Source organism: Ziziphus jujuba, chromosome 10, assembly GCF_031755915.1.
Source record: "Ziziphus jujuba cultivar Dongzao chromosome 10, ASM3175591v1".
Taxonomy (NCBI): domain Eukaryota; kingdom Viridiplantae; phylum Streptophyta; class Magnoliopsida; order Rosales; family Rhamnaceae; genus Ziziphus; species Ziziphus jujuba.
Genome location: NC_083388.1, coordinates 19,801,451 through 19,943,908, shown reverse-complemented (window position 1 = coordinate 19,943,908; position 142,458 = coordinate 19,801,451). Strand labels below are relative to the sequence as shown.

At 32.3% G+C, this 142,458-nt stretch overlaps 18 protein-coding genes across 27 annotated transcripts in view; 9 read left to right on the top strand and 9 right to left on the bottom strand.

Annotated features, from left to right (window-relative positions):
- The window catches only part of LOC125421162 (putative F-box protein At1g47790), a 1,614-nt gene extending 1,168 nt beyond the window's left edge, over positions 1-446 (bottom strand). Inside the window, exon 1 of the mRNA XM_048469116.2 lies at positions 1-446. This exon is cut by the window's left edge and continues 1,168 nt beyond it. Coding sequence (XP_048325073.2) covers positions 1-212 — 212 coding nt within the window. The 5' untranslated portion in view covers positions 213-446.
- Positions 447-4,830: 4,384 nt separating this feature from the next.
- On the bottom strand, positions 4,831-6,181 carry LOC125421007 (F-box/kelch-repeat protein At3g23880-like). Its single transcript, XM_048468704.2, has one exon. The coding sequence runs from the start codon at positions 6,179-6,181 to the stop codon at positions 4,862-4,864; it is 1,320 nt and encodes a 439-aa protein (XP_048324661.2). The 3' UTR covers positions 4,831-4,861.
- A 17,007-nt stretch (positions 6,182-23,188) lies between these two features.
- LOC107411719 (probable glycerol-3-phosphate acyltransferase 3) lies at positions 23,189-25,051 on the bottom strand. Its single transcript, XM_016019363.4, has 2 exons — positions 24,368-25,051; positions 23,189-24,269 (listed from the first exon to the last, which is right to left on the bottom strand). Exons 1-2 carry the CDS (start codon positions 25,001-25,003, stop codon positions 23,403-23,405), a joined length of 1,503 nt encoding a protein of 500 aa, XP_015874849.4. The 5' UTR covers positions 25,004-25,051; the 3' UTR covers positions 23,189-23,402.
- Positions 25,052-27,781: 2,730 nt separating this feature from the next.
- Positions 27,782-29,615, bottom strand: LOC107411720 (probable glycerol-3-phosphate acyltransferase 3). Its single transcript, XM_016019364.4, has 2 exons — positions 28,894-29,615; positions 27,782-28,772 (listed from the first exon to the last, which is right to left on the bottom strand). Exons 1-2 carry the CDS (start codon positions 29,590-29,592, stop codon positions 27,891-27,893), a joined length of 1,581 nt encoding a protein of 526 aa, XP_015874850.2. The 5' UTR covers positions 29,593-29,615; the 3' UTR covers positions 27,782-27,890.
- A 10,752-nt stretch (positions 29,616-40,367) lies between these two features.
- On the top strand, positions 40,368-45,371 carry LOC107411724 (importin subunit alpha-4). The gene is made up of 10 exons (XM_016019369.4): positions 40,368-40,790; positions 41,357-41,453; positions 41,540-41,631; positions 41,739-41,870; positions 42,243-42,428; positions 42,524-42,687; positions 42,896-42,974; positions 43,349-43,477; positions 44,141-44,268; positions 44,716-45,371. Exons 1-10 carry the CDS (start codon positions 40,563-40,565, stop codon positions 45,095-45,097), a joined length of 1,617 nt encoding a protein of 538 aa, XP_015874855.1. The 5' UTR covers positions 40,368-40,562; the 3' UTR covers positions 45,098-45,371.
- A 1,785-nt stretch (positions 45,372-47,156) lies between these two features.
- LOC107411723 (rhodanese-like domain-containing protein 6) lies at positions 47,157-50,630 on the top strand. Its single transcript, XM_060811955.1, has 9 exons — positions 47,157-47,457; positions 47,702-47,863; positions 47,993-48,098; positions 48,297-48,495; positions 48,793-48,874; positions 48,978-49,060; positions 49,580-49,712; positions 49,956-50,126; positions 50,473-50,630. Exons 1-9 carry the CDS (start codon positions 47,248-47,250, stop codon positions 50,494-50,496), a joined length of 1,170 nt encoding a protein of 389 aa, XP_060667938.1. The 5' UTR covers positions 47,157-47,247; the 3' UTR covers positions 50,497-50,630.
- A 1,392-nt stretch (positions 50,631-52,022) lies between these two features.
- On the top strand, positions 52,023-59,976 carry LOC107411726 (intermediate cleaving peptidase 55, mitochondrial). The gene is made up of 14 exons (XM_016019371.4): positions 52,023-52,443; positions 52,929-53,003; positions 53,144-53,407; positions 53,763-53,855; positions 54,334-54,540; positions 55,209-55,312; positions 55,512-55,578; positions 55,681-55,788; positions 56,749-56,841; positions 57,399-57,489; positions 57,662-57,732; positions 58,322-58,377; positions 59,217-59,277; positions 59,593-59,976. Exons 1-14 carry the CDS (start codon positions 52,402-52,404, stop codon positions 59,707-59,709), a joined length of 1,449 nt encoding a protein of 482 aa, XP_015874857.3. The 5' UTR covers positions 52,023-52,401; the 3' UTR covers positions 59,710-59,976.
- Positions 59,977-63,355: 3,379 nt separating this feature from the next.
- On the top strand, positions 63,356-64,145 carry LOC107411730 (uncharacterized). The gene has a single exon (XM_016019377.4). It carries the CDS (start codon positions 63,480-63,482, stop codon positions 63,975-63,977), a length of 498 nt encoding a protein of 165 aa, XP_015874863.1. The 5' UTR covers positions 63,356-63,479; the 3' UTR covers positions 63,978-64,145.
- A 760-nt stretch (positions 64,146-64,905) lies between these two features.
- LOC107407979 (protein AGENET DOMAIN (AGD)-CONTAINING P1) lies at positions 64,906-67,773 on the bottom strand. 2 transcript variants are annotated; one of them, XM_048468039.2, is made up of 3 exons: positions 67,277-67,773; positions 65,772-66,221; positions 64,906-65,172 (listed from the first exon to the last, which is right to left on the bottom strand). In XM_048468039.2, exons 1-3 carry the CDS (start codon positions 67,754-67,756, stop codon positions 65,164-65,166), a joined length of 939 nt encoding a protein of 312 aa, XP_048323996.1. In that variant the 5' UTR covers positions 67,757-67,773; the 3' UTR covers positions 64,906-65,163. The 2 variants fall into 2 exon arrangements, with proteins under 2 accessions (XP_048323996.1, XP_015870809.1); XM_016015323.4 differs by lacking the exon at positions 64,906-65,172 and having other exon boundaries at positions 65,692-66,221.
- Positions 67,774-68,099: 326 nt separating this feature from the next.
- Positions 68,100-70,817, top strand: LOC107407978 (pentatricopeptide repeat-containing protein At1g08070, chloroplastic-like). The gene has a single exon (XM_016015322.3). It carries the CDS (start codon positions 68,100-68,102, stop codon positions 70,590-70,592), a length of 2,493 nt encoding a protein of 830 aa, XP_015870808.3. The 3' UTR covers positions 70,593-70,817.
- A 193-nt stretch (positions 70,818-71,010) lies between these two features.
- Positions 71,011-73,718, bottom strand: LOC107407977 (putative pentatricopeptide repeat-containing protein At1g56570). Its single transcript, XM_016015321.4, has 2 exons — positions 72,847-73,718; positions 71,011-72,644 (listed from the first exon to the last, which is right to left on the bottom strand). Exons 1-2 carry the CDS (start codon positions 73,450-73,452, stop codon positions 71,433-71,435), a joined length of 1,818 nt encoding a protein of 605 aa, XP_015870807.3. The 5' UTR covers positions 73,453-73,718; the 3' UTR covers positions 71,011-71,432.
- Positions 73,719-76,343: 2,625 nt separating this feature from the next.
- On the top strand, positions 76,344-79,891 carry LOC107411729 (protein RTF1 homolog). 4 transcript variants are annotated; one of them, XM_025070553.3, is made up of 2 exons: positions 76,344-76,620; positions 77,725-79,891. In XM_025070553.3, exon 2 carries the CDS (start codon positions 77,738-77,740, stop codon positions 79,688-79,690), a length of 1,953 nt encoding a protein of 650 aa, XP_024926321.3. In that variant the 5' UTR covers positions 76,344-76,620; positions 77,725-77,737; the 3' UTR covers positions 79,691-79,891. The 4 variants fall into 4 exon arrangements, with proteins under 4 accessions (XP_024926321.3, XP_060667850.1, XP_024926320.3 ...); XM_060811867.1 differs by having other exon boundaries at positions 76,344-77,109; XM_025070552.3 differs by having other exon boundaries at positions 76,344-77,449.
- Positions 79,892-80,198: 307 nt separating this feature from the next.
- On the bottom strand, positions 80,199-84,832 carry LOC107411728 (alkaline/neutral invertase A, mitochondrial). Of its 2 annotated transcripts, XM_016019375.4 has the most exons (6): positions 83,791-84,830; positions 82,747-82,906; positions 82,359-82,570; positions 81,367-81,860; positions 81,188-81,236; positions 80,199-80,953 (listed from the first exon to the last, which is right to left on the bottom strand). In XM_016019375.4, exons 1-6 carry the CDS (start codon positions 84,571-84,573, stop codon positions 80,627-80,629), a joined length of 2,025 nt encoding a protein of 674 aa, XP_015874861.2. In that variant the 5' UTR covers positions 84,574-84,830; the 3' UTR covers positions 80,199-80,626. The 2 variants fall into 2 exon arrangements, with proteins under 2 accessions (XP_015874861.2, XP_048324054.2); XM_048468097.2 differs by lacking the exon at positions 81,188-81,236 and having other exon boundaries at positions 80,780-80,953; positions 83,791-84,832.
- Positions 84,833-86,968: 2,136 nt separating this feature from the next.
- LOC107411722 (psbP domain-containing protein 1, chloroplastic) lies at positions 86,969-89,539 on the top strand. Of its 4 annotated transcripts, none has more exons than XM_048467778.2 (4): positions 86,969-87,172; positions 88,022-88,201; positions 88,414-88,853; positions 89,248-89,385. In XM_048467778.2, the coding sequence occupies exons 1-4, from the start codon at positions 87,062-87,064 to the stop codon at positions 89,249-89,251; spliced, it is 735 nt and encodes a 244-aa protein (XP_048323735.1). In that variant the 5' UTR covers positions 86,969-87,061; the 3' UTR covers positions 89,252-89,385. The 4 variants fall into 4 exon arrangements, with proteins under 4 accessions (XP_048323735.1, XP_048323733.1, XP_048323734.1 ...); XM_048467776.2 differs by having other exon boundaries at positions 86,970-87,172; positions 88,414-88,848; positions 89,248-89,539; XM_048467777.2 differs by having other exon boundaries at positions 86,971-87,172; positions 88,070-88,201; positions 88,414-88,848; positions 89,248-89,539.
- A 374-nt stretch (positions 89,540-89,913) lies between these two features.
- On the bottom strand, positions 89,914-95,141 carry LOC107411731 (AP-3 complex subunit mu). 2 transcript variants are annotated; one of them, XM_048467775.2, is made up of 9 exons: positions 95,001-95,141; positions 94,763-94,872; positions 94,415-94,514; positions 94,029-94,139; positions 93,844-93,933; positions 91,680-91,927; positions 91,111-91,320; positions 90,621-90,828; positions 89,914-90,359 (listed from the first exon to the last, which is right to left on the bottom strand). In XM_048467775.2, exons 2-9 carry the CDS (start codon positions 94,795-94,797, stop codon positions 90,114-90,116), a joined length of 1,248 nt encoding a protein of 415 aa, XP_048323732.1. In that variant the 5' UTR covers positions 94,798-94,872; positions 95,001-95,141; the 3' UTR covers positions 89,914-90,113. The 2 variants fall into 2 exon arrangements, with proteins under 2 accessions (XP_048323732.1, XP_048323731.1); XM_048467774.1 differs by lacking the exon at positions 95,001-95,141 and having other exon boundaries at positions 94,763-94,994.
- Positions 95,142-100,029: 4,888 nt separating this feature from the next.
- On the bottom strand, positions 100,030-101,021 carry LOC132799686 (uncharacterized mitochondrial protein AtMg00810-like). Its single transcript, XM_060812132.1, has 2 exons — positions 100,359-101,021; positions 100,030-100,176 (listed from the first exon to the last, which is right to left on the bottom strand). The coding sequence occupies exons 1-2, from the start codon at positions 101,019-101,021 to the stop codon at positions 100,030-100,032; spliced, it is 810 nt and encodes a 269-aa protein (XP_060668115.1).
- A 4,784-nt stretch (positions 101,022-105,805) lies between these two features.
- On the top strand, positions 105,806-110,311 carry LOC107411725 (chloroplast stem-loop binding protein of 41 kDa b, chloroplastic). Its single transcript, XM_016019370.4, has 10 exons — positions 105,806-106,024; positions 106,716-106,850; positions 106,984-107,070; positions 107,202-107,292; positions 107,411-107,465; positions 108,200-108,260; positions 109,117-109,338; positions 109,533-109,649; positions 109,740-109,829; positions 109,995-110,311. The coding sequence occupies exons 1-10, from the start codon at positions 105,917-105,919 to the stop codon at positions 110,172-110,174; spliced, it is 1,146 nt and encodes a 381-aa protein (XP_015874856.2). The 5' UTR covers positions 105,806-105,916; the 3' UTR covers positions 110,175-110,311.
- Positions 110,312-114,923: 4,612 nt separating this feature from the next.
- LOC107411640 (galactinol synthase 2) lies at positions 114,924-117,017 on the top strand. Its single transcript, XM_016019259.4, has 2 exons — positions 114,924-115,467; positions 116,074-117,017. Exons 1-2 carry the CDS (start codon positions 115,138-115,140, stop codon positions 116,776-116,778), a joined length of 1,035 nt encoding a protein of 344 aa, XP_015874745.2. The 5' UTR covers positions 114,924-115,137; the 3' UTR covers positions 116,779-117,017.
- The last annotated feature ends 25,441 nt before the right edge of the window (positions 117,018-142,458 follow it).

Genomic DNA, 142,458 nt, shown 5'->3' with positions numbered 1-142,458 from the left:
CTGAGATTGTATTTATCAGTGAATAACAAGGATGTAGAAGACGATGACATATTGTTGGAAGTGCGGAGATGCTTGACCATGAACGCAGGGTCGTCGATGAGAGTGTGCCAGCATGTGCAAGCACACTTGAATTGTACCAGAGACTCCACCGGCAATCTCAAAAGGATTTGCTCCATCACACCCTCTGCTAGATTGCACAAACTCCCCTTCATTCCAATCTGACTTCTGAATGTTTCACATCAATTAGTATATATCCATAAAGAATCATATATAAAGTCAGTCTCACTTCAAATCTGCTAATAAATTATTTACAAATGCATTAGGCAAACTTCTTAAGAATTAAAAACTATAAGGATCTCCCAAATTGCTTCAAAAGATAACGTTTGACAATAGAAGTTTAAATATTATTATTTGTGTTTCTAGGGAAATTCAATAGTGCAAAAGGAAAATTAGACACACAAAACATATATATATATATATATATATAGATGCTTGTATGTATTTAAATATATACATACATGATCCAAGTGGCCCACCCCATGACTTCAATTGAAACACTTCATACACGATTATATTTCTATTTATTTCGTTAATTCAAAATAACAATTAACTAAATCAAACCCAAATTACAAATTTAATATAAAAACTTATTAAAATAATATATAATAAACCCAAATTACAAACTTAATATAAAAACTTATTAAAATAATATATAATAAACAATAAAAGATATTTGCGAATTTTATCGGAAAATCATATATAAAAAAACAAACTGGTCTAATCACTCATTTTAACACGATAAAAAAACCATCAAAGTTTGTTGTTGAGTAGAAGTATTTGAAGATGATTTGGTGGTAAAAAAGCTCTCCTTAAGTGGTGGTTGGTGGAAGAATATTCCAGGTAAAGATAGCCGCTAAGAACTAATTTAGGTTTCGTCTCCAAAGCCCTAGTTTATATGTACACACATATATAAAGTATATATGGTGTATTGTTGGCCTAGTTATATATATATATATACATATATATATATGGTGTATTGTTGCCGACTCGTTTTTGGATTGTCAAAGTAACCCAATTTGTTTTTCCCATTTTAAATTTTTATTAGTAATGCGATACATCTTAATAAACAAAACTTGATGGTAAACCTTTGAAACTAATTGTATATGCATATACAGGAATTCTCACATGAGAACCTAATTTTGACAATTGAGAGTTAAAATTTATTTTTCTAAGCAAATTCAAAAATCAAAAGGAAATTAAATAAACACAATATGTATATATATATATATATATATATATATCATATATATATATATATATGTAAACAAACAGTCTGGCATCAAATTCGATCATTAGAATTTTATATTATCAATTTTGGACCATTTTCAGGCAAAAGCGTAAAATAAATTTATGAATTATTTGAGTACATATTAAATTTGTTTTGCGCAAATAAAATTAAAATATGTTGTTAAGTCTGATCTAGGTTATTATTTAAAATTAAATCAAACCCAACACCCAACGCTAAAAAGAAAAAAAATAAAATACATACCAGTTTTTTCAGAAAATTATACATAAAAGAGATTGGTCTAATCACCTTAGCACACGATAAGGAAACCGCAGAGTTTGTTGTTGACTATTGAAGCTTGGTGGTAAAGAAGCTCTCAAAGATAGGCATCCAACGTCCGGAACTCTAGTTTCATAATATATAATTATATATACAATTTTGAATAAAATATAGATTGTTCTTTTGTACGTTGGATTGTTGCTTACTCGACCTTTTATTTTTTCTTTTTTCTTTTTTCTGTTTTTTTGTTTGGGTAGGAACTCGATCCTATAGATTGTCAAAGTACGTAACTAATTCTTTCTTCTTCTTCTTCTTCTTCTTCTCTTTCCTTTTTTTTTTAAAAAAAAAAATATATATATATATATGGATTTTTTTTTTTTTGGGATACATATATCTATGAATTGTTGCCGACTCCTTTGAATTGTCAAAGTAACCAAATTTCTTTTTCTTCTCTTTTTAATTTTTTTGACTGGCAAACGTAATTAAAACACCAATTTGGAACCTATTCTTATCTTATCTATTATAGATCTCTCAACTTGTAATTTGAAATTTTTTTTTTATAAGTGGAGCTTTTATGTATAATATAACATCATAAAAGTTAGCGTTGTTAATAATATTAATGTCAAACGTGTCATGTCGATCCAATGATTGATATAAAACTATTTTAACAGAAAAAATAGAAAAGATATTTAAATTTCAATTAAACACATATATATATATATATATATATATATATATATATATATATATTCATGTGTTGAAAAAACAAGCGGAAGATTATGATTTGGTGACTCTAAAATCACTTTAGGCCTAATTATGGTTTTTTTTGTTTTCCCAAAATAGTCCTAGGCAAAAAGGTATTTGCCTTTTTTTTTTTTGGTTGTTTTGGGAAAAGAGTAATGTTTTTTTATACAAAAAGAGTAAAAATAATGCTACAGAGGCCAGACCACGCCTTCACTCTATCACTTAGTAACATTTATCTTTTTAAAAATTTACTTATTCATTTTTAAATTAAAATAATATATTAATTAATTAAATTGTGATTTGTGCAATTTTAATAAATATATTGGTAAATTAGACGTTGTTTATGATATTATTCAAAATTGAGGCTATTAAAAAGTCTAAAAAAGTTGTTTATGATATTATTCAAAATTGAGGCTATTAAAAAGTCTAAAAAAATTGATATGATAAAGTAATTTGTTATTGTTTTATTAGTTCAAAATTTAATATAACTTAAATATAAAAAAGTAAGTTATTGATATTGGATATTAAATATAATTAAATATAAATTAATAAAAAAAATATGGTATTTATTTTTAATAATACTATATCTCCAAGGTTCACTTATCCATTTTTAAATTAAATAAATATTAAATAATAACACGTATATTTTTAATAAATATATTGGTATAGTAGACGGTGTTTATAACATTATTCAAAATTAGGATACTAAGAAGTTTATCAAAATAATATGATAAAGTGATTTGTTATTGTTTTATTGGTTGAAAATTAATATGATAAAGTGATTTGTTATTCCTTTATTGGTTGAAAATTTAATATAACATAAATATTAAAAAGTAAGCTATTGAATGAATATTACCTATAATTAAATATAAGTCAATAAAAAGATGACAAATCATTACTTGAGAAACAAGAATTCAAAAATATTGTAAAATTCACTTCTTCTTCTTTGTTTTTTATTTTTTATTTTTTTTCCAAAGCCCATGTTCTCCCTTTTCTTTTGAAAAATCCAAACGTCTGTTTTAGGTAGTATTTGCAACAAAACCAAAAATTAAAGGTATTTTTTTGGTAAATAAAAATTAAAGGTATTTATATGTATCAAGTAACTACTGAATAATGAAAGGGGTTTAATATGCAAAAGAAACCAGAGGAGTTGTTTGTGCAGTTTACTCATATATATTATGTTCCTACTAAAATATTCTGTTTTAAAGCCAAAAAAATATTCAATAGGAACATTGTATTTACCATCTTAAGCAAATCTACAAAGGAATTTAAGGAGTGCACTAAGATAATGGAGCTTAAAATTACTTTAACTTGTTATGTAAATCGACATAAATATTCAATACTTAAAGTAGTTTGATTTTTCTTCCACCCAAAAAAAAAAAAAAAAAAAAGTAAGTTGATTTTCTCAATATTTCATTAATAATTCAATGCATTTAAAAAAATAAAAATTGATGCACTTCTTTAAATAATTTAATTTTTCATATATTTTATTACTTGGATGCACTGAGCAGCTCCATCATTCAACCAACAAACAAATACAGGCCTTTTAGCAACCAAAAAACAAAACAAATACAGGCCGAAGTCAAGTTCGGGACCAGAATGGAAGAAACGTTTTCGACCTTCAAGCCGATTAAGCCTTTGGATGGCCAAGGGTCCAGACAAAAATTGTATACTTTTTTTTTTTTAATGAAATAATTATTTATTTTTTTAAACAATATTTATTTTTTTAAAAAAACAATATATATTTACCTTTGAATTTCACTATTTTCTTTGACAATAATTCCAGTTCCAAGCCACCACCACCCATATAAAAAAAGCAGATACATAAAATATCTAATATGGGACAGATTAAATTAGCTTGCTTATGTCAAATATTTTGGAATCCAAAAATTTTACTATCAAGATAAATTAAAATAAAATAAAATAAACTCTAATTTGACAATTATGCAGATACCACCGTAACAATAGACAAGTGAACCTTTCTTTGTCATGTTTGCTTCCTCTGTTAATGCATGTGTAGAAAGGTAAGTATGTGTTAATTTCTTGTTAGTTGATGTCCTTCCCTCGTTTCATTTTTACACTAATATATTAAAATCCTTGTAATTCATTACCATTACAATACTAAATTGAACATGAATAACATCTAGACATATAAAAGGCAAAAGAAGAATTAAAAGTAATTAAAAAATATTAAACAAACCCAAATCGTCAAAAAAATAAAATAAAGAAAATCTCCAAATAGATATAATATATGACGAATTGTATCATAAAGAATCATCGAGTGAGCCATTACAACACTAAATTGAACATAAGTAACATCTAGACATGTAAAAAGCAGAAGAAGAATTAAAAGTAATTACAAAATATTAAACAAACTCAAATCGTCAAAAAATAAAGTAAAAAAAATCTCTAAATAGATATAATTTATGACGAATTGTATCAAATCGTCAAAAAAATAAAATAAAGAAAATCTCTAAATAGATATAATTTATGACGAATTGTATCATAAAAAATGTGACAATCATAAGACAATATACCAAACGAAGATATATATTATTCCGGGGAACCGGATTGGCTTTTAATATGCTTGAGCCAACGAATTCCTAATGTCAATATCGAAATGTAGGTAAATAATCCCACTGTGGTTTTGGTGTCCCAACCTTTGGTACTAGTACTGGTTTCTAAATGTTTGCATGGTAAAGCTGAAAGAGATTTGGTACCAGTCGTGTGGAATGAAACCAGACTCTTTACAAAGGGAATTACTTCTACATCATTGTCAAAAATGGAAGAACAAGGTATAGGAAGATCCCTAAGCTTCCGGGTACCAAGGTTGTCGGAGGTCATTTTCAATGGAGGTTTATAGTGAGGATAATACGCCAAAAGGAGCTCATCACTCTTCCAAAACGACAATGGACAGTAACAGAAGATTAGTGGCCCGATTGATAGATGTTTTGTCCAACAACAACGACCATCATCACCATCCATCAATACCCACATTTCAATTTCTAATGGTTCCAATATGCCTCCAGAGCAGATCAACAAAGCAACAAAATCATTATTCCACAACATCAATTTTTGTACCCGGACTAGCGGCAAGTCATTTTCTTTTGGCAACGGTTTTACATGGAATTCCTCATCGCTTATGTCGAAATAAATTATTTTTCCATCGGTCATCCAGTAATAAACTCCTTTGCAGTAAACTTGATTGCCATACTCACAAATGGATAAACTGTCTTTATCTTCTATTGGCAGCTCGATCTCTGTCCAAGAATCATTGCTAATACTGCTAAGATTGTATATATGAGCACTGCAAACTTTACTGCTATTGCCATTGTTATTGTTAGACGATGTAATCCGAACAACCTTATGCTCATTAGCTCTGGAATCGTAGCCGAATCCCACTGCTTGCACGATACAATCCATGGGGCATGCATCAGGAATAAGCCAAAGTTTCCTGGTTGTGGGATTGTACAGACTAATGGCTTGAAATGACTTTTCACACATCAAAAAGATGCCATTACATTGAGTCCCCACGTACAGATTATTACCAATTGGTAGCTTGCATACTTCATCAACACCATAATTTATCAAAGGATGATCATCATCATCATCATCATCATGGTATATTGTTAACCTTGAGAATTCTGCATTTTCAAAAGCACTGAGTTTGTATTTATCAGTGAATAATAAGGACGTAGAAGACGATGACATATTGTTGGAAGTGTGGAGATGCTTGGCCATGAACTCAGGGCAGTCGATGAGAGTGTGCCAGCATTTGCAAGCACACTTGAATTGTACCAGAGACTCCACCGGTAATCTCAACAGGATTTGCTCCATCACACCCTCTGCTAGATTGCACAAACTCCCCTTCATTCCAATCTGACTTCTGAATGTTTCACATCAATTAGTATATATCCATAAAGAGTCATATATAAAGTCACTCTCTCTTCAAATCTGCTAATAAATTATTTAAAAATGCATTAGGCAAAATTCTTAAGAATAAAAAACTACAAGGATCTCCCAAATTGCTTCAAAAGACAACGTTTGACGATAGTAGTGTAAATATTATTATTTGTGTTTCTAAGCAAATTCAATAGTGCAAAAGGAAAATTAGACACACAATAGATATATATATATATGTATGTATATTTATGTATGCTTAAATGATCCAAGTGGCCCACTCCATGACTTCAATTGAAATACTCCCTTCATACACGATTATATTTTTATTTATTTCGTTAATTCAAAATAACAATTAACTAAATCAAACCCAAATAACAAACTTGATATAAAAACTTATTAAAGTAATATATAATAAACAATAAAAGACCATCTTCGATTTTTATCTGAAAATTATACATAAAAGAACAAACTGATCTAATCACCTTACCACGATAAGAAAACCGCCAAAGTTTATTGTTGATTAGACGTAGTTGAAGGTGATTTGGTGGTGAAGAAGCTCTCATTAACTGGTGGTTGGTGGAAGAATATTCCAGGAGAAAATCGCCGCTAAGAAATGATTTAGGTTTCATGCCGACTCTTTCTGGATTGTCAAAGTAACCAATTTTTTTTTTTTTTTCATTTTAAGTGTTTTGATAGGTTGCGAAATTAAAACACCTATTTGGAACAAATTGTTATTACTCTCAACTTTTAAAAAAGTCCTAGCAATATTAAATGGATTAAATTGCAAAATTTTAAAAATAATTTTAATAGTTTACACTTTAATTTTTTCTAATATGCAGATTGACATATATATTTTAAAATATGTATGAAACAACCATTAAACCCTATTGTTAGCCAAAAAATAAAAAATAAACCATATAGTCAAAAATCAAATAAATCTAAATATAACAAAATCAAGGGTTTAATTTGTCAAGTCAAAATATTGAAGGGTTAAGATGCCAATCCTAAAGCTAGAGTATCAAACTATAATTTTTTGCTTAGAACTAGGAATTCATAGAAACAAAAAAAAAACCAGTACAGAAGATCTAGATTCGGGAGGCTTCTTCAAATACGTTCTTTTAAATCATAAAAGATATACAAGAGATAGGCAGACAGCTTGGAAGTATAGGTCCTAAGACATTGAAGGATGCTGCCTATTGACAAACACTATGGGCCACTTTGTTAGCTACTCTGAGGGTCCAAACAAAATTAATAAAAGAAAAACAAGTAATTCTATGTAGTATTTCATCAAAAAACACATCAGATGACCAACGAAGAAGACTCTTCTCCCGTGCATTGCTAGCTTTAACAACCAGTTGAGCATCTGCTTCAATGATCACCTGAGACCACCCTTGTTCCAGCTTCCAATGCAGCTACTTCAGGAATTGTGATACAGGAATTAAAAGTCTGGATATGAGTATCAAACTACAATTAACCCTTTCTTTTATAATTCCTACATATAACAGCGCATGCTACCTGTGTTGCACGGCCCGTGTAGAGTTATTTAATATAGTTTGATATAATATTTTATTATATATTTTTTACAAGCTGTAGAAGCAGTATAACAAATGCAATTATAAATAGCAATGTAAAAAAAGCAGTCAATGCGTAGTGACATGACAATTGCATATTCATTAAAAAAATAATTTAAAAAAAAAAAACAACAACAAAAAACAAACAGTACAATTGCGTCCTGTCCTTGAAAATATAAAAAGATTCCAACTATCCATATATGCATAACCTATATTTATAATTAGAGAACCTTAATCGTGGAATGTGTCTAAGAAATTAAAAGAATCAAATTATCGATTTGCATATATATATACATATTAAAATCCATTTCCGTGTGATGCACGAGATATCTAACTTAATTATAATAGACAATTTTAAATATAATCTACATAATTAATTATATTTAAACAATTATTGTTAATAAATATATTTAAATTTTTTTTTCAATCTATACTATAAAAGTTTGTTAAAAATTATAAATTTTACCTTTATATATAATACTATACAATCATATAATTCAAATTCAAAAATATTTACTGATATAATTTTTTTCATATATGAAATTTTCCTATCTAATTTTTTCCATTTATGAAATGTAAATTTAAATTCAAATGTATTTATATAATTTAATTCCAATTCAAATGTATTTAAATAATATTTTTCAACTATAAAATTTAAATTCAAATTTAAATATATTTTTTGATTCCTTACAAATAATTAATTTAAATATATTAAATACTCATAATGTAATTTAATTATTTTATTATTATTATTATTATTTATCCTATAAACACATTTTGACTTTATAAAAGTAATTTATTTATGAAATACAAATTAAAAGATGTTAACTTATTTAATTTTTTATCTATAAAATTCAAATTCAAATTTAAATTCATGTATTTATATAATTTAATTCAAATTCAAATATATTTATATAATATTTTCCATTAATAGAATTCAAATTTAAATTTAAGTGTATTTTTTAATTCTTTGCAAATAACAAATTTTCATATATTAAATCTTTATAATATAATATAATTATATTTATTATTATTGTTATTATTATTATTATAACCTAATTAACAATAATTTGGATTTAAAAAGAAGTATATATATACATATTATATATATATATACAGTTTCGCTACCATATGTGTCAGTTTGTAAATTATGATTGAAATCAGTATCAAATTATATATAATTTAGAATGTGTTGTATATATTTTATTTTAATATTATATATAATTTGATTATGATCTATATTTAATGTGCCTAATAATATTCATTATGGTAAAATTTTGTATATATAATATTATAAATATATATTTATTATTTATTTAAAATTTATTTCAAAACAAATTTGGTTTCATATATATTTAGGTACAGTTGTAAAAGGTAAGATTATAAATAATAAATATAATTAAAAAGATGATTTTAGAAGGAAATTAGATTGGTAATATGCTAACATGTGATGGTAACTCTTCTTAGTTTATATATTATATAGAAAAATTATCTCTTCATTCATGAGTATATTAGAAACTTCTTTTAAAATAAATGTGGCAGCAATTTACTTTTGAAAACCTCTTTGAAATTCTTATGCAAAAGTAAATACGTTCTATAATAATGTAATAAAATAAAATAACGTAACAATATTTTGCATACAAACTTTAGTAATTAAAGTGGATTTTCTATTTATATTTACAAATGAATAAAATTTATAACCTTAATATAAAATATATTTGTAAAAATTTTGGAATATATTTACCTTAAATTTTGAAATATATTATAAACCTAAGGTCACGTTCCAAGAATTTCTTCTATTTTTCTACTAAATTATATCCTCACTTTTTGACCAATTATTTATGTTACATAATAAATTCTAATAATAATGATGATGAACATTTAAAATACAAAATAATAGTCTAAACAAAAAAAAATTACAAAATAGATAATAATATATATATATATATATATATATATAATAAAAGCTTCCAAGTATATAAAGATTGGATCAACAAAGAAATAATAAAAAAATAAACTAACCATCATATGTACAATGTGATCTTTAGTACTTTTGAGATCTGATGTGTATTCTTTTCAGCTTGGATTCTTTTGTAGATGGTACATTCATTATCAATCTTTAATATAAAATAAATTTGACTGTTTGGACCATTATAATTGCTAATTTAACCTTAGAATAAGAACACAAAAGGGTATGAAATAATCAACTTACTTTTAATAATTATCAAAATATACCAAAAAAACCAAGTAATAAACCATATATAGAAAAACAAAAAAGTACTCGTTCTTTTTATATTTTTATGTTAATCAACAATCCCGACAAAGAGAAAATTCATTCTTTTATTATATTGTTTAAGAATGAGATTCTATTTCTCATTGTTTCTTTCAGCATTTGCAACTTTTGTTTTTTTAACTACATTTTGTTTCAAGGGGGAAAAAAAAATACACAAATCTATAGCATTAAATTTGGTATAGAATTATATAGAATCAAGGATTTTTTTTTTCTCTTTTTCATTTCTCTATTTACTTTAAAACCCATGGGCAAAGCCAAAAATAAACATTTGGTAGGCCAAATTAAATTTTTGCAAAAATGTGTTTTATATTCTAAATCTCATTATAATAAGTTTTTAAAATAATATAATAACAATTGGTTAGATATTATTATTAATAAATCCAACATTTATGTAATATTTTTATCAAATAAAAATTTGTTAAAATAAAAGTATTTTAGTCATTGCATTTCATTCTTTCTTATAAAACAATGATAATATTTATCATACTCTTATCAAACATTATTACGATTATCAAGCATTATAAGTACATCTCAAACATTTTTTGAAAAATCTTAAAAAAATGCATTATTTACCATAAATTTTTTGATAAGAAAATAAATCTCATTATTTGTTACTGCATTTAATCTTATTATTTTATAATGAAATTATATTTATTACTGACCATATATATATATATATATATAAAAGTACCTCTATATAAGTACATCTTAAACATATATATATATATATATATATATATAAATATATGTATATGTAATTACATCTTAAACATTTTTTGGAAAATATTAAAAAAAAGCATTATTCATCATAAATTTCTTGGTAAGAAAATAAATCTCATTATTAGTTACTGTATTTTAATATTATTATTTTATAATAAAATTACATTTATTATATATCCATATATGAATATGTATTAATTTATGAAATTATTATGTGAAATATTTTAATAATAAAAAATCTTTTACTAAATATATTTTTTTTCGTTATCTTTTAAAATTTTAAAAAGAAACCAAATAAAGAGCTCAATCTCATTATTAATTTATTTATGGTTATATGTATTTTAAGGATATCAAATAGGAGTATCAACCTTATAATTGAAATCTATATATTAGAATATTGAAATTTCATTTATTACATATACATATATGAATATGTATTAGTATATCGGATTTTTATTTGAAATATATTTAATAAAAAGAATATATTTTATTACATAATAAATAAAGAGATTAATATTGTTCTCAATTACTGTATATAAAATCTTGTTTCTTTGCAATAAAATAAACATAAAAACTAATAAAAATATTTAGATATAAATTATAAATTTTTTTTAATGTTTTCTTATAAGTATATAAAATTTATCTACTCCAATTTAAATATATACATACAATATTCTTTATCATTGTTTTTTTATTTTTTATTATTTACTAAGAATATATAAATATATATATACAATATTATTTACTATATATATATATATTATCATAATTTTAAGATAACCAGAAGGTATTACTTACTAATTTATAGGCAAATATATTTGACTAATTTAGTAAATAAAATAAAATCAATTATTTTATTTATTTTAAAGTTATTTCAACATTATTACCATATGTAGTTATTGAATGTAATAAATATTGCATTTTCATTATTATAATAATGTACTCTTTTTAAATATATAATATTATATTATATTATATTATAGTATAGTATATAATAATAATAATAATATATAATTTAAAAAGGGTAATAGCTGCATTCTTGGGTAATGATCTCCAAGATCTTCCCCATTGGCCCGAATATACTTTATCAAAATCTGGTCTTCCTAAACCGTCAATCTAATATAATAATAAAAATATTTTTTAATTGGTAATAAAATAAGATCAAATAATTTGTTTTGAAAATAAATCTTATTTTGCTATGTTTAACAATTATTATTTATCATATTATATTTTTATATCTAAATAAAAAGATATTTTTATTAATTTCCATGTAACCATATTTATATATGTAAACAAAATAAAATCAACTATTTTGTTTATTTTAAATTTATTGCAAAATTATTACCATATGTCATTTTATCAATTGTTTGATTGTTATTAATGGCTATATCAAAAAATTGATTTTATATATATTTGGTTATAACCATAAAAAATAAGATAATAAATAAATAAATAAAAATAAGAAAATATATTTTTGGAGGAAATTTGGAAGAAGGGTATGCTGACACGTGGTGCATACTCTTCTTCTTTTATATTTTATATAGATATATATATATATATATATATATACACACACATATATGAATATGAATACAACAAAAGAAAAAAGTATGGAAAATGATCTATAGTATATATTTATAATTAGAAGCGATCAAACATTCTTTAGAATATTTATGTATGTGTATGCATTGAAATATATATATATATATATATATATAATTAGAAATTGGAATTTTTCTTAGAATAAAATTATTGATTCTTAGGATGTAATTATCCATACAAATACAAAAAAGCAAAAGCTTACATTATAATTAGAAAGTGAAACTTACAAGACTGGTGTAGTCTTCGAATCTTGCTATGTAATTCTCGCATTTCTTGCACCAAAAATACATGTTGTTCATCACCAGCTTGCTTCAAAGAAAGTGAAAAAAAAAAAATTTAAAACAATAAAACCCTATGAGGGACAAAGGAGAGGAAGAAAGAGAGAGAGAATTCCAGTAGAGTACCTCAGATGATTTTGATTCGAGATGATTTTTGTTAGTGAAATGTGTTTCAGCCTTTAATAAACCAAGCTTATTGCCTTTTTAATTGCCTAAGTGAAAGCTAAATTAATAGGCCTAACTGAAAGCTGACCTGGCATAACCTCTAGCTGATACCCTATTACCGTCCCTCTTCTAGATTTAACCACTTTGTACTTTTTTTTGAAAATTAGTATTTACCCCCTTCAATTATATGTAATTACCCATAAAAACAATATTTGAGAACTAAATTAAATATTTTAACTCAATACCCCAAAGAAAGAAAAAGTTTCAAAAATTATTTCTGAGGAAGAAAAAATTAATTAAAATAAATGATATTTTATTCAATTCATATAAAAGTTGAGTGTATTAATGTATTGTTAATTCAGTTTCTCGTTTTGCTTTTGCTATTATATTACATATTTGATTAAATTTCAAATAGAAAATTTTAAACTTAATAATATTCATATTTGCTTATAATTGACCGACAAATTATATGTTAAAGCCAAGAAATTAATCATGATTGAGAAAATTAATTAATAAATGGAAAAAATGGTTTCTTGCTAGCTAGAAATTAGTTTAATTTGTACCACTTTCCTGATAAGGTGGAGAAAGTATCCATGAACAATATTGATTAAAGCATACAACAAATTTAAGCACCTATGTACGTTGAATAAAAACAAAATATCCAAGTTATTAACATTTTGTCACACTTTTTCTTTTGATATATATATATTTTTTTGGGTGTAAAAAAAAAAATATTATTATGCAATATTATTAATATTAATATTCTTTTGATATCATACCTGGTAGAAAATATTATTAAATGTAATTTACTTAACTCAAGTATTTGTTAACATTAATAAATATAGTTAAAGTTTAATATTATGCAATCCTTGCATTTCCTGTACTAGAAATACATATTGTACATCAACAGCTCGCTTCAAAAAAGTAAAAGAAAAAATAAATAAAACCCTATGGGAGACAGAGGACAGGAAAAGAGAGAGAGAGAGAGAAAATTCCTGCAGAATAACTCTTATGATTTTGATTCGAGATGATTTTTGTTAATAAAATGTGTTTCAGCTAAGGGTGATAATTTAGATCATGACACAGTGACATGACTCGAAAATGATACAAAGTTAATAGATATGGGTTTATTATAAATAGATTTGAATCAAATTCGTGTCAACCTGTTTAACATGATTAATAAACGTGTCAGTTTCGGATTAATCTGTTTAATCCAAAATTAATCCGTTTAATTAAACGTGTTAACTTTAGATTGACCTATTTAACCCGAACCCAAATGATTATGACCTATTTAAATTATAGCTTTAATATATAAAATATACTTTTAGTAAAGCTTTAACTAATACTTTTTTATTATTAACTATCAAACTTATTTAAGGTTTCTTTTATTAATTAAAAATAAAAAATAAAAATTATTGAAATATTATTTATCTACTTAGATATAACATGTTTAATACATTTACAGATTTATGGACATTGAAAAAGTAAGATTTATGGACATTGAAAAAGTAAAAATTAATTTGCCTACGAGTATTGGAGATGTAGAAAATCAAAAACATAATTATTAATAAAAGAAATTTATATTATTTTTAAAGAAGTAGAATTAGATTTATTATGTATATATATGTATTGATATTAATTTAACTATTATATGAGACTGTTATATTATTATATTATATGTTATATTATTGTAAATTTATAACTATAATTATATGATTTTACATATATATTTTAATTTTAAATTAATTAATGATTAAATTATTTTTATTTTGTATAAAATAATTAATTTAAATAAAGTAATTTATTTAATTAGATAAATTTCGTATAAAGCGGTCAATTTCATGTAAATGGGTTAATTTTGTGTAAACAAGTCATGTTGACCTAAATTGACCCACTTAATAAATTGATTACACGAGTTGCGCTAGGTTACCTATTTATTAAATGGGTTGTGTCTAGGTTGAAAATTTCTGACACAATTAATTAACGGATCGAGTTCTGGTTAAACAATTTCGACATGGTTAATAAATGGGTTAACACGAACACGACACAGCAATACAAATTGCCACCCCTAGTTTCAGCCTTTATATCAACCAAGTTGATTGCCTTTTTAATTGCCTAAGTGAAAGCTAAACTAATAGGTCTAATTGAAAGCTGACCTAGCATAACCTCTAGCTGATACCCCTATTACCGTCCCTCTTCTAGCTTTAACCGCTTTGTACATTTTTTTGAAAATTAGTATTTGCCCCCTTCAATTATATGTAATTACCCATAAAAACAATATTTGAGAACTAAATTAAATATTTTAATTCAATACCCAAAAAAAAGAAAAAGTGTCAAAAATTATTTTTGAGGAAGAAAAAATTGAATAAAATAAATGATATTTTATTAAGTTCATGTAAATGTTGAGTATCAATGTATTGTTAATTAAGTTTCTCATTTTGCTTTTGCTATTATATTACATATTTGATTAAATTTCAGATAGAAAATTTTAAACTTTTGCTAATAATATTCATATTTGTGTATGATTTGACCCTCAAATTATATATTAAAGCCAAGAAATTAATCATGACTGAGAAAATTAATTAATAAATGGAAAAAACGGTTTCTTGCTAGCTAGAAATTAGTTTAATTTGTACCACTTTCTTGATAAGGTGGAGAAAGCATACAACAAATTTAAGCACCTACGTACATCGAATAAAAAACAAAATATCCAAGTTATTAACATTTTGTCACACTTTTTCTTTTGAATTTTTTTTTTTTTGGTGTAAATTGGGGAGGGGGGAAATTATGTCAAACTTAAACTACCAATAAAATTTAAAGCTAAATTATGGACTCACAATAATATCATACCTGGTGGAAAATATTAGTAAATGTAATTTACTTAACTCAAATATTTGTTAATATTAGTAAATATAGTTAAAATTTAATATTATGTAATTCTCGCATTTCTTGCACAGAAATACATTTTGTTCATCAACAGGTCGTTTTGAAGAAAGTGAAAGTGAAAGAAAAAAAAAATTAGAGAAAATAAAGTCCTATAAGAGACAGACGAGAGGAAGAGAGAGAATTCCAATAGAGTACCTTGGATGATTTTGATTCGAGATGATTTTTGTTAGTGAAATGTGTTTCATCCTTTATATAAACCAAGCTGATTGCCTTTTTAACCTACTAAGTGAAAGCTAAACTAATAGGTCCTGAAAGCTGATCTGGCTAGAGGTTTATAGGTCCTGAAAGCTGATCTGGCATAACCTCTAGCTGATACCCCAATTACCGTCCCTCTTCTAGCTTTAACCGCTTTGTACATTTTTTTCCAAATGAGTATTTGCCCCCTTCAATTCTATGTAATTACCCATAAAAACAATAATTGAGAGCTAAATTAAATATTTTAACTGAATACCCCATAGAAAGAAAAAGTTCCAAAAATTATTTCTGAGGAAGAAAAAATTAAATAAAATAAATGATATTTTATTAAATTCAAGTAAAAGTTGAGTATTAGTATATTGTTAATTCAGTTTCTCCTATTGCTTTTGCTATTATATTACATTTTTTGATTAAATTTCAATTAGAAAATTTAAAACTTTTACTAATAATATTCATTCTTGCTAGCTAGAACTTAGTTTAATTTGTACCACTTTCTTGATAAGGTGGAGAAAGTATCCATGAACAACATTGATTAAAGCATACAACAAATTTAAGCACGTATGTACGTCAAATGAAAAACAAAATATCCAAGTTATTAACATTTTGTCACACTTTTTTAAATTTTTTATTTTTTATTTATTTTTATTTTTTTTTTGTTTTTTGGGTGTAAATTGGGGAGGGGGGAAATTATGTCACACTTAAACTACCAAATAAATTTTAAAGCTGAATTATGGACTCACAATAATATCATACCTGGTGGAAAATTTTAGTGAATTTAATTTACATAACTTAAATATTTGTTAATATTAGTAAATGTAGTTAAAGTTTAATATTATGTAATTCTCACATTTCTTGCACTAGAAATACATGTTGTTCATCAATAGCACGCTTCAAAGAAAGTAAAAGAAAAAACAATTAGAACCTATGAGAGACAGAGGAGAGGAAAAGAGAGAGAATTCCAGCAAACTACCTCAGATGATTTTGAGTGGAGATGATTTTTGTTAGTGAAATGTGTTTATAAACCAAGCTGATTGTGTTTCTAACTGCCTAAGTGAAAGCTACTGTGAAAGCCAAACTAATAGGTCTAACTAAAAGCTGAGATGGCATAATCTCTAGTTGATACCCCTATTACTATCCCTCTTCTAGCTTTAACCGCTTTGTACATTTTTTTTGGAAATTACTATTTGCCCCCTTCAACTACATGTAATTACCCATAAAAGGAATATTTGAGAACTAAATTAAATATTTTAACTCAATACCCCAAAGACAGAAAATTTCCAAAAATTATTTCGAGGGAAGAAAAACTTAAACAAAAAATTAAATAACATCCAAGACTCGAGACTCTAGTAAGTTAGAAATAGACGAAATATAATAATATGAAATTAAATATGGAATAAAAAGTTTACAGAATAAATATATTGTGTTTTCTCAAAGATGGAAAATAAACTTGTGTAAAGGAAGTTCGAATTTGCTAGTAAATATTAAAAAAAAAAAAAGAAAAAAAAAAAGAGAAAACCTACCTAGTGAATATATTACATTGTTTTTTATGACAATTTATATGATGAGGTCCACGATAGTGATATAGTCTAACATCCAAGACTCAAGACTCTGGTCAGGTAGAAATTGATAAAATCCAATAATATGAAAATTAAAATATACAGAATAAATATATTTTGTTTTTTCAAATAAAAATAAAAAACAGTTTTGAAAATTATAATACTCGTTATCTATAAGACTTGTACACTAATCAAATTAATAAACTTGCATGCATGGACTCTACTTTGACCTTGTCCATTACATGAATTTGAACACCACCTATGAGCGGACTGCACGTAGGCCAGAAGATTTCCATGATGATCTAATCCAGAAGATTTGTCATCCTTTTCGCTCCCAGGGAAATCTCCCTCTTGTTTCATCGCGCTTCTTACTACTTCTCTGTAAGTGTAGAGTGCTGGCTATGGATCAAAATCAGACTAGCAAGCTGCCCCTACATGTTTCCCTTAAATCCCTCTCTCTTCAACCAAAGGCCAACCCAAACTAATTGGTCTGTAACAATGTTTTGGTTGGAAAAGTTCTAACAACCAGAAGATTTCATCAATTCACCATATCTGAAATCATCTCAAAATCTTGGAATCTGAAGGGCAAGATTCAAATAGAAAATATTGAAGACAATGTTTTCAAATTTTCTTTTGAGATTAAAGGAGAAAAAGAAAGGATTTTCAATAACAGACTGTGGACCTTTAATGGTGCCCATCTCATTGTTAAGGAATGGCCTGAATCACTGACCTTATCTGAGATATCGTTCAAATTCTCTACTCTGTCAGTTCAGATACATAGGCTCCCTCCTATGTACCTCAATGTGGACTCGGCAAGGCAAATTGGTGAGCGCCTGGGGAAAGTTTTAGCAGAGCCAACCAACAGGAAGTGCATGATTGCAAATAGGTTCATACGTCTTAAGGTGACTTCCAGCAGGTTTCTTTCTAGAAAGATCAGAAGGAGTGGATCCATAGATCCAGATCAAATTTGAAAGATTAGGAGATTTCTGCTACAAATGTGGTATGATGTCCCATGTCACAGGAAATTATCCTCTCAATAATCCAGCGACGATCATAACAGGAACAGGGGTGGAGACTCGCCTGTATGGCCCCTGGCTGAGATTTGAAACACCAAGAAGCCTCTTGATCGACAATCCTCCAGTGAATGTCAGAGACCAGATCCATCAAAACACTGATGTCAGACTTGCGGACTCCTCAGAATTTGTGATTTCCAATAGATTTCGGCCAAAAGGCACGCACCATCAAAGCCAAAGCCAAGTGGAGTTCGAGGAAAAGGAGTGTAGAATCAGCAACCATTATCAGACAATGCAGAATTTAGAGTGTGAAAATGCTAGAACTAAATGCCCAGATCTTAATGCACTCAGCCAGCACGATTTGGATTTTGAAGAGAACCTTCGGGAGGCGGTGATTCAGAAGATAAGAAACCCTAATTTTAACCTGATGGGCCTAGCAAATTGGGCTTCCAACAATTTTAATTACCTTATAGTTTCCAAAGTTGATGGGAAGAGAGACTTGGGCCCTTTCATCATAGACTCTTCTGTGGTTTTCCGGCTGGGACTACCTTCTATTGATAAGGCTTTAGGAGGCAATCCAAGTTTCAATGAATGGCCTAATCCCTCTATAGCTTGAACATGACCAACTCTTTTAGACCTGGCAGGCCTACCAAGAGGATACATCATAATTGAAAATAATTCAGAGACGGAGGGTTCTCATAATTTTCTCATTCCATTGGAGCCCACTTCCTATAGAGACGCTTTCTTTACATCAGCTCCTTTTGATTTTGTAGGCCAAGGAGAGATAACTTTGTATGCCTAACCTCTGAACTGTCAAAAAAGAGAGAGAGTTAGAACCAGGTCGGACAAAGACTGTACTTTTAGAATCCTCTTCTAATACCAACTTCGAAACACCAAGAAGCAAAAATAACCAATTGCATAAAAGTTCCAGACACTCTTGGTATTGGAAAAGGGAAGCTAGAAGTAAATATCGATCCTTTTCAGTGCAAAGCCAATCCGAGGAGGGGGAGACAAGCAATCCATCTAAAAGACAGCTGAATTTTTACTAGGTCGAGGAGGCGGGCCTTCTCATCCCCCCCCCCCCCCCCCCCCCCCCCCGAATCTGAAGATTTTATCTTGGAACTACAGGGTCTTGGACACCCAGAGGTTTTTATCATCCTAAAGAATCTTGTGAGAAAACATAATCCCATTTAAAATGGGTTCGTAGAAGATTAGGATTTTACAATGCTGAAATTGTAGAGGCGAAAGGTAATGCTGGAGGTCTATGCTTTATGTGGGCAAATGATTGCAATATCAATATTTCTTGGAATAATGATAAAGTGATCTGTGGAGAGGTTATGAATGAAGAAGAGACTCATAATTGGTGTTTTTTAGCATGCCATGGCTGTAACATCCCGTTCCAAAGTACAACGGAAATTTTTCAATTTTGATTGAGATTGACCATTGTCCGTTGACTTTTGACCGTTGACCGTTGACCAAGGAGTCAAAAATTGACTTTTTGACTCGAATGGAATTTTAGGTTGACTAAGGTATCTTTATGAAGTACACGTTGGTACGAGTTCGTAGACTAGTAGCATGTTGAAAACGGAGCTACGGTTTGAAAGATATGAGCAAAACAAGATTGGGATCCAAATTGTCCAAGGATGCCGAAGTTGACTTTTTATTTTTATGGGGAAATGAGCTTTGATTCATACATGGTTGTAAAGTGCTCATCGATACGAGTCCACAGACTAGCGACACACCTAATTTGGACATCCCGTTAAAAAGTTATGAACCTGCAAAATTTTAAAATACCGTATTATTTTAATATTATTTTTTAAACGTATAACAATGTGCCACGTGTGACTTAATCAATGTGACCATATGTCACCATGATGAGATGCCACATGTCAACCATGCTTAATACCATATTATTTTATTATTGTTATTTTATATAATAATATTATTTTTAATATTATTTAATTATTTTATTTTATTTTCTTTTTCTTTTTCTTTTCTTTTTTTTTCTTTTTTTTTTTCCTTCCCCCACGTGGGAAAAAGACCCACCCCCCCCCCCCGGAATTCATTCTTCTTCTTCTTCCTCCTTCTTCTTCCCTTCCTTTCCTTTTCTTTCTCTCGGGTCCTTGCCGTTTCTTAAATTCTGGCCACCGGACGACCACACGCGCCGGCCATCGGTGAAGCCCAGCCGTTGACGAGCTCAGGCGCCAAGTTTGGCGGCCGGTCGACCGGCGACGCGCCCAAATCAGGGGTTGAAGCCGGCGGCGGGTCACTTTGTTTTTCGGGCGATTCTCACCGTTTCCGGCCAGCCCAGTCCGATTTGCCACGCCTTTCCCCCTATTTTGGGTCCTCTGAGTTCAAATATGGTCTCCAATCGTTTAAATTCGAAGTGGTTCGTGAGTTATGAGGAGGTGAAGTTTGGCCGGTACTTCCCGGGCAAATTCCGACCACCACCGGCGGAATTGGGATCAATGGAGACCGGTAATGCGATCCTTGTTCCACAAGCTTCGATTCGGTATATTACTCGTCAATTTTGGTTAACGTTTGTGTTAGTCCCCCCGGGTACCGGGTATTATTTATCCGAATAAAATATTAATTTATTTGAGATGTGTAATATTGTTGTTCCAGGAGCACGTGTACGTCGTGAAATTGATCCCATGGAGGATCTTGGATTAATTGCGTGCTCAAGGTGAGTGACCCACCTTCAAAATTATTTTGGGATGTTAAAATATATATATATATATATATATATTGTGTTAATTGGTTATTTGAAAATATGTTTGATGTGTTGAATATTTAGTAAATTTATATTTGAAATTTTTGATGCCAAAATTGAATGGAATTAAATATTTGGGCATCATAAAATATGTTGGTTCTAAGGAATTTGAGATTTTGGTAAATTTTATCAAATTTCATTGTTGAAATATTTCATAATTAAATATTTGATAAATATGTTTTATGTATTTAATATTAAGAGAATTTCCAGATAAATGGTATTGCTAATTTATAATGTTTTTAATATATGTTTTGGTGCCAAAAGAATATATTTGGAAATTTAAAGAAATTGTGGTTTGATTTATTTTAATTATTGCTATGGTTATTAGTTTTAAAAATTGTTTTGGGGTATAATATAATATATATGTGTTCGAATAATTTGGCTTATATACCATTTGATTGAATGTTTAGATTATGCATATAAAAATATTTGCCTTATTAAATATGAGTTGTCATTTTACGTAAGGTTTGACAATGTATTTAATGGTTTTATATTCTAATGGGTTCATAAGTGAACTTGGAATAGTTAAATATTTTGGTATTTAAATTGAGATTTTAAATCATTTTGGAAACTATTTGGTTTGAGAAATCAAATTGAAAATCATATAATTTTAAACACGATCAAATATTTTATAATTTTATGTGCTTAAAATTGGTTTATGGTGAATATATTTCACTTTGATATTTCTGGTTTTCGTATGAAATGATGTTTTGAGATTTTGAAATATTTGAACAATTGAACTTGACAATTAAATTATGATTATGATATAGTAGGATACTGTATCAGTCATTTTAAATTGATGTACCATGTAATACCAATACCTTAGATCAATATTATATTATATTATATTACCGCGCGCTGGGTTTACCATGGTGCCGTGAGAATTTGGTTTCATCCAACGGTTATCTATTATTACCACGGACTGTGAGGTCGGGTTTATCCGACGGTTTATTATTATTACCATGGTGCCGTGAGGTTGGTAGTGTCCAACGGTTTATTATTGCCACGGACCGTGAGATTGGGTACGTCCCACGGTTATTTATTATTTCCACGACACCTTTCATAATTGGAAATAATAATTTCTCTCAAAATCCTCACCATTCACTCCGTTGGAAAGGTTCCCCTTTTAAAACATTTTCGTAAAACCCAATCTTTTATACCCCAAAAATCAAGAAAAACAACTAGTCAATAAATTTCGAATAAAAATACAAGAATTTAAGGATCCAAATTTATAATGGAAATAAAGAATAAGATATCATTGGATACCATAAATAAAATCATAAATAATACTTATATTAAAGAAATTTGGCATAAGAACAAAAATAAATCCAATATATAAATTATAAAATTTATTGTTTAAATCAAGGAAATAACCAAAGGAATATTTTAAATCAATTTAAACATCTATATAAAACATTTGATAAAAAATATAATAGAATTTATTTTAAAATATCAATCGATTTAAATGATAAAATCGAGACAAATAACTCTTAAACATTAATGAGAATAGGTAATAAAATTACGATAACATAGAGCATTAATGTTTTATCCAAAAAAAAAAAATATATATATATATATATATTTATTTATATATATATATACATATATTTATTTATTTATATATAAATATATAGAGCATTAATGCATACGTGGTGCAATACTAGGTAGGGGTAAAAAGGGTAATACAGTTTTTCTTCTTCAGCTCTACTTTGCCGGCATATCAATTACCACATTTGCCCTTTCAATTTTCATTTCTTTATTTTCTTTTTAATTGTTAGGCTGCAATTCACATTCTCTAATATTGGATTGGTGCCTTTAAGCAAAAAAAAAAAAAAAAAACAACTATTGGATTGGTGCCACTTGGGTGTCCTCTTAGGACTTTTGCCCTTTCATTGCACAACATATTGTTAGTGACATTATGCACTATATCTTTAATTAAAAAAAAATAAAAATAAAACTTATGATGCGCTAGATCATTTCTGATATACATATATATAAATATTGTATCTCGATTTATTTCAAAATATATATATATATATATATATATATATATATATATATTGTTCGCGCCTCGATTAATTAGATCCTAGTTAACATAATATACTTGTCCTTCTTGCTTAAACAAGTGCTCTCAAAACCCAAGGCCATGGCAATCTCACTCTGCACAAGATTAGCTATTTCACACTTTGATTTTTCACCACCGTGACCTCTAAATGATCTGGGCAACTTCTCCAGAATCGCAACGGAGTAGGTTAGAGATGGATTCATAAGGAAAAATACCAAGTCCAAGAATTTAGACCCTCTATTTGTTGTTCCATGGAACATGCTAACCTCAGTCTTTATGGCAACTGGAACAACCTGGTCATCACTCAGCTCTGCAAATAAAGGACTAAAACTAAGTAGATATGGTTCACTGCATGTTGTTCCTTCTGGAAAAACCACGATATCTTCACCTCTGCTCAGTACCTGTTCCAACATTTTTGAGTCTTTCTCTTTGTCCCTTGTTAATCGTACTGTCCTGACAGGAAAGAGCAACTCAGTGAGTCCAATTTTGCTGTAAGTGATTGTATTAGTAGGTTTCATGATGGCCAAAGAAACATAGATTGGATCAAGCACAGTTTTGTGGTTGCAGACATATAGTTTTCCCCTTTTGTCCTCTGCTTTTGTTGGAACGGTGGTGAAAGAATTGGGTTTTTTCACCTCACTTCTCATCCCTGTGAAGGACAATATGGGGAGAGAGAGTTTTAAAGGTAATAGTTTAGCTATAATGAATCTAAAAATGCATAAGAAAGCCCCAAATGGAATCCATATGAATGTTGCTAGGGTTTCAAATGGAGTTGGCCTGAAAGCCAATCTTCCATCATGGAAGACCAATGGCTTCGGGTATTTCTCTCTTGGAAGTGTTTGCCAGTTCTTTTTCTCAGCTTCAGTGACCAAATAAACTTCCTGAAAAACACAAGAAATATAAAAATATAACACACAAAAAAAACTTCCATTACATGCTGAACCAAAGGGATTTCTTAATGCAAAAGAGAAAATTTTACCTTGCAAATAGAAAAAAGTAGTTTATCAAGAGAATTGTTGGAGCAGCCAAGCCCAATAACATGATCAGAACCAGCTTTCTTATTATTATTTCCAAGAATCTCATTCAAATTGAGGTTATTAGCTTTCGTTTCCTCCATTAAACCCAAAAAATACCCACCTGCCACTTTCAACTCTCTACCAACAATTTTGTTGATTCCCAAGAAATCTGTCAAGAACCCATCAACCATAACTCTAGGGAGATCAGTCACTCCTACCCTTTTCCCACCCCTCATCACCATCATGAATCCTTCATATCCAACATCCTCTAGAAAGAACTTGGGCAACACAGTTTTTCCAATTTTAAAACTCTTCTCTTTAATCCCAAAAAAGGATAGAAAAACCATAATCTTCAGACCCAATTCTTCTTCACCCGCCAAATGTATCAAAGGGTATAAAAGAAGCAAAATAAGGGCTCTTAAAGGGCCTCCAGCTTCAAAAGCCACAAGCATGAAGTAAGGAAAGAGGGAAGATGTTTTTAGTAATGCACCCTCCACATGAAACACCAAGGTTTGGTTTAGGAGCTCTTTCAAGCCATAGAAGTTGCTGACCTTCATATGGTTATTAGTGAAAGAATTGTCTGTTTTTTTGTGGAACATTTTGGAAAGGAAGAGGAAAGGTTTCAAGATGAATAGCAGGTCTCCGGTCATTTTGTTCTCCAAATGGTTGTGAATAAGGACCATCCATGCAGGCATTATTTATAAACTTATAATAATATGTAAAGAGGTCAACTATTATTAATGCTTCTAGACAGTTCTATTACTAATTCAATGTAAACATCCTCCTGGTAATTAGAAGTTCAATGCACTGTGAATTTGTCCAATAAAATAACTTCAATGGTGAAAATATACGCAGCAGTATAGATTGAGATTTCAGGGACAAGTTAATGCGAGAAGATAATGTCCCATTTTTGTGCATAAACATCTTATTAGCCATCTGAATTTATTTACATATGAATGAAACAGACCCAAAAATATACTTGATTTGGTTATCTTCAAAGCTCTCTTAGATGAAATTTGATTTGAGCATTCACCATGTGAGTATTTGAATTCAATATTGGACAAATGGCAAGGAACCATATAGAAAATTATTGTACAATTCAGGGTCACTAAATATTTCGGCTTATATGTAAAATTCTATTTTCAACTAGCCTTGAGAAGATTAAAGTTTGTAGTTAAGAAAATTCATCTAGCTTTTAGTTTCAAATAAATGTATTAGCTCTTTTTCGTAAGTACTCTTGCCTGTCCGTGTATAGATGGATAACTGTGAAGGGAAAAATTAAAGACAAGAGCCATATGGTGCACATATGCCCTCAAAACTCCTCAACCTCTGCCTGTACCAAACATTTTTTTGAAAGCTGTGCTGAAATTTCCTTTCACTGTCCAATTTAATTCACCTCCATTCCAGGTCCTAAGGCACAAACCCAATCCAAGTGGTGCATGAAATCTTCAGGAGCGGAGTTATTCATTAATGGGCATATCCTCATCTACCCTACTTTTCTGCTTAATTGAACTTCATTTATATTATTGGACCACCCCAAAAGTAAGTCTCAAAAACTTGGACCCAATGGGTTTTCAACACCTAGAAATTTTTGTGCATTCTTGAGTACATTGCTCTTTCTCTAAAAATATATAAAAATTGATCCACATGTGAGGTTTTATTTTCCTTTTTTTTTTTTTTTTTTTTTTGGGAGGGAAACATGTGAGATTCTCCTATATGGAAAGTATTGAATAAATGGGCTCGTTAATTTCAATATATACACAACTTATAAGCCAATTATACAAAACTTAAGCAAATATTTAAGAAAATACTCAAAGCATAAAACCAAAAACATGAACCTTAACAAAGGAAGGGTAATAAATTAATACAATTTTTATTTTTTTTCCACGTACTTTTCTTAATCTAACCCTAACCCACACTCATGTCTGCCACCTATACCAAATTAATCTCTCAAATTGACAGATACCTATATAGATATCTATATAAATATAATATATATATATATATATATATTATATTTTCTCTTGATAATAGATGTTAATTTAGTTAAATATTGGTCCCAAAGCCACAGGACAAAATCCATCGCCCGGTTTGAATACCGTTTGCAGTACTAGGTTTTATTGGTCTTCAAAATTAACGTGCAGTTTTGGGTATCCACATATATTTTTGGCTACGATGGGAATCCACAAATCTTTTCATGTTCTTTATGTGATCTATAACAACTGGTTACTGAGCATCAACCATTTTTTTTCCTTTTTAAAAGAACCATATAAATAAATAAATAAATAAAGGAAAAAAGCATGGTATTTTATATTGATGATGGGATGTTTAAGCCAAAAAAGCCAATCTTGTTGAAGTTTCTGAGTAGATTATAGTTTGGGGTTGGGGAGTTCCATATGGGGATAGAGCCCTTTTGGGCCATATATTTGGTTTACCGTTTTGCATTGAGTTCTTAAATGTGTATCTATAAATATATATATCTTTTGGTAATATATAAATATATAAGAGGGGGAAAAAAGGTGTCACAACGAATAAGTACAGTTGTTTGGTCGAGGTGAATGGTGTTTGTTTGAAGTATGTGCCTATTGACTAATTGGACCTTCAGCTTTATTACCAAGGAAAAAAAAATTGGGACCACAATTTGATTTTATGTATGAAGTCTACAAACTACAAGGGAAAAAAAAAAAACTTGCATGAAATAGTAGCAGAAAAAAAAGGTTTAAAAAAGTAATTAAATGGACACTTTCTGTCAAGTGAAACACATGAGATTTGAGTTATGTGTCTTCTTCTTCTTCCTTTTTTTTTTTTTTTTTTTTTCTAATTTTTTTCTTTCTAATCAAACCCCGTTATAGAATCTGAGCTCCACATAAAAGGTAAAGCTTTTGTAAACGCAAATCACTATATAATTGTGTAATATGCTATAACATTTATAATTATATATGGCCACTGATGTTGTTCAAACTCCAAAGTCCGCATTTTGATCATGGATTTTTTTGTTCAATCATTATATTACAATGTTTACTACCAAAAAATCATTATATTTCAATGCTATATAATATATAGTGTAGTCATTTTTCTTTTTACAATAAAATATGGAAAGGGTTGATTTGCTTTCTTCTAATTAACATGTAAACTTTATGTTAAAGTTATTTTGAGATGATATATGTTCTCTGCTTCCTCACAAAAATCAATTATTACATAAATTGAATTTGCAGTTGGTATTGATATTGATACAGCTATCTTTAAAAACCAAGTATTGCATAATTTGAATTTGCAATTGATATTGATATTGATGCGGTTATCTTTTGGAGAATATATAATATTGATACTGTTATTAGTTAATGATATATGAAACACTAATATTGATATTGATGCCGTTATCTTTTGAAGAATATATAATATTGATACGGTTATTAGTTAATGATATATGAAACACTAATACACTTATCATAAAGCACACATCAAGTGACTAATGGCCCTAGTCTCCTATATTGTCCCCTCATTACCTGCCAAGATGATATATTTATCTTTCCTTGTTAAGCTAGTGCACTCAAATCCTAAAACTTTACCAATCTTTGACTGAACATAATTAGCTACTTCAAACTTGGATTTCCCTCCAACCCTACAAGTAAAACATCCTGGTAGCTTGTCTAGAATCTTGATAGAGCAGTTGGTAATTGGATTCATGAGCAGGAAAATTGGATCCAAGGCCTTGTAACCACTTGCTGTTGTTCCATAGAACATGCTAACACAATAATCTATAGCTACAGGAACTATTTCATCACTCATTTCTGCAAACAAAGGACTAAACCTTAGAAGATATGGTTCTCTGCAAGTAGTTCCTTCAGGACAAACCACAATATCAGTTTGGTTCAGCAGCTTCTCCATCAGTTTTGAATCTTTCTCTTTACATCTTGTTAGACGAACCGTCTTGATTGGTGAAATAAGCTCAGTGACTCTGCTTAAGCTGTATGTGACTGCTGTGAGAGGTTTCCCAAGAACCATTGAGACATAGATTGGATCAATCAGAGTTCTGTGGTTGCATACATAGAGTGTACTGCTATTTGGTTTTTTGGGGGCAATTTCGAATTGGGTGGGAATGGAATTGGGTTTTGAGAATTGGGTTATTCTCATTCCACTAAAGGTTAAGATAGGAAGAGATATGTTAAGGGGAAGAAGTACAGCGATAGAAATTCTGATTATTGAAAGTAAAAACCCAAATGGAATCCATAAAAACATTACCAATGAGGCTAGTAAAGTTGGTCTAAAAGCCAATCTTCCATCATGGAATATCAAGGGCTTTGGGTATTTCTCCCTTGGAAGCACTTTCGAGCTCCTCTTCTCAACCTCACTTACCAAGTGAACAACCTGTTCAAAAAGCATTTTTTTTCAACCAAAACAGAAACCCCAAAAAAAAAAAAAAAAAAAAATGAATAATATAGTAAAACTGCAAGAGAGACAGAGAGACATAGAAAAGAAGATGAACAACCTTGCAACGAGAACAGAGTTGCTGATCAAGTGCCTTGTTGAAGCTACCAATTCCTATAATACCGGAACCAAATTTCTCTTCCCCAAGTATCTTATCCAAAACCTTATTATCAGCTTTGCTTTCCTCCATCAAACCCACAAAATACCCAGAAACCACCTTCAAGTTTCTTCCCAATACAGCATCAACACCAAGGTAATCGGTCAAAAAGCCATCCACCATAACTCTAGGCAAATTAGTAACTCCAACTTTTCTCCCAAACCTCGTCATCATCACCATGTCAAATCCTTCATTGGAAACATCTTCCAAGAAGAACTTGGGCAATACAGCTTTTCCAACTCTGAAACCTTTTGCTTTGATCCCCACAAAGCAAACAAATACCATAACCTTCATCCCCAAATCTTCACCAGCCAAACATACAAAAGGGTATAGCAGGAACAGAATGAGAGCTCTTAAAAGCCCACCAGCTTCAAACGCCACAAGCATGAAGTAAGGAAAGATTGAAGATGACTTTAACAATGCTCCCTCCATTTGAAATACCAGAGCTTGCTTACCATCTGGAAGTAATCCTGATGAAATTTTATGGAGTAGTTTATTGGGTTTGACCACCTTCTTTTGCAGACTGAATTGGTTGGCTCTTTTTGGGAAAAGGGTTTTGGCCATGAAGAACAGAGCTTCCAAACCATAATATTTTGGAGCCATTTTCTCTTTGTTGGTTTGGTTTTGGCAGCGATTGGGAGGTGGTGGTTCTTATATATATATATATATATATATACATATATACACACACACACATACATACAGGATGAAACGGGGGATTAATTATAGGATAATAGAAAAATAAAGTAGAAAATTATTTCCACGTGGCAGATTCTGTGACCAGGATCAGAAATTAATTAATATGTAAAATTGATGTTTCTAATCAACCACTTCTCATCTGTTGTTGAATTTCCTGAATGCCAAAAAAATTTAATTAATTGATCATTATAATTCATACTTTTTGAGTGGTTATATATTTCATTATAATTTCATTGCCTCATGAGTACCAAATGTTTGATGAAGTAAAAGAATGGAATCTTCATGACACATTACCAATGATGGGTCTAGACTCGAGAGGAAGTAACATTTTGATAACAACTTCCCGAAAGTACTGTTCTGCCTTTTCCTTCTTCTTTTCTCTCTTTTTTTTTTTTTTTTTTTCCCTCAAGTGAAAATGTTATGATTGAGCTACTGATTATTTTTCTTTTTCGTTTTTTTATAATATTTCTGAAATAATTTAAATTGAAGCAATGCGATTGTAAACAGAATTGAATTGCTCAAATGTATGACAACCTTGTAGCTACCACACGCACAACTTGATTCATGTTTTGACCTATTCTCTTCTCAGTGTTAGACTTGCATTTCTAGCGTACAAAAATTTGACTTGTGGCTTTCTGATGTGAAAATCAACACACACACACACACACACACACACACATATATATATATATATAGTTAATTAATATAAATTCTAATACTAATTAGTAGGAAGATGTTTTATCAGTCATAAGAGTAATAAAAATGAAATATTCAAATTTAGAATCAATAATGATTATCCAGATAGAAATTATTAGAAACTCTAAAATTATTTATTCTCTTAATTGGTTTAGAAAATTATTAAGTAATGCTAACTTAATTAGTGTACTTTATATATCCAATCTAATAAGATTGTAAGTTTAAGATACGTCTCATCCTCCTTTTTAGATTAGAAATTGTTGTAATGATTAAAAAAATTTTAAAAAATAATCTCTTTTGAAACAACCTAATGGACACCCTGAACTCTATCCAAGGGGACTATTCTAGAGGTTTATCATCTGTATCTCTTTCAATCTTATAAGATTAAATTATGGTTTCAGGTCAGCTCAAGCACAATGATTTTTGCATCCATCTTTTAGTTATGAAGAAAAAAAATTACCGGCAACAAAAACACCTATTAAAGTTTGTAGCAATAATGAAAGACGAGTAGAAAAGGGTCATGGTTTTTCAGAATTATTGTGATGTAGTTTATTTGTATTTTTAGAATGGATGATTGTGTAAGATGGTACTGGACAAAAATTTTCTTGAAGCTTTTCAACAGTGGAAAACCTCTTATGGTGCGTTTGGCAAGGTGCATTAGAAGTTGCACACCACAAAATTTATGCAAACTCATGTTTAAAGCGAAAATAAGGTGCATTGTGCCACACATTCCGTGACCTGGCTCTTTATTTGGCAATTGAAGGAGCACAATTTATGCTGTATTTTTGTAAACGAGGTGCACTCAATATGTCATGTTTTCTTAAAACATAGAGTTAGCAAAACATAATGGGTTTATATCAAATAAAACCTTTATTATAAATTGCTTAACGGGTCAACAATAGGTGAGGTAAGTACAAGGATCCAAATGCTTTTAAGCATAAATCAAGTAAAGTGTCTAATCCATCATAGAGCACAATGCAACACAACAATTATACCAAGGGGAATTAGTGTGTATGACTTGATTTGCGGATTGCTTGGGATTTGGCAACCTTCTTTTGCAGACTAGGAAAGGTTTTGGTCATGAAGAAGAAAGCTTCCAATCCATAATGTTTTGGAGCCATTTTCTGTTTGTTGGTTTGGTTTTGGCAACGATGTTTGTGATTTTTACATACATGATGAAACAGAGGATTAATTAAGGGATAATATAAAAATGAAGAAAAATATTTCCACGTGGCAGACTCTATGACCAGGATAAGAAATTAATTAATATATAAAATGTAGTTATTAATCAACCACTTCCCATCTGTTGTTTAGTTCCCTGAATGCTAAAAGACTTGAATTAATTGATCATTATAATTCATACTTCTATATTATTCATTATATTTCCATTGCCTCATTAGCACCAAATGTTTGATGAAGCAAAAGCATGGAATCTCCATGATACATCACCAATGAAAGGGTCCAGAGGAAAAAAAAAAACATTTTGATAACAACTTCCTGCTACTTGTTCCAGTTTTTTTTTTTTTTTTTTTTTTCAATGAAAATGTTACAAGTACTGCGACCAGGCCATCATGTACTGATCAATTTTTGAGTTTTTATAATATTTCAGAAATAATAGTTAAATTGAAGTAATGTCATTGTAAACAGAATTGAATTGCTCAAAAAGTACGACAATCTTGTAGCTACCACGCACAATTTGGTTTTTGACTTACTCTCTTCTCGTCTTTGAAACTTGCATTTGTTATGTACAAAGACTTCTTTGTAGCTCTCTCATGTGACAATCAACATATACATGATAGTTAATTAAAAATAAATTAATTAATATAAATTCTTGTGCTAATTAGTGGGAAGCTATTTTAATAACAGCGAGGATGAAGGATTTAAATTCAGAATAAATAAATTAATCATTATCCTAAAAGAGATTATTGGAAGAGTTTCGAATAACTGCTTTTCCTATTTGTTTATAATATGGTTTTTCGTTAGTATTAACTTTCAGTCTATAAAGACAAGTGAAAAATGCCTCATTAACTATAAAGTAAATCTTCATTTAAAATAAAAAAAAAAAGAATGAAAAAAAAAAAAGAATTGAAAAGTAATCGGTGAGACAGGATCAATCAGAGACACCGAAAAGGGGCAACAAAATTATGATCCTATAAAAATAAAAGTTTGAACATTGAAGTTTGACTTGGTCACCCGCACTGTCAGGTTTATATGATTTGTATCTACAAGTATATTGATCCAACATTTACCAAAAAATCAATTAAAAAAGCAGCACAATAGACTGATGCTTTTACCTTCTAGGCTGGGCAAGTCAATGCCCAAAGTCATTTTATTATAATTATTTACCTTTTTTGGTTTTTCCTTCTTCTTTTCCTACCATCTATAAATTACACATTAGAGTTGCATTTTAATTTTTGAGATAGTAACAATATATCCACCTAAAAATTAAATATTGTGTTCCATGTTGCTAAAAAAAAAAAATATATATATATATATATATATATACATATATAGAATATTTTTAATTCATAAGAAAAAGACTTTTAGAAAATTTTATAAATTTGTTATTATTAAGAAGAAAAAAAATAGTCAATCCAGCATAAATAAATGATCCCGATTAGAACTAGACATCTTAGACATTTGTCCAATGAAAGATATTTGATATTAATGACTAACCTAACCTTAAGCAAGTACTACTTGTAATTCACCCAAAAAAAAAAAAAAAAAAAAAAAAGCAAGTACTACTTGTATTTTTTCTTTAATTTTTTGCTTTTAGATTTTGGGGTGGAGAATTTATGATTGTATAATATTTTTGATAAAAATATTGCGATAAATGTTTATGCATTGTTGCACGAAAGAATTTTAAGGTCTCATACTATCAAAGTGATAGTTCATTGATTCATGAGCATGACATTGTCCAGCATGGTTTTTTAAGCATTTATTATTTGGACTAAATGAAAAAAAAAAAAAAAAAATTCTTGTTTTATAAACATATACACGATAATAGATTTGATATACCTTTTAAGTTCTAACTCTTCAAAAATAAATTGTTAGGATTTGGGTTTCATCTACCACCCCTTAAACCATTCCTCCCAATTTATTTTAAAAAAAAAAAAATTTCCTCATCATATATACTTTTATATATTTCAAATTAAATTCAGTTTAAAACTTCATAGATTTATCAAAATCATCCCCGCCCCCCCCCCCCCCCCCCCCCCAAAAAAAAAAAAAAGAGAACTAAATTTTTTTTTTAAATATTCATGTTATTTGTCACAAATATCCCCCTTAGATTTGTCAATTTGTGAGACAGTTAGCGGCCATAATTGTTTTTTTTTTTTTTTTGGGTAAATTAGCGGCCATAATTGTTAACAGCTGTATGTGCTTTGATAATTGATGGGTAAAGTATAGTAGTAAATGGCTAGTTACTTTCTAAATTAATAAGTGGACATCCCTCACTTTTGAAGGTAGATTAACAGCCAATTTTAAGCTCAACTTTTGAGTCTCACTTTTCCCTCCAACTTTACACTCAAATTCATGGTAGACAACTCTTTTTTACACCCACAATCACTGTACACAAATTTGTTTTTCTAAATACATGTATAAATTTGGTATTAAGGCAAGCATCATTTATCTTATATGTAAAGTAAGCACCCACCAATTTATGTATAATCTTTTTTAATCAAGAATTGCTTGTGATTTTGATAGTATCATGATATATGAATTATATAAAATTGGACATTTGCTTAACTTGTCCATCAGAACAAGATGATTATAATTTATATGTATATGTATACATATTTTTGGATGTACATGTTACAAACATTGATGTTTTATATGGAGAGACCACAGGCTAAAAATCATATTCACTCCTTTATTTATTTTCTTCACTTTGGTCGATCAAAAAAACAAAAAAAAAAGTGGGTAGTATTACTTGAACACCAAACACAGAGTTGAAGGAAAATGGTGACGTGCCCCCACCACACCCACAGTCGTGGAACAACCCCTGTGTACTGTCTGCAATGCATTACAAGCTTCCACCTCATTCTCAATCTCAAACCTAACCCCAATCCTTTCACTATTTTAAATTGTTTTTATATTCCTTTTTTCTTCATTTTTATACCATTTTAATTTAATTTATACCATTAAATTTAAAAGAGAATTTTACACAATTCAGAGAATCCAATTCCATTCTCTCATCATCATGTTTGCCCAATTCTTATTGTCTTGCCAGGACTAAATTTTACTATATATCTATATATATCCAAACACAACTCCTTTGGACGGCACAATGATATTTATAAATAAAAGGAAAAAAATTGAAAATATCCCAAATCCAAAATTAAAATTAATTTACGACATATGAAAAATTATAATAGAGAAATGCTTATAGTAAACAAACTACTTTCTCGAAGGTTAATTAACCACAGATTCTCAATTTAGTGATTTACCTAACAAAAACACACGTCTAAAAAACTAATTTACATATATATATATATATATGGTAAAATGAAATTAAGAAAAGCAAAATTCACGTGCTTCCGTCAAGTGATGAACTCCTTCTCCAACTTGACTTCGCCGGCGACAAGCTCGGAATCACCGCCGAGCGAAGTCCAATTCCACCGGCGGCAACATCTGTAAGGAGGCGTTCGGCATCAGATAGTGCAGCCACAGAAGAGGAAGAAGAAGCAGAGCATGGAAACCAAGGCCACGGACTCGAACGCCGTGATAAGCGACCAAACGACGTCGTCGACGATCGTCAGGCTCAGGCTTAGTGCCGGCCTCCACCGGAGCAGCCTGCCCCAGCTCGAGATCCCTCCGCGTGGGTCCCACCTCGGCGAGAAGTACGAGGCTACAAATCCCGGCCACCGGAATTCTGACATGGACCACCACCAAGACATTCTCTCTCTAATCACTCTTTTTCTCTCTAGAATTTCACAGTGACTGAGCCGTTTCAGTGTTCTAGCAGCTTGTGGGAAGATAAGGGCTAAAGAGGGGGTTTATATACAGCAATGGAGAAGGTACTCGCAGAACGTAATATAGGACGGTGCTCCTTGTGCCAAGTAGGGTCCACTACCGAATGATCTGGTACGTTGGCTCAGTGGGGTCCACAACTGACCATCTTGCCAGTAATTTATTGACAGCTGGTGATCATTTTATTGGGTTTGGAATTGGGAATTGAAGATTTTTGATGCGCCTAAATTTTTAGTACGATCTTTTTCCTTGCAAATAAGACAAATTGTTTGAAATTTGTAATTTGGAGGGAATTCAAAAAAAATTATAATAATTCGGTTTCCTTATAAAAATAAAAAATTAAATTGAGTTGCATCTTTCAACTTTTATTAATTATTTAATTTGTTAAGTACTCAAGTGAAATTACAATTACAGACTATTATTTTATAATATTATCCTTAAAATAATGTAGTAACTTTATTATCTACTTTTCTTTTCTCTTTTTTTTTTTTTTTGCTTGCTCAAACTACTTTTTCTTTTTATTGATCAGTAAATATATGTTTTGGCAAAATAAATAGCAAAAGTGTCCCCAAAAGTCAACTTTCAAATCTGTTTTCCCTTTAGGCGTTAAATAAAACATTATCAATATAAAAACCAAAAAAAATAATTTGCTAATTCTGTGTCTCGTTATTTTTTTTAAGGAAGTAGTAAATTAAATTATTAAATACATAAATTAGAAGGTACAAATGTTATACATGTTTCATTTTGAACTGTAACGAGGATATTTGTAATAACGTGCGGTGGCCTTTTCCTGCTCGTATTTATATGTTTATATTTTTTTTAGGAATATATTATTTAGGTGAATTTGAAATTCTATATATTGGCTTTTTGGGTAATATTCCTATCCAGAAATAGACTTCTAAGTTATATTAATATTGTATGTTTCCCAAAAAAAAAAAAAATTATATTAATATTCTAACCCTTCACCATCTTGAAATTTGAAAAAAAATTTCCCTCTTTATATATATCATTGGCTGGTCAAAATTTAAAATTTTTATTACAAACAAATTTGGTGGCTCTCACCCTTATTACTTACAAAAATACTAGGCTTCTCAAATGTTGTTTATCAATTTATATGTCAAAATATTATCAGGTTTATTTTTCACAAATGTAGGTTTTAGTTTTATGTCAACTACTAATTTCTTTTCATATTTTATATAAAAAAAAAATTTGATGAAATAATTTGACTGTTGTAGTACTATTGTTTTACAAAAAAATCAAAGTTTTAAAAAATTGGGGAGAAAAATTAAAAACAGAAGATAACTTTTGAAGTGCAAAATATATAATTCATACATTAATTAATTAAAATGGTGTTACAGATATCAAATTGTTTTTCAAATAATATGATCTAATAATGTATCAATATATTATTAGTTGATATATCCATAAAAACAAAATATGGATAAATAAATTTTTAAATTGATAAGAGAATAAAACAATTAAATTACTTAAACATTAACACATCATTTGTCACATTATTTAATAAACAATTGATAAGTATGAAACAACTCGTGTGCTTAAGAGATCCATACACCCACCCCCCCCCCAAAAAAAAAAATTTTGATTTTTTTCAATAAAATATATTTATATAAATATAAAATTGAATAAAAATTCAATCATGACTCCCCAAAAAAAATGAAATTTGCAATTTATTTTTAATATATCTATTCAATACTAATTATATATATCAATTTCAAAATTTATCTTATTAGTTTATAAATTCATAAATACCATATGTTGTCCATTTAACGAAACCATAATCAATCTATATTTATCTGCAAAACAAAAAACTAAACTTTTTCCTTCCATCCTAACACAAAAATATACAATATTAATCTATAGGATGCAATAAGAAATCAGAAAACATATAGGAATTGATTCTCGAGAAGATTAGGTAAGTTTTTTGTTTTTTATTAATTAATAATTCATAAATCTAATCATATGTTTTATATGTGTATGTATACAAAGTTTTTTCTTTTCTTTTCTGTTTCCTTCTCTGACTATCTAATTAGCATATGAAATTGATATTGATAGAAGATGTCAATTTTTTTTTTATTTCTTATTAATTTTGTATATTGAAAAGGAAATTACGAAAATATTTAGTATTGATTCAATTAGACATGAGTTTCATGATTTGAAAAAATATAAAATTCTATTTTAATTTATGTATAATTTTTTTAATATTGATATGTGCACAGATAGAATTGAATTTTTTAAATTGTTTGTTACTAAAATGTTATTAAGAGGGCTACATCATTATTTTCACTGATGACAATGCATGGTGACACAATTTTGCCTTTTCATTTCATTGCTGGTAACATTTAATTTTTGAATAAATATTATTTGCAGAGAAATAGTTTAACCTTGTAGCTGCATCTAAGATAAGATGATTTACATAAATAAAAAATAAAAATAAAATAGGAAGATAAGATAATTTACATTCACGTGGTATTATTCAAATGAGAAATATTTATGAAAAATCCTTAAAGAATATATAACTAATTATAGTCACTTTGTTCACTGAATTTCATTTTTATTAAAGAATATTTACCCATTTTTATTACTAACGACGAATTAAATACAAACATGAAATTGATGGGTATGTAACCAATTTACCTATTATTGGTCATTTTTATGGTTTAAAAGCAAAAATAATGTTATTTCCAAGAAAAAAAAAAAAGCAAAATTAATGTTACTAACTATTTGTTATTTTTGCGTATCAAGTGCTAAAACAATTGTTTTTTCAAATAATAATTCAAAATTTGAATCATTCACCAAATTTTTAAAATAATAAATATTTTATATGTTTTTGGATAAAAATTGCACAATATAAATAACACTTACAGCATCCGCATCTAATTTTTCTAACCAGTTTATAGATCACCTCGCCATTGCTCTACTAACTTTTGCTCCTTTATGACAGGGATAAATCACAAATTAAGTTATTGCATTTTATGCCAAAAAAAAAAAAAAGAAAAGAAAAATGCCTTTTTGTTTATCGTAAAAAAGTTATTGTTTTATTTTTCTAATTTTAGACGAAAAAATCTTAAATTGCCATGTAGTTCCGATCCTAATAATAATAATCATTGCACGTAACAAATAACATATTTTTTTTCACAAAGCAAAAAATATATATATATATATATATTTTTTTCAAATTTAATTGACATATCTTACCCATTACATTGTTATATGTATAATGACAATGGTTAATATGATGTTATGTAAATAAATATATATATATATATATATTTTTTTAAAAAAATAAATAAATAAATAAAATATTTATGCTTAGGCTCCGTTTGCAATTGATTTTGAAGCTCTAAAATTGATTATTAAATAATCTAAAACTACTTTAAATATTTCATAAAATTTAAAAATGATGATTGTATAAGAATTTATATTCTCTTACAGCTGTTTTTGAAAAGCAACAAAAGATTAACTTTTGATATTCTGATTTTAGTTTGTCCGATATAATTAACATATCAACTTTAACACTTATTAAAACATTAGTATCATTTTTATCCTAGATTAATTAGTTTCATATTGGACAAAGTTATAAATCTATTCTAGTATATTTGCCGATACTGAGGATTCATGTTAAAAAATAATATTCTATTTATTAATTTTTCGTTGGCCATTGATAGATCACAAACAATATGCATGATCAACTTTTTTATTTTTTATTTATTTTTATTACATTTACTATTTTTTTTTTAGATCAACATTTATTACAATTTTGGAAAAACAGAAAAATTATGCTAAATATTTAGTAATATATATTATATGTTAATAATAAAAAATAAAAATAAAACTACAAATAAAGAGATGATAAAAACCAATGTACTTTTTAGTTTTTAGTTATCATATACGGTAATATCGGTTAAAAGTTACTATTTACCAAACACTCAGTATTAATTATGAATCTTATAGTAATTATACAATAATAGTACATCAAACACTTATTTATTTATTTGTTTATTTATTTATTTATTTTTTACAATCGATTCGTTCTGTAGCACAAATAAAGTTAACCTAAGCCTTTATCGTATAAAAGGTTTTGGAACAATAAAACATCATTTTTTTTTTTTTTTTTTTTTACTTTTTCTGTCAATATGAAACGTCAAACATAAACAGTCTTATTAGGAACCTCGATAATTTTGAATAAAACATTGTAATGAAAACACAATTTCTTTTTAACTTAGAATGGCATCCTAATTGGTTGAATACAATCTTATCTATTTTTCTTTTCTATAATAAACATTGGTTAGAATTTTAATTGATTATTGTTATACATGTTTTAATCTTATATCATGTTCCTCATCTTACAGTAACTATGAAATAATAGTATATCAAACAACTATTTAGTTCCTTCTACAATTGATTCTTTCTATCGCACATATAAAATTAATTTTCTTAGAAATTACAGAATATTAAATTAAGCCTTACTCATATAAAAAGTTTAGAAACAATGAAACATCAAAATTTTTTTTTCTTTTTCTTTCTAAAATATGAAACATCAAATATAAACATTCTTGTTAGGATTATTGAATAAAACCTTGTAATGAAAACACAGTTTGTTTTTGACATAGAATGGCATCCCAATTGGTTGAATACTATCTTATCTATTTTCCTATTTATAAAATAAACATTGGTTAGAATTTTAATTGATTATTGTTATACTTGTTTTATTACTATATCTAGGACTATCATATCTTAAACAAACAAACAAATCCTTTATTAGATTTAAATAAGCAAAATCCAAGCAAAATCCACCACCCCCCCCAAAAAAAAAAGAAAAAAAAAAGAAGGAAAACAATAAGATCTAAATTATGATTTTGGAAATAAAATAATAAAAGAAAAAATGACATGTCAATTAATTAACTTAGAGGACAAGACATGTGTCACCTAATTGGAAGGCAAAAATCCACGGTTCCAAATCCAAGGGTGTCGCATCCTACATATTGCATAACGTAAACACCTGAGAAAAACCCCAACCCGCCTTTTACAATCTCTTCCTCGTATCTGCAATCCTTATTTTTTTCATTTTCACTCTCTTTCTCTCTCTCTGTAATTTCGTCGAACACTTTCGGTGGAGGACATTCGCGAAGAGAGAAAACAAGGTAACGAGACAAACAAGAAAAGGAAAATAAAAAAGGCCAGCGACAATGTCTCTCCGACCCGGTACTCGGTCAGAGGCGCGCAAGAAGTCGTACAAGACTGGGGTCGATGCGGATGAGGCTAGGAGGCGGAGGGAGGACAATATGGTGGAGATCAGGAAGAACAAGCGCGAGGACAGTTTGCTTAAGAAGAGGAGAGATGGGTTTCTCAATCTACCTCAGCAACAGCAGCAATTGCTTGATGCTTCTCAGACCGCTGCGGCTTTGGAGAAGAGGGTGGGTATTTTTTTTTTCTTTTTTCATTTTTTTTATATTCTTTTACTCTCAATTTGACGCGATCTTGATTTGGATTGTGGAATCGTTTAGTAGATTTATTGATAATGTTTTCCCAATTTTTTGATAATTCCATTAGAATAAATGTTAATTTGGAATATATAAAGCAGCAACTTCAGTAGTCATTATTATTATTATTATTATTATTATTTTATGTGGGTATTTTTACGTTGAAGAATATACATTGAATTTATGGTAGCAATCATTTCCATGATAATCCATCCAATGTCTGAGTCACCCTTCAATAGGTTGCACAGCATGTTCCTTTCTTCAAAAGTAACATTTATGCCTTTCTGGTATAGTTTCTTAAGTTGCTTTAGGTATGTATTGTTACTTTTGATTTATATTTAATCTGAATGCCACAGAGAAAAAAAAAAGAAAAAAAGAAAAAAAATCCATTTTGGAGATCGTTTGAGAAAGTTGAGTTTTTATATATTTTTTCAATTGTGCTCTTTGAATTGGATAGTTAGAATTTTTATGTTTATTTGATGTTAGTGTTGTTTTAACAGATGGAAGGTATTCCCATGATGGTACAAGGAGTATGGTCTGATGATCCTGCTATGCAATTGGAGTCTACGACTCAGTTTAGAAAGCTTTTATCAATTGGTATGAAAGCAGTTTGTAATATCTTATATACATAAAACATTGGCAGAGTATCATTGTTTGTTGACTTCCATATGCATTTTCCATAGAGCGCAGCCCTCCGATTGATGAGGTTATCAAAGCAGGTGTAGTCCCTCGGTTTGTTGAATTTCTTGGAAGGCATGATGTGCCTCAACTGCAAGTAGGGATTTAGCTTGTAGCTTTATTTTATTCTTTTTTTTTTTTTTTTGTTAATGTCCAAATGTAATTAAGGGGGATAGTAAATGCCTAATGATGTTGTAATTGCAGTTTGAGGCTGCATGGGCTTTGACAAATGTTGCATCTGGAACATCGGAGCATACACGTGTGGTGATTGATCATGGTGCTGTCCCTATGTTTGTGCAACTCCTTAGCTCTGGTAGTGATGATGTTAGAGAACAGGTTATTTCTTCCCCTTTTCCGCACTGTCTCTTGTCTGCCTCAATGCTCTAAAGATTTATGGATACACAAGTGCAGCATCTTAATTCTTATATAAGAACAAGTAGTTTTTCTTGTTTCATATAATTTTTGAACTTTTCTAGATTCCAGAAAGATTTTGCTCCCTTTTATAGCATATACTTTATTTGTTAACCCTTACTGTTTCTATCCAACTTTAATGTCATCATGTCTTCTCCATCCAAAAGATTCCCAATTATGTTGTATTGATTTTCAATTATCACTACAATCATCCAATAATATTAAGTTTTTTTCTGTTGCCTTATATCCCCTTTCATTTGTGTTTGTACTGTCCTCACTTTTTATTATCTCGAACAGGCAGTGTGGGCTTTAGGTAATGTTGCTGGTGATTCACCAAATTGTAGGGATTTTGTTCTTAGTCATGGTGCACTTGTGCCATTATTAGGTCAATTAAATGAACACTCAAAGTTATCCATGCTGAGGAATGCTACATGGACTTTATCCAACTTTTGTCGTGGCAAGCCTCCTACACCCTTTGATCAGGTAAGGAGACATGAGTATAATTGCCAAGCATGATGTGGTTGATAAGTCATTTTGGTGTAAGTATCCTAAATGATTATTATATTGGTTGCTTTTAGGTTAAACCTGCCTTACCAGTTCTTCGGCAACTTATTTACCTGAATGATGAAGAAGTATTGACAGATGCTTGCTGGGCCCTTTCTTATCTTTCGGATGGCCCAAATGACAAGATTCAGGCTGTGATTGATGCTGGTGTCTGTCCACGACTTGTGGAACTTTTGCTGTAAGTTCCTGCACTCTACAAACGTCTTGGATGAAGCACTGATATTTACTGGCACAATTTGATTTTATTTTACATTACTAGTTTCGTATATAATTCTTTTTCACCACACCAGGAACATCTTCCATCATTTAATTTGTGTGCATTAGTGTATTTTGCTGTTTCATTATGGCTTTTCGATTTTCTATTGACTAGAATTTGTTTCTGCAAGTCATCCATCGGCCACGGTTCTTATACCTGCTCTTCGGACTGTAGGAAACATTGTTACAGGCGATGATGCTCAGACTCAGGTATTGACAATAATTTGTACTGTAGAAGTTTCTAATTGTTGTCATCTGTTGTTTAGTTCATTTGTTATGAGCAATGCAACTTTGGTGAAGTGATGCAAATGATCATCTTTAGCCTTCTTGCTGTCCTGTTTAAGTAGTAAAATATTTTATTGAGATTGACTGTTTATGTAGTAAAATTTTAAATTGAGATGAGTATGTGAACTTGTCTGGGAAGGACCTTTTTTTTTTTTTTTTTTTTTAAAAAATTTATTCTATTGTCGTATGGGGAGTGACAACATGAATTCCGTTGGTCTGTTTTATTTTCACATGTTTTTTATAGTTGCTGTTTACCCCTTCACATGGAGCAACATAATAACTTTATGTGCATTTTCCAGTTTGTAATTGAAAACCAAGTTCTCCCTTGCCTCTTTCAACTTCTTATGCAAAATCACAAAAAAAGCATTAAGAAAGAAGCTTGTTGGACGATCTCAAATATTACAGCTGGAAATAAAGCTCAAATACAGGTACGGATCACATCCATAAGTTTCAAATGATAATTCTCCACACTGTTTAATCGTTTATACATGAGATATGCTGAATTCAAAATACTTGAATATTCTATTTTGCTGCATGTCTGTTATTGGTCAATTATTTTCTGTACAAAACAGATGACATGCTGATGTAATTCTTCCAAACTGATTATTGGAACTTCTATCTAAAAAAAAAAAAAAAAAGGTGTTATTTAGGTTGTTGTTAGCCTTAACAGAAAGGACGAAGAGATTCTTTCTGTTTTTAAGGTTTTATTTTGTTGTAACATGATTATATTTGATCATATTGATTTCATTGCCTTTCTTTTTAGTTCTATTATGGTTCCGTAAACTTATTGCAAAATGTTTCTAATTACTTTTGCTTGTGGGACATTTTCTTGTTGATTAGAAATAGAAGCATACAAAAGCTCTAGTTTTTTAATGTGACACCATTTGTGCTTCTTGAGAGAAAATTTTTTTTTGATATCTTTTTGGTGCTAGGAAACCAATAACTAACCAAACCTTTTCTGTCTTGGGTAAAATTACTTAATTTTAATGTGAGATGGTGTAAAAGCGGAAGTTTACTTCTCTTGGAATTAATTACTCCTTGAAATTGTTTGACATACTTGTAATTGTTGGCAATCGAATTCTGTTTTGCAGTCTGTTATTGAGGCCAACATTATCCAGCCACTTGTACATCTTCTCCAACATGCAGAATTTGATATCAAGAAGGAGGCTGCATGGGCCATCTCAAATGCCACCTCTGGGGGTTCTTGCGAGCAGATCGAGTATTGCTCTTCTGTTCCACTGGATATTTTTTAATTTTATCCTCTCTTTTTAGCTTACACATATGCGTCTGTAGGAAAAGACATGCATGTTTTGCTTGTGTAGTTATAAGATTTCTTGCTTACCTATTTTGTTCTCTCTTTGTTAATTTTGACCATGTTTCACGTGCAAATACCATTCAAGTGCTTTGTGTCTTGTGGTCGTTAGTTACCTTATTTAAAGAACATGTCTTAAATATATTTTTTAATATTTAAAAGTATTTTTTGTTGTTGAAACCTTGGAGTAATAACTTGATTTTAATATTATTCCTAATGTTGGTGACTGTTTATAGTTGCTAGACTCTGTTTCAAGTCTTACAATATGGAACAGCGATCATCACATACATTTTATTTTTTTGAAATATAATGCATTATACAAAGCCTAATATTTACGTGCATGTGTTCTTGCAGATTCCTGGTTTCCCAAGGTTGCATCAAACCGTTGTGCGATCTTCTTATCTGCCCGGACCCAAGGATTGTAACTGTGTGCCTTGAGGGTCTTGAGAACATTCTGAAGGTTGGTGAGGCTGACAAAGAAATGGGGATGAATGGTGGAATCAATCTTTATGCACAAATGATTGATGAAAATGATGGATTGGACAAGATCGAAAATCTTCAGACGCATGATAACCATGAGATTTATGAGAAAGCTGTGAAGATCTTGGAGAGATACTGGGCTGAGGAAGAAGATGAGGAACAGAATATCCAGGATAATGGAGACGGAAATCAACCCGGTTTTTCTTTTGGAGCAAACCAGCCTAAACCTCCCCCAGGTGGATTTAACTTTGGATAGAAGGAATAGTTGTCTAGAATTCTCTTTTGTAACTGTGTAGCCTGCTTGACCTTTTTCAATTTTTTTTTTTTTTTGGGAGTTCTAAGAACCATATTTTTATTTCTCTCATGGCCAAGGGTCAGAGTTTTTGGTCTGACAGATGGCCTTATCCATGGAGTTTGTCAGAAATTTTAAGACCTGCGAGTTTCTGTTTAGTTATTCAATTTTTGTCGTCTTTGTATTCGCATATCTAATGGGAAAAAACTCATCCTTACTGTTTCCTTTTGCGAAATAAGCCTATGTTCATTTTTGCATGTGTTTTATTTATTAATTTCATTTTGTGTTAGAATTGTTTGAAGACAACAATCAAGATTGTTTAAATCCAGTTAAGTGGCATTTTTGCCAATATTGTTGGTTTTAGGTAGGGGTAGGTAAAATCCAATCCAACCCGTTCAATCCGTCCAATCCAATCTATTTTTAACGGTTTGGATTGGATTTTTACATCAATTGAATCGGATTGGATTTAAAATATTATAAATTGTATAGATTGGATTGGTTATGGATTGGAAATATAAATCCAATGTAATCCAAATAATATATTATATAATTAAAAAATCATATATTTTTTATTTTTTTATTTTTATATATTAATTTTAGTATATTTTTTTCATTGTTATATATTAATTTTTAAATTGTTTTTCATTTTTATATATTGATTTTTAATATATATATATATATATTTTTATTTTTTCTTTTACATTCCCATATCCCAAATTCCAAATCAAATTGTAAATTATAATCTTAAACTAAACATTTACCTTTTTTACCGTCTGCCACTAGTCCATCACTATCACCATAATATATATAAATATATATATATATATATATTTACATTCCCATCATATATATATATCTACATATATTGTATCCAATTGTTACTTATATATATATATATATATATAAATGTTTAAATATAATTTATTGTTAATTTTATTGTTTTGATATTTGTACAGCTTACAGAATCAACTAAAATTAGTGAATCTGTTAATGTTGATTGACTTATGATTTACCAAAATTTTAAGGTTAAAAAAAAAAGGAATTATGTATTGATTATTGAGTGAATGAATTTTGACAAATATATTATTTTACATTATTTGTTATAACAATTTTAATTTGATTTTATAGGAGTGAGATGATGACATTAATGTTTGCTATTTAAAAAGTGCATGATGTGTATCATTTGCTACATTTTTTTCTTTATTTTCCATTGTAGACTATGTTGTATTATTCTAATTGTATTTTAAGTTTGGATAATTATAATTTATTATTTATATTTTAAATTTGGAAAATTTTTTATTTGTATTATATATTTATAAATTAGTAAGTTTTAAACCGATCAACCAATCCAAAGCAAATCGATCATAAATAATTTGGTTTGGTTTGGATTTAATACTTTAATGATTTGGTTTGGATTGTAAATTAAAAAAATCGATATATATGAATTGGATTGTATTTCGGTCCAAAACCAAACCATCCCAATCCATACCCACCTCTAATTTTAGGATATGTGACAACTGATAATAGAGCGTACACATGATTGATAAACAACAGCATTCAAATGGTAGAGTTACATCATTGATACAAATTATAGTGATGGAAAACTACATTCAAATGGTAAAGAAGAAAGCTTATGATTAAAAAGAATTAATTTTTGGTTTTCTTTAGTTTATGTAAGTTCCTTTTTAGTTTATTCAAGTAAAAAAAAAAATCCTTTTAGTTAACTCTGACCATTGCGATATTGTCATTTGTTAACAGTTAACACAATACATAAAAAACACAATTGTATCAACAAAATAAAGCATAAAATTATGATCGAATAATTTAAATTACATCTTTTATATAATATATATTCTCAAGTCAGAATTTATGAGAGCTTTATAAAGAAAATAAAATATATATCCAGTTTTATAGCCCAAAAGTAAAATACTTTTTCATTTTCTCAAAAATTTGAAAAAATTGTTATAGAACTTTCTAAAAAGAAATAGTGATTTTTATTTATTTATTATTATTATATTTTTGGCTTACCAAGGGCGGTCCGTCGCTTTGAACAGGCAGCTATAGCTCTAGGGCTAATCTCACTCGAATTTGGGCTTTCTTCTTCATTTCTAGTTATGCGACTCCAAACTGAAGACGAGCTCTCTGCAATGGAACCCGAACCCCAAAACAATGAGCAAGAAGAAGACGGATATGGCGTCCTTCTCTATTACAAGTATGCCCAAATCCCAGACCTTGACGACCTTCTCGCCTTCTACCACTCTAACTGCAACTCCCTCTCTCTCCTTGGCCGTGTCCGACTATCTCCTCTCGGCGTCAACGTTACCGTAATCGTTCTTTCATTTCACTTCCCTATTGGTTTTCCGGCAAGACATAGTCAAAAACCGAAAATGTTTTGAATGTTTCCAAAAATTTAAGGAATTGGGTTTTCATAGTTAATCTCAAAAACTGAAAGTTGTCATTTTTCCTTCTTTACTGAGAAATGGGTTTCTTTTATTTTATTTTTATTTTATTTTTTATTTCTTTAATGTTTTATGTCAATGGGTTTTGTGATTTCTGGGTTTTGAACAGGTTGGTGGGAAGTTAAGCTCATTGAAGAAGCACATTGCTGCAGTTGAGTCTTATAGTTTATTCGAGGGGACTGACTTTAAGCTCGCGGCTTGTCATCGCCCATTGAAGGACAAAGTTGCTGAGGAATGTGGGTTTACTTCCCTCTCAATACGCGTGGTGAAGGTAATCAATCCTATACTTTTATGGAGCTTGTTCAGCTTGTTTAATAAGTAATTGCAAATTAGAGTAGGTCCATTTTCAATGTCATGGAACTTTCTACCAGTTACAGATATATTTTAATCTTGCTTTCAGGAGTTGGTTACTCTTAGCTCCAATCCTCTTCTAAAATCACCAGCAATTTCAAATGCCGGGACACATCTTTCTGCTGCTGAGTTTCACTCTGTTCTTCAGAATGCTGGTTGGTAACCTTTTTATATTTTGCCAATTTATTATTGGCTTATTACTTGTTGTAATTTGTCTGTTATGGTCTTAATAGGATAAACCATTTTGAGTCTTTTATGGTCTTAATAGAATAAACCATTTTGATTTGTACTTTGACGATGTAAAAGAAACCATTAAGTGTAATGTTTGTGATGATTTGCTGTATGGCTTCCAGGACATGTTATGGATAACGATAGGACAACACCCAGCGAAGGGATTGTTTTGTTGGATGCTAGAAATTTGTATGAGACAAGAATTGGAAAGTTCCACAAATCAAATGTGGAAACTTTGGATCCAGGCATTAGGCAGTATAGTGATCTGCCCTCGTGGATAGATGATAACTCTGATCAATTGCAGGGCAAACATATCCTTATGTAAGTTCTATCGACAGTTTCTGATATTTGTTATTTTGGTTGTCGCGCTGCTAATTGGCTCATTCTTTGAAATATAATCAACAGTGGTGCAAAAAAATTGTTTGTTCATTTACTTCTTTATTTTCTTCTCTTTTTTCTGCTAAAGGTTTCCTCCATCTACTTTCTGAATGCCACTGTTGGTTATGTTGCATAATCAATGCGGTCAATTGGCAGAATACCCACTAAACTTTTTGGATATCAAAATGTGCGGTGCTTACTTCATTCTCTCTTACTCTCCATTGTTGGTTTGTGTTGCAGGTATTGCACTGGGGGTATCAGATGCGAAATGGCATCAGCCTATATTAGGTCAAAAGGTGTTGGTTTTGAGAATGTGTTTCAGGTCCTCTCCTGTTAAAAGGGAATTTTGGTTTCTTGTGTTTCAGCTTTTAGGTGCTCTCATGATTATGCTGATCATTGTTCTTTGTGATTTGGCTTCATTGCAGTTATTTGGCGGAATACAACGTTACCTGGAACAGTTTCCAGATGGTGGTTATTTCAAAGGAAAGAATTTTGTTTTTGATCACCGGTATGAATTCCCAACTCCTCTTGTTGCTCCAAATTGATGAGACAAATAGATGCATGGGCACTATACCCCTGGATTTTCACCCCTGAATATAGCATTACTAATTTTCGGAAACATGTTTTAATATTTTTATTGTTTGTATTAGCAATATAATATGAAAACTGAGATCTTCATTTTATTATGTATTTGAGATGAATGATCTCCAAATAAGCCAAAAAGAAAGGTTGCATCCTAGCACATTGTGGCATTTGCTTTGGAGATATGACAACCCAACCTTCATCGATGGGGTTTTTCTCATACAAGTTTTGTTTGTCTTTTCTGTTATGTTTTATTTTTTGATTTTTCCCAAGTCAACAGTGTAGATGCCCAGATTTCTAAACTTCAGAATTTTGTTTTTACTTTTTCTTAAAGGGCATGTATGACCTTATAATTGCCGCCTCATATTTTTGAAATTTTATTTTATGCGGTGTCAAATATGTTTAACGAAATGCGTTACTAAAGTTATTTGCATTTTGGCTGTAGGATTTCAGTTGGAAGTTCAGATACAGATATATTGGGTAACTGTCTGCTTTGCAGCTTTCCATTTGATGATTATTCTTCACGCCTCCGATGCACTTACTGTAGGATGCTTGTTTTGGTTTGTGATAGCTGCCAGGTATGTTAGAAGAACATATTCTTGTTATTAAATATTGAGCGATTCCCAAACTTTAAACTTTTGAGTCTCTTTGCTCATTGTTGTGAATTAACAAGATCTTTTAGGTTTTGAAATTTCATCTTCGAAAGATCTGCAACCCTTGCTCTACTAGTCTATTCAATTCTTAACCGTACTCTTTTCCGTCATACATGTTTTTACTTCATGTGTTTTATACTTATGAATTTTGTCAATCGGCATCTGCAGAAGGACAGCTCTACGTTTGTCTGTGAGCTATGCCAGAAGCATGGCAAGGATGTTGGGTTGATTTCATTTAATGTAAATGGCAAACCAGATGCAATGTCTCCTCAAGCTGATGATAAAACTGTTTCCCCAGATTCCAAACTCTCACTTCATCTGCCTGGGAGACAGGGTAAGGTCTGTATCTGAATCACTTAGAACAAATTTGCAAGTACCCACAGTGAGTTACTCGATACTGATCTTCTGTTGCTGTTGGTTAATGCCTTTTGCTTTCAATATATAAATATTTTTAAGTAAATTCCTTGAGGTTTTCACTGTTTGCATTGAATTTGAACAAAATTTTGACCACAATCCAATCAATTACGGATTTGTTGCATTCTTAATGTTATAGCCTTTGCTAATTTATTCTTTCAATTACGCAATGATTAATTTGCAATGCTTATTAATCCTAAAGTCGAGTTGGAAGTTTTATAGTTTTTCCATTTTAAATGTTCCAAATGTCATAATTACCTGTATGCTACAGAGATTGGGCATAGAAGGAAGCTAAAGATATTGTGCTTGCACGGGTTTCGACAAAATGCCTCTAGTTTTAGGGGACGAACTTCATCCTTAGCCAAAAAACTCAAATCCATTGCTGAGCTTGTCTTCGTGGATGCACCTCATGAATTACCGTTCATTTACCAACCCCGTGCGCAAGAGTCATGTGAAGATTGTGCATCATCTTCACCAGAGCTAAGTTCCCCTCCACCATCTGAACATTCCAAGAAAAAGTTTGCGTGGTTAGTAGCACCCAATTCTGAGGGAAGATGCGAAACTGATTGGAAAATGGCCGATTCTCCATTTGATCCTCTTCAGTACCAGCAGCAAACTGATGGGTTTGATGTCTCATTAGCATATTTAAAAGACGTTTTTGCTCAGAGAGGACCTTTTGATGGAATCTTGGGATTCTCTCAGGGTGCTGCCATGGCTGCTTCAGTCTGTGCTCGACTAGGAATGTTAAAAGGTGAAATAGACTTGAGATTTGCAATTCTATGTTCCGGGTTTGCTCTAACATTACCAGAGCCTGAGAACAGCTTGATCAAATGCCCCTCGCTTCATATTTTCGGCAGTGACTATGGTAATGACAGGCAGATAGCAAACCAAGCAAGTAAGGACCTGGCTTCATTATTTGATGATGGTTGCTGTGTAAAAATCGAACATGACTGTGGCCATATAATTCCTACTCGGTCTCCTTATATTGACCGGATTAAGGATTTTCTTCAACGTTTTCTCTAATGGCGAGCCTGATGCTCTTATTTTATTGCATTGATCCTTCAACATGACGTCAACAGAAGAATTCTATGCACTCCTTATTGCTGTTGGTTGTTTATAATGCCCAAGTTTTTGCAGTATAAGCATTTTATACTTTTGAGGATTTCAACTGTCTCCCTCTACATTTTCTAAAACAAATTATATTTTAGAATATGGTATAAATTTTTGCCTTGGACTTAATACTAAGGAGCTGCCTTTCGTATTGGGTTTTACTTTAATCCAACCTAGTTGGTGACATGCTTGTATAATTTATCATTTTTAATCATCACTTAATAGAGTGAATTAATTGTGCATGACAGCGTCCTATTTGGTTTACAATAATTGTTCATGTTTATGTATTTATTTAAGAATAAATATATTCCGACCCTGTTGGACAGCCTTAGTTTTCTTTAATAATAATTTCACTGGTTGGAATCCTCTATTCCATTTTTTTTTTGTAAGGAAAAAAAAAAAAAAAAAAAGGAAGAAGAAGAAGAAGAAGACTTGAGAGACAAGAAAGTACCACCTACCCATCCATAGGCATCCCCTAAATATTCCATAAATATTTTTTCATAGTAATCTCTTTTCATTTACTTTTACCCTGTTTAGTTCTTGGATTTGGTGTGGGAATGAGAGTAAAAAACACTGTCGAATTCTTTGAACCAATTCGTGAGTGATTATGTGTGTTTAATCCCACGCAGCCATGCGGGTTGGATTGATAATTTAAGCCATCAAATTATTATTTTAAATGAAATTAAAATAAATAAATAAATAAATAAATAAAAACCATGTAAAAGAAAGAAACCTTCACCACCCAGTGAAACGCACCGTTTCATGGTGCTCAAGAAGATGTTCATGTTCTCAGTCTTTGCTTCTTCAACCAGCACAGCCGAGAAGCTGGTTTTTCTGAACGTACTGCAGAATCCAAACCCAACTGGTCATTTTGTCGCTATATATAATTGCTGTTCAGAACAGCCAAGGCACGAAAGGTGGTGATTTGGCGATTTTTAAGAACTCCCTGAAAGCTTGTGCTCTTAAACCCCAAAAATTCTCGGGAAAAATCTCACCAAAGTTCAGAAGTTGGGGACGAAAACCGAGTAGTTAGGAGTGTAACTGGTGTAAAGGCCTTAAGGGGTTGTGTGGAAGCGATAAAAAAGTGAAGATGCTTTTAAGAAAACTGTTGCACAGAGTGTCATTCACACAGGTACCCTTCACTTCTCAAACAGAGTTTTATTTTATTTTCGTCAATCTCATTTTTTTGGTTTTTTCCTTTTTTGGTTCATTTTGTATCCAGCTTTTGATATTTTTTTGTTTAATTTATCAAGTGGGTTTTGAATCTCGGATAGGAAGAAATTTTTTTTTTCCCCCCCATTTCTGGTGAAAGTTTAGCTTGTGCCATGTGTATCATGTGTGTTGTCCATTAAGTTTGAAATTGATGGTAGTTCGGGACAATGACGATGCAAATTGCCAAAACTTGTTTTTCCTTTTGATTTTATATGTAAGGATTCTGCTTTTTTTCTTTTCTTTTTTTTTTTTTTTTGGGTCTTATTTTTATTGAAATATTACGTGGTTACTGCCATTTTTTTTTTTTTTTAAAAATTCCATACTATGGTAATGAAGAAACGAAAATCCCTTTTGAAAACATTTGTTTTGATTCTGAAAAGTTGGTTATTTGAATTGGCTTTACAGGCTGCTGGTAGTCGTGGATATTGTACAGGGATGGTTAAGGATATTGGACAGCCAGCTCCTGCAACTCATCCAAAGGTGTTGCTCCTTAACTTCAATGCAAAGTTAACATATTGATGCTGTCTCCACCGTGAAACTCGAAAAGCGGATTTCATTTGAACATAGGAATTCAACTGATTATTATTATTATTATTTTTTATTTTTTTTATTTTTTTCAGCTATTGAAAGAAGGGGAGATCACACCCGGCATAACTACTGATGAATACATTTCAAGAAGGAAAAAGTTGTTGGACCTTCTTCCGGAAAAGAGTTTGGCCATCCTTGCAGCTGCCCCTGTGAAGATGATGACTGATGTTGTGCCTTACACATTTCGACAAGATGCTGATTATTTGTATATTACTGGCTGCCAACAACCTGGTGGTGTGGCAGTTATAGGTCATGATTGTGGTTTTTACATGTTCATGCCTGAAGCATCGCATCATGTATGACCAGCCTTGTATGGTGGAAATTTCTTATAATATAATATAATATTTCTTTTTTTATTCAATATTATATGCAGAAGTGACTTCACATTTAGTAATAATTTTCTTGCATTTAGACTAGAAACTTGATGCATGCAGTTAAACAAATAACCAGGCATCAGCAATAATTTTTTTTGGGTATTTATCTTTTTAGTGTTCAAGGACAGTGTATATATTGATATATGTGCTATTTACCATCACTTATGGAGGTTAAGAAACTTGTGACATGTCAAAAGCATTTCTACTGGTTAGTGTGTATTACACTTGTGCAGTAAATAACTAGTTAGTTACTTTTTGTGGTTTACTTTTTCTGCAGGATGTAATTTGGAAAGGGCAAATTGCTGGAGTTGATGCAGCAATGGAAGTTTTTAAGGCTGATAGTGCCTATACAATGCGCAAGTTGAGGGAGGTCAGTTGAAGACATGTTATCTAAGGGCTCTCTTTCTTGAAATATAGACTGGAAATGTTACCTTGTTCTGCAAAAGCATAACAGCATAAATTCCCTACGTTTGGACAAGGCAAAATGTTGTTAGGTGTTGCATATGCAATAATGAATATGAAATTTGACTTTGAATTTTGGTATGCTTTGGCATCAGATAACCCGAAGACTTTGTTTCTGTGATTTCTTTTCCTGATAGGGAATGGGTTATCCAATGTTCCAACCGCAACAACTTTCTTAGTTCTGTATGCAGAAGCGTTTTTTGAACTGATAATTATAATAATCTGATCAGTGTGGCACAGATGTTTTACTGCAAGTTAGCATGTCTATGAACTTGAGCATTAATTTGTCATATGACCTTGTGAAAGTTTCAAACATCTTAGTCAGTAGGATGGCTTGAACAGCCCTCTTGCATGCTTTTTATTTGTCTTCCTTTTATTGAATGCAGATCCTGCCAGATATGATAAGGGGATCAACAAAATTATTTCACAATGTGCATACAGCTATGCCTGCATATATGGAATTGGAGGCCTTTCAAAAAGCAGCTTCCCTTGGCAAGGTGAAAGGTGTTTCAAATCTCACCCATGAGTTACGATTGATAAAATCACCAGCGGAGCTTAAGTTAATGAAGGAATCTGCATCAATTGCTTGCCAGGTACTTCTACTTCTCTCTTAGTTATGTCCCAGGTGGGATGTGCAAACTTAATAGTCAGATCACTTAGGTTGAATTTGGTTTCTGATCTGAATACAGTTTTAGCATGAATCATTAAATTGGAGAAGCAAGGTTGATGTATGGTGATTTGTAAAATTTGAAAATGCGTTTGTTATGGAGTTTGAAAATAGGTTCTAAACTTAAAAAGATATATATGTATACATGTGTAAGATATATTTAAATTAAAGAAAGAAAGAGAGAGAAAGTTACTAGAAGTAAAGATGGTTGAGAAAAAGATAGTGGGTCTACTACCTTTCTTGTGATAGCCAAAAATGATAACAATCTTTTAATCTTAAAACCAAATAGGGCCTCAATACCTTCAAGTTGGGAAATTGTAGGCATTCATATTATCATGTTCATACATGTATCTATTATTTGTGCATTGACTTTTTTATTTGGTTGAAGAAGGTTTTTAGATCATATACCAAACTTTTTTGGAGATCATAAAAGTTTCCTATGACTGATCAGTTCTTAAAGCAAAAGAGTTATTCCAGCAACATCATATTTTATTTCATATGGTGCTGATGAAGATGCCTTCTTTCTTTGAATTGTGAATGTTAATTATTCTCTGCATTATATTGATAGTAACTATGTATGCTGGCCTAGTATAGGCTCTTCTGCAGACAATGTTTCACTCAAAGACATATCCTTATGAGAATATGCTATCAGCAAAGGTGGAATATGAATGCAAAATGAGAGGTGCCCAAAGAATGGCGTAAGTTACTTTCCCCCTCTCATTTTTTTTTTGGGTCTTGAAAGGGTAAAAATTGTTTTGCCATCTGTGAAGGTCCTATTATAATAAATTGAATTGTTACTAGCGTAACAATTAACATTTCAACTGAAGTTTGTCTTCTGATATGATTTTTTGAAATTTTTTTGCATGGAAGATTTACCTATTTTATTTTCTTTGCCAGATTTAATCCTGTGGTTGGTGGTGGAGCTAATGGTAGTGTTATACATTATTCTCGAAATGATCAGAAAGTGAGATCATGAATCTCTCTCTCTCTCTCTCTCTCTCTCTCTCTCTCTCCACATTAGGCTGATAATCAAATGTTTATGAACCATTACATAAATGTTTTGTAGGTTAAAGATGGAGATCTTGTTCTGATGGATATAGGGTGCGAGTTGCATGGCTATGTCAGTGATCTTACTAGAACCTGGCCACCTTGTGGTCACTTTACGTCTACTCAAGTATGAGCATCTAAATGTTCCTCTTCTATTCTATTTTTTTGACCAAAAATAAAAAATGGCACTTATCTGCTTCTCATCTCCATAGAGCCTACTGTATAGTATAAGCAGTCTTTGTTTTATCCAAATCTCCTATAGTTGACATGCTAGCATCTGCTTCTCTTCCTCTCCTGTTCCCTTCTTTATTTTCTCCTGTCCCCCTCCCTTTCTTGGGTTCCACATCACCACTAAACTGGTAACACTGGTAAATGTTGAATCTGCTGTTTGTAATGCTAGGAAAAAGTCATGAAATTAGTGAAAGACTAAATAATGACAAAAGATAGGTGGTAAAAGGCTTGTCTTTGCGACTTATTCATCTGATCGAGAAAAGTTCTTCGCATAAGTAATGTTGAGACAGTGTAGTGCTGCTTCTAAGGTATGTGATTGAGTTGAGGCTTAGCTGTCATCGATTTCTACAGGATTGAATAAGTTCTATATAGTCTGTGAGATGGACAAAAAGCTTATGCTAAGTATGACTTAAAATATAAGTCTTATTGATGTTTATCATAAGCACATGACTTCAAATTATATTGAAAGGAAAAATTGGATGCAAATATTTTATGGTCACATGTATGTAGCAAAGAATACATAGCCTTCCTAAGGGGTTTGATGTTTTTCAAAACATGCAGCATGTCCTTTTTAGTATGTGCATGTCAGTCTGTTCTCAAAAATATGTAATATGTGTGTAATAATGTATATTTTGTTCTTAATTTTTCTTGCTTCATAGCTAAGTGATTGTAAGATGATCATGTGCTATCTTTGTGTCCCCTCTTTTATGTTGAGTAAACCAAGATTTTTGTGAAATCCTCTAGCTTTTTCATTTTTGCAGAACAGGTTAATTTTATGTTGTATCAAAACTTTGTTATATGTTTGTGCATATTGAACTAATAGTCAAGTCTTATACCTGAGAGGTGTCTGTCTCAGGAAGAGCTTTATGATCTTATTCTGCAAACAAACAAGGAATGCGTGAAGCTTTGCAAACCTGGTGCTAGCATTCGACAAATTCACAACTACTCGGTATATGAAATTTTGAATATATATCTGTTGTTTGAAGATTTAATTTTCCTTGAAAAAGAGAATCTATAGGATAGTTACTTTTCTTTCTGTAATTTAAGTAGTGAGCAATGAGATCTTGGGCAATTCATCAAAATTGTCAATATAATCAGTGAATCAATGAGACAAGTGGTTGAACAGATGAACAATGAGACTTGCAATTGATGTTGGAGTTATTCACGTTGTCCCTATAATGCAGACATTGTTGCATCAGATTGAGGAATTAATTTTGCAATGTAATTGTGAAAAAAGTTTTGGATGAAGAACATTGGCTATTAGTTTGAGGATTAACTAAACGTACCATTGATACTTGATATTCCATGGCCAGCAATTTAAATAACACAACATATTAGTTTTGGTAATAGGAGTCTCTAAATTGGTTATTTCTGGAATACTTATTTGACATAGGAATTTCCTATGATTGACATACATTACCAGTTTTGACACTTGACTAGACTTCTTTCTGTTGATTAGATGTAAATAAATGTCAATAATTGTTGCAACTTTGTTTACTTCTTCAGGTTGATATGCTGTGCAAAGGACTCAAAGAGATTGGAATCGTGAAAGATAGTGGAAGCAGTCTCTATCATCAGCTGAACCCAACTTCCATAGGTTTCTTCATGCAACCCTTTACATGAATTCCAGATTGTTCTGTAAACAATATTAGGCATGAAAGATGGCCTTCTCATAAGTATTGCTCTAAAGTATTGGAAATATGCTATTTTATCAAATGTCAATTGCTTAATCAAGATGATAGGAACTATTTCTCTTTTTTGTTGTCCAGGTCATTATTTAGGAATGGATGTCCATGATTGTTGGACAGTCAGCTATGACCGTCCTTTGAAGCCAGGTGTTGTAAGTTCTTCTTGGTCTGTTTTTCTTTTAACTTGTCTCTTGTAGCGCATTCTGTTCTATCTTTATCTGTATTGCCTTATATTCTGTTGGGGTGTCAGCATTGACACTATAGGATATTAAGATTGAAGTCATTTAACTATGTTGCTTTTCCAGTAAAATTAGGCTTGGATCTACCGATTCCCTTATGTTTCTGCTGAATTTAAATCTTCAATGATTTTTGTTTGTGTCATGTTGCATGAGTATAGATACTACAGCTAATACAGGTACAAAAAGTGAGGTTTTAAATCCACAAAGCATGATATTGAAAGTTGGATAGAAAATTCCCCTTCTCTATGAAAGAAGCCAATTAGTCAAATTATTCCAAGTACATTATATTTATATTAGATGTGTTTCAAATGGAATTGTCTGATTTTAATGATGTAGTAAAAGATTGTTTGTTGGAAATGATAAAAAGACAGCAGCATGTTGATATAATATATACCTATCCACTTGTATGGAAGCAAACTATGGTAACAAATTCTGATTGAACTAGCATTGCCATTTTGACGTATTCTTTTACTTATGTATCCATTTTCTTGTTCATGGCCAGGTGATAACAATTGAACCAGGAATCTATATCCCATCCTTCTTTGATGGTTCGGAGAGGTATCTTTAGCTAATCTCCTTATAATAGTTGTTCCTTGTTAAATTTGAGATGTCACAAATTTGACTTGGTTCCTTGTTATGTTGGTTAACTATTTCCTTATATCCATAGAATCTGTGAAAATGTAAAAGGGTTTGACTAAGCACTTCATCCCAGTAAAAATTGAATGCTTAGACTTCTTATCTTTAGTTTTAATCTTTTTTGTTTGAGGTTTTTCTATGGCATGTCACGATAGTGATTTACCACCCTGATAGCTTACATAGGTATCCAGCTGTAATTCTCTGCTTTGTTGCAAGATTGATAATAACTGTGACTTTTTATGTGATTTTTTAGTTATTTTCATTTTATGTTGTGCTCCTGTTGAAGTTTTCACAAGCTAATCTGTTTTGAAAATTATCCTTTTCTGTAGTTGTTGCTAATATCCAAAGTAGATCAAAGTTTCCCACATAAATTTAAATGTAGGATATTGGATTATTGGTACTCTTATATGAGTTGATTCCTCTTATTTCTTTTTTTCTTATATGTCATTGCCAAGTTGTTGAAGTTGGTCATTGCATTTGGTTTTTCATGTTTTCCTCAACAGTTCCAAACTATTACTCTAGATTTAAATATCCCCTAATATAAAACATGCATGCTCTTCATTGTTAGGTACTACTCTCCATGTTTTCAATGAGTTATATGGTTCTCCCAATTTTGAATTATTCATCACAAAGTAGTCCTGACTATAAATCTAGACTCTATTAAAAAGGGTACATCTGTAGATTGGGGACATAAAACTTTTTACACTTTTGACTTCAAATGTTCTAAGATGTGGTTAACATGTTGAAGATATGTAATGCAGGCATCGAGGCATTGGGATAAGGATTGAGGATGAGGTCTTAATTACAGAGACAGGATATGAGGTATATAACTCACACTTGGACACTTGGTTCATGTTGATTATTTATGTGGTCATTATGGGCGTTATAGTATATAAAATTATACAAATTTTTTATTCTTGGATCCAAAAGAGATGTCGGCATTGACTGTTTCTTTACGGATACAACTTCAATAATGATAATAATATTGCCGTATTCATCTTCTTTAAAATCCTTGGTATTTAAATTACCTCGGTGTTATTATTAGTTGTGCGGCAATGATTATTGATAATTTCCCATTGTTTAAGCTTACTTTTAAAATTTATTTCATGAAGAACATGAGATTATTATGAATACCAGGTGCTCACTGGGTCGATGCCAAAAGATATTAAACAGATAGAATCCTTGCTAAACAACTTTTGCCATGGAATGGGGATGCAGAGCTATAATAATAGTATGAAAGTTGCTTCCAGCTGATGATCCCCTTATAATGCATTTATATTTCATCTTCAAAGAAACGTTGAGCTCACCAACTACATATCATTTCTTTTAATCACCCAATTTTGTATAATTTTCCATTTTGTTCTAATTACTTTCATTTGCTTCATGTAAAACTGGCCATGTGGGTTCATATATAATTGCGTTTACAGATTAGCCAGTGACAATTCAGATTGGAAGAAGTAAATTTTGCTTTCATATGCAAGATTGATGTTATTTCATTTACACTCACCATATTATTATTTATCTGCTTTGGTGTTTATTCGGAATGATTTAAGAAAACCAACTACTTTTAGTTAGGTGGAGCTGGAAACACCCACCAACTTAGTTTGGTTAATGAAGTTGAAAGTTGAAAACCTACTTTGATAAATTCTATTCAGTGTCAAAAGAACCACCCAGATAAATCGGTTGATTGGTTTTTGTCATGTCTTTAGCATAAGGTTCTCTAGGCACATGGTGTAATAAGATTTTAACATTTGCATATTCATATGATTTGGACATTAAACTGTATGTGAGAGGAATATTTATCTTGGCAATTATGTTTATGTTTTTTGAGTGATGAGATTTAGAGGACCACAAAACTCTTATTTAGGTCCACGTGAAGCAATGGCTAAGATTGAATTTTATAGTTGTTTGATATATTATGGATCTAACTGCCCCTAGATGTCTTTATCATTAAGTTGGTTGATATTTACGTTTATATTACATTTTTCAGAACATACCTAGTATTTGTTCGATATGTTATGGACCCAAAAAAATGCTAATTTTAATTTGTTTTTATGGAAATTATAATGTATTTTCCCTGGTTAAGATTCATCAGGAATTTCATTTACATATCATTTTTGATGTTTTACTGGTGTGTATATATAAAATACCATATGTATTAGTTATGCTAATAAAAATTGAGGGCCCATATTGATTGGAGATTTTAGACGTGACATCCATTGGCATTAAAATTAGTTGTCAGGTTAAAGTGGTTTTGGAGTGAATGCAATTTTGTTTGGTTCGAAGTTCACTAAATGGAGGTATGGGGATAGCTTATACCAAACAACTAGAATTTAGTTGTGGTGTTAAGTCATTAAAGGGTTCCATAGAGGCAGGGTCTAAAAGAATCCATACCAGTCACGGCATTATGTACACTCCTTTTTAGTTTTTTGTTTCTATTTTTTTTTTATTTTAAATTTTAAATTTCTTCTTTATTGTTAATTTCCAAAAGAAAAGGAGAAAAATATACGGATGTGTTCTTTACTTCATTCCTGTTTTGGTGTTCTAAAGCGCATGAACTTGGATTGTCTAAAAGAAAAGTTGCATGAACTTGGGTTCTGTGATTAGGGTCCTAGTGCATCCAAAATAGCCCAAAATGATTGGTTTTGATGGAAAATCAGCTTGGTGTGATTTTGGTCCCATGGTCCTAGTGATGTTTTTTATACCATTCATGGATCCTTCATGAGTCAATTCATCAAAAACAAGTGTCTTAATATATATTATTATTATTATTATTTTATAATAAAAAAATTTTCTCCAAGTCTAGGATAATTTTGGTGGCTAAACGTCCTGCAACATCGTCGTTCCGAAAATTATCGTTTTGATGAAACTATTAAATAATATGTACATATTTTTTTTAGGATAAATGATTTAATAAAAATGAGGCTACTTTACTTTAGACTTCTTCTTTTCCTTTTTTTTTTTCTTTTTTGGAAATAAAGCCAGTTTAGCCTTTAAGATGATAAAATTAGAGTTTTTATCTTATTTTTTATTTTTTCATTTTTGTTTCATATTTTGTTTGGGTCTTTCTAAAACGAGAAAGTAAATGGGATTTTTAAATCATAATTGAGACAAATCATATGGGAACATTATTTGCTAGTTAAATAAAAATGAACAAATAGAACATTCAGGCTCAAACGAGAATATTTTTTACTTTTTGAGTTGAAGATAAATAAACTTAATTATTAATAATTATTGAATTATATATTATATTAAGTTTAACACATAAATATATATATATATATATATAATCTAATGGTTCTAAATGATAAAACTTATTTATCCTTAATTTTTTTAAATTGAAGATAAAATGAGTACTATTGATGAGTAAAAATATTTTGAAGGTGTAAAAATATGTATGTATATGATATATCAAGTAAACGAAAAGAAAGAAATGTAAGAAAATGGCAAGTTAGATAATTTATTAGAACATTTATAATAGTGAATATGAATTAATGCTTATGCAGAGTAAAAATTATCATTGTGTAAATTTTGGTGGTCCGAATGTATGATTTTAAAATTAGTTTTCAAATAGTAATGTATAGAAAATAATTTAAGACTATTACTTGTTTACATATATTTTATTAATTTTTTAAAAAAATTTAACAGTTATTGACAAAGCTTTAAAAAATAAAGAATAACTTTGACAGTGTTTTTCTACATTATTTTAAAGGTTTTTTTTTTTTTTAAAGGAGATGTTTATTTTTCGATGTAATAAAAAAATCAAATTGATAGAGATGTGTAATTTTAAACAACCATTCTTATCCTTTAAAACTTATAAAAAAACAACTATTAATGAAAAATCTTACCACGTTGAAATTTACCAAAAAACTAATATATTTTTACACAATATGTTCTGGAACGAGCGAATTGGCTCTTAATAATTAGTACCAATGTAATATTCTTTTATTTTTCCCAAAAGAGAGAGAGAGAGAGAGAGTTATTGGAGCAATGTGCCAAACAAAGAAAAGACGTAGTAGTTTTAAGAATATAATCTATGATTATATCAAATTTAAAGAAAATAATCTATCTATATTTAGACAATTCAAACTTTCCAACATAAAAGAATAAATGAAAATAAAAAGAAGACACGTGTTTGTTTTTTTTTTTTTTTTCTCGATTGAGGAGGAAACGTGTTTAACGTTGACCTAATTAATTAAAATACATAACTAAATTGGATAATTAGAGATTATTAAATAGAGTCCTAGATTTCAATCTATGAAATTTTAACAAAATAAATAAATAAATCGATGGTGACTCAGTTACCAGATCATCATACACCTATTTCTTTAGCAATGTACATCCACCTGCACAATAAATAGGTTAGAGTTGCCAACTGTATGAAACGTGGCAAACTACCATTCGCTAGTGTTTCAACACCACCGCTTCATCCTTTAATTCCGCCATAAATACCCAACTGCGTCATTAATTCACACAATTGCGCGCATGTATGCCCCTATCTTCTTCATAGAATTACCACTTTGCCCTCGCTTCTTTTGGGCGGCCATGAAAACATTTTGCAACTAGCTTTTGCTTCCAAATATCATCTAACTAACACCATTGCCATTTTGCCAGAGCCCAAAGGAAAAAAAAATAAATACTAAAATCGAAATATAATAAAATATTAATTTCCCAGAAAAAAAAACGAAGGGAAATAGTTAGTTGAGCTAAACAAACCCACAGATGATCAATAATTCGATTCCTTTCACCTAAAAAACCCAATTCCCACACCAGTTGCATTTTGGTAATTTTAAAGAAACCCAAGGGCAAATGGGAAAGGCAATTTGGAAATATTTCAGAAAAAACAAGGGCAAGTTTTGAGCTTGGCAACTATATGAACCCCACACCATTTTCTAGTTTTTCAATGCTTTTTCTTTTCTATCCATTTTCTTGCAAGCTAAGGATATTGAAAAGGTTGAGAGAAAAAGAAAAGAAAAGAAATTTCCCTAGTCCCAAAAAAAGAAAAAAGTGGTTGTGAGGAAAATATGTCTCTAGTGACAGAAGAGAACAAGGCCAAAGCTGATGAGCTCTACCATGGAGATGATCTTTGCCAAGAGAAATCAAAGCTCTTGCTCAAAGAAATTGGGCTCCCAAATGGGCTTTTGCCATTGAAAGACATGGAGGAATGTGGGTATGTGAAAGAGACTGGCTTTGTGTGGATGAAGCAAAAGAAGAGCCATACCCACAAGTTTGACAAGATTGGGAAGCTGGTTTCTTATGCACCTGAGGTCACAGCCTATGTGGAGCAAAACAAGATCAAGAAGCTAACTGGGGTCAAGACCAAGGAGCTCCTGGTTTGGATTACACTCAGCGACATTTATGTGGATGATCCTCCAACTGGGAAGATCACTTTCAAAACCCCTTCTGGGCTTTCAAGGTCTTTCCCTGTTTCAGCTTTTGAGGTTGAAGAGCCTGTTAAGGATGTTAAGGAAAACCAGGAAGTGAAGGGTGTCAGTGGTGCTGTGGAGGTCAAGGAGGTCTAAATTTCAAGATAAGTTTTAGTGTTTACCCGAAGAAGAAGAAGAAGCATTTAGAAGCTCTTTCTCTATTTTTAAAAGTTTTTTAATTTTCTTCTGTTGCTGTTTGATGCTTTTGAATCCTTCTAGTAGTTCTATCTTTTAATGAAATAATAAATAGTGTTTCATGGTCTACTTTAATTTATTGAAAATTGTGGCCTGGTTGTTAGTCAGAGATCTCTAATCAGTCAAAAAAGATGAACTCGCTACATAAGAATTTGGTATTTTCAGCTGATTATATATTTTATAAATATAAGATCATGCTTAGATTTTTGCACAAAGAAGTAGAAGCTGCATCTTGGGGCAAAAAGGGCGGAAAAAAAAAAAATGAGATCACATCATTGACTTGTCTTTTTCATAATTTGCTGTCTATACCTTTCAATGTTTGTCTTTACCTTTCCAAGGAGCGCTTCAAAATTGCCTGTGTTTGCTTTTCTTCTTATAGAGCAATTACACTTCACTAAGTCACCGCGTTTCTTGATATAATTATCAAGGCAAAAATAACCTTTAAGTGAGAGATTAAAAAGTATTTAAAAAATTACCCAAGAATGGGACCTCCTAACCAAGGACCAGAAATATCTAGTAGTTCAGCGTTACAAGTTTAATTGGGTGAACCACCCTATTTCCTGATCGTCTGAGAGTGACGAACAGAGCTCTGTCGAAAACGGACAGTTTTTAATAATAAATGGCTGTGTGGAACAGAGTGCGTTGAAATAATGGCTCAATTGTCACCTTTTAGTACTGTTGACTGCCGTTTTCGAGTAAAACCCAATTCAAGTTTTTGACTTTGAACCAAAACCTTTTGCAAGTTCTATCTTCTAGTACGAACGAGATATCCCATTTAAGACATACTATAAGTTATACATTGTTTTGAAAAAGAAACAATCGTACTATGTTATCTTGGAATAATTTAGAAGATAAAATCATCTGTATCTAATTCTGGTCTCCAATATGATCCGTACAATAAGTGGCCAAGTTATACTGTGCGTTAAAAAAAAATAAAAAAAGCAGTAGAAATGTAGAATTTACATCCAAAGAGCTCTAGTTATGGTACAAAAAAATTAACGATGATCATTAGCTGTTTTCCATATCGGGTTGTCTAAGAGACAAACTCTACCAAATCTCTCAGTTCACTTTCTCCTGCAATCACAACTTAAAAAGCCTGCAAATGATTCACAATCAGTAATATTTGAACCAAAGCAACAAAATATTTGGTTTGCTAATCAGGAAAACGATCGGTTGTGCTAACATCTATCTTCCACATATGAAACTGATATTATAGAAGGAAATAAGACACTGATAGAAACCAAGGCATGTTTTGAGTGGTTAGCAACTGACCGAAGAACTGTCATGAAGTATTTATGCATTCATGAACAATTTTGTCAAGCCCTTTTTATTCAAGTTCTAGGCTAGGATTCACCTAGTTCAGGAACTAAACAACAAATACCAACCAGCTGCCAGCAGGCAAGGCTTTTTTTCTTTTTTCCCCATTTCATTCAAAATTTGGTCAACATCTTTTCCCATTTTGTTATTTCCTATCTTCCATACACAGCCGGTTTCTGGCAAAAGCTTCTTTTGATATAAGACTATGCCAAGTATAAAAGAATCTAAAGAATTTGCTTTCAGCTAAAAATAATGCAGCCATTTTCCATCTTTTGGAAAATGGAGCTATTCTTAACAATGGTTCAACATTTACCTTGGTTTTTTATTGTCAAAAAGTCTCAACTCGAAGAGAAATTACAAAAAGTTATAGAAACATACCCGAGAAGCCATAACCCATTTGCCACCAATCCAGTCCTGGTGTAGTCTCAACTCAGAATGATGAAATTCAAGCTCCTCCTCAGTACCCCTGAAGTATACTATATACCTTGAGCCACTAAGAACCTTTGAGATCACACCCAACCACCAGCCATCATTGTACAAAGCATCAACTTCATCAAGCAAATTGAAGCTATCAACAACAATCTCCTCTGGTGGACAAGGTCTTATGTGCAGTATATCTATTTCTTCCTTCACAAACTCTGAATCATCATCTGTTGTCAAGCTTTGGTACTCGACAAGGAACTTGTCGTTCCCTGCAGCTTCCAATACAGTTGCTATAAACCAAGCACCTCGAAAACCATCTTCATCACTGCTTACCTCAACCACAGTCCCCTTGCTAAACATCTCTTCTCTAGTTTCTTTGCCACACTCTTTTGCTGTTGGAACTTTCTGCAGTTCATGGGAAGTTGAGCTTGTGAATTATGAGCATGTTTAGATGACCACCAGGAAAAATAATCGAGTTTTAACCCAAAATAAAATAAAAATAAAATAATAATAATAATAAAGGCAGTCTATGATAATGAGGAAGAAATAAATCTTCTGTTCTTAAAGATCTTGTTAGGCGTTGCATTAAGACATTTGACTATGCAAATAATCAGAGGACTTATTAATTCTTGTTACTTGCTGACTTCCAGGGCAAAAGCAAAACAAAAACAGGAAAACTGGGAAACAGAAAGAGAAAAAGGACAATGCCTCCATCTCGACAAACTCAATAGCAGATGGATATATAGCTCTAATCTATGTCGGAAATACAATGCATCATCATAATAAACTCTCAACGAATGAATCGTTCTCGGACTCTCAAACTCAACCGCCATTGCTGGATCACTGGAGCACAGAATTAGTTTTGAATGAAAAGAAATAACAGATAAAGCCAAATTATCATTTCCACCACAAGGTAATAGTCCAAGCATATAAATCCACCAATAAAAATAGTCCAATCAGCAGCATGAACAAAACCACATGCAATAGGTTTCCTGTGATAGTTTTTCCAAAATACAAAGCACCCCTCCCATCTGCCACGGATGGAAAGCCAAACAAAATACGGACTATTAAACTAACATAGATTCCCATCTTGTTTCAGCCACGAATCTGCATTTTGCCTAAAACATGTTAAAATTCGATTATAACGGGATTAAAAACAGAGCAATTTCCATTTTGTGTGTTAAGTTACAGTCAATATATCAACCTTCACAGCAACTTCTATGGATATAAAAAGAACATGTAGGATTTGGTTGTAAATGTTTCCTACCGATTCATATTCTTCTATAGCTTTTAGAATCCCCTTTTTTAATTTATTCCTACACTCCATAAAGCAAATTTCAAGCGTTGAAAATAGATTCTTTGAACAAACAAGGCGAGCAATAGAACCAGAATAATACAAAAGAATAACAATAACAAACAAGACGATTAAAGGTCAAAAAAATAAAATAAAATTTTGCCACCTTTCCCTCTTCATTTTCATTGTCTTCAACTGGTGGAACCCATTTTCCATTGACCCATTTGAAGTGAAGCCTCAAATCCTCCTTGGAAAACTCAATCTGATCCTCAGAAGCTCGAAAGAAGACGGAAAACTTCCCGTTTCCCAAAACGTCGGTCACCACGCCTTCCCACCACCCATCATTGTAATTTGCTTCGACCTCATCGCCCACTCTGAAATCCCATTTGGCCGTCGATGGAGGTGGGGGTCGCAGCTGAGGAAGAGGCACCACTTCCCTCAAGGGTTTGGACCCTTCAGAGGAGTCGGTCACAAGGGTTTTGTACTGGACCAAGAATGAGTCAGACCCAGATGGGCATACAATGGTGCCCAAGTAGAATGATCCACTGAAGCCGGGCTCGTCCGAACTGACCTCGACGGTTGAGCCAGGCTTGAAGAAGCTGGTTTTGGGATTAGAGATTTGTTTGGGATTGGGTTTTGGTGGCATTGTGATTTAAGGGGTGTTTAAGGTCTTTTGGAAGCTGGTTTTTTTTTTTTTTTTTTTTTTTAATAAATAAAGTTAAATTGACTTTATAGCGTTTCTTCTATGGAGGGGAATTTTGAATGCATTAAAAGAAAAAAAAAAAAAAAGGAGTAATTTTGAATGGGTTTTGTTTTTTTGGGACAAAAATTCGACAACGCTCAGAGAATAAATGACATTGAAAAAGGTTGGGGAAAGTGAAACCAGAGAATACATAAAGCGCAGAGAGAACTGAAAAGACAAAGCATATGCATGTGTGCATGAGCCATGATGCATCCATGATGTATGTTCGTTATGTGCAGAAGTTCATATGCTTTTCGTTCAAAACCATTTAAAAACTTGCATTTTTAAAACTTTGCTAATTTCCAAAACGTCCTCTCTATCTATGAGTTTGGTCCAATTGAAGCATCTTTCCTCAGCTACAAGACGATTTTTGAACCCAACGCAAAAAGCATCAATTTTGGTTAACAAACCCATCTACAAAGCGACTATAAACCTCTCTGTCTTAGAAACCCACTTGCAGCAATGTCAAAATTTCAAGGAATTCAAGCAAATACTTTCTCAAATGATCTTCACTGGGTTCATCAAAGATACATTTGCTGCAAGCAGACTTCTCAAGTTCTCCACTGACTTACCATTCATCCATGTTGATTATTCCTTCCAAATCTTCAATCTCATTGAGAACTCAAATGGGTTCATTTGTAATACTATGATGAAAGCATATGTACAAAGAAACTGTCCTCAAAAGGCTATATCTTTCTACAAATTTCTGTTGGATAGAAACTTGGGTCCTGACAATTATACATACCCAATTCTAGTTCAAGCATGCGCTATTCGGTTATCTCAATTTGACGGGAAACAGATGCATAATCATGTATTCAAAATGGGCTTTGATTCAGATGTTTATGTTCAGAACACATTGATTAACATGTATGCAGTTTGTGAAAACATGGCTGATGCACGCAAGGTCTTTGATGAAAGTCCCGTGTTGGACTCGGTTTCATGGAATTCGATTTTGGCAGGGTATATTCAAATGGCTGATGTGGAAGAGGCAAAATTTATTTACTATCTGATGCAAGAAAAGAACACTATAGCTTCAAATTCTATGATTGTGCTGTTTGGTAAGACAGGTATGGTGGAAGAGGCTCATCAGCTATTTAACGAAATGCCTGAGAAAGACATGGTTTCTTGGAGTGCATTGATTTCATGTTATGAGCAAAACGAGATGTATGAGGAGGCTTTGGATATGTTCATTGAAATGAATGCTAATGGAATTATGGTGGATGAGGTTGTGGTTGTGACTGTTCTTTCTGCATGTGCACATTTATCGGCTGTCAAGGTAGGGAAATTGATCCACAGCTTGGTTGTGAAAATTGGAATTGAATCTTATGTTAACCTTCAAAATGCTCTGATTCACATGTATTCAAGTAGTGGGGAAATAATATCTGCCCAAAATCTGTTCAATGCAGCTTGCCACTTGGACCAGATTACTTGGAACTCTATGATATCGGGATACATGAAATGCGGATGGATAGAAAATGCCAAGGCATTGTTTGAATCCATGCCCAAGAAGGATGTTGTCTCATGGAGTGTGATGATATCAGGTTATGCTCAACATGACCGCTTCTCTGAAACTCTGGCGTTATTCCAGGAGATGCAGTTTTCTGGAATTAGACCAGATGAGACTACTTTGGTAAGTGTGATCTCAGCTTGCACTCATTTGGCTGCCCTTGACCTAGGAAAATGGGTTCATGCTTATATAAGGAAAAATGTTCTGAAGATAAACAGAATTTTGGGTACAACACTAGTGGACATGTACATGAAATGTGGATGTATGGAAAATGCATTAGAAGTTTTTCATGAGATGGCAGAGAAGGGAACTTCTACTTGGAATGCTCTCATTCTTGGGTTGGCAATGAATGGGTTTGTAGAGAAGTCACTTGACATTTTTTCTGAGATGAAGGCATCTGGTGTAGTGCCTAATGAGATAACCTTTGTTGCAGTTCTTGGAGCTTGTCGGCACATGGGCTTAGTAGATGAGGGCCGTGAACAGTTTGATTCAATGACTCGAGAATACAAAATCGAACCAAATGTTAAGCATTATGGATGCATGGTTGACCTTTTAGGGCGGGCTGGCATGCTCAAAGAGGCAGAGGAACTCATCGAGAGTATGCCTATTGCACCTGATGTTGCTACTTGGGGCGCTTTGCTTGGGGCTTGTAAGAAATACAATAACCATGATATGGGGGAGAGGATAGGAAGAAGGCTCATCGAGCTTGAGCCTGACCATGATGGGTTCCATGTGTTGTTATCCAACTTATATGCTTCAAGAGGTAATTGGGATGATGTTCTCCAAATCAGGGGAATGATGATGCAGCATGGGGTGGTGAAGAACCCAGGTTGTAGCATGATTGAAGCAAATGGAGTGGTTCATGAATTTCTTGCAGGAGATAAGGCACACCCTTTGATAAATGAGATTGAGGATCAATTGGATGAAATAGCTAAGAAATTGAGGATGGAAGGTTACACACCAGACACTAATGAGGTTTCCCTTGACATTGATGAAGAAGAGAAGGAAACTGCTCTTTTTAGACACAGTGAGAAGCTTGCTGTTGCCTTTGGGCTTATCACTACTAGTGCACCAACTCCAATAAGGATTATGAAGAATTTGAGGATATGTAATGATTGTCATACAGCAGCAAAGTTCATCTCAAAAGCTTTTGGACGAGTGATTGTGATAAGGGATCGGCATCGCTTTCACCATTTTAAGCAGGGATCTTGTTCTTGCCGAGATTATTGGTAGTAGGGTAGAATACATAAACAACCTAACAGACCCTTGCCTTGTACAGATTGGATTAAAAAGTTTTGGAAAAAAGCATGCAAATCAAATTACTTTATTGTATTCCAAGGCGTTATAAATGACTTTCCCAATACTTTGTTTGGATGTATTGCTCTTCAGAAAAAATCAATTTATTTGAATCTCGTTCTTCTCGGAAACAATTGTTTGATCTCTTCTTTCTTTGCATTACATATAAGATGAAAATTTTTCCTTGATTAATCGGTTCAAAGTTTTATTGAACTCCCTCCCATCAAATATAATCTGAGGGCCCCTGCAGAAAGCTTTAGAAACAATACAGCTATTATAATCTTCGAGCAGACCAATGACACCGAAAAGTAAGCAACTTTGATGTTGTATGGGGAAAATGGGAACACATGTCAAAAGCAGTCAATCAAGTAAAACCTGTTTCATCTTATATTCTCACTGGGTTAATAGATTAAGGTTTCCAAATGAATTTTTAAATATACAAATAATGCCTCTGCAGGGTGGGATCTTACCCTTCAATTTTCTTTCCCCATATTTTGTTTTATCCCCATAATGGCTCCAAATCTAACGTGGTTAACCATTCTCGGGAAATGATATGCTACATGGAAAAAAAATGCATGTTTTCTCCACTTCATTTTTCCTTTAGTATCTCTTTAAATAAGCACGAAAATTACACGACTTGTCAAAAAGGCCCTCAAAAATGAATTTTTCCTCTTCTCTTTCTAGTTGTCCAACTTCTGGTGTTTGCATGACATTAGAGACAACAAGATGACTTTCCAAGAAACCTTTCACTTTATATCATATGGCATTGGCTTCTCTTCAAGTTCCATCTTGTTGGTCATGAATTAAACAATCTAAATCAGGTACGTACCCTGCCTCTTTTATATGCTGAATAAGAAGTTCCAAAACAGCATACACCCACGCTGTATGAGAACCCATCTCATCTCCAACAACAAAACTATAAACCTGGTTTCTTACCTCAATCCAACTTCTTCCTACCTCTTTCTTATTCCCCATACCTTTCATCAACTTCCTCATATTTGCAAATTCACCCCACTTACCTTCAGTTGCATAAATGTTTGACAGCATCAGATAAGTTTCCACAGTATTTGGCCTCAAATCCAACACCCTTTTACCAGCCAGTTTGCCCAAGTGTGGAAGCTTATGTGCTTTGCAAGATCCAAGAAGTGTATTCCAAACAGACTCATCAGGCTTAAATGGCATACTCTCTATCAATTTATATGCTTCCTCAACTCTCCCAGCTCGACCGAGCAAATCTACTACACACATATAAATCTCCTGGTCAGGAATAACATTATACTTAACCAGCATAGATTCAAAATAACTCAAGCCTTCATCAACAAGGCCAGCATGGCTGCAAGCACTCAGAACTCCCATAAAAACTACTTGATCAGGTCTAATACCTGATCTCACCATTTCATTAAACAATTCAATGGCCTCTTTTCCATAGCCATGGGCACCATAGCCAATCATCATGGAAGTCCAAGATTCCAAACTTTTATGTGACATTTCAATAAAAATTTTGTAAGAGTCAGCTATATTTCCACTCTTGGCATACATATCAATAAGAGCATTGGCCAATTCCACGTTTCGGTTAAGGCCTCTCCTTACACTCCCACCATGAACCTGTTGTCCACAGGCCAAAAGTGCTAAGTTAGCACAGGCAGCTATCAAACTGGTAAATGTGAAGCAATTTGGACTAAAGCCTTCTGACTCCATTTTTGAAAATATGTGGAGACACCTACTAGATTCCATTCTCTCATATCCAGCTATTAGGGTGTTCCAAGTGATCAAGTCTTTTTGAGTCATTTCACAGAAGTATTGATTTGCCTCCATCAAACAACCAAATCTGCAATACATGTCCAGTAGGGAATTCGTTACAGGAAGGTTACACTGAAACCCACATTTGACAACTGCTGCATGAATTTGCTTTCCAGTAGCTTGCAAGCCAGTTGAGGCACAAGCTCTAACTGCAATTGAAAAGCTAAATGGGGTCACTTCTGCTTCCTCCTGTTTGCCAAGACATTCAAGAATTTTAAATATGGCAGAAAATTGTTTATTCTGAATTCTTACTTAAATGAAATCCTTCTTTTTTAAAGTGGATTTCCTTTATAAAAATTAGCTGTAAAAACATCCTTACATGCTGATTAATAAATGAACTCTTTAGAAATGAAAACATTGTTACAAAAGTCAAGTTTTCTCAGCCAATTACCAGTAACATTTGCTGAAAAACTCGAAGCCCACGATAGCCATCGCCTCTATGGGTGAAGCCAGTGATCAAAGTAGTCCACGAAACAGCATTTTTTGCATGGATATCCTGAAAAACCATGCACGCATCGTCCATGGTAGCACAAGTGGTAGCATAAACGTCCATGAGGGCATTATCCACGTAAATGGAACCGTCCACACCATGCTTGATAACCAACCCATGAACTAATGCCCCACATGAAAGAGATTTCATGCCCTTACAAGCCTTAAGAACACTAGAGAAAGTAAATGCATTGGGGACCACTTCATTCCTCACCATCTCACAGAACACAACCAATGAAAGGCTGTGGTGGTTGCAAGAAGTGTACCCTTCAACCATGGCAGTCCATGCAACCACGTCTCTCTCACTCATTTCGTCGAACATAGTACGCGCCTCTTCGATTAAACCCATTTGAAAACAAGACTTGATAAGATTTGTGGTTAAAATGGATGGCTCTATGGGCAAAAAGGGTTTGCTTAATTGGGCGGTGGAGTTCTGGAGGGAGTTCCGAATCATTGGCTGGATGGGATGGGAAAGAGCTGCCGCAGGTAGTAGTTTTCTGAGAGCCATTTCTATATTACATTGTAGCCTCCAAAGCCCAGATGGGCTGTTTAGAAGCAGTGACTATGTTTACTGTATGAAGCTACAAGCTTTCCTCAATGATAAATATTGGTTCTCTCCTAAAAGAAAGTATTTTGGTCAAATTCTTCAACTGGGCTTCATTTTCATTTCCAATATCTTCCTCTGCTTTTATGTGATGGTGATGAGCTTTGGCTCAATACTTGGAAATAGTCCATTCTTTGAAGTTCCATGTTATGACAAATTTAAAATTTTGTTATCAGAAAATAAATAAATAAACAAAACGCTTTTTACATGGATAATCACTTGGGGCTTAATCAACATTTTTACACATCATTTTTTTTTTAATGTAATAAGATGTAGAGTTAAATAATTATGTTTCTCTTACCAATAATATTTCTGAGTTAGAATTTTCATGACATTAAAAAAAAAAAAAAACCATCATAAACATATATACAAAGTTTGTTTTTTTTTTATTGTTTTATAAAAATAAATAAATAAACTGAAGATTTTATTGTTAGAATTAGTGTTGGGTATGGATTGGGTTGGTTCGATTTTGAACCGAAATATAATATAATCTGTATATATCGGTTTTTCTAATTTAGAATCCAAATCAAACCATTAAAGCATTAAATCCAAACCAAATCAAACCATTTATGATCGATTTGGTTTGGAATGGTTGATCGGTTTGAAACTTACTAATTTATAAATATATAATACAAATAAAAAATTTTCAAATATAAAATATAAATAATAAATTATAATTATCCAAATATAAAATACAATTAAAATAATACAACATAGTTTACAATGAAAAATAAAAAAGAAAATATAGCAAATGATACACATCATGCACTTATTAAGTAGCAAACATTAATGTCATCATCTCACTCCTATAAAATCAAATTAAAATTGTTAGAATAAATAATATAAAATAATACATTCATCAAAATTCATTCACTCAATAATGAATGCATAATTTTTTTTTTAACCTTAAAATTTGGTAAATCATAAATCAATCAACATTTACAGGTTTACTAATTTTAATTAATTATGTAAGCTCTACAAAGATCAAAACAATAAAATTAGCAATAAATTATATTTAAACATTTATATATATATATATATATAAGTAACAATTGAATACAATATATATAGATATATATATATACATAAATATATATGATGGGGATGTAAAAATATATATATATATATATTATGGTGATGGATTGGTGGTGGGCAACAACGGAGATAAATGTTTAGTTTAGAATTACAATTTACAATTTGATTTGAAATTTAGGATATGAAAATGTAAAAAAAATATATATATATATATATATATATTAAAAATCAATATATAAAAATGACAAAAAAAAAATTAAAAATTATATATCAAAAGAAAAAAATATATATTAAAATGAAAAAAATTAAAAAAATATATAATTTTTTAGTTATATAATATATTATTTGAATTGGATTGAATTTATATTTTCAATTCATAACCAATCCAATCCAGATAATTTATAATATTTTGAATCCAGTTCAATCTAATTAATATAAAAATTCAATTAAAACCATTAAAAATAAATTAAATTGCACAAATTGAATTTAATTTTGTCCACCCACCAACCTACTTAGAATTGCAAAAGTTTACAATTTAAAAGTAGTATTGGCTTTTTTTCTTTTTTGTCTTTTTACTAACTTGGAAATTTGATCCTTTGGTTTTTTTTTATTTTTGCTATGCCGCCAGGTAGGGGTGGGCAAAATCCAATCCAACCCGTTCAATCCGCCCAATCCAATTCATTTTTAACGGTTTGGATTGAATTTTTACATCAATTGGATTGGATTGGGTTCAAAATATTATAAATTGTATGAATTGGATTGGTTATGGATTGGAAATATAAATCCAATCCAATCCAATCCAATCCAAATAATATATTATATAACTAAAAAATTATATATTTTTTATTTTTTTTCATTTTTATATATTAATTTTAGAATATTTTTTTCATTTTTATATATTAGTTTTTAAATTTTTTTTTCATTTTTATATATTAATTTTTAATATATATATATATATATATTTTTTTTTCTTTTATATCCCCATATCACAAATCCTAAATCAAATTGTAAGTTGTAACGCTAAACTAAACATTTACCTTTGTTGCCGCTCACTACCAATCCATCACCATCACCATAATATATATATTTTTTTTACATCTCCATCATATATATATCTACATATATTGTATACAATTGTTACTTATATATATATATATATAAATGTTTAAATATAATTTATTGCTAATTTTATTGTTTTAATATTTGTAGAGCTTACAGAATCAACTAAAATTAGTGAACCTGTCAACGTTGATTGATTTATGATTTACCAAAATTTTAAAGTTAAAAAAAAAAAAAGAATTATGCATTGATTTTTGAGTGAATGAATTTTGACGAATGTATTATTTTACATTATTTGTTCTAACAATTTTAATTTGATTTTATAGGAGTGAGATGATGACATTAATGTTTGTTATTTAATAAGTGCATGATGTGTATCATTTGCTACATTTTCTTCTTTTATTTTCCATTGTAGACTATGTTGTATTATTCTAATTGTATTTTATATTTGGATAATTATAATTTATTATTTATATTTTATATTTGGAAAATTTTTTATTTATATTATATATTTATAAATTAGTAAGTTTCAAACCGATCAACCAATCCAAACCAAACCGATCATAAATGGTTTTGTTTGGTTTGGATTTAATATTTCAATAGTTTGGTTTGAATTGTAAATTAGAAAAATCGATATGTATGAATTGGGTTGTATTTTGGTTCAAAACCGAACCAACCCAATCCGTGCCCACCTCTACAGCCGCAAAAAGCTTGTGCACTGTGGACTTGCCGCTACACTACCGGTGGTACATCGGACTCCAGAGAGGGCTCAAAGTGTCTGGGTTTTGTTGCCAAATATATATATATATTTTTCTCAATTTTAAAATTTTTATTTTTCTTATTTGCCATTTAATTTTTTTTATGTTCATAAGCTCCCTCTCCGCTCATCATCATAAGCGTCTTTAAAACTCCGTTCTTTTTCCTTTCCTAATACATTCTTTCATTTTCTGCCAACTTTCTTACTCGCCAAGCATCCAAGTATGACACTCTTTTTTCACTCTACTCTGTCCTTGTTTTACTCACTTTCTTTTTTGTTTTCTTGGGAAGTTTGCCATTTTCTTTCTTTGTTTTACTGGGTTCGTTGATTTTTTTTTGGCCAATATTTTCCTCTATTAGCTATTCATTATGAGACATTTTTTTTTTTTTTTTAATAGCATGAACTTTCTCAGCAACCAAACAGGGTTTCTTTATATTCAAAATGAGTTTTTATTAGAAGTTCTAAAACGTTGTTGTTGCTGTTGTTGTTATGCTTCGTTAAGCTTGTTCTTGTATATATGTATGTATATATATATATATATATATATTAATTTGATATACGTTTTTAACTCTTCTACAGTACGGCTGTGGGTTTGATGAGAATGATTTTGGGCACTATGGCTTTGGATTCTTGAGCTGCTATAGCTATTTTTGCTTTTTTGTTGTGGATTTAGAGCCCTTTTTGGTTGTGGATTTTTGGTGTCTTCAAGGGTGTGTCACAGTTATATGTTTGATATTTTGTATGTTCTTTCTTTTATCAGTGAATGCATCTTTAACATCCTAAAAGGAAATAAGATTGCATCATTTTGTATTATATTTGTTCGTTTTGATTTAATTTCGTTATTTTCTTTTTCATATGTGGGAAAACTGATGTGCGCTTCCTAAACGCATAGGGCGAGTAAAAAGCTCTTCTAGGAGATAGATTAACCTGTGCTTTAGTGGGAATTCATGATAAGTATTTGCACGCGATTTTCAGAGACACTCATTGGCATTTTGTCTGTCTTTGCCGTTTGGAATGTATTTATCTCTCCACCAAATTATTCATGCAATGGTAGTACCCTTTTTAGCTGATACATGCTTATGTACCATTTAGAAGAAAGTATTGACTGGTTTCTCTCACCCAAAAAAAAAAAAAAAAAAAAAAAAAAATGTATGCGTACATATATGTCATGAAAACTCCTGTCAGCATTTATTTTGGTACTTCTTATTTTAGCAATTGATATTCCTTGTGCATATATTTGTTTTCCTTCTTGCCGTTGAAGTAGTTGGTGTGTCAATTGCAACTTATTCTCAGACAAGACCATAACTCATTATTGTGCATACCAGGAAATAGAGGACCATGGCAGACTTGGAAAACTTGCTCCTGGAGGCTGCAGGAAGGACAAGTGCAGGTGGGACAAACCGCCATGCACATCCACCAAATCGGAGGCTATTCGATGGTCCCTCCTCTCAGGATGGAAGTGATTTCAAGGATGAAGAATCTGATGATGGTTATGATTATGCCATCAGGAAGCCTGCTGGTTCTCAAGTTCCTCTGAAGAAGAGGTTTGATCCTACTAAAAGAGCAGATTATCAAGGCAGCAATGAAGAAGGCAATTATAAAGATGATGGTTCTGATCATGGGGAGGACAGTAGTGATGAATCTGATGTTGGCAGCGACCTTTACAAGAATGAGGATGACCAGAAAAAGCTCGCAGACATGACCGAATTTGAAAGAGAGATAATTTTATCAGACAGAGCACTCAAGAAAGATAATAAAGATTTTAAGGAGAAATTGAGATTGATGCTAGACAAAGCAAGGTCTACAAGGTGCAGAGAAGATCCTTTACCTCCTCCATTGTCTTTTGGTGTGCGCACATCAGCTAGAACTTTCAAGAGGATGGCTGCAATGGATGATGCATTGAATCAATTGCGGGAAAAACGGCTGAAGCATCGGTATGGATCAAGAGGAGGTTCAGTTAGCCAGCATACTTTGTCAACCAAGCGAAAAGTCCTCACTGCTGCAAATCTAAGTAGCTCCAGTCAGGGTGAGAGTGTAAGTGAGTCGCATAGTGAAGATGAAGCATCAGTTGGGGATGGTGAAATGGTTGACGGTGGTAAGGAAATGGGTATTCCTGGGTCAGAACCACCAACATTTGATGACATAAAGGAAATTACTGTTCAAAGATCAAAACTGGTTAAATGGTTTATGGAACCATACTTTGAGGATTTAATTGTCGGTTGCTTTGTCAGAATTGGAGTTGGGAAGTCAACAAATGGGCCTGCCTACAGGCTCTGCATGGTCCAGGGTGTTGATGCCTCAGACTCTGACCAGCATTACATGCTAGATGGAAAAACAACAAGTAAGTTTCTGATATGTGTTTCAGCCAATGGAAGTTCCACTACCAAGTTGCAGATGGCTATGGTTTCCGATTCTACTCCACTTGAAGAGGAGTTCAGCAAGTGGGTTAGAGCTGTGGAGCATAGCGGCAGGAAAATGCTGAGTAAACGGGATGTCTTAGAAAAGAAGGAAGCACTACAAAATTCCAACAGATACATTTACTCAGCAACCACTGGGAAACAAATGTTGCAGGAGAAAAAACATACCTTGTCAAGGCCGTTAAATATTGCAGTTGAGAAGGAACAATTGAGGAGGCAGATAGAGGTTGCAGAAAGTAAGTCTGATACTGTGGAAGTGAGAAGGATCATGACGAGGCTGCAAGAACTGGAAGCATCAAGGCCAGCCCATGACAAAGATACAAAGGCTTTTAGACTAGCTGAGATGAACAGGAAGAACAAGGTTGAAAACTTGAAGAGTGCTTCAGAATTGAAACCAGTAAATATGAGTTTAAAAGCTGGGGATGCTGGGTATGATCCCTTTTCAAGGAGATGGACAAGATCAAGAAATTACTATGCTTCCTCAAAGGCTGGTGGAGAAGATGAGGCTCCTGAGGAGAAAGTTGGTACTTCTGAGGTAGACATTAACTTAGGAGGAGTGAAGTTAGCAGGAGATGCTAGCGTGGAAGTGACAAAAGCAGCCATAGAAGCTGCAGCTGATGCAGGAAAGTTGGTGGATACTGGTGCTCCTGTGGATAAAGCTACAGAGTATAATATTCTACACAACTTCGAGCTTCCAATCTCCTTGGCCAAACTGAAGAAGTTCGGTGGACCCCAGGGTGCTCATCTTGGATACATGGCCAGGAAACAAAGAATAGAAGCAACTGTTGGACGCCAAGTTCCAGAAGATCATGGAAGGAAACATCCCCTCGCATTGTCAATTACTGACTACAAGAGAAGAAGAGGGCTGCTTTAACTTGAGATGCTCCTCCACGCAACTCTTTTGGCTTGTTAATGCTGTGCATGTCTAAAAGAAGGAAACCAGTTTTGGGTATCGACTATATTAAATGGTTAGGCTGAAATTTAATCTTTTTGCTGTGCGTATGGGTTTTTTAGCAATCTTATACGCATCTAATATTCTTGATGCTAAGCAATGAAATTGCTCTTATTGGGTGCAGCTGGTGAACTTTATCATGTTGCAAAAGGATATAAAATAGCAAGAGAACAAAATCTAATTTTTTTTTTTAATGCTTAAAACAGCTTTATGATGAAAAGGCTGATAGTACATTAAAACGTTAAATAGCAATAAAATACACATTCCTATCATGAGTTAAACGCCGAGCCTACACCGCATGCATCACATACTTCAAAGGAAACACAAATCCGATAGCAAAGAAAAAAGAGCATAAACTGCCAATCCGTATATATAGAAAACATAAATGGTGGAATCATATTAGGCCAAAGGAAGAAAATGGGCTACATAATTTACAAAAAAGAAAAAAGAAAAAGGGAGTAAAAGTTCCCTCCTTATTATATATTCAAATATATTCACGTCATAAAGGATCCAAAATAGTGATAATAAATATACATACAGATGACAGACACTGATCAACAAAACTAATTAATCGGACACCACAAGGAATTATTATACTACAAGTGATTTTTCTTTTATCAAGAACTAAAATCTGGAGTTGATCCGGAAGGATATGCGTGTGAGAAAAAAAAAAAAAATTTACACACCAATCCCTAAAGAGGTGGATAAGGACTACAGACAATACAAGGATGTGTAAAACGAATTCTTTATGATACACTTCGAAAATTGTTTTAAAACATTTTAGTACCTATCCTAAAAGTCGTAGCTGTACAGTATAAAGGCATTGTGCCTTTGAAAGAATGGAGTCTCATTACTCAATCACACAAGAATCTGAGACCTGGCAGCAACTCTTGAGCATTTTTTCCTGCCGCTCTTGCTAAGTGCACAAACACAAATCTCAAGAAGCTCATAATCCTCCTCCCAGAATAACAAGGATGCCATCTCTGGATTCTCCAAGAGCATTTTGGACGCAAGGAACCCAGCAATCGTCCATGTTTGGTAAAGTCGCGATTGTTTTCCAATAAACTTCCCTGTTCTGGTGTCATAGTATTCAGGCCAATGGTCATGTGGAAGCCTCTTCTCAGCCAAAGCAACTGCCTTTTGAGCTAAATCTGACCTTCCCATCTTGACACATGCCAAAGTGAACTGAAAATACAATAGGTAGGTTTTAGATAGCAGACCAAATTAGTTAAGAGATCAGTCTATAACTGATGCCAGAAAAAGGCCCCATGATTCGATGATGACAAATCCACTAACAAGGCCAGTGATTGTCATCGAGAAAGACATATTGACATTCAATTCCCCAAAATGCCAGCAGTTTAGATCCACAGTTTTTTGAGCAATCTAAAGCATACATACTGCAATTCAATCCAGGCTTACCTGCCACAGAAGTGTTGGCCAAGATCCGCCATTATGATATGACCAAGGGCTGTTAGTCATAAAAATATCTATTAGAGATAACTAACAGCGATGAAATCATAAGAGGCAGTTACACTTGTAAAACTCAGAACGCCTAAAAGCCAACATGCAAAAAGCACATATACGTACTCCCAACTTACGTGTTCTTTGGGTCACTTCCAGTAGTTATACGCCACTCCTCATACTCTAAGGCAGGGTAACATATTTTAAGTGGCATATGCCCCACAAGATCATCCCATTTGGCTTCTATCATATTTAATATGGCTGCATTTTGCTTTGGAGTACCCAGAGATGAAACAATGGACCAAAGATTTCCAAGCATGAAAAACCTAAAATCCATGTGAGCTGGCTGTAGATTGCCTATAAGATACCCACCTTCCTCTGGAATCCAATCCATTAGCCACGAAGGGATTTGTTCAGGGTAGATGTTGAACTTGTTGATGGCATCTGTAGAGTACTCTTCTGTTTTATATCGATAGATCTCATTGATCTTTTTCATATCGACCCAATAGTATTCTCTAATATGGAAAGACAGAGCACTGAGTCTGTTGTTTATGGCCCTCACCAAATTCTTGGATCCATCATTTACAGCAAGCATTTCACGAGAGCATCGTAGAGCTGAGTAAAATAAAGCCTGAAGTAATCATGAACGAGTTAACCCAAAGGTGAGGTACTATAGAAAGGCAAAAGATGACAGAAGTAAAATTATTGACATACATGCATGATATTTAAGAAGACTATTTATGTAAATTGCTAACGGATGAGGACATAGTATATACAGGTAGAACTGTTCAATTCTCCGAAAGACCTGCGCTTCAACAAGAATTTATTTCTTTCTTTCTTTTTCTTTATTTTTTATATTATTTTTCTTTTCAGTTTGTGTGAAAATGGGAAACAACAATATCACTAATTTGGGCCAATCACTATTCAAAATTGGCTAATATGCATCCCTATCATCAACTCAAAGATACCATATACACACATAGGAAAAATCAACAATTCTTGAAATATAAAATAAGAAGACATGTAGCATACGCAACGTGAACTTTTGGATGCTTTTAAAACATGATAATACACACTCACTCACAGAAACTACAAACAATCTTGAAACTATCAAACATATGGAACTCACTTGGATCTCAAGAGGATGACCATGAATACCCATCCGCCGGTCTATCATGCAGGATCCATCAGTCACTAACAGAGAAGGAAACATATCAAATCCATCTGTTAAACACAAGTTCAGAATCATTTTTAGGCCAGTCTGAACGTCCACCCTCTCTTGTAGAGTATAATCACCAGTGATTTTTCCATAAGCCCGCAATAGAATAATCCACCATAACCCTGTCAAAGAAGTTAAAAACAAGCAACAAATCAAAAGATCAGTTAATGAACAAATGGAGGATATGCTTTCAAAAGGTCTCCATCAAGGAGCATTTTGCATTACAATATATCAACAACAGTGTACAACTTCTTGCTATATAAAGATGTATAATATAAATAATATCTGATATACCAACCAGAATCTACAGGTGCAACACGGCCAATAGCTGATTCACCAAAATCTGGATCTAGAACTTCTTCGGACTTATTTTCATCAAGGGGCACAGTTCTAACTTTAAAACTTGCAGGCATCAAGCCCTGTCCAGGACTGTAGCAGTCAACTGTTTTTTCCCAGCTCTAAAATAACAACAGAGAAACCAATTAGGAACTTAGGATTTTCAAAATAAATCTATGGTTACACTCTGCAAACACGGTTGTCTACATGAAAAGTACCAGAAAAGTATAGAACATTTAGCTCAATACTTTCTCCAACATGGAAAAGTAGTAATTAGACCATTCATATTACTTTGAAGTACATGGCAACAAAAGTCAGAATATACTTCCAGAGATTGAACGAGATAATTTATTGCACACAATTAGAATAAAAATTTCCAGCGACTATCAAATGATATGAATTCATGGACACTAAAAGTAAAAATTTTCAAAAAGAGTATGAAAGCAAAGCTTATTCATCCATAAGAACTGTGGGCATAGCAATAGAAATGCTAAAAAGTCCATTGTTCATAAATTGTAATGGCAATACCAGAAAAAATGCCTATGCCTCAAATTACAATTCTTCTTTAGTAGAAAAACAAAATGGAAAGTGAATCATAAAAATATGATTTTTATAGCATTTGAATGAATAACACTTCGGATGAATATAAGACTTCATTAAATTCACCATAACATTATTTAATTTAAAAAAAAAAAAAGAAAAAAAAGCAACACTGAAGAAAGTCAACTTTGGGAATCCAAAACCGGCAACATTTTACATCATCGACAACTAAATACCACAAAACGGATTGTCTCATAAAAGTGGCAACTTCTTTAAAAAGTGCAGCGTTAGACAAAGTTCTTCTTCATGGTAGCAATATATTAAACATAAGTAATATAATATGCTTGAGGAAGAAGATAAGGGAGGGAGGGAAGGAGGGAGGGGGGGAGAGAGAGAGAGATAAAAAAAAGAAAATAATAAGGAAATTTAAAGATGACAACAAAACAAGCAGTCTGTAAAACCATACCTGCAATTGCAAGGTATGAAGAAGGAAGTTCCTCACAATTTCACCTTCTCCCTTAAGCAAGAAAGCCAGGGCCGAAGGAACAAAATCACGAATAAAAACCTGATCGTAATTCAACGGTAGCTTGTCATTCGGATCATTTGCAGCCATAGTCCCCACAGGACTACCACAATACGTAACAACCGCATCACGCAACAATTTCCAAGCCTCCTTCTCAATATCATTTTCCTCCCTCTTAAGACTCAAAGCTTCAGCTTCATTCAAACTTTGTTGACTCACTTTTTCATCACCAGCTTCAATCCTATCTTCCACTCCTACAATATTCTCATCCTTATCAATTCTTTCAACTACCAAAGGCCTCACATTAATACCACCCTGAACATATATCCTCTCAAAGTTGTTCTCATTCACACGGGTCTCAACCGAAGTTGACAAAGTTCGAACCTTTGAAGCAACGCTTGCAATAATTGATACATCCCTATATGCACCAACACTATAAGACCTTGATACAACCCTAGATTGGCCAAAACTCCAAATGGGTACCCGAAAAATTTTGTGGGTATCATCTGCAGCACGTTTAAATCCCAAGACACGAAAACGGCTGGCTTGGAATTGACAGTTATGCTCAAAATTAAGGCATAACTTGGATGAATCACCACCTCTATTAGCTAAACTATGGAAGCGTTTAACAGATGAGAAACCGAAAAACGCCGAACATCGACAACTAGGCAAGTTTCTACACATGGGTTTCATTGTTGAATACCCAAGGAAAGTAAGAGTATTCATAATGAAGAATTTAAGAATGATGATCGATCGGCAAAATGAAATCTGAAAACAACGTACTAGCTTCTAAAACCATATGCAAACCAGAGAGATTTCAACGGATTAAGAAGTGGGATTTCGTTGAACTTAACAGAGAGAAAGAGGCGAATAATCTGAGGAAGAGAAATCACCTAGAAGAAATTTTTGTCTGAAATTTCGGAAAATGAAGACGAATGGCTCCAAAATAAAGGCGGTGGCTTCACATATATATATCGGGTGGCGAAGAAGTGGGAAACAGGGAAAGGGTTGTCTTGGGAACAACAAAATTCATTCCCAACGGTTTTGAAATTACTCAATCACCCCTAGACCTTACCCATCCACCGTAATAATAATAATAATAATATTAAAAATCACATTGTCTTTTTCTTTCTTCTTACTTAAATAGAATAAGAAAAAAAATAAATATTAATGCCTTGTATTAATTTCAAATAAAATCTTTAATTTGGAGAAAGCTTAATTTTAAATAATGCACTTCAATCAATTAATAGCATTACAATGAAGGTGGTTATAATTATGAAATTTAATGATTGATCAAATTTTATTATTCTTCTAAAAAAAATAAAAAAACAAATATATATTATTGTTAACATTGAAATTGTGTAAGTGGAAATTTAGGGTTTGTTTTGCTATTAAATTTTAAAACAGTTTTCTGTTTTATAAAATATAAAATTATTTTTAAAATGAAAAATTATCTATTTGACCATCAATTTTTAAAAATAATTTAAAAAATATTAAAAAATATTTTTTATTTTTTATTTTTTAATTTTAAAAATTATTTTTAAATATTATTAATTAAATATTTTTATTTTTAAAAAATAAATAAAAATAATTTACTTTTTTCTTTTTAAAATAATATTTTAAAAAAAAATGATCAAAAAAAGCCTCAGTTTTTTAAGATAATTTACACAACATACTTGAGTTGAGATAGATTTATTTGCCAAAATACAGGTAAAAGGATAAAAGTTCTTTTAACTAAAAATGAAAAAAAGGTAAATTTGTGGTAGATTTAGTAGATATGTGATTTGCTTTACCAACCGGATATAAGTATTTTTAATATTTTATATCCCAAAATTAAGGGAAAAAAAAAACTTTTTTCCCTACCCACAAATTTGTGATCTACATGGCACTCTTTCATTGGCTTAGGCAATTTTTTTTTTTTTAAGATTTTAATTTGCAAAACCTAAAAGTAGTTTTCTGTTATATTATAATTACGAAATTCCTTTTAAATTTTATTTTATTTTGTGGATATAAAAAATTGCTTTCAAATTTAATATCTTGCACGAGCAAAACACGTGAGTATGGACAAAAGAAAGATAGGGCTGGTGACGTGTTTAGGAATAGCCATCCACTACTTTTGACAACACCATTCCCTGTGTACTTTTGAAAAAGCCTCGAGTTTTTCCACCACTAAGATTACGCAACGTGTCCAATCGGTGTACAAGGGCAACGCTTTTGTGGAAATTGTTGGGCCAGTCTTTTTCATCAAAACATTTTTTATTATTTTATTTTTCTTTTCTTTTTTGTGCTTTTTGTTTATTTTTGGTTCTTATTCTTTTCGTTGCAAAACAACAATTTATCTTGAGAGTACTCAATTGGTTTGGACTTTGGATCCAAAGGGAGAAAAAAGTGCAAGAAAAATTGAAAGCCAATGATATTTAGGTACTTACCCATAAAAAATGGATAATCCAAATGGCAATGTGAAAATGATGGTTAAACCTCATCCACTAGTGAGAAATGCACATGGTTTTTGACAAAAATATGCTCATAATTGGTTATTTACGATAGAAATTGGAAGCCATTGAAAGGAATAGGATTATACTGGCTTGAAACAAATTCGGACGAGTTCGGCCATTTTTTCAACAGTTGATGTGTTAAGTAGAGCACAATATGGGCCTCATAGAGAAGATGAATTTAGGCTAAAGCCTAACTATGCCGTAGGGGTATCAATTTTTGGCCCATTATTGATTGGGCAATATGAGCTGTGGAGGTGGAGCTAAATTAAAACGGGAATTTGGCACAATTCCTTTCTTTGAAGGCCCTAAGAATATTTGTCCAAAATAATAATAATAACAATAATGATAAAGTTTCTAATTTTTTTTTTTTAATTAGTAATTTGGAAGGTGGTATGGAATTTTTTCAATCAACATCTTTTGTTGTTGTTTATCACCCAAAAAAATAAAAATAAATAAAATATTTCTGTTTATTTGGTTTTATTCATTTAGGTTATTTTTTGGGTTGAATTAATGCGTATTTAACCTCATAATCTTTAACTTATTTATTTATTATTTTTATGGTATTATTATTTTTTTTTTCAGCAATTTTTTTTTTTTTTGATAGATTATTAGTCTATCTATTTGAACAGAAGCATAATGGGCGAAAGAAGAGGCCAGGCAATTAGGTGTGAGAGTGAGTGAGAGTAAAAGCTTGTGGATATAGAAAGAGCAACGAAGACATGGCAAAGTTAGTGATGGTGCAGCATCACCATCAGAAACACCCATCTTTTTCTCTCCTTTCTTCTTCTCTGCCTGACTTCAATGGCATCAAACTCTACAATCAACTCCAGGTCCTCTCTCTTTCCTTCTCTTTCTATCTCTCTGTGTTTCTGGGATGTCTTCTTCAACTGGTCGGTAGCTAGAAATTCATCTGTTTAAGTTGCACTAACCCATTTGCAGACCAGTTCTATGTAAATTGCTGATATGAAAACTGCTCTTTTTGGCGGTTGTTGAGTAAATTTCTTCTTTTTTTCAGTCTTTATGGTACACTGGCCTCTTTTCCTTTCTCTCTTTCTTGTTTTCTTCTTTTCTTTTTGTGGGTTGTCTTCCTTAGGTGGAACTTAGTTTGAATTGTGTATTCACTATAACTATTCGTGTTGTATAATTCAGGTATGCTAACAACTCTTTTTTATGTGGGTGTTGGTAAATTCCAAAATCTTTTTACATGGTGTTTGTAGGATGCTTCATAGTTCGTGGAATAACCTCATGTAGATTCTATTCTCGAGTGGCTTTTTAGGTCAACTCCCAACTTTTTTTCATTATTCAATGAATGATGGAGAAAGAAATGGTTAAATCTTTGCTGTTAATTCACTTACCATTTATATGTCCTTGTTTCACATGAGCTTGGAAACTTGAAAACTAATTAGACTGAATTCCAACCAGCTTGACTTCCATTTGTTTATAAAGTAATTATAATGTAATAGAAGTGGATATACATCAATATACGAGATTGACGGTGAAGAAATTAAGTCAAGTCTTTTAGGCATTGAATGAGCTTGTTATATCTGAGTAATGAGATATATATGGAGACAAGTTGATGCTTAAAACTAGTAGTAAGTTTTGTGTTTAGGAAAAGTTATCAACTTAGAGACAAGTTTTCTTATACTGGTTTTGACCTAGCTAAGAAGTCTCTTTTATAGGGAGAATTGATGTGTCTCTTATCACTTATCACCAATATATGGATGCAGTATAAGAAAAAATTATGGCAGCAAAAAGGAGCACTGCCTATTATAACTTCAAGTGCAAAGAAGATTTTGATGGGCGGCAATGAATTTGTTGACAATCTGTCGTCAAAACTCCAAGCAAAAGAGGGTCATCAGGTATTCACCATACTTGACATGCATTTTCCATGTTGAAAAACAATTTCTATTCTCAGCTTTTTAAAATAAGCATAGACATTTAAGTTTGGTGTTGGCTGGATATTCTGATAAACAAATTAATGTACTAGAATTTGCTCTGCTTTATGTGTTGCAAGCCGTTGAAATATTAAATCAACTATCTCCAACCTCTTGCATTTCTAATGTATAATCAGACTAGAGCTTTTGCAGTAACTCGGAGGAATGCAATGGCCTTGCTTTTATCTGGTTACTTCTTGTCAGAACTTAGTATGCACGGTATCGCATTTGCTCAACAATCTATTGGCTTGAGAGAATACATAGATACTTTTGATGGCTATCAATTTAATTACCCTCAGAACTGGATTCAAGTTCGAGGTGCTGGGGCAGATATATTCTTCAGAGATCCTTATGTTCTTGATGAAAATCTTTCTGTGGAGTTGTCCTCTCCCTCATCCTCAAAGTACAAGACTATTGAAGACTTGGGTCCACCAGAAGAAGCAGGAAAGAAGGTGCTTAAGCAGTATCTGACAGAGTTTATGTCTACAAGACTTGGTGTCAGGCGTGAATCAAACATTCTTTCCACATCTTCAAGAGTTGCTGATGATGGGAGAACTTATTATCAAGTTGAGGTAAGGTACTTTTGAATTTGTAATCTCAAAAATGCCAGTTGAATGTGCAAACGAACTTAATCAAGATAAAGGCTGTCCTGTTGGAGTGGGTATAGGTTCTTCCAGTGATTAACTAGATTTTCATAATCAATTATATACACCTTAGTGCGAGAGTTGAGGCTTGAGAACAGTTAAGGTTTTCTTTCATTTCTAGGAACTTTTATACAAAAGAAAAAGTGCTTGTCACAGATGATTATGACTTATCATTTTGATGGTATCCCCTTCATATCTGAACAGTGCATTGTAAACTAATTCTCTTCTCCACTTCTGAGAATTTGTAGAATTGCATTGTCAATTCTTTGACTGCATTTTATTTGATTCTTTGCTTCATCAAGGTGTTTTGGACTGCGCTTTTTTCAGGTAAACATAAAATCATATGCCAACAACAATGAGCTAGCTGTGATGCCACAAGACCGAGTAGCTCGACTGGAATGGGATAGGCGGTATCTTTCTGTACTCGGAGTTGAAAACAATCAGTTATATGAGTTGAGACTGCAAACGCCAGAAAATGTATTTTTAGAAGAGGAAAATGATCTTCGCCGGGTTATGGATTCCTTTAGAGTGAACAAGGTGGCTGCTTGATACCATGAGGCTTACCAAGATGTTTAATACAAGGATCTTATTCTATTTTACCTTTTTATTTTCCCCCTCATTCTTGAGATACCATTTGCAATTCTAGTTTGTTTAATGTTATCTCCTTCTCTTGCTCAATTTCCTGTTGACCTTGGGTGCGGGGTTTCAACAACAAAATGGTACTACGTGAATCATAACAGGTGACCAAAAACAACCAGACTTCCTGAGATCTTAAAATGCTTTGTTCTCTTGGAGCGGCTGAGTGGCTCAATCACAAGCCTGGATTTCGCTCAGATGAGCAATTGATCTTTCTACTTGTCACTGAAGAGTGCCATTACGTGGGCATCATTACCGAGTTTGCTGTGGCTTGTTGATTGTTCCTTATATTCGTTGCCCTTAGTAAACCCCAGACACTGTCCAAAATGCTAATTGCAATGTTCTAATATCATCAAATTGAAATTTTCAAAACAGAATTTGCTTCTTTCCTTTTCATATTGTTTATTATCTTGTAATTTCCATACAAAAATACTTCTAAAACCATAAAATCCCACCATATAAAACAAATTTACAAATGAAACAATCAGTCATCACTATCATATTACATGACCAACAAGTCCTTAAAAGGAGCATCCGAAACTGGTACTCTTCATGGATTATGACCTGACTTCGAATTCCCCTGCACGTGTAACAGCTCGAAAACCTTTGTGAAACCGAGCAGGCGTAGTCTTCAGATCCAGTTTATCTATTTGAAGGCCAGAGAGAGCAATATTCGCAATCCTAAAACCCACCTGAAATGTGGGAAACACATGAAGGCGTTCTAATCCTGACTCAAGCACTAATGTTCCAGACATTGAAGGAGTTTTATCTTTTGGAATCCGTCCAATTGACCAAAAGCATGTCTGCAAAGAAATGTCAATGAACAATCATATTGATCAAATTCCAACCAAAGAAATATGGTTATCATCACTAAATTTTGATTTTTTTTTTTTCTTAGACTCCAAAATGCAAATGGCCGCAATAGGAAATAACATAACAAAAGCTGTAAAGAATACTTGTGAAAGTGAATGAGCTATCCAAAATGTAATAAATAAACTCATCTACCATCATTAAAATAGAAAAGTATGTGGATACATCATGGCAAAGGTATAAGTATGGCTTACCTTGTTAGCAAGGATATTCACCGTTCCATGGTTTGAAGACAGATCAGCTGACAAAATACAAGGAGGCAATTGAAATTGCAAAGTTATTGAATCAATTGTTCTCCCCGGATCATTTCGTATTCCAACCAATAGACTAATACGACATGTCCCAGCATCTGAGGTTATCTGTGGCTTTACGTATAATGGAATGTTTTTCAACTTTCTAACCCTGTATGGGGGCAAAAGGGTAATCAGGTTATACACAAACGTGTATGCCTGAGCAGTCTCATATTTTTTTATAGGAAAAAGAATAAACAAATAATTGGTCATTATTTAAAAAGCCAGCGCTCTAATATGTATATCCAGAACTTTCCCAATAGCTGCCATGGCTAATATTTAAACATTAAGACCTGAAACAAGCTAAAGTATCTTCTTCAACTTTAATTTAGAAAAATGGAAAGAAAAAAAAAAAAAAACATTTAGGCATAAATAACTATTGCACAGCAGTCACCTGTAACTCATCAGCTTAAAATGTCCATCAGGAGGCACAAACGACAAAGTTTGATGGGATTCCCAAGGGCGAAAACGAACACATGGATGAAATCTTACATCGTCAAGAATGGAAGGGTTGCTAAATGAGAGAGTCAAATCAGGAAGACCTGTGATATGAGAGTTTATTTGAACTTCACCATATATCTCACACTTCACCAGGACCCCATCCCTGTGCAGCACGTAAGCAGAGGAAAAATGCTTAGCAATTGATGTACAAAATCAATCAACATAAATATACAACTTATGAAAATAAGTATCAAATGCAAATTTCTGCCAAATCATCAATCATCATTAATATATAACTCATACACCAAGCAATAGGACCTCTCCCTCTCTCTCTCTCTCTTTTTATTTTTTATTTTTTTATTTTGTGTGTGTGTGTTTGTGTGTGAGGAAACGGAAGAGGAGGGGGGGGGGGGGGGGGGGGGGGAAGATCTCAAAATATAATTCTAAATAAAAGTAATATTCCTTGTATTTATTGACATAGGAAGACACAAATGGCACCACAAGACTGTACAGCATGGAGACCTGTTTATAGTTGCATCCATCTCTTCAACAAGTTCAACATAAACTTCATTGCTTGAATATTTTAGATCTGTTGTTCTCCAAGGAACACAAGATCCTGTTGCGACTGGAAGTGTGTCGCTGACGTTGGAACTGGTGCCTGTCACAACACTCAACACCTTGCTAACAATATTCGGTGGAGCAATCATCTCTCTCAGGATAGTAGGTTCTGTGGTGAGAGGGAAGCCATTGTCTATCATCTCATCCAGAAGCTGCATATTGATACTGACTGGTAATAATTAGAAATATGAAAATAGAAGAATAAAGGATCCAAGAGAAAAGTTCAAACAATAATATAACAAGAGCCTGGTGAAAATCAAAGAATCTCCCATTTATTTTTTTGTCATTTGCATGCCAGTAAGACATCCAGGATTGCAAAATCCCAGTCATAAGCAAGCAATTCACTTTTCGATATGGCATTTGCATTGCAGGTTCTATGTAATAACTATGTACAATCCCTTTATTCAATAAGGATAACCATAGTGTGTAGGGTTTGTATAGAGAAAGTTATCTCAGCATTGACTGATTACATCAGATTAGCAACAAAAGGGATTAAATTGGATCATGTGTGCCCGTCGATTTCGCACCCTATTTTAACAGTATTTTTTTTCTTGCAGGCCTTTCAAAGGTATAGTCACTGTCTAATAGAATGTATATGAGGTACTGCAAGCCTCAGGCCAAGAAGTAAACTTCAAGAAATCAGGAATAATTTTCAGTGCAAAACCCCTCAAAGCTCAAAGTAATACAGATCAAATAGCTGGGCATGAGCAATACCCAGTCTTCTCTGGTGGTGGAAAGTACCTACATCTACCTTAAGAATGGAGAAGCTCTAAGAGACAGCTTAATGGAATTTTGCAACTGGTTAAATCAAGGATTGAAGACTGTTTAAACTGTTTCCTAACTCATGCAATGAAGGAAATTCTTGCAAAGTCTGTTGCACAAGCTATGCCAGGATATGCAATGCCAGCTATCAAATTACATCTGGGTTTACGTAAAGACATCTAATCTTGTATCTCAAGGTTTTTTGGTGGTCAAATGGAGAATGTTAAAGAAGCATAGCATAGGTCTTAAAAGATATACCTAACCAATGCAAAAGGAAGGGGACTTGGGATTTAGAGACATTGAAGCTTTTCAATAGGGCAATAACCAATGCAAAAGGAAAGGGGACTTGGCATTTAGAGACATTGAAACTTTTCAATAGGGCAACAACCAATGCAAAAGGAAAGCGGACTTGGGATTTAGAGACTTTGAAGCTTTTCAATCGGGAAATGTTGGCCAAACAAGCATGGAGACTCCTCAACACTCCAAATTCTTTATGGTTTTGGATTTAAAAGGCTTATATTTTCCAAAACTGGACTTCCTGGAGGCAAAGAAGTCTTAGAGTTGATCTTGTTGTTGGAAAACCCTTCAAAAAGGTGGAGATATTATTCATAATTTTTCACTATGGGGACTAGGGGTTAGAGACAAAATTTGGATTCGGCAGGATAAATGGTTAGCCCATGAAAGCAATATATCTTTACTAAAATAATGATCGATGGACAAAAATTCAGGATCTCGTTGACCCCAAGAGTAAGCAATGGAAGCAAAAGGACCTGCACTACTTGTTCCTTCAACTTGTCGAAAAAAATGTTCAAATTCCTATTAGCAAGTGCAACACCCCTGACATAATCGTATTGCCTTGCAAATAAGAATGGCATGTTCTTGGTTAAGTCATGCTATCATAGATTGATGCAGTAAATAAATTCATTGCTAATCCAGAAAGCTCTTCATCTGCTGATTCATGTAGATGATGGAAACTGATTTAGAATATCAAGGGACATGCCAAGATCAGAACCTTTATGTGCAACTACTGAACAACTCTCTAGTGGTTTCATAAAATTTGAAATTAGAAATATTGCGGCAAGTGATGAGTGCCCCCATCTGTGGGGTAAGAAAGGAACCAATATGCAATATGGTCTCACAATGCCCTAGGACAAAGACAGTTGGGTTTGGAAGTAGGCTTAGTTGGCAATTTACTAACATTACTCCAAAAAAGATCCTCTGAATGAATATAAACTGACCACATTAACCAAAAAAAAAATAAAATAAAATAAAAGATTAGCAACAAAAAGTAAATTAACACAATTACCTCATACACAATGATAAAGTTATCTTTTATCAAGTCTTCATTCAGTTCTCCAAGGTAATCAGAGAGGACATCAGCCACCCTGCAAAGGAACTAGACATGAAATAGCTAAATGTCAAGCAGTTAAAACTTGTTGAACAAATCATATAACAATCTCAACCACCAAGCATATACGAATAAACTATTACCTCAATAGCCATCAAAGGTGGCATTTCAACTTGAGTACATGCTAAAAATGTGATCCCCTCTCGAAAAATTTGGAAAAGATAATGTGTTGGTGAAGCAATTACTGGTTGTAACTATCAAAAACCAGCAGAAACAGTAACAAGAATTAATATGCCAATACCACATTACTATACTGTACAGAATTAACAAAACTGAAGGCAAAAAATCCAAATTTTCATTTTTAAAGCAAAGCTAGGACTAAAAAACACCAAAGAAAGAGATAATTAACATAAGATACAAAATCCAACTTATATATATATATATATATATTATGTGAAAATTATGGAAAAAGGAAATCATTATCACCCAGCAAGAAGTAAAAAGAGGAAAAAGGAAATCATTAGTATACCTTTGAGGAATCGCCATGAGAAACGGCGTGCTCCCAAAACCAAGCACAAATGGAGCGATCTACGCGGTGCCCAGTAAACTGCTTCTCAAGCATCACCTCCCTGTGAAATGCAAAAAAACAATTCAAAACCCACCATCATCAAAACCCACCATCGTCTTCCAACTCAAAACCCATCAATTAACTTTTCCGAATCACATTGAAAACACATTACAAAACCATCCATTTAAAATACATGTGAAAATTGGTTTTTTTGGCAATTTCAACAATTAACAAATAAATAAATATAATGGGAACTAAAATTGGATATAAAGAAATCAAGAATTATGTGTGGTAGATTTCTTGTATTACCCAGAATCTGATAGCAGAAATATGCACTGCAACATTGCTTTATCTCCGTAGTCGCTCTATCTCAAAGCTGCCAAGAGCAGATGATTTGGGTCTTCTTAGTTTTTGAAGAGCTGAAAGGGCACAAAATTATCGGGCTTTAATTTCTGTAAATTTGTGTGCGAAAAAAAACTATAAAATACCAAAAACAGAATAACCAAATTCTCTTGCTCGGATCAGAGAAAATGAATATATTTCTTACACTCTTTAGAAGATGCTTGCGGCAACTCTTTAAAACTAACGATGTGGTAATTCTTCCATTTAAAAATGAAAAGGAAAAAAAAAAAAGTGGTAATATGCTTTTTTTCAATCCAGCCTAACTAATATTTCTGTAATTTTTTTTTTTCAATTCTATTACTCAAATATAACAATTTTATTCGTGAAACTACTATTTTAGATTAAAATACATATGTGTGTGTAACAATTTTATCTTACTTTATTTTTAAGATATTATCTTTCATTTTTTTATATGAACTAGATGCAATAACTAGAGGTACAAGAACTTTATGAAATCATAATGTATTGTTATTTAATTGGACTTAGTTGCTTTTAGAACCCTTTCAAAAATTCCCCTTTCATATTTAAGTATATTAATTGTTTAAAAAATAATAATAATAAAAAATGATCATAAATAATCTTAAAAGAAACTGTAATCATTGAGAATTGATAATTGAAAATTTATTTATTTCACTTTTTTCTTCCAAAGCCTTTTTTTTTTAATTTTTAAATTCATTGATTCGTCAATATATTTGAAATCTCTTATATTTACCTCCATTGCAAAAGTCCACGAATAAAAATAATAACCAGGACTAAAAAAAGAAATACATGAAACAATCTAATTAACCCAATTATAATTAGACCAAAATTTTACCATGACCAAAACAGCACCCAAGAGGAATTGATATTCTCTTACAAGCAAAGGGATATGAACTTCACCATATCAATCTCCCCATTGTAATCAAAAGATAACATATAACATACAAAAATAATAATAATAAGGCATTTGCCAAAAGCAAACATACAAGTAGTTAATTTGGAACTTCACTGTGTTTTATCAAAAAAAAAAAAAAAAAAAAAGACCCGTAAAAAGGTCTTGGTACAAAAACTGTCTAATCCGTCATCTTGTATTCCCAATCGCTCCAGAAGCTTAACAACAACTCAAAGTTAAAGTTGGCCAACATAGAGGGTGATCATTTAACATTTACACTGACTGTAACTGCACTCCTTCCATAATATTAATCTGTATGGCTTAGACGATATTTACAGAGCTGCTTCTTTGCATCTGAAACATATTATATTATATTTTACTATAATATATATTATACGCAATATATTATATAAACATGCATTACTATAATATATTGATGTGATCATATGAACTGCTTTGCGACATTTTTGGTAGACGCCAACAATATTTGCAATGCCATTGGTCAAACTCACTCCTATGACAAGGAGATAATCAGCTTGAGAGAGAATATCCCAAGCACGACCCATATGCAACATGAGCTTACAGAACAAATGGAGCAGCAAGTTTTTATTAGATTATAACACAATTCAATAATCAATTTTTAACCATATTTAGATATGCAAGATTTGGCTAAATTACAATAAGACAGGTCCTTGCGGTACCATTTACTGAATAAATCACTTAAATTTGAAAGTTATGCGTAGAAATGAGTAATATTTCATCCGGAGCTTCTTATAAAAACTTTTAACGACATACTTTCAATCTAGCTCCAAATTATCTAATTTGCGTGATATGGAATGCATACTAAATACCGGCCGTTGTGCAATAATAAATTTGTAGTTTTCCCATTCTTTAATGAGGCAATATGAGCTTTATATAGGGTAAAGTGTCTTCCAAAATAGCCATGAATCTTTCTGCCAATGACTAAAGCCAAATCAAGAGTCAGCTTGTATATAATTTGATAATAAAGAGTCAACGGTGAAAAAATCTCAAACCAACCTCTTGGTCAAGGCATTCAAATTTTCAGACACTCACCGCTATCATTTTATTTCATTTCACCACCTCAAACCAACTAAAATACGCCCACTCACATTCTTAACAACCCAAAAATCAAGAGCAGCAAGAAGAACAGCCACCACAAAAATGATAACAAAGTTATTTAAAAAGAGGACAGAAAGTATGCAGAAAGCCAATGCTCCAGCCTCCAAAGAAGAGGTGCCAAAATCATAAAATACTGGACCTTGCAAAGAACATGAAACAAATATGTTTTTTGGATTGGCATATATACATAATTTTCCCATGCAGACAGCCCATGAGATTAAAAACTCGATATTAGGTACGAAAAGATTCAACGACAAGCAATAATCCAACTTCGTCTGAAATGAACTTGATGAAAATCCTGGCATATATGAAAATGATTGTTGATCACTAATGACAAGAAGCGTCTTGTAGTAAACCCAGTTACCACTGCTTGAAAAAAGAAAACTAATTAACTTTCAATTTATTATTGAGCAATTCCAGGTTACTTTTACTTTTCCTTTTCCTTTTAACAACACTATTTTAAAAAAAAATTTATTTCAAATTCTAAGACTATTTATTATGTTGTTGACTGTTTTTGCTTACTGGAAATGAAATATTTGGATGAAAGTTGAATTGTTTCTCCATGGAAATGAATATAGAATTTGATTTCATTTATCATTAGTGAAACACATTTTGTTATTTGAGATTGTGTTACTTATTTCCTCCATATTTACTTGTACATGAATCTATTAACTTCAATATTACTATTAAAGACTATGTATACAGCAGAAAGGCAATAATTTAAGCTCAACATGAATCTTCACTAAAAAAGGAACAAAGGGAAAGAACAGTAGAAAGTTGATTTTTTTTTTTTTTTTTTTCTTAGACAATCTTCTGACCAACAACAAACACGAGGATAAACTGAAAGCCCAAGCACAAAAGTGCAAATTTCTTTCAGTTTCTATCAATTTTCCAGACCCATAACGCTGCCCAAAAACCAACATATTATTATAAATGCCTACAAAGGCATAGCACAAAACCCACATATGAAATAACAAAAATGAAAGTTCTACATGAGCTCCCCAAACCCTTGAATCTACATAGAAAGAATTCAACCAAGCACTGCCCTCGTGTAAGGAACCATAAGACCATGTGTCAAGAAGTCCCACGAAGCATGTCACTTGTCAAGCCCACGTGTAACATCCACTTGTCTAGTAAGCAACGTACCGTGTTGCAACCAAAATTTAAAGGAAAAAGGAAGACAGAGAGAAGTGTGTCGTGTTGTAATTGCACAAGAATTCAGAAACAGCCACGTGCGATTCCTCGAGGCAAATGGGCTCAGTCTTTATGCTAAAAGCCTTCGGGCCGTGATGCCAACCCAAAAAGACATGGACAAACATGTGCCATCAATGGTAACGTGTAATGTTCTCGTTATGACACGTCGAAATTTGGGCTCTCTTTTCTGAACGGGCCTTTGGACTTGTGGGCTGTGCTTCTTTTCTATTAATAAATGGGCTACATTTCTTGACTTCATAACACAAAATTTGGCCCAATATGCCTTCTTTATTCAAATATTTTTTATTTTACCTATCTATTTTAAAATATTTTCAAATTATCTTTATTTAATATAAAATAAGTAAAATTCATTTTTGCTTTCCATAAAATTATCTTCTTCTCTCCTTTTTTCACCCATACTCCCTAACAAATTTTTAAAGCTGGTTCTTGACAAGGCATAATTGATAAAAAAGATAAAAATAAAATAAAAAAGATGAAGGAAAAAAGCACCATCAAAATACAAATCCTAATACCGTTACTCTTCGCCTTCTTCACACAGCCAGACACTCTTGCGCCGGTTTGTATCTCAAAATTTGGTTCCAAGCATGTTCCTTTATCTTTTTTTAGGATTTATTGGGTTTTGCTTCGTTTTGATATTTTTTTGCCTAGGCAGAATTGGGAGTAATAATGTGGGGCAAACCGAGTTTTTGAATATTATGGCCAAAAAAATTGAATACTTTTGAAAACTTTTCTATGGTTTTAAACATAGGCTGATGATGCTAAGCATTGTATATTCATTGCTTCTAGCGATTTTGACTTTTTGCTAGTATTGTTGGATTTTTGCAAAAGCTAAATTTGGCTCTTATATTGTTCGGTTTTTGCAGAAGAGATCTCGAAATGAAGGAATGAAAAAAGGAAAGTAAAGTAATTTTTTATTTTTATTGGGGGTAAAATAGGAAATAGCGGATAAATAAAAAAAAAATTTAAGAAAGGAGGGGTATATATCATTTAGAGCCCTTCAATGAAGGATATTGGGTCAAATTCCCCTTCATTGTTCCATTCCATGGTCCAGGCAGTGCAACCGGAGAAGACACAAAAATATCCACGTCTCATTCAAATATATAAATATATATATATATAGATATATATCAATCTCTCTCAATTTTTAATAATTTTGTCCATAACTTATTTATCCTACTAAATCAATTGCAAACTATACCTCTTTAATTTTTTTCTATTTTCCTGTAGTAGCATAACCTTTTTGTTAATAAAAACAAAAAACAAAAAAAAAACCCAACACTTTTAGGTTGAGGTCTTCTTCAACTTTATAATTCGATCTTCCGCATCTCTATGAATAATTCGATCCCAATGCGATCTCTCTCAAGCTTACCCACATCCTTCAATTCTCTCTTCACCTCGAAGCTTGAATCATATCTTCATTCTTCTTCATTTCCTCTAATTTTCCTAAGCTTCAATCAATCTTTCTTCGTTTCTTCTAATTTACTCAAGTTTCAATAGATAATGACGATATTAATTGAAATGGGAATAACGTAACGGTACAATAAGCTCTTCAAGTGATAATTGATATGCTTATGATGGAACTCAGGTTCTTAAAGAGGCAGTTGATGGATATGATAAAAGAAAGAAAAAAGAAGAGATAATAAACTATTTTAATATCTTTTGAAAGCTACTACACTCTGATACCAGAATTCACTTCACCTGCTCTATTTATAAAGTTAGAGCCAGCGGTAACAAGCATGAAACTAGGAAACTAAACCCACTATCACACAAAACTAGCAGCAAACCAATAACTCCTAGGTACAAGCAGGTAAAGGCTAAAGACTCGTTAAAAGACTTCAAAAATAAATACTATAAACTAGGACAAATGTTGACTAAGAAATTAAAAAATATCTTAATAATCCCTCCTTAAACTGAAAAAACTTTCAGTTTAATACACATGTTGTCTTCTTCAAACCGGACCATCTAAAGTGGAGACTCCAAGCAATTTTCTGAGCTTGAAAAACGATGCTAACTTGAGAGGCTTGGTCATTATGTCAGCAACCTGGTCTTCACTCTTGCAGTAAATAAGATCAATGACTCCTCCCTTGTCAGGTCCCTTAAGAAATGAAATTTCACATCTATATGCTCACTTCTTCCATGTAAAACAAGATTTTTTGAAAGTTTTATTGTTGAACTATTATCAAAATAAATTGAAGTGGCTCTCTCTTGCTTGAAATGTAGCTTCTCGGGTATTTTCTTCAACCAAATAGCTTGGCATGCACATGTTGTTGCAACTACAAATTCTACTTCTGTTGTTGATAGAGTAACAATTGCTTGCTTCTTTGATGACCGTGAAATAGCTCCTAATCGCAACTTAAAGACATAGCCAGACATACTCTTCCTATCTTCTACGTCTCCAACATAATCACTATCTGTAAAATCAATTAAATTTGCCTCTTCTCCCTTCTTGTAGAACAACCCATAGTCAATAGTACCTTTCAAGTACCAAAAAATTCTTCTGGCAGCTAAAAGATGCATCTCCATTGGACATTCCATGTACCTACTAATAAGACTAACAGTGTACATTATATCTGGTCTTGTTGCAATTAAATACATCAAGCTTCCCACAATTTGCTTGTAAAGAGTACTATCAACCTTCCTTCCTTCAGGATTTTTGATGAACTTCAAACCCACTTCAGTTGGTGTGCTGACAGAATTACAGTTTTTCATTTGAAACCTGCCTAAAATTTCTTGCACATATTTCTTTTGGGAAATAAAAATTCCATCAGCAAATTGTGTCATTTCAATATTGAGAAAATAATGCATATATCCAAGATCAGTCATATCAAATTCAACCATTATAGACTTTTTAAATTTGTCAAACATGGCACTATCATTTCCAGTATATATAAGATCATCTACATATAAGCAGACTATGAGCATTTTACTTTCATTTTCCATCTTAGTAAAAAGTGTATGCTCATATGGACATTTTTCAAAATCCTCCTTAGACAAATAAGCATTTATATGGCTATACCAAGCTCTTGGAGCTTGTTTTAGTCCATATAGTGCCTTTTTTAATTTGTACATCTTATGCTCATCTCCAATCTTAACATAGCCAGGAGGTTAATTGATAAATACTTGTTCTTGTAGGTCACCATGCAAGAATGTCGATTTCATGTCCAGTTGGAAGATAGGACAAGAATGTTGTGCTGCCAATGCAATCACCAATCTGATTGTGTCATGGCTTGCTACAGGAGCATAGACTTCTCTATAATCCACTCCAAACTCTTGCTTATAGCCTTTTGCAATTAAACTTGCCTTGCATCAACTTCTCCATTCTCCTTTAGCTCTGTCTTGTACACCCATTTCACTCCAATGGTCTTTTACCATTTTGGAAGCTCTGTCAACTCTCATATGTTATTTTTTTCGATAGCTGTGATTTCTGCATCGATAGCCTTTAGCCATTTTGATTCTTTAATAGCATCTTTGAAAGCTACAGGATCATAGTCTAAAAATAGGGTGAAATAAGTGAGTGGGTCCTCGTCAGAGTCATCAGAATCCATTACCTCATAATCTATCATCCAAGCAGGCCTTTTGCTTTGGCGCTGAGGTCTTTGTTGTGCAGTTTCTTCATTCACAGCCAAACTTTGAGGAACATTTTGAGTGGTTGGATCTGGTTCTTGTTTATCTTCATCACCATCAAAATCTGCTAGAATTTGTTGTCGAGGTTTCACTCTTGTTCCATTGCCAAGTTCTTTCTCCATCAAAGATAACATCACAACTAATAATAATTTTCTTAGTGATAGGATTGTAAAGTTTATAACTTTTGATTGATTACTAATACCAAGAAAAATGCATTTTTCTCCCTTATCATCTAGCTTTGTCCTTTTCTGATATGGAATATGAGCATAGGCAATACACCCGAAAATTCTGAAATGATCTATAGACGGTCTTTGTCCATTCCATGCTTCCTCCAGTGTCATATTTTGAACAGCAAGAGTGGGACTTCTGTTCAAGATATGAATACTCCAATTGACTACTTCGGGCCAAAAAATTTTGGGAATCCCACTCTTTGTCAAAAGACTTCGTACCATGTTCAAAATAGTGCGATTTTTCCATTTGCAAACTCCATTTTGTTAACGCGTGTAAGCTGCCATAAGCTACCTCCTAATTCCATGATTCTCACAAAATTTTGCAAATTCTTGTGAGATATATTCTCCTCCACTATCTGTATGAAGGACTTTGATTAGGCTGCTCATTTCTTTCTCTACCAAAACTTTATAGTTTTTGAAAGCTGCAAAAGCCTCAGATTTTTCCTACAAAAGACATATCAATGTTTTTCGATTAAAATCATCAATGAAAGTGATTAGGTATCTGTTATCTCCATTGGAAGATGGATTTATAGGCCCACAAATGTCAGAATGAACCAACTCTAATTACTTCTTCACTCTCCATGATTTTTCTTACGGGAACTGATTATGATGTTGTTTGCTAACAACACATTCTTCATAAACTTGAGAGGGAATTGAAATTTGAGGAAAACCAGACAACTTGCCAATACTCCTTAAACCTCAAGAAGTTTTTCATCAACATACTCCAATGGTCATAATGACCATCAAAGCGGGGAATAACAGGTTGAACAAAATTATCGGTGGCTATTGAAAGTATTGCTGCTGCAAAAAAAAACACTGCTGCTTGATTTTTTTATATCTCACGTACTCTGCTTTTTGACTTAAGGAACAAAAGCTGCTGCTTGACCCTATCTCACATACTCTCCTTTTGACTTACTTCTTTCTCACTCTTTTAAACTCTTACAAGTCACTTGGCTTTGATACCAATGATAAAAGAAAGAAAAAAGAAGAGATAACAAACTATTTTAATATCTTTTGAAAGCTACTACACTCTGACACCGAAATTCACTTTACCTGCTCTATTTATAGAGCTAGAGCCAACGGCGACATGCATGAAACTAGGAAACTAAACCCACTATCACACAAAACTAGCAGCAAACTAATAACTCCTATGTACAAGCTAAAGACCAAGTAAAAGCTAAAGACTCGTTAAAAGACTTCAAAAATAAATAATATAGACTAGGACAAATGTTGACTAAGAAATTAAAAAATATCTTAATATAGTAGATGTGATTTGAGTGAAATCAAACAGATGGAATATTATTGTGAAAAAATTTGTGAATCCCGCCTTTGTCGAGAAAGGATCCCCAACATGGGTGTGGAGTAATTTGTAATCCATATTAGTCCAAAGTTGAAGGCAACATGCCTTACTTCTACTGGGAAGGGAGACCCCTATCATAGTATTGAGTGTGTAATTGAGTACGGGATGTAAACAAAATTAAGTAAAACTACTCGTCACAACTGGGAGGAGTCCACATTATGCCCTCTCCCCATGGAAGGGGTCTCATCTCTTATGAAGGCGGGGTAGTTTTATTTAATTTTGTCTATACCATCCTCTTTTATGGTAGGACTCTCTTTCCGTTGGGAACAAGATGCGTCATCTTTAATTTTGAATTAATATGGTGTTTCTTTGAATTTTTTATTTTTATTTTTCTTATTTCTTTTTCATGTCTCCTTCTAACAATTTACAAATGAAAATGAAGATTATCATCAAAGTGAAAAAAATTCATGAAATTAGAAGCACTGATTATATTGATTATGTTGTTAAATTTCTTGATAAGGTTCGGCAATAATGGAGGCTGTATAGCAAATTCTTTTTTTTTTTTTTTGGTTTATTTAGGTAATATAATAAAAGTATTTTGGGTAATGCAGTGGATAAAAAAGTGAAAGGTGGGTAAAATTATTGAAAATAAAAAGTGAAAGGTGGTATCCGGCCCAAGTCCAAGAAAGCCATTTCTTTTATTTTGAGAGGTTTTTTAGTCGTGCCAACAGTCTATATTTTTATTCATTCGTCTTTTAATTTTTATAACCAGATGCTTCCTTTTTTCATATGCAATTATTTTTTTTTAACTCGTCTTTATATATATATATATATATATATACACGCATATTTTACCTCCTCTATTTTTTATTTCGCTTTTAAACAAAGCGAAGCCAGGCTCAATATGTTGCCCAAGGACTCAGGCCCAAGAGCCCATTATTTAGTACACATGGCGAACTTCACAAGGCCATGTGGCAAAAGGTCTTCGGCACTTTTACATGGAGAATGCTTAGCATTTTCTCATTGCAATTACGCATTTAGCATCCTCGAAAATGCAGGAGCCATTGTCATTATGAATTTGCTAGAAGTAAAATATTCAATTAATATATATATAGTGAAAAAAAAAGTACAAATATAAACAACTGTAATATAATTTTGCAAAAAAATAAAAAAAATAAAAAATAATAAACAACAATACTATAATTTCAAAATGGAGTAAATAGTGCATAACCGTTCCATCACAATAAATTGCAAAACCAAAACATATGTTTTGGAGCATGAAACTATATGTATTTCATTGCTTCAATTTCTTTTTTTTTATGATTCATTAAAAATCATATTTAAATTTATAAAATTACAAAAAAAGATTTAAGATAATATTAATTTTAAAAGTGACATAATTTAAACACGAACTATAATTTATTTTTTCAGCTTAATCATCTAACTGTTGTACAATTAGCAAAATCAAACCATGGCTTTTGCCATGATATATGTTGGCTACAAGTTTGACCCTTTTTTTTTCCTATTTTTTAATTATTATTTTTAGAAAATTTTAGGTTATCAACTAAATTTTTTTGACTTCATCACCTTTTGTTTTTTTTTTAATAAATTATCTAGTTTACAATCTATTCAAAATCTTCGGCATTCCATATAATTTGAACTCATGTTTTTATAGATATAAATAGAAATGCTCAACTATTGGAACTATCCGCTTCCATCTATCATCTTTTTTTTCAACGCAACAATTTTTTTTGAAAAAATAATGCAACATTTTTTATTATATTATAGTCCAACTTAGATTATTCAATTAAATATTTTCTAAAGAAAGAATTAAATATTTTATTTATCTATATGATTTCAATGCTATGACATTGATAATAAATTTACATATAAAAAGAAAATAAAATTAATCAACTGCAGTAATTTGAAACTAAAATCTTAACGAAAAACAGTAATTAAAACTAAAAAAATGATAACCCACTAACTAAATAGGAGAAAATAGTAATTAAGTACTTGTAATTTCTTTTTCATTCTAATTGCATATTTCTTTATTTATTGACTAATTATATAAATAATTGTAAAGTTGCAAAATAACTTACAATATTAAAAAATAGTCATTAAATAAGTACTATATTGTTAAAAATAAGTAGATAAGTATATTATAATCATATCAAATACGTATGAGTATAGATAATTTGATATTGGCTCAGTTAATTAACTACTATTAACTACTTATACTTACGATACTAGGAATAAATATGAACATAGATAATTAGTGAAGGATGAATAAAAGTTATATAGATAACTGAGAGAGAGAGAGAGATTTAAAAAAAAAAAAAAAAAAAGCATTAAAACCTCTGTTTTAGTTGGGTAATATGGTAAATAAACAAAATAATATTAAAAAATAAAAATAAAAATGTTGAGGGCTCTTATGTGAGTCCGCCAATGACTGAGTAGCGGTGATGGATGAGAGGCTGTGAGGACCGTATGAGAAAAGAGAGGTGAGAGGTGAGGGAAAGGTGGGTCACTGTCTTATCCTATTCGTTACAACTGAGAATGAGAGAGAGCCAAAGAATGAGAAATGGGCTGCAGCAGAGACAGCAATCTTTCACAACTTTTAAGGACACTCTCAACGTATCCCAACCAAACCCAAAAAACAGACGAAGAAGAAGAAGAGAGATATGGCAAGGTTGGTGGTGGTGCAGCAACAGCACAAACATCCTTCTTTCTCTCTTCTACCTTCTTCTCTATCTGACTTCAATGGCATTAGGCTCAAAACTCAACTCCAGGTCCTCTCTCTCTCTCTCTCTCTCTCTCATTTTGCACCATGTCTTTTCAAATTCATTGTAACTTTCTTTGCTTAATTTTGTCACAATTTTGTTTAAAATCTCTGGTCTGTTGCTGGAAAGACTCTTGAACTTTTTATATTTTCAGTTTGTTTCTTTCTCGCTTGGATTTTCACTCGATGGTTGGTGTAGACTTCAGTATCCTTCCTTTCTGTAATATGATAATATCCATGTACATAGTAGAGATAGTGTGTGGACTCACATGGCTGAGACAGCATAATATAGGATTAGTATCTCTATTTTTCTCCCTATATGAAAATGAATATCGGAGATGGGAATGGTTCAATTTCGTTGTACTTTTTAATGTTCCTAAGTTTCACAATCTTGTGTAACTGATCGGATAGTACATGTAAAACAGAGGATTTTGACCTGGAATGTTCATCATATATGAGATTGAAGATGAAATAAACTCAAGTCTGTAAAGAATTTAAAGAGCTACACGCATTAAGCTTCATGTTTGAACCTGTTCTCTTTGATGCCGTTAACTTCTTTGCTTAGTAAATGTACCAATCTAATTGTCTTACAAGCTTTAAGGATTCTTTCTATGTCTCTCTTCAATCTAATTGTAATGTAATTCTCGTGTTTCTTAGCTCTTGATTGTTGATATGCTTTTTCTTTTTTTTTTTTTAAACAGTATAAGAAGAAAGTCTATCAGCCCAAAGGAGCTTTACATGTTACAGCATCAAGTAAAAAGAAAATTCTTATAATGGGTGGCACCAGGTTCATTGGTGTGTTTTTGTCGAGACTCCTTGTCAAAGATGGTCATCAGGTATTTTTGCACCCATTTTGCTCTTCTTCTGTTTCTCAAACTCTCTTGTGTTGTCAACTGATCATATTGGACAGTACAATTTTATTCAAAAATATCTTGAACACTTTGATAGATTTTAAATTGATTTTGGCAGGTAACTTTGTTCACTAGAGGAAAAGCACCCATCGCTAAGCAATTACCAGGTGAATCCGACAAGGATTACACTGATTTTTCTTCCAAGGTATCATTTTTAGGCTTAAAGTCTTCCCGTTATCAATGTTGTGTTGTCTCACAATTCTGTTTCAATAGTTTCTTTGGAATTATAAAGTTTCATGGTCCTGGTGCATTAAGTTGTGTTTACCAATCTACTAGATATTACACTTGAAAGGGGACAGAAAGGACTTTGATTTTGTGAAATCTAGCCTCTCTGCTGAAGGCTTTGATGTGGTTTACGATATAAATGGTATGCTTGGTCTTTCTATATTATCGCTTCAGCTCAAATCCACTGCTGTTTCATTTTAAAACACATAATATCCTATCTCATTACTTCAAAACATGAATTTTTCTTGACATATATTCAGGAAGAGAGGCAGTTGAAGTTGAACCTATATTGGATGCACTACCGAAGCTAGAACAGTAAGCTCTCAATCCTTTGTGGATGAAATATGCTACAGTCCTCTGGTACAAACTATAGAGGCATGCAATACTTCTCATAAATCACTAACTTTCTCTATATGCAATTAGTGAATTTAGCAACAGAACTGTATCAGGATGAATAATCAAAATTTTTCAGTATATTAAGTGTTGAAATTAACAAAATCCTCTGTTAGAAAATCAAATTTGAATTTTATGTCCGGTTAAACATCTTCTGTACCCTTTATCCCATTTCTATTTTCAGTATGTGCACAAGAAGTAACAAACATGGACAAGATTTTATGATATATAACAAGGGGAAAATATCTCCCATGATTCAGAGTTTAGACTTGCAACAAGATAACGCATACTTGCATTGATAGCTCAACATATTTCGAGTTATAAGGAGACTAAAAACGTCCATGATGACAAGAACAAAACTAGTCATATGATATCAACTAATAATTGTGCTTTAATTTAAGATACCATCATTGAAGAGCTGACTGGTACATAAAAGGGTTAATTGATATCCATGCTATACATGTAGATAGAAAACTGGATTGCAATCGGATTGATTATGTACACTTAAATGAGGATATCAAGGATTGCTTTTGATGTTAACTTTGGTTACTTAAGCAAAATTCATGAAAGAATCCATTCTATTTCAATTTTTTCAACATCAGAGTTTCAAAAGCTTGTAAATTTATTCAAAAGCTTATAAGTTTCACTAATTTCAGGTTCATATATTGCTCTTCAGCTGGTGTCTATCTGAAATCTGATCTATTGCCTCACTTTGAGGTAAGGTATTTGAAATGCATGAGCTTACATTTTCACTTGTTTCTGAAAAATTTTTCTCTGTACAAAATGCAATCATTGCAGTTTAATAACCTAACGGTATTACAACATGAATCTACCTTGGAAATAGGCCTTTGAGATCTCGATAAATTGTATAGAATTTATAGAGACTTTTCAAATGATATATAGAATTTAGTAAAGTCCTTCCTTAGTTAAGAAGAGAGATTATCTTTTTTTCAGATGAATCTTTATTTGAGTAAAATTGCAGATAAGAGCATTCTGATATTGTAACCTTAACTTGAGCATGTAAACTTGCAATTTCCTCAAAAGCTTTGGGTCTACAGTCAAAATGATTATTTGTCATTCAAAATTTAGTGCTTATAGTGTGAAAAGAGGGAAACTTCCCTTCAATTTTAATCCATCACTGCTGTCTGTGATGTTAACTTAACAAAGTAGTATACCATGTGAGTAGAACTGCAAATTTTTCCATCTGCTTTACACTCTCATGATGATATCATGTAAAAAAAAAATGATAGTTGATAATCACCACCTCTAATTTCTGTTTTTGGTAATAATCATCGCCTTTAAGTTGGTAATGGAGAAAGTGAGCACATAGTTTAGCTGCCTGACTCGGGCTTTAAAGAAACAGACATTTGCTTTCTGCATTGCAAAGTCTGCAGCTCAACCTCTGCTTAAAAACTGTTTTATGGTCGGGAGTTGAGAGTTAATTGTATCATTGAATAAAAAAATCCAAGCTTAAGTACTTGTCCTAATGTTTTCTAACTTGTTTCATCAGCAAATCTGTTTTTTGGCCCTATTTGACTTTTTCCATTTCCCATTTTTTGGTGCCTGGTGATAGACCGATGCTGTTGATCCAAAGAGCAGGCATAAGGGAAAGCTTGAGACAGAGAGCTTGCTGAAATCAAGGGATGTTAATTGGACTTCTATTAGGCCAGTTTACATCTATGGACCCTTGAATTACAACCCTGTTGAAGAGTGGTTCTTCCACCGGTTGAAAGCTGGTCGCCCAATTCCGATACCCAACTCAGGAATACAAATAACTCAACTTGGTCATGTTAAGGTCAGTTCCATTTTTTCTTAATTTGATTCAGGAAACAATAATCACAATTGTCAGTGCACGTGTACATACACCCTAAGCCAGAAGCAGAAACAAAATATACTGACAGCATTTGGTGTAGGCGTATAAACTTGAAGATTTCCAGTTATATCAATGCATAAGCAAGTTTTAATTGTGATATTGTTATTACTTTTTAGGACTTGGCAAAGGTTTTCGCTGACGTTCTTGGTAATGAAAAGGCCAGCAAGCAAGTATTCAACATCTCTGGAGAAAAATACGTCACCTTTGATGGATTAGCAAGAGCTTGTGCAAAGGTAGTTCTTGCTGATATTCGTCAATGGACCAAAATTTCCATAAATTTAACTCGCATTTCCAATATCTGATTTGTTATTTTATTTTGTCAGGCTGGTGGCTTTCCTGAGCCTGAGATCATTCACTACAATCCCAAAGAGTTTGACTTTGGCAAGAAGAAGGCATTTCCATTCCGTGACCAGGTATACATGGAAAAATGGATAATATGAATTTCTTTTTATTATCTATTCCCCGAATATTAACCACAAAGATTTCTATGATAAAACCATCACATCTCTTAAAGAATTGGATTTGCCAAATTTACTGTTGTTAGTTGTGGTATCATAATTTTTCTTACCATGATGCAGCATTTCTTCGCATCCGTTGAAAAGGCAAAGAGCGTGCTAGGATGGAAACCGGAATTTGACCTGGTGGAAGGTCTTGCAGATTCCTACAACCTAGATTTTGGTAGAGGAACATACAGGAAAGAAGCTGATTTCGAAACCGATGACATAATTCTTGGCAAGAGTCTTGTTCTTCAAAGCTAAACCTCTGTATTGTCCTTTGTCTCTTAACATTATATTGCACTCTTTTATCAGTTCTGCATGCAGATAATAGAATTCTAGTTTTGTAATTAAATTATTAATATTTTCTATAAATCATATGATCTGCATCAGAAGCCAAAGATACTTGCATAATGTCCTTGTTATTACTTTTTTTTTATCTTTTTATCTTCCAAGATAAAACGTGGTTTTGCTAGCAAAGTAAATCAAAGTTTGAAATGATAAAAAATAAAAATAAAAATTCAAAGTTGAAAAAAAAAAAAAAAAAAAAAAAGGACATTTCGCCAAGATACCTTTCTTCAACTGAATAAACTCTATTTTTCAACAAACTCTACCAAATCTTCAAATTCAACTTAATAAATAATGTTCTTACATAGAATTTAACAACTCATTTTTTGGGAATAAAAAATACCAAATTACAAACTCCGGCAAATCTTCAAATTCAACCTTGTAAACAATGTTTTTATGTAGAACTTAACAAATCTTTCCTTGGGAATAAAAAAATAAATCTTGAATTTTCCTTTCTAAACAGTGTTAGAAATTCTCTTTTTAAGTATGAACTAGCACTAAATCGAGACAGTATGCGAAATAATTGAAATCGATGTCTAATTACGAAAAAGATAGAGCTATTAATCTGAGAAAATTTGACTTTTTGACATTCACATTTACTTGGATTAAGATAATAAACTGGATTTTACCTGTTTTGCAAAACTTTTATCAAAAATTCGTACAGTAGATTTGAAACAAGTTAGAAATTTATATGAATTTGGTAAAAAAGATATAGATAAAATTTTGTCATTTTAAATTAAAAAATAGTTATTTTGTGTAGATTTGTATTTTGTTTAACATATACTAGACATAAAATATGAATAATGTTTATTATTTGCAATGATATAATATAATATATATATATATATATATTTAATGTAGAAGCGTAATATATCTAACATTTAGCATATACAATTTTACTAGTTTCATTCTCACAATATTTTTTTAAATATATCACCATATACTTTTTAAATTATAATACGAAAGTCAATTTATCATTTTTCGTTTTACAAAATTGATTTATAAAAATTGTTACCAAATGGGTCCTACGTTACTATAGAATTCCCTGGTCATCAAGGCAAAGCCTATATTCAAATTACGAATATTTTAATGCGTATTACATAAAATGAAAATTACGCCCACTGTAAACATCATCTGGGCATATTAATGCAAAGTCCAAATCATTATAAAATTCTTTCACGGATTAGCATAAAATGACTGGAATTCTTTTAAATATAAAGTTTTTCTTTTGATAACGTTTGAATAATAACAAAGTTTTTAAATATAAAGTTTGAATAATCAGCAATGAAATTACTTCACCTAGAAGCAACCAACGTATACATAACACGACCAATTCCAAGTAAATATACGATGACCAATAGCGGCAAATTCACATTGAAATGGACATTTGAAGATAAGAGTGTGACAGTTTTCCGAGGAAACATCTCTGTGAAAGCCCATATCTTTTCAGCCAAAAAGCCCAAATCATAAAATTAATTTAATTATTATCAAAACCTTGTAATGCGATCTATAATTAAACAAGTATAACGGAAACCAGTACCACTAGGAAAGTAGTTCTTCATTAGTGGCTAAAGTTAAGGGAGGAAAGTGAAGAATACTCACAATCCCAAGATTCAACCCCCTAATTGATGTATAATTTCCTTATAAAAATTGAAAGAGAAAAAATGAACATTTTTTTAATGGAAAAAATAAACTCGCAGATCCAACATCTAAGGAATAGAAGATTCTCCAAATGGAAAAACAACACAGAGGAATATAAGCGAATATTCTGGTAAGGAATAGTACTTAGTCAAAATTTAGCCCTTCTACTTGAAAAGTAGGTCGGTATTGGACTGAAAACCTAAACATTATCTTGTAAAACTAAATCAGGTCGGCTTAGTCCAAGATCTAAAAAGTAAAAACATTATCTTTTTTGTTTTCTAATTAGTGGGGTCCTTGAATTTAATATGTATTATCCAAACTGAAAAAAAACTTTAATTTAATTAGTTAGTTCTTTTTCACAACTAACTAACAAAACCAGCAACAAAGAAAAAAAATAACAAAAAGAAAAAAAGAAAAGTGTACGAAAAGCTTAAAAAGGTGCCCGATGGGCCAAAGCTTTAATACCAGCTGTGTTTCCAGGAAACTCCATATGCCAAGTGGCAATACACCGACATCTCGATTTTTCGCTTCCACATGTTACCACTTGAAGAGACCAAGACCAAGGAAACCATGCAATCGACACGCAATAGATATGGTGGACCCTACCGTATTATACCAAAAAAAATAAAAAATGAACGTTTTTGGTAAAGTAAAAGGACGTGTTTGGGCTCGCCGCGTGGCCGTTAACTGTGGACGTAGCCATCTAGTATAGGAGGACCCCACTTCTTTACTTTTTTGTTCATCTGGTAACAGGCGTCTGTGAGAGCGCCACGTATCTTAGACTGCTTATGTGGCAAATATCCGTATGCCTTTCGTGTAGAGAGGTTAGAAGTAGCCTGTGTTTAGTTTCCCGGTAGTTCCTGGTCGGTGTTGCTTTGGCGGTGGTATTTAAGCTGTTAATAAATATTTTATTACTACTTTACCCCCAATCCATTTCTTTTTAATATTTTATTTTATTTTATCGTATTTTCCAATAGACCGTTCCTTTTCTATTTTTTAATGGGAAGAAAATGTGATTGGACCGTTGGATTTTGTTTTGGATGCAATTTGGACTGTTGGATTTAACTGTTTGATGCAAAGATAATCATAGAAATTTAAAAAGCGAATAGGGAGCCTCTCTACGTCATTTGTAAGGTAAATTAAATTTTAGATGCAGTAGTTAAAATTATTTTATGTTATAACCATTACTTTCACAACAATATCATTATTCATTGATAATTTGTTTATTTCGTTTAGAATTAAAAAAATAATAAAATAATGAGTAATTGATAACTTTTAAGGGAAAAAGCAATATCAAAACATAATTAAAATAATATATAACATTATTTTTATAATAATTATTTTTAATACTTTTTAGTAATAAATAGTAAAATAAGTTAATCCCAAATTAACTTTCAAGATCCTTATCATTTATATGCAATATGCACTTTTAAGTTATTAAAAAAAAAAAGTACACACACACATATATATATATATATATATATCTGCACTTTTAAGATTTTTTTACTTTTTTTAGTTAGAATTTAAGAATCCAAATGCAATTAACGTATACGAAGACAAATTAATTTTTATAATGTCCTATGAAATTCAAGATTTTACCTTGAATTATTCATTATTTTTTACAAATTCATATATAAGCAGCTGCATATATACAAATATATACATAAATATGCTATATTTTACCACCAACTTAGTTTTTACTTTAATTTTATTTTAATTTATTTATTATGTTATTCTAACCATGATTAAAAGATAATTAACATAGAAATATATATTATTTTGGCTATATTTTGGATTGTTTTTGCTTGAAATAATCAATTAGCAATCTAATTTTTTATAGCCATATTTTATTAATTTATTTTTCTAAATTATATATGGAAATTAGCATCAACTAATAATATTATTTCCAAATTAATTATAATAACGTGACAATTTTATTAACTAGGATTGCGATCTTTTATTTCATTTGAAATCAAAAGGATCCTTGTTCATATGTTAATTTCGGAACTATAGAATTAAGGTGTTTGATAAATATTTTTTTATAGATATCTTAATTAGCAGTTATTAAATAGATAAATATATTTAACAGTAATTTGTTCGCTATTTTCATATTCAGCAATAAATCATTTATTATGGAAAATATATTGAACAGGTATAAAATTTTGGATAGAAAATTTTCTATATTAATCAAATATTAACTGCTTATAATTTATGTTTTTATAGAAATAACCTAACAGCAAAACCCCTATTTCAAAGAATTTAATTTGATCTCTTAGTCTTCGATATAAAATATAACAAAAAAAATAATCAAATATTTTTTTAATAAGAAAACTTGTTAATTTGTTATTTTTTCTGAAGACTGGAATCAAACTTTATAATATATTATACAAGGAATAAAATATCTAATATCTGTATAATATATATAATATATTAGATATTTAACCAAAATATCTAATATTTTTTATTATTAATTTTGGAAAAAGATGTAGGGATAAAATATCTAATATCTGTATAATATAACTAATATATTAGATATTTAGCCAAAATATCTAATATTTTGTATTATTAATTCTGAAAAAAGATGTAGGAATAAAATATCAAATATCTGTATAATATATCTAATATATTAGATATTTAACCAAAACATCTAATATTTTGTATTCTTAATTTTGGAAAAAGATGTTTCACACGGTGCAATAAACGATAATATAGTACCATATGTGTCAAACTTGTAAATATGACGAGAGAGGAGCATTTTTCCATTTAAGTAGCAATAGACTGAAAAGGTGGGGAATTAATTAATTAAAAAAATGGTCCTTCTGGTGTATTCTCCAATAAATATTAAATTTTTATTTTTTGCATAGTTTTCTCGCACCGTTCCATTATCATCTCCACAACCGTCGGATCAAAAATCACTGCCACAACCGTCGATCAAAATACATTGCCACACGTAAGAGCCCGAATTTGTATGGAATTAGAAACGACGACGTTTTTCGTAACCCCATTTTCTATATAAACACCCCGTCCATACTTATCATCATAGCAAAGCAAACTCAAATTCAAATCAAATTCTTAAAACATTCCTAATAGCCTTCTACTACTGCCTACTACTGCCACCTTATCCTCTTAACCTTCAATCCTCAAAAGATTTTCCTTCCATCCAAACATTTCCTAAGCCCTTCAAAACAATTTTTTTCTTCGTGAACATAAACCTTTTATTTTTTATTTTCAATCAAACATGGCTCCTGAAATCATCACCACCGGTGCAGTGACCTCCGCTGTCACGAAGACCATGAGCGGACCAAGCCGGGCATATGTGACTTTCTTGGCCGGAAACGGAGACTACGTGAAAGGTGTGGTTGGGTTAGCCAAGGGGCTGAGAAAGGTGAAGAGCAAGTACCCACTTGTGGTGGGGATGTTGCCTGATGTACCGGAGGACCACCGGAAAATTCTGGTCGACCAAGGTTGTATAGTCAGGGAGATCGAGCCCGTCTACCCTCCGGAAAACCAGACCCAGTTCGCCATGGCTTACTACGTCATCAACTACTCCAAGCTTCGTATATGGGAGGTTTGTATGAATAATTAATAGTTTAATGCATGCTTTACACGTGTATTTTCCCTAGTGTAGACTAGTGGACCAATAGATTTTCGACGTGTGTTTTTCGGTTTTTTTTAAAATTAAGGGTAAACTCAGTATTTCATGTTCTCATTTTCTCATTTTCCTTCTTTTTTGATAAGATCGTTGACGGGGTGCCGAAAATAAAACTTTTTTCCCCAAAAAAAGTAAAGTCAAAACATTTTATTTTATTTTATTTTATTTTTTGTGGGGGGGCTGAAACAAGTTAAAAACATGTTTTTTATGCGACAAAAATATTGCCTATACGTGTTTTTCGGTTTTTTAAAATTAAGGGTAAACTCGGTATTTCAACTTTCCATTTTCCTTGTTTTTTGATGAGATCGTTGACGGGGGTGCCCAAAATAATTTTTTTTCCCCCAAAAAAATAAAGTTAAAACATTTTTTTTATTTTTTCGTTGGCTGAAACAAGTTAAAACATGTTTTTTATGCGATAAAAATATTGCCTAATTCGTTGTTTTCTTCTTTTTTTTTTTTTTTTTTTTTGGGGGCAAATTCTTATATTCTTTTTTTTTTTTTTTTTTCAAATTGAATATGCAGTTTGTGGAGTACAGCAAGATGATCTACTTGGACGGAGACATCCAAGTTTTCGACAACATAGACCATCTTTTCGACTACCCAGATTCATATTTCTACGCAGTAATGGATTGCTTCTGTGAGAAAACATGGAGTCACACCCCACAGTACAAGATCGGGTACTGCCAACAGTGTCCAGACAAAGTCCAATGGCCAGCGGAGTTGGGTCCAAGGCCACCGCTCTACTTCAACGCCGGGATGTTCGTGTACGAACCAAGCCTACCCACATACCACGACCTCCTCAAAACCCTGAAAGTCACACCCCCAACACCTTTTGCAGAGCAAGACTTCTTGAACATGTTCTTCAGGGACAAGTACAAGCCCATCCCACCTGTTTACAACCTTGTCTTGGCCTTGTTATGGCGTCACCCTGAGAATATTGAGCTCGACAAGGTCAAGGTGGTCCATTACTGTGCTGCTGGGTCTAAGCCATGGAGGTTTACTGGGAAAGAGGACAACATGCAGAGGGAGGACATACAGTTTCTTGTGAAGAAATGGTGGGATATTTACGACGACGTGTCGTTGGACTACAAGAACACTGTGGCTGCTGGTGGTTTGGAAGGTCAGAATGGGACTAACACGGAGAAGTGGAATCTGCAGCAGCTGTTGGCGGCGTTAAAGGACGCCGGCAATCTTCGAAAATATGTCACCGCTCCATCCGCCGCTTAGTTTTTTTTTCTTCTTCAATATTCAAGGAGAGGAAGATACTCATTTTAAGATTTACAGATTTTTTTTTTCTTTTTAAAATTTTTGTTTTGTGTATAGTTTATGTCTAGCTTTTGTCTTCCATGAATTATTTATGTTGGAAGACATGCTATTAGAGTGTGAGGACTGGGGGAGAGTCCTAAATCTGTTTTCTTGTATTTTATGTAAGTGAATATTTATTTAATATAAAATATTTTTGTAAATATGTCTCTTATCTCCCGTGAATTATTTATGTTGGAAGACATGCTATTAGAGTGTGAGGACTGGGGGAGAGTCCTAAATCTGTTTTTTTGTATTTTATGTAAGTGAATATTTATTTAATATAAAATATTTTTGTAAATATGTCTCTTATCTCCCGGTTTTCTCATTTTGTTCTGGGTGATTGTAATATATCCATATTAATTTGGACAGAAAATACATTCATCCTATTTTTCCTAAAAGCCCAATAATTTGTCCAACCTTTTGTAGAAAGAGGCCCTGTTTGCAAGAGGTTCGAACTCAAGTTCCCCTAGCTACCTACAGAAGACCAGTTCAGATTGGAAAAGAAAGGTAAGCAAGAAGAAGTCAAATACAATTAAATCTTGTAACTTAGGAAAGGAAATCTGTAATATCTTTGTTAAATATAATATCTTGTAAGGGCAGGTAATAAAGTTAGTAAGAAACTGGTGTATAATAAACTGGTGTCTGATTCATCATATCTGTAATCTTCTCGTTTTCTTGTGTAAGGTAGATAATTCGTACCTAAAGCAATGAGACCTAGGACAAAGAAAATTAAGCCCTGTTCATGAACTTATTGCAAAGTACCAAACTTCACATATGCACTTAGCAATGAATAGCTAGCTCTTGTATATGTACCGCATAAACGTTTTCTTTGGAATTCCACCAAGCTAAAAAAATCACAACCCCAATCAAAGACCCACAATGAATTTCTTCAATTTTTCATCTTTATTCGCTTCTTTTCTACTCAAACAGAGCTCATCTTCCATTTGGTGGAAGAGGTATCTCTTGTATTTTATCCAAAATTTGCTTCACTATTACAAGCCCAAAATGCTGGGAGAACTATTTAAGTAGCAATTCTTTTTAGGTTGATTTTGGAATTTGAAGTGTATAAAATTCAAACGAGTACTTTTTCTTTATATATATTGTTACGGAATTGGGAGAAAAACAAATAGCAACGGAAACAAAGAAAACGAAAAACAAACACACAATTTACGTGGAAAATCCTTGACGGGAAAAACCACGGGCAGGGAGAAGCAAATCCAATATCGAAAAATTGATACAAAAGGTGAGCCAAAATCGAGATACCCTAAAACCCCAATTCCGGCCGAACAAAAATATATACATATATATAGTACGGAAGAAACCCTAAAATCCAATATCGAAAAATTGATACAAACGGTCTCGGGCCGAGGTTCGAGACCTTCGCTTCCACCACAGAGCCCCAAATTTTTCTCCAAAATTAGTTTCACCAAATGGGTCGCACCGCGAGCTTTTCGGGTCGGGTCAACAAGAATTCGGGTCACTAACTCTAACAATCTCCACCTTGACACGAATTCCATATAAGGAATGAAAAATATACAAAACTCCAATCTTCGATAAAAGTTGTCATCCTCTTCCACAAAAGCCCCTAAAGGCAAAGCTCAACAACAAACACCAACCAAACCCAAGCAATGCTTAAACTTGGCTACTGGAAGTGCCTTGGTCATCATGTCAGCAGGATTATCATGAGTACTCACCTTGCTGACAACAATATCTCCACGAGCAATAACATCACGTACAAAATGATACCGAACATCTATATGTTTTGTCCTCTCGTGAAACATCTGATCCTTAGTGAGATAGATAGCACTCTGACTATTACAATTGATGACCGTACTCTCCTGCTCAGAGCTCAACTCACCTATCAACGCCCTTAACCAAATAGCTTCTTTCACCGCTTCAGCTATAGCCATATATTCAGCTTTTGTAGTTGATAGTGCAACTGTTGCTTGCAAAACAGACTTCCAACTGATAGAAGTATCTCCAAGAGTAAATACATACACTACGCGAAAATTGATATCTAGCGACACTTATTTAGCGACGCTACAAAACAAACACGTCTGAAAAAACAAAACCGTGACTCTGAGGTTAATGCGTCAGTAAAAATTCAATAAATATACGACGTACTATATAGATTTTGCGTCGCCTGTTCTCTCCTCCACTTTTTTTTTTTAGTTCTTTTAATTAATCTTAATTTAACAACAAATAACCCATAAAGATATTAGAGCAACATAACTGAGGTTGATTTTTTTTTTTTCTTCTTTGTTATACGTTTAACAGGCGACCCACTAGTAAGATTGTGCGTCGCCTGTTCTCTTTTCATTTAATTTTTTTTAGATCTTTTAATCAATCTAATTTTATTTTAATAATAACAATCAATAAAAATATTAGTACACCAAAACTGAGGTTTATATATATACATATATATATAGTTAACAGGTGAGGCACCAATAAGATTGTGCGTCGCCTGTTCTTTTTTTTTTTTCAATTTTTTTGTTTAAACATTTAAAAAAAAAAATCAAAATAGGACCATAACAAGAATTGAACCCAAGACCTCTTACACTCTCAAGAAATCACCACACCACTAGGCCAAATCACTTATATGTATTAATACAACAAAAATTGGCTAATATAGTGTTAGGCGACGCATTATTCAAACAATGCGTCGCCAAATACAAGAACAGGCGACGCATTCCTCAACAAATGCGTCGCCTGTTCTTTTTTTTTTTTTTCTTTTTTTTTTTCAATTTTTTTGTTTAAACATTTAAAAAAAATAAAATCAAAATAAGACCATAACAAGAATTGAACCCAAGACCTCACTCACTCTCAGAAAATCACCACACCACTAGGCCAAATCACTTATATGTACTAATACAGCAAAAATTGGCTAATAGAGTGTTAGGCGACGCATTATTGAAACAATGCGTCGCCAAATACAAGAACAGGCGAGTATTCCTCAACAAATGCGTCGCCTGTTCTTTTTTTTTTTTTCAATTTTTTTGTTTAAACATTTAAAAAAAATAAAATCAAAATAGGACCATAACAAAAATTGAACCCAGGACCTCATACACTCTCAGGAAATAATCACACCACTAGGCCAAATCACTTATATGTACTAATACAGCAAAAATTGGCTAATATAGTGTTAGGCGACGCATTATTGAAACAATGCGTCGCCAAATACAAGAACAGGCGACGTATTCCTCAACAAATGCGTCGCCTGTTCTTTTTTTTTTTTCAATTTTTTTGTTTAAACATTTAAAAAAAATAAAATCAAAATAGGACCATAACAAGAATTGAACCAAGGACCTCATACACACTCAGGAAATAACCACACCACTAGGCCAAATCACTTATATGTATTAATACAGCAAAAATTGGCTAATATAGTGTTAGGCGACGCATTATTCAAACAATGCGTCGCCAAATACAAGAACAGGCGACGTATTCCTCAACAAATGCGTCGCCTGTTCTTTTTTTTTTTTCAATTTTTTTGTTTAAACATTTAAAAAAAATAAAATCAAAATAGGACCATAACAAGAATTGAACCAAGGACCTCATACACACTCAGGAAATAACCACACCACTAGGCCAAATCACTTATATGTATTAATACAGCAAAAATTGGCTAATATAGTGTTAGGCGACGCATTATTCAAACAATGCGTCGCCAAATACAAGAACAGGCGACGCATTCCTCAACAAATACGTCGCCTGTTCTTTTTTTTTTTTCAATTTTTTTGTTTAAACATTTAAAAAAAATAAAATCAAAATAGGACCATAACAAAAATTGAACCTAGGACCTCTACACTATTAGAAAATCACCACACCACTAAGCCAAATCACTTATATGTACTAATACAGCAAAAATTGGCTAATAGAGTGTTAGGCGACGCATTATTGAAACAATGCGTCGCCAAATACAAGAACAGGCGACGTATTCCTCCACAAATGCGTCGCCTGTTCTTTTTTTTTTTCAATTTTTTTGTTTAAACATTTAAAAAAAATAAAATCAAAATAGGACCATAACAAGAATTAAACCAAGGACCTCATACACTCTCAGGAAATCACCACACCACTAGGCCAAATCACTTATATGTACTAATACAGCAAAAATTGGCTAATATAGTGTTAGGCGACGCATTATTCAAACAATGCGTCGCCTGTTCTTTTTTTTTTTTCAATTTTTTTGTTTAAACATTTAAAAAAAATAAAATCAAAATAGGACCATAACAAGAATTGAACCAAGGACCTCATACACACTCAGGAAATAACCACACCACTAGGCCAAATCACTTATATGTATTAATACAGCAAAAATTGGCTAATATAGTGTTAGGCGACGCATTATTCAAACAATGCGCCGCCAAATACAAGAACAGGCGACGTATTCCTCAACAAATACGTCGCCTGTTCTTTTTTTTTTTTCAATTTTTTTGTTTAAACATTTAAAAAAAATAAAATCAAAATAGGACCATAACAAGAATTGAACCAAGGACCTCATACACTCTCAGGAAATCACCACACCACTAGGCCAAATCACTTATATGTACTAATACAGCAACAATTGGCTAATATAGTATTAGGCGACGCATTATTCAAACAATGCGTCGCCAAATACAAGAACAGGCGACGCATTCCTCAACAAATGCGTCGCCTATTCTTTTTTTTTTTTCAATTTTTTTGTTTAAACATTTAAAAAAAATAAAATCAAAATAGGACCATAACAAGAATTGAACCCAGGACCTCTACACTATTAGAAAATCACCACACCACTAAGCCAAATCACTTATATGTACTAATACAGCAAAAATTGGCTAATAGAGTGTTAGGCGACGCATTATTGAAACAATGCGTCGCCAAATACAAGAACAGGCGACGTATTCCTCCACAAATGCGTCGCCTGTTCTTTTTTTTTTTCAATTTTTTTGTTTAAACATTTAAAAAAAATAATATCAAAATAGGACCATAACAAGAATTAAACCAAGGACCTCATACACTCTCAGGAAATCACCACACCACTAGGCCAAATCACTTATATGTACTAATACAGCAACAATTGGCTAATATAGTGTTAGGCGACGCATTATTCAAACAATGCGTCGCCTGTTCTTTTTTTTTTTCAATTTTTTTGTTTAAACATTTAAAAAAAAATCAAAATAAAACCATAACAAGAATTGAACCAAGGACCTTCTACACTGTCAAGAAATCACCACACCACTAGGCCAAATCACTTATATGTAGTAATATAGCCAAAATTGGCTAATATAGTGTTAGGCGACGCATTATTGAAACAATGCGTCGCCAAATACAAGAACAGGCGACGTATTCCTCAACAAATGCGTCGCCTGTTCTTTTTTTTTTTCAATTTATTTGTTTAAACATTTAAAAAAATAAAATCAAAATAGGACCATAACAAGAATTGAACCCAGGACCTCATACACTCTCAGGAAATCACCACACCACTAGGCCAAATCACTTATATGTACTAATACAGCAAACATTGGCTAATAGAGTGTTAGGCGACGCATTGTTTCAACAATACGTCGCCAAATACAAGAACAGGCGACGTATTCCTCAACAAATGCGTCGCCTGTTCTTTTTTTTTTTTTCAATTTTTTTGTTTAAACATTTAAAAAAAAAATCAAAATAAGACCATAACAAGAATTGAACCAAGGACCTTCTACACTCTCAAGAAATCACCACACCACTAGGCCAAATCACTTATATGTAGTAATATAGCCAAAATTGGCTAATATAGTGTTAGGCGACGCATTATTGAAACAATGCGTCGCCAAATACAATAACAGGCGACGTATTCCTCAACAAATGCGTCGCCTGTTCTTTTTTTTTTTTCAATTTATTTGTTTAAACATTTAAAAAAAAATAAAATCAAAATAGGACCATAACAAGAATTGAACCTAGGACCTCCTACACTCTCAAAAATCACCACACCACTAGGCCAAATCACTTATATGTAGTAATATAGCAAAAATTGGCTAATATAGTGTTAGGCGACGCATTATTGAAACAATGCGTCGCCAAATACAAGAACAGGCGACGTATTCCTCAACAAATGCGTCGCCTGTTCTTTTTTTTTTTTCAATTTTTTTGTTTAAACATTTAAAAAAAATAAAATCAAAATAGGACCATAACAAGAATTGAACCAAGGACCTCATACACTCTCAAAAAATCACCACACCACTAGGCCAAATTACTTATATGTACTAATACAGCAAAAATTGGCTAATAGAGTGTTAGGCGACGCATTATTCAAACAATGCGTCGCCAAATACAAGAACAGGCGACGTATTCCTCAACAAATGCGTCACCTGTTCTTTTTTTTTTTTCAATTTTTTTGTTTAAACATTTAAAAAAAATAAAATCAAAATAGGACCATAACAAGAATTGAACCCAAAACTTCATACACTCTCAGAAAATCACCACACCACTAGGCCAAATCGCTTATATGTAGTAATACAGCAAACATTGGCTAATATAGTGTTAGGCGACGCATTATTGAATCAATGCGTCGCCAAATACAAGAACAGGCGACGCATTCCTCAACAAATGCGTCGCCTGTTCCTTTTTTTTTTTTCAATTTTTTTGTTTAAACATTTAAAAAAAAATAAAATCAAAATAGGACCATAACAAGAATTGAACCCAAGACCTCCTACACTCTCAAGAAATCACCACACCACAGGCAATCCTTCTTGAAGAGAATACGTCGCCTATTCTCTCAATTAACAAAAACAAAAATTTTGAAAGACATGCAAATTTTATAAAGAATAAAGGTGTACTTGAAAAACAGAAAAATAAATAGCAATCTTCGATATTTTGCTTCGCATTTTTAAGAAATATTTTCAGTTTTTATTTGTAGTTGAAAAGTACAAATATTAATAAAAGAAAAAAAATGCAATTGGGAGAAAAGGCGCGTTCTTGCCATTTTTTGAAAATTTTTGGCGCGTTTTTAAATTTTTACGCGCTCCTTTAAATCCATTTTTTCTTTTTTAAAACTACATCAAGTACACCACCTAATCGATATTAGATTTGGAAGCAATCTAAGAGAGACTTGAAGGGTGAGATATTCCAAGTTTCATTTTTCATTTGCCTACGTTGTCGTCGGCCGAGAAGCTTCTCTTTGTCGCCCTCGTGATTTTTTGGTTTTCTTCTTTCTTTATCTCCATCATTTAGGTGAGTTTCTTTTTTCTTAACATGAGGTGGGTTGTTTTTTTTTTTTTTTTTTTCATTTTAACTGCAGCTTAGGTTCATTGGGTTTTATTAATCTTGCTTTTTTAGAAATTATGTTTGTGATATTGCTTGACATTATTTTGTTAAGTTCAACAAGTATTTTGTGTTGAAGATTAACTTGAATCAAGATGGTCTATTGTTTTAACTTCACCACAACATCGTACGGTTGTTGAAGAAGATGTTCTTGGAGATACAAAGATGGCTCACAATCCATTTGTCATATAGTTGCCAAGTGTCGATGAAAATGATAATGAGGATGAATATGAGAGTGACTATGTTTGTAATGACTGTGAGGGGAGAAATGTGATTCGTCGAATCTTAAGAACAATGGTAATATTTTTTAAATTTTCATTTATACTAAATTACAAATTTAATAATGATTAATATTTATTTATTTTGCATAAGTGCTAATAACTTTTTTAATGTTTCCATATGCAGTATGAGGATGTAATATCGTCAACAAGAGGTCAACTTCCATCTCAATGAATATGCATTCATGGAAGTTTAATTAATATTAAATTTGTTATGAAAAATACAATAGCTTACAAATTATGTAAAAATATATCAATGAGATGATATTTAATTTATTTGATAATTAATTTGTTATGACAAAATATTTATTTAAAATTTTTGTATTCTATTTATTTTGGATGAAGCTAGTTTTCATTTTTTTGTATTTTAATTATTTTTATATTTTTACTATTTTAATCACTTTTCACAAAATTTAAAAAAATTAAAAAAAAAAAAAGAAGGGGCGACGCATTAAGAAATAATGCGTCGCTAAAAGTGTCGATCCGTCGTTAAATAGGTGACTCTATTAATGCGTCTCTAAATAGGCAATTCTACTAATGCGTCGCTAAATAGTCAACTCTATTAATGCGTCGCTAAATAGGCGACTCTATTAATGCGTCGCTAAATAGTCACTTTATTAATGCGTCGCTAAATAGACGACTCTACTAATGCGTCGCTAAATAGTAAAATGCGTCGCTAAATAGGCGACACTGATAATGCGTCGCTAAATAGTCAATGCGTCGCTAAATAGGCGATTTTATTAATGCGTCGCTAAAAGTAAATATGAGTCGCTAAAAATTCAAAGATAGGCGACTCTTATAATACGTCGCTTGTTGTCTTATAGATTTAGCGACAAGACGTTAGGCGACTCCGTGCGATACGTCGTTATTTATTTTGTGCGACGCATTTATTGCGTCAGTTATCAACGCGATTCTAGTAGTGATAACCAGTAGTGGACCTCCTTCTATCAAGGTCCCCAGCAAAATCTGCATCAACATATCCATTTACACCCTCCTTACTTCCACCAAACTCTAAACAAGTGTTAGTAGTGCCTTTCAAGTACCTTAGAATCCACTTGACAGCTTGCCAGTGTTGTTTGCCAGGATTAGCCATATACCGGCTCACAACACTAACAGCATGTGCAATGTCAGGACGGGTACACACCATAGCATACATCAAACTACCAACAGCACTAGAATAAGGAACATGTGACATATACTCAATATCTCTATCCAACTGTGGTGACATATCAGCAGACAATCTAAAATGAGTAGCTAATGGAGTACTTACAGGTTTAGCGTTCTTCATTCCAAAACGCTCCAGAACTTTCTCAACAAAAGATCTTTGAGTCAAGAAAAGTTTACCTGCAGATCTATCTCTCTCAATCTCCATACCAAGAATCTTCTTTGCCGCTCCCAAATCTTTCATCTCAAATTCACCACTCAATTCTGCTTTCAATCTGTTGATATCGGATTTCTTCTTGGCCACTATCAGCATATCATCAACATAAAGCAACAAATAGATAAATGAGCCATCTTCCAACTTCCTAAAATACACACAGCTATCATATTGGCTTCTAGAATAGCCATGGCTAACCATAAACCCATCAAACCGCTTGTACCACTGACGAGGGGATTGCTTCAAACCATACAAGGACCTTTTCAACAAACACACATGATCCTCTTTTCCTTCAACCTCGAAACCTTCGGGTTGCTGCATATAAATTGTCTCCTCAAGCTCACCATGCAAGAAAGCGGTCTTCACATCTAGTTGCTCCAACTCTAAATCATGCATAGCAACTAGCGCTAACAAAGCACGAATAGAAGTATGTTTAATGACAGGGGAAAATATATCATTAAAATCAACTCCTTGTACCTGTGAATACCCCTTCGCTACTAGACGTGCTTTGTACCTCGCATCTTCAACACCAGGAATGCCTTCTTTCTTTTTGTAGACCCACTTGCATCCCACAATCTTCTTACCCTCTGGAGGTAATGCCAACTCCCAAGTGTGGTTCTTATGAAGCGACTCCACCTCTTCCTGCATAGCAATTAACCACTTTGCAGAATCCTCACATGAAATGGCTTCATAATAGTTGCAAGGATCACTGGGACTCTCGATCTCCTGTGCTGCAACACAAGCAAAAGTGACATAGTCAGCTAAACTAGAGGGCTTCTTGATCTCCCTGCGAGGTCTATCCTTGGCAATCGAATGCTCCTGCACCTCCTCAATTCTCTCTTCTTCCACATGAGTGGGTGTCTCAAATGGGCCTGAAACTGAACCATTCTGTGAAGTACTTACTTCCTCCACCCTAAACTCCACCTGCTTTGGCATACTGTCTGAAACAACGAGCTCCTTTTTCGGATGCAGCATTGCCATCTCATCAAACACAACATCCCTGCTAATCACAACCTTAGATGACTTTGGATCAGGAAGCCAAACTCTGTATCCTTTTACACCCTGCGGGTAACCAAGAAATATGCCCTTCTTCGATCTAGGCTCAAGCTTACCATCATTAACATGAACATAGGCAGGGCATCCAAACACCTTCAAATCTAAATAATTAGCAGGTTTTCCAGACCATACCTCTTCAGGAGTCTTGCAATCGATTGCTGCCGATGGAGAATGATTCACCAAGTAGCAAGCTGTAGCAGCTGCTTCTGCCCAAAATTCCTGTGCTAACCCAGAATTCGACAGCATGCATCGGACTTTCTCCATAAGAGTTCTGTTCATCCGCTCAGCCACACCATTTTGCTACGGAGTTCCTCTAACTGTGAGATGTCTAACAATCCCTTCGTTTCTACAAAACTCATTGAAAACACCATCACAGAACTCCAATCCATTATCTGTACGAAGGCGCTTCACCCTTCTTTCCGTCTGCTTCTCTACCAAAGCTTTCCATTACTTGAAGATAGCAAATACGTCATTCTTGTGCTTCAAAAAATATACCCAGACCTTCCTGGAGAAATCATCAATGAAGGTCAACATATATCTGCCACCACCCTTAGAAGCAATACGTGCGGGTCCCCAAAGATCTGAATGAATGTAGTCTAGAGTACCTTTGGTTTTGTGAATTCCAGTACTGAAGCTAACTCTCTTCTGCTTCCCAAACACACAATGTTCACAAAACTCCAACTTCGAGATACTCCGATCACCAAGCAAACTCTGTTTGCTCAACATCGCCAAACCTTTCTCACTCATATGGCCCAATCTCATATGCCACAAACGAGTAACATCCGAATCTGACATGGACACTGAAACAGCAGCCGACCCCATTACCACAGAACCCTGTAGCCTGTATAATGTACCAACCAGGCTAGCTTTCATCACCACCAAAGCACCCTTCAGAACCCTTAAAACTCCACCTCCACCAGAAAAAGAACAACCAGACTTGTCCAAAGCAGATAAAGAAATTAAATTTTTAGACATATCTGGAACGTGACGTACCTCAGATAGTGTTCTGATAATTCCATCATGCATCTTCACCCTTACAGTTCCAATGCCGATGACACAGCAAGGATGATCATCTCCCATCAGCACAACACCTTTATCCACTGGAACATAAGAAGAGAACCAATCCCTATGGAGACAGATGTGAAACGAACAGGCTGAATCCAAAATCCATCCCTGCTTGCCCGAACTATCCTCAGTCACTGAATAAACATCTCCATCTTCAATTTCCTCATGTGCGACACTGGCTTCGGGATGTTCCTTACTCTTTTCATTATTTTTATTCTGAAGCTTATGACATTCAGTTTTGATGTGCCCCTTTTTCTTACAGTAGTGACAAATAAGGTTTCTGAACCTTGACTTCGATCTTGGCCGACTACCACCATTGTTATTTTGATCTCTAGATGATGTTCTACCTCTAACAATCAAACCCTCTCCTCCGGAACTCCCAAAATTATTGTTATCCGAACTGCTGGTCAACTCCTTATCAAACAACTCCTTAGAATATAAAGAAGCTTTCACGTCCTCCAATTTTAGGGTTTTATTACTGTAAATCAAAGTCTCCCTAAAATTTTTATACGATGGAGGTAAGGAACGCAGTAGCATTAGGGCCTGATCTTCATCATCATATTTAATGTCCATGTTCGCCAGATCCAACAAAATAGTAGAAAAATCATCTATGTGAGTTTTAATAGATGTACCTTCAACCATAGAAAGGGTGTATAGACGGTGCTTCGCAATCAGTTTCGTTGTGAGATTCTTTGTGATGTACAAAGATTCCAACTTGTCCCATAAGTCCTTTGTTGTCTTCTGATCAAGGACCTCCCTCAAAACTTCATTGGACAAGCATAGCTGAATGGTGGATAGGGCACGCTCATCAACCTCTGCTTTCTTTTCGGCATCCCACGAAGACGGCATCTGCTCCTTGCCAACCAACGCCTTGTGTAAACCATTCTGTGTCAAAATCGCCTTCATCTTGACTTGCCACATGGAGAAACTCATGTTGCGCTCAAATTTCTCAATGTCGAACTTTGTTGCCATGATCGAAGCAAAAAAAATTCCCAAATAGATCGACGCGGCTCTGATACCACTTGTTACGGAATTGGGAGAAAAACAAATAGCAACGGAAACAAAGAAAACGAAGAACAAACACACAATTTACGTGGAAAACCCTTGACGGGAAAAACCACGGGCAGGGAGAAGCAAATCCAATATCGAAAAATTGATACAAAAGGTGAGCCAAAATCGAGATACCCTAAAACCCCAATTCCGGCCGAACAAAAATATATACATATATATAGTACGGAAGAAACCCTAAAATCCAATATCGAAAAATTGATACAAACAGTCTCGGGCCTATCGGCCCGAGACCTCCGCTTCCACCACAGAGCCCCAAATTTTTCTCCAAAATTAGTTTCACCAAATGGGTCGCACCGCGAGCTTTTCGGGTCGGGTAAACAAAAATTCGGGTCACTAACTCTAACATATATATATATATATATATATATAAAGAGAAATATTTTATGGTGGCGCACCAAGGATTTTAATGGATCATTTGAAGATCCGCACAAAAATGACATTTTAATGGATCATTTGAAGATCCGCGATAGAATTATTCTATATATATATATATAAACTTTTTTTGAAAACATAAATACATAACAAATAATAGTAAAATTATTATAATAATCATTTACTATAAAAACTACTATATAACATATATTCGACATTTCAATTTTTTTCATACATTTTTTCTTATAGCATATGAAAAAAAAAAAAAATACAAGCAAAGAACTTGATTTATGCTCGAAAGTTCCATTTTGAGATTGTATAAACTCTTTTTTTTTTTTTTTTTTTTTTTTTGAGATAGTTATTCCCAGGATGCATTTTTATTTTTTTGGGCCAAAAAAAAAAAAAGAGGAAAACAAAACAAAATAAAATAAATGCTAAGAGAAGATCGAAAAAATAAAACCTGATTTATATAATACAAAGACGAAAAAGCACACTGATCAAAGTTTTATAACTATGTAGTTTGTAAAGAAGAACAAAAGTATATAAATATAATTGTAACCAAGATAAAGATATTTTTTTAATAAGAAAAAATTTTGCTAAAAACTATTAATTTTGATCTTAGACTAGTTCAATCTGAATACAATATCTATTTTTTTCAACTAATAACTTAGCATAAAATAAAATATACATATATTTTTATTAATTAGTTTTGCATACAGTGATATTTATTTATATGGATGGCTTTAATCATATTCGGTCATATTTAATTGTAATATGATTTCAAAAATAATAAATTTTTTTGTTAGTTAATATGCTCTATTTTTTTTTAAGAAATATATATATATATATACATTCATCTAATATTTATGTATATTTTGAATCCTTTTTATTCCCAAATTTTGAGCCATTAATTTTTGCAAAAATAAATTCCTTGTAGAACATTCTTTAAAAAAATATATATATATATATATATACATGATTGTTGGACCCTATGCCGTTACATATCTTGCACACCTTTAGCGCTTGCCCTTCCTCTTACTTATGAATTTGGTCATCTCCCTCAACTTTCATTGATATCTACAATTATAGCAGCTAAAAAAGCAAATTACAATATTGACATATATGCAAGAATCTTCATGTCATCTACCAAAGATGTTGGATAAATCAATTCAAACTTAAAATTGGAAATTTGAAAATTGAAGACCTCAAATTCAAAGGGAATTTGAAGACTTAGATTGTGTTTAAAATTCTAATAAATTAGTGTTATGTTTTTTACGATTTAAATGTGTTTAACTAAGTTTATAAAGACCTTAATTTTATGTATTTAAGAGTCGAAAAATAGAGTGAAAACAAAAAAAAAAAAAAAAAAGAAGAAAAATGCAAGTGGTTTAAATTATACATATAGTGATAAAAATGTAAGGTACTGAAAAATGCATCTGCTTGAAAAAATGTGGAGTGAAATAAAGTATATTGACAATGAAAATAAAATTGTATGTGCAGTATTCTCCCCTTCTATATTTTCTCTGTTGTTAAAGAAAAAAAAAAGGCCAACATGTGGTATCAAAGCCTAAGTTACTCTAGTTGGTTACTTTGTTGATTTATTACTTTTTTTGTTTTCTGTCAAAGAAAAAAAAAGTAAAAAAAAAAAAAAAAGTAAGAAAAAGGATGGCTTCAGAGGCAAGTGCAGTATTCTCCCCTTCTATATTTTCTCTGTTGTTAAAGAAAAAAAAAAGGCCAACATGTGGTATCAAAGCCTAAGTTACTCTAGTTGGTTACTTTGTTGATTTATTACTTTTTTTGTTTTCTGTCAAAGAAAAAAAAAGTAAAAAAAAAAAAAAAGTAAGAAAAAGGATGGCTTCAGAGGCAAGGAAGGGAAAAAAATCTGCAGTTCTAAAGAAATAAAGGAATGGGAAGTACAATGGCTTAAGTCAAAGAGATGAAAAGTAGGAAGAATGAATGACAGAGTTTAAAGAAATAAAAATCTTTCTAGTTGAGAGTTTTTCGAGTTGTGGAGTCTATAAGATTGGTGCTAAAAACGTTTGAATGAAAAAAAGGGTTGTTGGATAAATTAATTCAAACTTGAGATTTAAGATTTGAAAATTGAAGAGTTCAAATTCACAGTGAAATTGAAGATTTATATTATGTTTAAAATTGAAGTTTAGGATTATGTTTCTTTTTTAAATTTAAGCATCTTTTATTATGCCTACATGAAAACTTCTATTTATGTATTGAGGAGTGGACAAATTGGGTGACAAAAAGAAATAAAATGTGAGGTGTTTGAATTGTACCTAGTGATAAAAATGTGAGGTGTTGGAAAAAATGCATCTAGGTGCAAAATTATAGTGTGAAAAAGAATATTGAAAATGAAAATAAGATTGTTTTTTGTGCTATTCTTTTCTTCTCCTATATTTTCTCTACTGTTTTTTTAAAAAAAAAAAACAAAAAAACAAAAAATGCTGAAGTACCGTTTGAGGATTGTTATGCATATAACATTCAGGACGCTTATCAGATTTCGCTGAAAGGGAGATACAAAGAAACCTATTGATGAATTTTCACAAGTATTGAAACTGGCTCATCAATGTGTTCCCATTTAACAAAAACTGTATATATATCTTCTGGGTCTGGACCCTTTTTTTTTTGGTTTTTTTTTTTTTGGCAGATTGAAATTACAGAGTGTCATCCACTTATTTCTTAGCTAGATTGATTGGAAGGGTCAGCCAAGATGTTGTTATGTGTGTTCTTTTAATCAATTTCTTTGGTCCAGTGGAGACTGCTAGCAACTTGGCAAGGCATATACTAAATCAGAATAACCTCATATTCTTTGATGACGGAAATGAAAAAAAAAAAATTGTAAACAAAAAAAAATAAAATTGGCGCTCTCTCTCTTCTGACTCATTTAACTATCATCGAATCCCATATTATTTTTTATTTTCTTTTTGACAGACAAAAAGCTAAAACCATCTCACCCTTACAAGTCGTCAAGAAGGCTAATTGTGGGTGCCTTGCAGAGCAAGCAATGAAGATTAGTTTAGAGATGGGCTACTTATAAAGCAAACCATTACGCCCGAAACAGCAAAATAATACAGGCCCAGTTAGATACTAAATCATATATATATATATATATATATATGGAAATTCTATGGTAAGGACGGTCCGCATAAGAACCGCAGTATTAGTGACGATTTTTTATAGTATTAATGACGGTTTTTTAGAAAATTGTCACTAATACTATAAAAAACCGTCACCAATACTGTGGTCCGCATGAGAACCGTTCGTACCATAGACGGACTGTATATATATATATATATATTTTTTTTTTTGCGAAAGAAGATACTAAATCATATTTTAATTGGGATGGATTCTATTTTTTTTTTTTAATAACCTATATATTTTGTTGGAAACTTTTCAACCCGCATTTATTCTTACTTCAATTGTGCCATTTTATTTTTTATATTTTCCTTTTCCAAATCTTTTTTTTTCCCCCCTTTCCGAATCCTGTTTTGGTCTTGGAATACAAGATATATTTAATTATTACATATATATTTTTTGGTGAATTTAATTATTCACATATAACCAATGATGCAATTCTCTGGATAGTGTAGAACAATATATATATATATATATAGAAATCACTATTAAGGAAAATAGTGGAATTCAGATGACTATTTAAATGTTTTTGTGCAAATACTTATATTCTTTTTTTAAAAAATTATAAATTATTTTTTAAATTTTGTTTCAATCTTTTCTTTACATAATGATGACTGATTATCTCTCTCATATTATTATTATTATTATTAGTTTTTAAAGCTGAGTTCTAGCTCTCTCTCATTTTAGTAATATTGGATTCAATGTGTCGTTGCTGTTGTTGTTATTATTTTTTTACTTTATTTTATTTTATGTTGCTGGGATTTAAAATGAGATTCAATGCGTAACAAAGAAGAAAAATAACCAAAGGATACTTTAGTAATTTAACAATGGATGTTAGAGACAAATTTAGGTCATGCAAAAGGAATCTCTCTTTGTAGAAAAAGGCTCAAAGAGGCTATATTTACCCCACCCAAAAAAAAAAAAAAAAATTTACAAAAAAATAAAATAAAAATCAAAGTGGCTTTGGCAAAGAGGTCTAAACTCCAAGGTTTTAACAAAAGCCCAATATAACTCACGTTAAGTGCTACCTTGGGAGAAATGAATAAGTTATGGAAATGAAAGTACAAGTACATATATGAAGAAAAATTAAATAATTACAAGGCATATTAAATTGTAGATATCAAATAAAATAATTACATTTTGCCCAAAAAAAGAAAATAAAACACGAAGTAATAAATATTATAATTATATATATATATATATATAGGAAATTTGTGATATATATATATATATATAAATCCTAACTGATGTCTTAGGAACTATCTTTTATTTTATTTTAGGAGATATGATGGTAAGCATTTAAATTTTTAATAAGACCATTTGAGTTATATTTTTAGTATCCACATCAATATATCTTTAAAGATAAAGTGAAAGATCATTTTCAAGATATCATTTATGTATATATAATATCTTGTTTTTTGATATCATATATAATATCTTTTTTTTTTCCCAAAAACTCTATGATATATTGTTTGAAAATAATTTATTAATGCGGCATCAATTATATACTCAGCATATAATAGCTCATTTATATATAAAAGTAAACTACCAAAAAGAAAGATGTGTAAAACTAAGATTGGTCAAGTGAATTGCACATCTTAGCTTTTTTTTTTTTTTTTTTTTTTTTGCCTTGCTTATTGTTATCAACAGCCTAGGAGATGCTTGCTTTACTTATTGTAGGAGAGTGTGACCGGCCTACCATTCTCAACTCAAGTTCACATGCCCATGCCCAAATAAGGTTCCAATCCAATATCAATTGGCTAGGAGAGAAATTATATAGGGTATGCTCTTTAAAGGATTGCATGAGTAGCCTTTGGCACCCCTTCCACCTGACAATACCCTTCGTCCACATCTCGTTAAAAGGTCTCCTATTGCGGCTAAAAATCATTCCACCACCTCGACACAAAGTTCTATCATTCTAGTGTATGCTCTTTAAAGTATTGACAATGCCTGTCGTCCCCATCTTGCAGAAAGTGTAACGTTTGCAACATTTTTTTTTTTAAATTAATGGACTTTAATGGGCCTTTATGTGCATTATTTGTGGCCTTTTTAACTTTCCAAATGTGGATTTTGACTTGATGGATGAATTTTTAGTAAAAAATAAGTTTTTGGAACAATAATTCAAAACGGGAGAATCAATTTGGAAAGAAGAAAAAGAAAAAAATTAGTTTTCTGCACATTTTGGTTAATGAGTGTGGTAAAGATTAGGTACTCTAAAAGTTTGAGGGAAATTCAGATGGTGTTTTGTCTAAGATTTCGAATCCATTGTATCCTGGGAGACTGCCGTCGGAAAACACCAGCATCGGTGGGACGGGAATAGTTTTAAGGACACTGTGGTACCACACAGGCCTCGGACCAATATTTCAACAAGCAGATCAAATCTAGAAAAATACAGGTTCCCAATTATTTATTTATTTATTTGTTTTATTTGATCATTTTTCTGTATTTTTATTTGTATCTTCATTCCACTTATATATTCATATATTATGTATATTTTTAATAACATTCTTTAAGACTATTCTGTGAATATATGTTTATGTATGTGGGATTGAGTAAAAAAGAAAAAAAAAATTGCTTTCAACCTATGGAGATTAATGAATGGGTATGTTGTTATTTTAAGTTTTGTTTAATTAAAGAAATTTTATTTAAATGGTTTTATTTTTATACATGCCTATGTTTTCATGTCTTTATTATTATTGGGTATGAAAGCAATATATTTATATATTTTATGGTTTTAATTTCTTATCTTCAAACCCGTATACAACTTGGTGAGGGGCTTCTATTTTAATTATTTATTTTGTTTTATTTTAGTAAATTTGATGCCCATGATTTTATGATATTTAGAGTTTTCAAATTTTTTATGTATCAGGTTTGAAAAATGAAAAAAAAAAAAAAACTGTTTCCCGTGGGTTTGGAATTTTTTGGGCAATATTTAGTTTTGTTTTAAATCAAAATTTTTTCCCAAAATTGAGTTGCCCATGAAATTCTAAACCTTTTGGTGTTTTTCCATTGCTGGAAGAGTATAAAAAGCAAGAACAATAGTGAACTGGGTCAAAAAATCCGTTTACCAGTGAAACGGGTTGAAAAATCCGACTGGAAGTTGAAGATAGGTCAGAAAAACGGTTAACGGGTCGGAAAATGGGTTTGGATAGGTTTATGGGTCAGTGGGTCTAAATTTTAAATTTTAATGGAACTGGCCTAGTTTTAAAGCCCAACCCATAGTTAGAACAGGCTACTGTTTAGACCAAGCCCAATCCAGACCCAGGCCCAAAGAAATTCGACCCGACTGGATATGCCACATGTCGCTTTAAGAGAGCTCCACATGGGAATATAAAACGACGACACATGGCTCACCGTAGCGAGGCCATGTGTCGTACAGTAGTGAAGCCACGTGTCGATCACCACATCTCCACAGATTCCATGGGAGCCACGTGTCGACCTGTTACAGGTGACACATGTCACGTTCAAAACAAGTCACATGTCCTGCTAAGGATGATCCACGTGTCGATCTGTAGCGGATGACACGTGGCCGTTCAAAAGTGTGGCACGTGTCAGTCTTCAATGAGACATGTGGCGATATCACATGGTGACACGTGGTAGTGAACAGTGACAGTAAACAGTGTTCAACAGTAATTTTGTTGGTGTATACAGTAACTTTTGTGATGTATACAGAAACCCTAAAAATCACATTTTTGTGTATTTTTCTTTTGCAAATTGGTTTAAATTAGTTTGTTGAAATAGAAATAACAACTAATTGATTTCTGTTTTTGTGAAAAATACAGGAATGGCTAGTGGAGATGTGCCTGTTGCACAAGTGCCTTCACAGACTCCTGTTTTTCAAGTACCTCCACCTGCAGGCCATGTAGAAAGACCTGAGAAATTCGATGGAGCAAATTTTAAGAGGTGGCAACAGAAAATGCTGTTCTAATTGACTACTCTGGGCCTTGCGAGGTTCCTAATTGAGGACGAACCACCAAGTGATGAAAAGAATGACAAAGAAACTCTGATGGCGGTGGATGCGTGGAAGAATTCCGATTATTTATGGGGAATTATGTCCTGAATGGCCTATCTGATGTCTTGTACGGAATGTATTGTGGCACGAAATCAGCAAAAGAGCTTTGGGAAACTCTGGACTGGAAATACAAGACTGAGAATGCAGGGTCCGGAAAGTTTGTAGTAGGCAAATTCTTGGACTATATGATGGTGGATACCAAGCCATTGATGAGTCAAGTACATGAGCTGCAAGTGCTTATCCAAGAACTTCTTGTCGAAGATGTTCATTAATGAAGCCTTTCAAGTTGCTGCAATGATTGAGAAGCTGCCTCCTAGTTGGGGAGACTTCAAAAATTATCTTAAGCATAAGAGAAAGGAAATGGACATGGAGGCTCTTATTAGAAAGCTTCGAATAGAAGATGACAATAGGAGGTCTGATAGCAGATCCATGAAGGCTGGAATAAAAGCTAATGTTGTAGAGCATGATAATAGCTCCAAGAACAAGAAGAAACCTGGAAAGAGTTCCAAGTTAGGCCCTAAAGGAGGCATCTCCAAGAAGGCCAAGTTCCAAGAAAAATATTTCAATTGTGACAAAATGGGTCACAGAGCGGCGAATTGTAGACTGTCGAAGAGAAAGAGGAGCATAGAGACAACGATGATGGAGCACATCATAAGAGAGGTTGATGAAATTGACCTAAGCGTTGTTGTCTATGAGGTGAACCTAGTGGGTTCTAACCCCAAAGAGTGGTAGATAGATACAGGTGTAACTCGCCACATGTGTGCAGATAGAAGCATGTTCACCTCCTTCAAGCCAAAGGCAAATGGGGAGAAATTGTTCATGGGGAATTCTGCATAATCAGAAATCCAAGGGGAAGGCAAGATTATCCTAAGATGACCTCTGGGAAGGATCTGACTTTGAATAATGTATTGTATGTTCCAGATATTCGTAAGAATTTGGTCTAAGTAAACATGGTTTTCGCTTAGTGTTTAAGTCAGACAATGTTATCTTGTCCAAGTATGAGATGTTTGTGGGAAATGACTATGTAGTCAATGGCATGTTCAAATTGAATGTAATGACTGTAATGCCAAAGAATATTAATAATAAAGCTAGTACTTCTTCTGTTTACTTGCTTGAGTCTTCCATTTTGTGGCATGGTAGACTAGGTCATGTTAATTATAATTCTCTGTGGAGGTTAATTAACTTGAATCATATTCCCACGTTTGATATTGATACCACACATAAGTGTGAAACTTGTGTAGAGGCAAAATTAACAAGATTATCATATCAAACAATTGAAAGAAATAATGAACCTTTGGATTTAATACATAATGATGTATGTGATTTAAAGTTTACACCAACTAAAGGTCGTAATAAGTATTTTATCACCTTTATTGATGATAGCACGAAATATTGGTATGTGGACTTGCTTAAGAGCAAAGATGAGGCTATAGAGAAATTTATTCTCTATAAAATGGAAGTTGAAAATCAACTCACCCGAAAAATTAAAGTAATCAGAAGTGATCGTGGTGGAGAGTATGTAACTCCATTTGGAGAGTATTGTGCTCAACATGGCATAATACATGAATTTACTCCACCATACTCGCCAGAATCAAATGGTGTGGCTGAACGAAAAAATAGAACTTTAAAAGAACTGATGAATGCAATGTTGATAAGTTCTGGAGTACCTCAGAACTTGTAGGGGGGAAGCCATTTTGTCGGCAAACGACCTTTTAAATAAGGTGCTCCGAAAGGACCAAGTAAAGACACCCTATGAATTATGAAAAGGAAAACAACCTTCCTATAACTACTTACGAGTGTGGGAGTGTCTAACTAAAGTTGTAGTACCCACTCCGAAGAAAGTGAAGATAGGTCCTAAAATAGTTGATTGCATTTTCATAGGATAAACACAAAATAGTAGTGCATATTGGTTTCTCGTGTATAGGTCATAAATTCGTGATACACACAAGAATACGATTATAGAATCGAGAAATGCATCATTTTTCGAACATATTTTTCCTTATAAAGTGGAAGAAGGACCGAGTTTGTCGAAACAAACTTATGATACTATTGATAAAGATAATCATGATAGTGATCAAGAACAAGAAACTAATGTTGAGACGGAGGTTGCACTTAGATGTAGCAAGAGAGTAAGAATGGAAAAATCCTATCGTCCGGATTTTCTTACGTATATGCTAGAAAGTGAACCTTAAAGCTTCCAAGAGGCTATAAATTCTCCTGAAGGGAATTTATGGAAAGAAGCTGTGAAAAGTGAGATAGATTCTATTTTACAAAATCACACTTGGGAGTTAGTAGATCTTCTTCTAGGTTGTAAACCTTTAGGTTACAAATGGATTTTTAAAAGAAAGATGAAAGCAAATGGAACTATAGACAAATACAAGGCAAGGCTTGTAATTAAAGGATACAAGCAACAAGAAGGTCTTGATTACTTTGGCACTTATTCTCCAGTAACGAGAATAAATTCCATAAGAATGGTACTAGCGATCGCTGCACTGCGGGATCTAGAAGTACATCAAATGGATGTTAAAACAGCATTCTTAATGGAGATCTAGATGAAAAGATCTACATGGAGCAACTCAAGGGTTTCTCCGCTCCAGGACAAGAAAAGAAAGTCTGTAGATTGGTGAAGTCCTTGTATGGATTTAAACAATCTCCAAAGCAATGGCATCAAAAATTTGATAATGCCATGCTAAGTGATGGATTTAAGATAAATGAGTGTGACAAGTGTATCTATGTAAAGGATAAATAGAATGGATATATCATTCTTCGTTTGTATGTAGATAACATACTCATTGTAGGTAGTGACGACCATATGATTCGAACTACAAAGGCCATGTTAAATTCTAAATTTGATATGAAAGACATGGGACTTGCTGATGTAATTTTAGGAATAAAAATCACAAGGACTTTGAATGGAATCATTCTTAGTTAAACGCATTATGTGGATAAAATATTGGCTAAGTTTAGTAAAGACGATACTAATATAGCCAGAACACCTATAGATGTGAGTTTACACTTATCTAAGAATAAAGAAGATAGTGTATCTCAAGTCGAATATGCAAGGGTGATTGGAAGTCTACTGTATTTAATGAATTGTACAAGACCAGACTTAGCCTACTCTATAAGTAGACTAAGTAGATACATAAGTAATCTAAATGATGATCATTGGAAAGGAATCATTAGAGTATTAAGATACTTACGATATACTCATGAATATAGACTGCACTATACGAGATATCCGTCAGTATTAGAAGGATACAGTGATGCAAATTGGATATCAGATATCAAGGATTCAAAATCTACTAGCGGCTATGTATTTACATTAACGGGTGCAACCGTAACATAGAAATCCTCTAAACACACAGTAATAGCTCGATCCATGAAGGAATCTGAGTTCATCGCATTAGATAAATGTGGTGAAGAGGTCGAATGGCTACGCTAATTTTTGGAAGACATTCTAAAGTGGTCTAAACCTGTGCTAGCAATAAGTATACATTGCTATAGTCAATCTGCTATTGGCAGGGCACAAAATATTATGTATAATGGAAAGTCTAGACATATTCGTCATAGACATAATTCTATTAGATAAGTAATCTCAATTGGAGTTATCTCGATAGACTATGTAAAGTTAAAAGATAACATTGCTGATCCGCTAACCAAAGGGTTAAATAGAGAATTAGTTGAAAAATCATCGAAAGGAATGGGATTAAAGCCCGTGAGTAAAGTTGATACGATGGAAACCCTACCTAGTTGACTGGAGATCCCAAGATCTAGGTTCAATGGGACAACACAATTGTAAAGACTAGTATGTTTCACTATGGGGGTTAATCCTCTGCCCATTCCTGTGATGAAACAGTGATAGAAAGAGGTTAAGCATAAAGTATGCTTTTAATGATTCCTATAAATGTGTGTATAGTAAACTTTGCATAGTGATGCTGATTACATTGGAAAAGGAATCACCTATGTGAGAGAGAAGAGTAGCCGCGTCAAAGGAGAAGTATTAAGGGCACAATTCTTTAAAAACTCTTGCAGAACCAGGCAGGTGTTCAAGGCCAAAATGAACACAACAGTGAGAACTGAAGTGTACCAGGAAGGATTCTGTGTGAACTATGTTGTCATTTACACAAACAACGAAATGGTTCAAAGATATCGCATTTACCATTAGTCAATAAAGAAGATATAGTCTCACAAGGAAAGGTTCAAAGACTAACATCTACCTATCCTATGCAAGTTCCAACTGCAGAGCTTTACCACCAGAGTCTTGCATAGTAGTCAAATCATTCATATGGGGGATTGTAACGTTTGCAACGTTTTTTATTTTTTATTTTGAATGATTTTGAATTAATGGACTTTAATTGGCCTTTATGTGCATTATTTGTGGCCTTTAAACTTTCCAAACGTGGGTTTTGACTTGATGGATGAATTTTTAGTAAAAAACAAGTTTTTGGAATAATAATTCAAAACGGGAGAATCAATTTGGAAAAAAGAAAAAGAGAAAAATTAGTTTTCTGCACATTTTGGTTAGTGAGTGTGGTAAAGATCAGGTACTCTAAAAGTTCGAGAGAAATTCAGGTGGTGTTTTGTCTGAGATTTCGAATTCGTTGTATCCTAGGAGACTGCCATCGGAAAACACCAGCATCGGTGGGACGGGAATAGTCTTAAGGACACTGTGGTATCATACAGGCCTTGGACCAATATTTCAACAAGCAGATCAAATCTAGAAAAATATAGGTTCCTAATTATTTATTTATTTATTTGTTTTATTTGATCATTTTTCTGTATTTTTATTTGTATCTTCATTCCACATATATATTCATATATTATGTATATTTTTAATAACAGAAAGTTCTCCTATTGTTGTTAAAAATCACCCCACCACCTCGATACAAAGTTTTATCATTTGGTGTATGCTCTTTAAAGGATTGACAATACCTTTCATCCCCATCTTGTCGAGATTTCTCCTATTGCAGCTTAATATTGTCCAACCACCTCGACACAAAGTTCCATCATTTTAATTTTAACCTTTAATCACGAGGTTCTTCCATCATGGTCAATCAGGATGTCCGCCACCATTGTCCCCGTTTTTCCAAACCACTTCGACAAGTTTCTCACCACCTCAACACGAAGTTCCATCATATTCTAGTTTCAAACTTCGACCATCAGGTCCTTCCATCACAGTCCACTAAGTGGTTTGCGACTATTCTAGTCCACTTGTAGGAGAATGTTACAGGCCCACAAACCAAGCCAATTTACTTAGATTCTAGTGAAATTTTAATTTAAAATCAATTGATTATGGTTGAAGTAGCCCGTGTAGGTTATATGTTATATACTCTTTATATTTTCTACTGATGTGAGATTTGGTTTGCATTCCTAATACTTGTGTACATGGGAATTTTGAAAAACCGTGGGAAACATACCTCAACTTAAAGAAGGAGATATGACCAGTTCTCCAATCAATAGGAAGACTTTGGAAACAAAACTTGTCGAAACGAGCTATATCAATGTGATTCAATCCATCAAAACAAAAGGTCATATATATGCCATTTAAGAAATTGATTGTTTCCATTTTTTCCATCCTTTTTTTTTTTTTTTCCTTTGACTTATTATATAGATTACAATATTCCTCCGTAAAAAGTCAAGTGAAATCAATATTGAAAATAATCAAATTATTTATGTCTCACTTTTCATCAGAAATCTGTGAATATATGTATATATCTTTCTATAAAATATCTTGTTAAAAATAATTAATGCAGTACGTAATTAATTGTGTGAATTAATTAAATTGAAAGGTATGAATACATTAACTTCTTTTCATACCAATATTGTCTCAACAAAATAGTAATAATAATAATAATAATAATAATAATAATAATAATCATAATCATAATGCCAATAAGAAAGTAACAAACTAAAATTTAAAATTAAAAAAGAAAATGTTATAA

Coding starts and splice junctions, on each gene's coding strand:
- LOC107411720 (XM_016019364.4), bottom strand. CDS start 29,592: ATGGCTCCAAAATATTATGGTTTGGAAGCTCTGTTCTTCATGGCCAAA. Junction 28,773..28,893: donor AACTCTGTTCTCGTTGCAAG/GTTGTTCATCTT, acceptor CTTTTTGAACAG/GTTGTTCACTTGGTAAGTGA.
- LOC125421007 (XM_048468704.2), bottom strand. CDS start 6,181: ATGAAGGGGAGTTTGTGCAATCTAGCAGAGGGTGTGATGGAGCAAATC.
- LOC107411725 (XM_016019370.4), top strand. CDS start 105,917: ATGGCAAGGTTGGTGGTGGTGCAGCAACAGCACAAACATCCTTCTTTC. Junction 106,851..106,983: donor TTGTCAAAGATGGTCATCAG/GTATTTTTGCAC, acceptor TGATTTTGGCAG/GTAACTTTGTTCACTAGAGG. Junction 109,650..109,739: donor TAGCAAGAGCTTGTGCAAAG/GTAGTTCTTGCT, acceptor TTATTTTGTCAG/GCTGGTGGCTTTCCTGAGCC.
- LOC107407979 (XM_016015323.4), bottom strand. CDS start 67,756: ATGCCACCAAAACCCAATCCCAAACAAATCTCTAATCCCAAAACCAGC. Junction 66,222..67,276: donor ATGAAAATGAAGAGGGAAAG/GTGGCAAAATTT, acceptor CATGAACTGCAG/AAAGTTCCAACAGCAAAAGA.
- LOC132799686 (XM_060812132.1), bottom strand. CDS start 101,021: ATGGAAAATGAAAGTAAAATGCTCATAGTCTGCTTATATGTAGATGAT. Junction 100,177..100,358: donor CAACAACAGAAGTAGAATTT/GTAGTTGCAACA, acceptor TCATTTCTTAAG/GGACCTGACAAGGGAGGAGT.
- LOC107411719 (XM_016019363.4), bottom strand. CDS start 25,003: ATGTTCCACAAAAAAACAGACAATTCTTTCACTAATAACCATATGAAG. Junction 24,270..24,367: donor TACTTTTTTCTATTTGCAAG/GTAAAATTTTCT, acceptor TGTGTTTTTCAG/GAAGTTTATTTGGTCACTGA.
- LOC107411724 (XM_016019369.4), top strand. CDS start 40,563: ATGTCTCTCCGACCCGGTACTCGGTCAGAGGCGCGCAAGAAGTCGTAC. Junction 42,429..42,523: donor CTCCTACACCCTTTGATCAG/GTAAGGAGACAT, acceptor GGTTGCTTTTAG/GTTAAACCTGCCTTACCAGT. Junction 42,688..42,895: donor CGACTTGTGGAACTTTTGCT/GTAAGTTCCTGC, acceptor TGTTTCTGCAAG/TCATCCATCGGCCACGGTTC.
- LOC107411722 (XM_048467776.2), top strand. CDS start 87,062: ATGGCAAAGTTAGTGATGGTGCAGCATCACCATCAGAAACACCCATCT. Junction 88,202..88,413: donor AAGCAAAAGAGGGTCATCAG/GTATTCACCATA, acceptor ATGTATAATCAG/ACTAGAGCTTTTGCAGTAAC. Junction 88,849..89,247: donor GAACTTATTATCAAGTTGAG/GTAAGGTACTTT, acceptor CGCTTTTTTCAG/GTAAACATAAAATCATATGC.
- LOC107411723 (XM_060811955.1), top strand. CDS start 47,248: ATGCGACTCCAAACTGAAGACGAGCTCTCTGCAATGGAACCCGAACCC. Junction 47,458..47,701: donor CTCTCGGCGTCAACGTTACC/GTAATCGTTCTT, acceptor GGTTTTGAACAG/GTTGGTGGGAAGTTAAGCTC. Junction 48,875..48,977: donor GTTTTGAGAATGTGTTTCAG/GTCCTCTCCTGT, acceptor GCTTCATTGCAG/TTATTTGGCGGAATACAACG.
- LOC107411731 (XM_048467775.2), bottom strand. CDS start 94,797: ATGTTGCAGTGCATATTTCTGCTATCAGATTCTGG. Junction 94,515..94,762: donor TTTCTGCTATCAGATTCTGG/GTAATACAAGAA, acceptor TGCATTTCACAG/GGAGGTGATGCTTGAGAAGC. Junction 94,140..94,414: donor CTCATGGCGATTCCTCAAAG/GTATACTAATGA, acceptor GGTTTTTGATAG/TTACAACCAGTAATTGCTTC.
- LOC107411640 (XM_016019259.4), top strand. CDS start 115,138: ATGGCTCCTGAAATCATCACCACCGGTGCAGTGACCTCCGCTGTCACG. Junction 115,468..116,073: donor CCAAGCTTCGTATATGGGAG/GTTTGTATGAAT, acceptor TTGAATATGCAG/TTTGTGGAGTACAGCAAGAT.
- LOC107407977 (XM_016015321.4), bottom strand. CDS start 73,452: ATGGCTCTCAGAAAACTACTACCTGCGGCAGCTCTTTCCCATCCCATC. Junction 72,645..72,846: donor TTTTTCAGCAAATGTTACTG/GTAATTGGCTGA, acceptor CTTGGCAAACAG/GAGGAAGCAGAAGTGACCCC.
- LOC107411728 (XM_016019375.4), bottom strand. CDS start 84,573: ATGAATACTCTTACTTTCCTTGGGTATTCAACAATGAAACCCATGTGT. Junction 82,907..83,790: donor TTCATACCTTGCAATTGCAG/GTATGGTTTTAC, acceptor TTGTTATTTTAG/AGCTGGGAAAAAACAGTTGA. Junction 80,954..81,187: donor GGCCAACACTTCTGTGGCAG/GTAAGCCTGGAT, acceptor TTGTATTTTCAG/TTCACTTTGGCATGTGTCAA.
- LOC107407978 (XM_016015322.3), top strand. CDS start 68,100: ATGCTTTTCGTTCAAAACCATTTAAAAACTTGCATTTTTAAAACTTTG.
- LOC107411730 (XM_016019377.4), top strand. CDS start 63,480: ATGTCTCTAGTGACAGAAGAGAACAAGGCCAAAGCTGATGAGCTCTAC.
- LOC107411726 (XM_016019371.4), top strand. CDS start 52,402: ATGCTTTTAAGAAAACTGTTGCACAGAGTGTCATTCACACAG. Junction 53,004..53,143: donor CTCCTGCAACTCATCCAAAG/GTGTTGCTCCTT, acceptor TATTTTTTTCAG/CTATTGAAAGAAGGGGAGAT. Junction 57,490..57,661: donor GCTGAACCCAACTTCCATAG/GTTTCTTCATGC, acceptor TTTGTTGTCCAG/GTCATTATTTAGGAATGGAT.
- LOC107411729 (XM_025070553.3), top strand. CDS start 77,738: ATGGCAGACTTGGAAAACTTGCTCCTGGAGGCTGCAGGAAGGACAAGT.